The sequence below is a fragment of the Plasmodium brasilianum genome, chromosome 7 (genome assembly GCF_023973825.1).
Source record: "Plasmodium brasilianum strain Bolivian I chromosome 7, whole genome shotgun sequence".
Lineage (NCBI taxonomy): Eukaryota > Apicomplexa > Aconoidasida > Haemosporida > Plasmodiidae > Plasmodium > Plasmodium brasilianum.
In genome coordinates this window covers 2,069,627-2,213,805 of record NC_090120.1, presented here as the reverse complement: position 1 = coordinate 2,213,805, position 144,179 = coordinate 2,069,627, and the positions used below count along the sequence as shown (strand labels likewise).

The following is a 144,179-nucleotide window of genomic DNA, read 5'->3' as shown; positions in this document are numbered from 1 at the left end:
TTTGCATAGTTCATATTTCTCTAAAGAAGCCTTAAAACCAACAAATTCCTTAAACATATTAGTATTAAAAAAATATATTTCATTTATTACATCTTTTCGTTATGAAAAATTTAACATAATTTATTGACACGATTAAATTTATTGGATTATTAATATCTTTATTACATAGATCTTTATGTTTGACATCGTACTACGAATAAATGAAAATTTAATTAACATTAACTATCGTATGTATTGCACTGAATACATTATTTTTTGAAATTTCTAATATCTTCCTTTTTATTAGTTTTGTATTTTATAATTTCATTTTTTATATATATATTAGAATAAGTAAATACTATTTTCATATTTCATAATTAAAATAATTAGTTATCCTCAAAGTTAATATTTTTATATATATCATTAGAAATACGTTTTTTTGTTATGTATCTCTATGATACTTCTCTTAATATATATAATTATATTTTATTTATTTTTTTAAAAATATGTAATAATTATACTGATTACTCTTAGCTATTATAATTTTAAATAGGTTTTTTATTGTTTTTAACCAGTAGTTACAAAAAATAATAAATTATTTATACATAAATATAAGTATTTTTAAGAATGCCTATTATGTGTATAAATTATGTTATTTAAAAAAATCAACGATTAATTCCTAATCATATTATGGATATAATTACAATAATAAGAATAAAAATATCCTAAAACTTATTATCAGGTCTGTAAAAAAATTCATTTGTTAATCATTTATTTAATAAAAGCTTTATTTTATTAAATGTTTATATTTTTATTTTGCTTTACTAAAAAGTCTTTTATTCTTTAATTCTTTCGACAGTAAATATAAGCCTATAATTATATACAAATTTCTTTTTATTGTTTAATTTAGCGCACAATATATGATATAATTTCTCAATTTATTAAAAAATTACGTAAATGATCATATACACTATAAAAACATGCTTAAAACGTTGTTATATATATTATCTCTAAAAAGAGTACGGTTTATATAGATATATATGTAATAAAAAGAATATAATTTGAGTTTTTAATATTTCAATTTTATGTCCTTTTTTTTTTATATTTAAAAAAAAAAAAATTAAAAAATTAATTTTATAATATCATTATTTAATACAAATAATTTGTATTTTAAAAATAATATAAAATTTTCATTATTACATTCTTTAATATTGTTAGAAGTTCCTTAAATATTTTCTTATTCAATTTATAATTTGTATATACAAGAGAATTCATTTTATTATATATATATATATATATATATTTTTTTTGTAATTAATTTAAAAAAAAATCATTCTTTAATATCTTAAGAATTAATAAAGAAAATTTAAAAATATGACGCATATAGGAAAACTTTCACATCTTTCAATATATATTTTTATTTATACCATAGTTATAATTACATTTATATTTTAATTTATTTAATATTTCAGGAAGTCAGATAAAGCCAAATATTAAATGTTTACATAAATTCAATTACTAATTTTCATATATTATTTATTTTACTATAAATTTTATTTTTGTTTAATCTGCCATAATAATTACGAATGATACATAAAAGCAAATTTTTTTTTCGTATTATTATTATAATTTTTATGTTAATAAAAATTTGATCAGGATATGTTTATGAATAATTTTACATTAAAGTAATTTATAAAAATTAAATATAATCATTACTTTCATTGAATTTTCTCAGAATTCTTTTATATTATTATATATAAAAATGCAAAAAAGTAAATACAATTATTTAATAAAAAAAAGAAACCACAAAAAAAAAGTAAAGAATAATATCAAAAAATATACATAAATACTAAATATTTTATAAATATAAAATGGAAATTGTATAAATTATATGCTTAAATATTTTAATAATATTATTCTTATTATTTAAGTTCATTTATAATTATTTTATCACGCAACTATGTGAAACAGATATATTAATGTATACAATATATGATTATGCGAGTTTCTAATAAATGTCTTACTCAAAGATTTTTTATCACATTTTAGGATAAGCATGTTTCTTATAATTAATTACAATACATAATAAAAAACTGTTTGATATTTTCGCCCATTTTTGTAATTATATTTTTAAGGATATTTGTTAAAACATCTAAAGTTTTTAATTTATATCTAATATTTATCAATATATAACATTCTACTTATTGATAAAAATTCATAGTTGTATCATATATAAAATGTGCCTTTTTTAATTATTAATCTGAGGAAAATATATTTAATATACTTTTATGTTATATAATTTATAATATCATACAAATTTTTTATGATTATTTATCTTCTCATTAAAGAATTGTTTTATTTCCTTATATCATTCATATTTTAATATTTCATTATATTTTTCATATATGTCTCGTATGATATTTAAAAGTATGTATACATCCTATTAATTTCAACTTTATCTTTTTCCTTCTTTTATTTTTTACTTATAAAAAATGGTTACATATAGATTACAATTTATTATTTTTTATATATTCTTATTCTAATTTACTTTGTTATATGGGTTACACTAACAAAAGAAAACTTAAGTACACGGACTAGAACAAATTGTTCAATATCTTTTAGGATTTCTACTGATACTAATTAAAATATAAGCTTGTTATGATTTCTCTATATTGTTATATAAAAAATCCTTCATTTATCTTCTTTTTGTCCCCTCATTTAGCCATGTTGAAAAGGTAGTAATCTAATAACAAAATATATAATATAAAAAAAATATAATATTTTTTTATATTACAATTATAAAATTTTAAAGAAATTTAATTATATATATCAATATAAAACATTTATATTTTAAAATGAAATTTATATGTACTTTGTAAAAAGGGAAAAAATAATAATTACGGCGAATATATTAGCAACTGATATACCTAGACAGATGGGAATAGATCCAGGCTTATTATACACACATACTGAAGTATTTGAATTATTATCAACAGTATGCAAAAATCATATAATTTTTGATGTGTTTTTTATCTAACTCAACTTTTATTTAGTAGATCCCGTTTCACTAGCATCTGGTTCTGTTAATCTTGGCTCTCGTACTGGAGACGGGGAATTCGGTAAATCTTCTTATAGAACATTTTCTGACAAATAGCAATAAGCTTTCTATCCATTATTTGATGAGGAACTCTTAGATACTCACTTCCATTCAGGTTTCTACATATTACGTTCTCTATCTGAGATATGACTTCCAATATTTACTTCGCCCTTTTCACCACTAAGCACTAACACTTTATGTGAAAATTCAGAAACATGTAATTTAAGCTATCTTTAAATATTTTCTCATATATATATTTTTTTAGAAGCTTCTAGTGTTGTGGGAATGCTTTTATATAACCATACTGACTTACCATGAGGATTACTCACTTGAAACATCTAATTAATCTAAAAGTGATGGTTTTTTCTGCGTGAGAATACGCATTTTCCTTTTATCTACCATTTGATTTATATTTAACAGCATATTTAGGGAATATGAAATCTTCTTTTGCTCAGTTAAATTAAAACATATATAATAAATAATTGAAATTATAATCTTCTTTGCATGTAAAATAATCTTAACAAGTATCCTTTCCAAATGCATTATAACAATCCACTCTGTAAATTTTATATAGCGATTTAATTGAACTAAAGTATCTATCATATTGGATATATATAGAATCATCATAACTATTAACACAAGAATCAACAGTGCTATGATTTTTAAAATAATTATACAAATACATTTTTTCTTTTCATTTGTTCAAAATGTCATTTGGATTGTACTGAATGTGAAAATAACTTTTAGATTCATAGTAATATTTATTTTTAACATAGCAACTTTTACTAAAATATGAATCATAAAACTTTTGGGGATATTTATAAAACATTTTTCATATTTCATAATATTACACCTAGGTGAATTATGAACAACGATTATTACTGTACTCTGAGTTCAGTATTGTAGATTAGTTCTTAAAATTTCTCTCAATTTTAATACAGAGTTCACTAATTCCTTGATATTTTCCTTTAAATTTTTGAAATTCTTCACAGTCTTCATCAAAACCATAACAATCCGTTTCATTATAAAATATTTCTTAAAATTTAAATTTCCGTAAATCTCTTTTAATATCATTCTAAAAATAAAGGAAAAAATATGAATTATATAAGTGCTAAAATATTTTCCATTAAAAAAATTCATTGTTCTTCTAAATAAATGGATTATTAAAATAATAATATTTCAATATTTTCATTTGGTATAAACCGAGTATGTGTCATATGACCTCCCTTATAGATTGCATTTTATTATAGATTATCTGAACTTACTAAAATGACATTGTTAATTAATATAACTTTCTATATATAAAAAACAATAGCACATAATCTTTTATTATAATACGTATAACTTTATATTTATTTTAAAAAATGAATTAATATTTATTAGTAATTACTCCTTTTTGATATATATATGGGTATTATATATAAAACTGTTATATATGTCATATAAATGCGATAATTTAATTTTGAAAAAATACAAAAATTCTTAGGTGAATAATTATCGAGTAAATTATACGATAATATATTATTGTTTTGTACGATATTAATATTTATAAATGTTATATGATTATGTGTTAATGTATAATAAAGAAGTTAATATTACGATTGCATAAACATAAATACTTGTTTTTATAGTAATATATTCCTAGCAATTTTATATTACATATTGAAGAAATTATTATCCAATGGTATTTTTTTTTTTAAAATAACAAATACTTTTTACAAACATTGATTACATTTCAGGATGAAAATTAATATACTAACTAACGTATTTATCCAAGTTAGTGGGTTATTCTAATGCATAATCTCTTTATAATATTAAGCTAAATTTTTATACAAATATAAAAATTTTAATATATAGAGAAAAAATATTATTCTTTAATAAATGTATATTTAATAAATGATTTAAATTAAATATAAAGTGCTTCTTAGGAAATAATTTTATTAGTTATATCTAAAATACCTGAAAGGATTGTTATACACTATAATTATATAATTACACACATCGTTTTACTTCTTTCAAATATTGGGAACTTAAAATATTACGTTGTTGTATATTTCAGTTGTATTTATATAATATTATTTATTTCCACAATTTATATCAATATATATACGATTGTACAATGATATTATGAATTATTCTGAATAAAAAATTACATAAATAAAAGCTAAATAAGTTCACTTTAAAAGCAAAATACAATGATTAATATATATTTTCAAAATAAAAAAATACAATTTCAGATATAAATAAGTGCATAATCTTGATAATATATATTATATAATATAAATATATATGTAACAGTTATTTCAATATTACCTAAATTCTTAATAATTATGAAAACATATATTAAGTGATTTTTCAAATATATTTAATTATATTCTTCATTTTCCTGAATTCAATATTATTTTTAAAGGAAAATAAATATATTTACGATCTTTATTATTCGTATTATGTATTTCCTTAAAATTTTTGTAATCTTTTTATATAGTTTATTAAAGCATCATTCAATCCAAAAACAACAATCTTAAAAAGTTATTATCAAAATCGTTAACATTATTCTCTATATGGTATTCACTATATGTTTATATGAATTCAAATAATTTAAAATACTTTTCTAAGAGTGATGGCAATATAAATTGATATCTAATTTTTTATATTAAGTAATAATATAATACACCTTCATAAGAATAAAATTTTTATAAAGCTCTATTGATAACAATTATCATAATAAAATGATATATAAACATTCATATTTATATTATTTACCCATTCAGTTTTAATATATACTTATTAAATAAAATAAAAAAAAAGTGAATATAAATATATAAAAATTAAAAATATATAGTAACATATATTATATTTGTTTTGTAAACTCTGAAATAAATTTTTAAATTTACATAAATATATATTAGTAATAGTTGTTCTTCTTTTAGCTTCTGAGCTTAGAATATATTAAAGCTATTAATTGAGAACACAATAAACATTCATAATTATAAAAAAAACGAAATATATTTTTATATTATAATATTAAATAAAAATATAATATTATTGAGTGAAATGTTAAATAAAAAAATATTCATTTGCATTTAAACCATATATGTATATTAAGTTTTTATTATTTTTTTTTGTTTGTACAATAATATATATTTTTGCTTTCCAAAAATAAAAATTGTAAATACATTTCCCCGTGTTTTTTAATTTTTTATTTGTTTCTTAAATTATCCTTTTATTTTTTAGATTTCCAAGTATAATTTTCCTTTAAAATATAGTATTATTCTAGATTAAAAATAGCCTTAAATTAATACATAATTTTTGTGGATTATTTTTATGCATCATAGAAAATAAAAAATAAGTGCATTATGTATATTAATTATATTTACTGCTTTGTAATATAATAAATAAAAAGAATATTATATTCTATGATACTAAATAATAATATGTGCAAATAAAAATAATCATATAATATTATAAATAAATCTAGCCATGTTAAATACAAATTTAAGTTATATCAAAGTTTGTTAAAAGAAAATTTTAGAATACGAATAATATACTATTTTTCCTATTGGAAAAATTATAAAAGAATTCATAATATACTATTCTGTTTAAATAAATACTATTGAAAACATATTCTTAAGGAGAAACATAAACAATTAATATTTTTACATAACATAAAAATTTCTTATGACAAGAAAATTATTTTGTAACATGTTATTGTTACACTTTCTACATTTTTACACAATTAAAAATTAAAAATCCATTATAAGCAAAAAATTATAATTACTTAAAAAAAAAAACAAAAAGTAAATTATTACAGTTAAAATGGTTTTTTTGAATTGCTAAATCAAGTCTCGTAAAATGAAATAAATATATTTTTATTCCACTAATGTATATGTTCATATGTTTACATTCTTAATGACAACCTCTTGTATTCCTTACAAACATTTATCATTTCAACAGCAAAAATGTTACCTAATTAAAAAGAATTTTTTACGTATAAATAAGTTAAAGCATAAAAACTGATAAAGTAAACAGTAGAAAAATTGTACTATCAAATAAATTATAATAAAATGTAAGTTCCATTTAATACAATTAATAGAACACTTTAATTTTTTTTACACACTCAAAAATTCATTGGAATATTTATTTATCATGATTTTTTTTATTTTTTACTTTTACCTGTTTAACGATGATAATAATAATGTGCAAATTTATTATATCAAAATTTTTTATGTAATATATTTAAAACATAACTAAATCAACAATTACTTAATTGTAATAATTAAATAATAAATGCAGAAATACTCTGATTTCTTGGAACATTATAATTCGAATAAATCTAATAATACCTTATATGCGGTTTCTACTAAAACTAAAATTCCATTAATAAACCTAGACTATTTTTTAGATATAGCCTGAAATCCAAATATATATTAATGAATTATGTGAAAAAAAATATAATTCGATATTGTTACACTTACCTTATTAAAAAAATAATAGTTATAAATATTCTTAACTTCTCATTAAACTGTAAGAATTAAGAGTTCCTAAATTAGTGAACTATTATAAATAATCTATATATAAAATGATGTTCGCCCTGTTATATATTTATAATTCCCCATTTTATATCTTTCAAAAAATAAAAGTAAATGTGTTTTAGTAAATTTTTACAGAAAATATGAATAGTACATATCTCAACAGAGATATTTTACAAAATATATATTTTTTCCTTTAGTAAATATATGTATACATATCAGTGCAATAATATATACTCACTTCATTTCATTAAATACAAAAAAAGACACATTTATTATTAAATTAGAACTAATAGGTTATTTTTCTAATTACTTAAACAAATAGTAATTTTCTTCTAAAATAAGAAAAAAAATAGTAATCATTGTTTATATTAGTTTAAATAAAAATAAACAAAAATACTCTATTAAAATTATGTTAATTCTACTGTTATGTATGCTTTCTAAAGCACAAATATATACTTTTCATAGAATTCTATTTTAATACGTAAATGTATGTATTATTCAGTAATATATAATTACACAATAAAATAATTTAAAACATTCAAATCTATAAAAAAACTAAGAACATATATTTTTATTCTTTGGAATTAGAAAATGCATTGATATGTAATTGCTTGCATAAATTTTCAGCAATTAACTATATGTTTATTATACACATAACTAATAACATTGTAGATATTACATCATATTAAAATATACGTTACATTAAAGAAATAAATTCCTTATTATACATTTCACTTTTTACTGAACTTAATTTTTTCATATTTTTTAGCTTTTCTATGGTAATATAAAATGTACGATATAAGTGTAACACCTAATAATAAAAAGGGTATAACAAATAATATAACACTAAATAATGGTCCTAGTACACTAATGGAAGTGCTATCTCCTGAAGTCAATAGGGGTTTTGATAACCATCCAAGATAAGGCCTCAATACTTCCTCATATTCTTTTAAAGTTTTTCCCAATCCTGATAGATTCCAAAATCCACTTCCATCAGATGATAAACGCAGAGATATATCTACTATAAGTGTAGTTAATAACAACAAAAACAATAATAAAGGTGATCCTAATCGTAATGATAATTTTTTACGCATTATTTTCTTGTAAGTCTTATCACTAATATTCTTGTTGCTTCTAAGAAAATCTACAAAATCTAGCTCTTTGAATATTTTTTTTTCAAGATGACTGTATTTTTTTGTTTCAAACATACAGGATTTATTTTTTACAAATGATTTATTGACTTTCGAATTCTCCAATGAACGTCCAGTTGGTTGTTCTTTTTTTCCTGTAGATAGTTTTACATTATTAGATATATCTTTTTTATTTTCATATACTCTATTATTTGGTATTTCTTCTTTTAATCCTACAATATGTAAATCTTTATTCTGTTTACATTTTTCTAGATACCTATTAATTCTTCTACATAATTTCCCATCAACAATAATATTCACATTTCCACATTTATAGAAAGTACTCTAAAAGAGCAAAGAATACATTTAATATTTAAAAGAATAAATATTCTATTATTAAAAAACACTATATATAAAAATAAAACACCAAAAATATGAAAAGCAGAAATATAATTAAATATTAGTGCTATACCTTGTCAATGTAAAAATTACATATTGAGGAGAAAAATATATACGTAAAAATATTAATAAAAGGTAAAATTTTCATTTTTCTCCCCATTATGTAGATAGATAATATTGTACTATATTTAATAAGGCAAAAATTAACAACAATATTATGTTCTTTAAAATATTAAGAATACTATTAATTTTATTTCTTTATTTTTTTTTGTTAGTTTTTTTTTTAAGTTCATTATAAAATATATAAAATAATAATTCATTATTAATAAAGAGAAAGAAAAGAAGTATAAATATATATGATAATTTTTTTATCATAATGTTGATACAAAAAAGAAATTTTTATTAAAATATTATATTTTGAATTCATTAATATATATTCAAAAAATATTAATTAATAATTTAATCTAAATAGTAATTAACGTTTTTATTAATTTTTCTCAGAATAAAATGAAAAAAAATATATATGATTTCTTAACATTTGGAAATAATAAGTTTATATAGAATATAGAGAATGTAGATAAAACGTTTTCCAATATATTAATAGAGTATCACCTAATTTTGATGATATTTTCCCATTAATAATTCTAATTTTTTAAGAAATATATATTTGGAAGAACATAATATTTCCAATAAAATATGAATTTTTATAACAATAAAATAATTTTAATAATAAGCGAAGAAAATATTTTGTATAATTTTTAGTGCTACATTGTTTGTATTGTTTGTATTAGTAGCCACAATAGCACATGCAATCGTTTTACAATTAATAATATATTTAAAAAATATAGTTTGTAACATGGTATCTAATCTGTAAAAAGTATATTTTTTTTAAAGGTAAATAAAAAATAATCTTTTATTTTTTTTTACATAATATTTAGAGAATGAAATTTTTAATAATTGAAAATTTGTTCTATTATTCATAAATTTAATGATTTTTTCTTTTTTTTCTTCTTTTAATTATATATATATATATAGAGAACAAACGCAACAAAAAAAAAAAAAAAACATGTTACCGAGTAATTCAACTATAAATTCAATAACAACAGAACAATTTTCTTTTGGTTAAGCATTTTTTTTTTAATTCTATTAAGAATAGAAATACATATCCTTCTTCTTTACCATTTAATTTTTTTACAAATATTTAAGTTAAATTTATTAAACACTATCAAAATGACAATTAAGCAAGTTAAGTAAGAAAATCGTAAATGTATCTACCTTTTATTTTTTGCTTAACAACCGTAATATTTTAAAAAATAATCTATTATGTATGCACCTATTATAAATTAAAATTGTATTAAAAAATGTTAATTATTCCCTATGAATAAATTTAACCCTAAGTAATAATACTTATATATTTATGTGCATTTTATTTACAGAAAATTATATAATTTCATAAAATGTTATAAATTTTAATACTAATAAAGAAAATAAAGAAATTGTAAAACATTAAAATTTTTACAAACATTGTGGTGAATTTTTGTATATAGATTCAATTACTAATACCATTATATCTTCATCTAACTATATTTTATGAAAACAATGAAATAATTAATATGTTTCATGGTATAAGGTGTGCACTTTCAAAGGTATATACCACTTAAAAAATAAAAAAAACATTAATCTAAATTTTTGGAGTTCAATTTCATATTGTGTTATTGAATGTTTAAAAGAATAAAAATTTAATAATAATAAAAGTTCATATATAAATTTAAGGGATAATGATATAATTCATTACCATATTCAAAATATTGCATAATATTTCTATTAAAATATATCAGAAATTATAGCATTAGTAAAAGCATTATAAAAATTTTACGAACTTAGAAGTATAACGTGGATTTTCATTTAATTAATTCCATATTATTAAAAAAATGTTTACGAATAATAAAAAATTCGTAATCGTTTATAAAATTTCGTAATATTTTGTTACTTATTTGAAATTTTACTGCTACTGATTGAATTGCATTTATAGAACAAAAATACAGGGTATCACAAATATATAAATGATAATATATATATAATATTATTCAGTTTCATTCATGCAGTTATTGATTTAGATAGTATAAAATAAATATGTGATTTTGGACACATTTTTTTATCTCACTAATGTTAGATCAAAGAAAAATTCTCTTGATAATGTCACAAAAAAAATATATTAATATTTGATAATCATTAATTTTATTATAGATATCTATGTAATAATTATTTAATGGATTTATATGACCCATTTTATTTAAAATATTACATTACATATGGACCTTATCTATTTGTATAATTGTAAAGTTTCATTAATTCTAATATTGGTAAAACAATATTAATAATTTATTTTTATACCTAAAAAAAGCATTAGAACATGTTCACAGTTTTTTCACATATTATTCAAAAAATATAAAAATTTATTAAAAAAAATATATATATGATATAATCTCTGAATTTCGTATTTCTCATAATGTTTTATTTTAAAAAAAACACATGTTATGTTTATATATAAATAAATAAAAACATATATACAACAAAAAAATGGACCTAGTTTTATTAAAGGTATATTATCATGTTGTACTAAAGTTAAACTAAGTTATAATAAACCTTTTTAAATAATTTATCTAACAACTATTTACATTTATAAAAAAAAAAAGCGATAAATAACATGATTATTAAAAATATACATGAACTCATCAGCTCTAGAAATGTTGCTTTGATTATAACATTATATATTATATTAAATTAACTCTTATAAAATATAATGATACACGTTAACATAAAACACACATATATATATAAGATTTTCCCGTTTAAAGCACATATTTCTCTTCTGAACAATGATCTACATTAATTTCACCTTTTTTTAAAACTAAATAAATATCTTTCTATAACATATGTAGATTTAAAAATGTTACACTAGAATACTAAGTACTCAAATAAATACATTATAAGACAAAAGAATATATAAAAATAACCTAAAATTTTATAAAAATTAAGCACATATTTTTTTCATGTTGTTCAACTATATACATAAGTATATATCTAGGTTGACTACAACAATTTATCTGCATATAAGGGATTTTTTTTTGTTAAATAACTTCATTTATCAAAAAGTATATCTTTATTAGTTACGTAAAAATTTTTTTCTCATAGAAAAATTTATTTGTTATTACTGTGTTTCAATAATTTCATATTTTCCTCTTAACTCTTTTGCTTTCCTCCCTCATTATATTGCATACTTTAAACATTTTCTATATTATAATAACAAATGAATATCTTTTAAAATACCACATACTAATGAACATTTAAGATATATTGATTATAGAGATTGAACAATAGCCCATATAACTGTTATAATAAAATGGGTTAATATTCCACAAAACGCTAAAACATATCTCTTTAATGAATCATTCACTAATTACGATTTCGTATCAATGTCAGTACATATCATCAATTTTTTTATACCAATTAATGCTTCATTTTCAATTTTTCAAAAAAATTATCTGTAGCTCCAGAATTTTTACCCAACGCAGATGTTCGCTTCTTGTCTAATTCCTCTTCTTCATTTTTGGAATTTTCAATATTTCCTTATTCATATTTTTCATTTCTTTGAATTACCATCTTTATTTCCAGAAAACTTACCTTCTGTAGATTCTTCATTTTCTGTTTATACTTATGATTTGATAATAATCTATAAGTTATTGAAGTCAATAATCTATTTGCAGTTATTAACTGATTATTCATAAACGTTACATTACAAATAAGAGGAATATATATAATATATATAGTGCGTTATATTTATTTACTATGCAAAGTTTCTTATAAATACGTATATATATATATGTATATATAATATGAAGCAGCAAAGTATATTGAGCAACTTTTCTGGAATGTTGTCATTATACCAAATTATTTAAATATGAATATGTCCAAATTAAGAGGATAAATGTAAAAGTTTTAATTAAAATAAAATATTTTATCTTTCCGGACATGTTGGAATTAGTTCATATTACAATATCTTTCATTAGTTAACAAGTTCAGTTGTTACTCGAAAGATACTAATAACATGATACTGATATTTGTACTATTATTTCATTATGTATCTTATTTTAAAAAGAGCTTTAAATTCCATATATAAAATAAAAATATTATGTATTGAAAAAGGAAAAAAATATTTAAATATTTTTTCCATAAATTTTAGCAATAATGATTTATTTACAACAAATACAAGACTAATTACAATAATTATGGACAAAAATTATACTATTGATAAGTGATCAGATTATATGTATATTTAAATTATCTAACCGAATAATTAAAATTTTTAGTTATTAATACTTTTCAAAAAAAACATAAAACAAAACGGCTTTCTTGGCCCTTAAAGTTTTTATTTTTACATTAAAAAAAAAAATATATATATATATATATGTCCTGAATAGGTACGTTAACACAAATGGATATATAACTATTAATTATTTTGCTATATATCCTAATAATAAACACATTAGTGTGTAAATATCATATTAAACATTATTTTATAGTTAATATTTATAAATTATTGTACTGCATATAATAGCCATAATATGAGAAAAAAAAAAAAAAAACGACAAAATATTATTTATTACGCAAATTATAATCTGTCATGTGATATATATTCACCATATATAAATATTTAATATAATTTTATTTTTATTTTGTTTTATTAAATTTCATTAAAGTCCAAAATCTTCACATTTACAAAGTAATAACTCCCAATTGTTTTATATTTTTGTATTTTACTTTTATAATAAAAATATTATAATTTTAGGAAAATAAAAAAAAATAAATATTAACTACTTTTACGAAAAATCAACTTTTAAAATTTAAAAATTCTCTTATTTTCTATTTTCCCTTTTTTTCTTTTTTTTTAAACGTAAATTTATAATTTCGATGGAAATATTATATAAAAAAGAAAATAATAAAAATATTTAATAAAATATAGTAAAAAATATATTTCTAATAAATGTAAAATTGGAAAAAAAAAATTTAAATAAAAATTAATTTCAACTAAAATATTTTACAAGATAAATATTCTTAAATAATAAAAAAAAATGTAAAATATTACATATAATGTAATTTAAAATGAATATGGATACATTATTTTATCCTTGAAAATTTTAAAGAACGAAAAAATTGTATTTGTTTTTTTAATAATTTATAAATATATTCTTGCAAAAAGAACTTATAACGTTAAATTATAATATTTTTTTGCCTATAATAAATAAAATGAATTTGATTTTTTATGAATTATATGTGTGAAAGCATGAATATTAATAATTCCAATATTTTTATTCCTTCATATAACTATAATGATTGTAGAATTATTAAAATAAGAAATATATATATAATTTTAATTATATAATAATAAATTGATACTAATTTGTACAAAAAAAATTACCCTTATAAGAAAAAATTAATTGAACGGAAAGAATTAAGGAAATAATCAAATTTAATATTTTATATAATATTATCCATATTCCTTAATAAAAAAAAAAAAATTACTGTTTTATATCATTATTTTTTATGTGCATATATACATAAATTATATGTAAATTTAGAAATATTTGACTTTTTTATTATTAAATGTTTCTGTTATTTGGATGTCATCTTGTTACATACTACATATTCGTATTTATATAAAAATAATTTAATTCTCATATTAATAACAAGAATTATATTTTATGAAGAATTTATTATGATATAGGCTGTATACGTGTACCATTTTTTATTTAGTATTTTCTAATTTATTTTGTTACAGATTTTATTATCCTTCTTTAGGAGTATATATTTTTTCCTAAATTTTTTTTTGAATATTATATCTAATAAAAATATGCATGTTATTTAAAATTAATTAATTGTGCTTATTCGTACAATTAACAGTGCCACATATGAATAATTTTTTATATTTACATGAAATATTTAGTTTTTTCCAAGTGTATACATCATAAATGAATAATAATATTAGGTACATAGATATATAAAATAGAAATATTTAATTGACTTGCAAAGATAACATAATGCATGAATAAGAAAAATATATGTTTAAACCCAAGTAATTTTTAGGAATACACATTAATTTTCGTTTAGTATATAAAACGTTTCTCGTATATCTATGTGATTTTATAAAAATTACATATATTAATATTTAGTTAAGAAGTAACATCACTAAGGATACACCGTATTTTTGTAGAATTTAAAAAAAATAATGTTTCGTGGAAATATATGTTGATTAAAATATGGAATACATACTCCTTATATTGGTAATTCATATTTTTATGTATTTATGAAAGAATAGTTAAGTATTACACCACTTGTTCTAATGAATATTACAGCCTAATAAGTTGTAGTTACAAAAGAATGGAACAAGAAAAATATCATTAAAACTTGTGCAAAAATTATTTCAACATAATTCCAAAAATATATTTTATTACAAAATTCGTCTTCCTAAAAAATCTGATCTTTATTTTGTTTGTTTATATATAAGGAACTGCATCCAATACACATTTTTTATGTTATTTATAATTTTTTTTATAAAAAATTCAGCATAGAAAATATTTTTTTAGCAATATATTTGTCTATCCTCACGGCATTTAATACAACTTCTTCAAAATGTTTGTACATTAATTTAGGTTGTTCTTCGTTCATTTTATTTTACTTTTTTCTTAGAATTCTTTTAATTAAATAAGTCTCTAATTTCTTTAAATTAATTTTTCTTTCTATGTTTTTAACTGATTCTTATAATTCTTACTTTTTATTTTTTTGCATTTTACATACCTTTCTTCATTTTCTAATCACAGTTCATCTTCTCATTATTAAGTCATAATTTTCCGAAACCTTTTTTTATTTCCCTCTACATATTGCAATTGATATTCTCTTTCGATCTTTACTAAAATTAAGCTAGTTTTGATATCCTATAAAATGCTTATATTCGTCATTCATGGTAATTTTACTATTAGTACTCTAGAAAAAAGGCATAAGTATTATTTATTATGTATGTAAATATTCAATTTCTTAATAAGTGAATATTGTTTTGAAAAATAAAACAAATAATCAGGGAAAAAAAAAATAACAATAAAACAAAATAAAGACAGATTTTAATTATACAACATTATTATAACATCATATCCATATAAAAAGTATAAATGCAAAAGTTTTTGTTATAAACAGACTCTTAATTTTACTTTTTGTTTCTATTTCTTTTTAGAAATTATAATTTTAGTAAGCAAGAAAGTTCTCATTGAACGGTTCATAACGATAATTTTTATAAAAGCGCTATTTATATTGTTATATATTTTACTTATTTTTTTTAATTTTATCGGAAGTATTTATTATGCTATATACATATTTTTACGCGTATGTGAATGTATAATAAGCCACAAAAGAGGAAAAGTATAAAAATATTAAAGAAATGTTTCTTTTGTAAGTTCTTTAGGTAATAAGAACTTAAAATATTTTTAACAGAATTAATCCGTGTAAATTTTATACTCAGTGTATATATAAATTCAAAATTTTGTTAATAATTTTTTTTACATAAATATAATTTCACTAATAAAATAACTGCTTCCAATTGTATTTAATGGATATAAAGTTTAAATATAATAATATTTTTTTAGATGAAAAAAATATTTCTCAAACTTGCACTGTATTTCCTTTAACATTCCTTTTTTTTTGTGTATATAGGACAATGTTTTTTACTATACTTCTACATATTCTTATGATTATAACATATTATTATAGTTCCATGAAAACAAATATTGTTAATTGGACAAAAAAAAATTATATTCAAGTCATTTTATAGTGCTATAAACAACGTACATTTATTCATAATTTTACAATAATAATACATTTTCATTATAGCATGAACAAATAGTTATTTAAAACTAGGAAATGTTATAAAGCAAATGGTAGAAATTTTTAGTTTAGATATAAATTATGACAGTTATATAATATTCTTTGAACTGTTCTATCATATATTCACTTTAAAACAGAATAAAAATACTTTCATTGAAATCAATTTTAATACATAAATACATATATTACTCCAAATATAATTAATTAATCAGATAAAATATATTAAAATGCAAATAAGAATCAATAGAAAACATATGAAATTATAAAAAAACTCATAATACATTTTCTTACAATTATGTATCAAGAAGAAAAGGTGAGAATAAAACATTTATAAAGATATAGCAATTATAGTTATGTTTATTAAGAACATATCACTGAAGATATTATGGATCATACTGCATATTAATAAATTCCTTACAAGAAAATGTGTTTCCTATTATTAATTTTACTCAGCCACCAACTTAATTTTCTTGTATTTTTCATTATTCCTTATGATTTTTGGAATCACCGTTATAAGCGTAAAAGCTAATATAAATATAAGTGTTGAAAAAAATACTAGATATAATAAAATTAAAAAATTATTTAATTAGAGATAAAAATCTTTCATTTATATAAAAGAAAGTGTATCTTGTAGAAAATATATACATAAAAGTATTCTGAATCTAATTATGAACTTATATTTTGTATTGAATTAATGATTCTAATAAAATACTTGTTTTTTCTAGTGTTTCATGTTATAGCTAAATAAAATTAATTATTATGAAAGTAAAAATATCTGGAGCTATAAAATATATTTTTCATTATATATATATTATATATATATTATTATGTATCTAAAGAACTATATGTTATTTTGTAATTTTTAAGCATATAATAAAATTTACAGTTAAAAAAAAATATGTACAAGTTTTCATATTGTTTAAAGTACTATAATAACGAGCATTATAATTTTTTATAATGATTTTATAAATTTATACCATTCATTCATATACTAACGAAATTCGTTAATATTTAAAGTGGTGTTAAAATATTTACATATTTCATACTTTATGTTTCTTTAAAAAGTATAAATAAACATACGTTTATAAAGGAAAAAATACTTCCAAAAAAAAAAATAATAAAAGGAAGTAAAAATAAATTTACCATAAATAACTACTGTATTTAATTTAAGAATTTCAAAAATAATTGTAGTCATATATTATTCCAAGCAAGCATAGTCACATGAAATAAAAATTTAATATATATAAAATAATGGTAAACACGGACTATGAATTATTGAAGATGAACCAAATTTTTTGATAAAGAAATTATTGAAAGAATAAGCATTTTACTATTTTATATAAATGGATACTGAGAAATATATTTTTATAAGGAAATAAAAGCTACAGTATCATTTATATAATGTAAAATTTTCATATAACGAGAAAATTATTTCATATACTCTTATTTCTACTCCTTGCTTATTATAAAAAAACAGATAGCAATTATAATTTATTATAAGTAAAACATTATTTCCCTTTAAACAAAATAAAATTAAACTATTATAGTTTAAATAGTTTTTTTGGTTTACTAAACTAAGATGCAAAAATTGAAAAGTATATTTTTTATTCCAATACTTTGTATGTGCTTATTTTAACATTAATAATGGCACTCTCTTAGTATTCTTCATTTATTTTTATTATTTCATTAAAAAATATTTTTATGAATTAAATTTTTTTATATATAAATAAGTTATCACATAAATACCTGTAAAATAAAAAGTATGCAACTTGTGTTAATTAACAAATTATAATAACGTACACCTTCCATTTAATGTAATGAAGTGAGTTAATTTTTTACTTTCTCAAGCATACATTGAAAGGTTTATTTAACTTAAACTTTTTTTTTCCTTTTATTTAATAGAAATATTTATTTATTTATTTCCTCAATAATAGAAATAATACGGTACAAGTAATTTTTTTATGTCAATTTATTTTATCGTAATTATTTACTCAATACATTTATAATAGTATATAATTAACCGTTATGTATATGTAATAATAAAATAATTAGTATAAGTACATTATAATTCTTAGTAACTGTATAATTAATGCAAATCTAACAATCATTCACATACGAATACTAGTAAGACTAGAATAACATCAATAAATCTAGCTATTTCTTATAAGAAGCATGAACTTCAAAGTTGCATTTATGAATTACATGTAAAAAAGTAATTCTATATTTTCCATATATTTTATTTAAAAAAAAAATGAGTTCTAAATATGAGAGATTTAGTTATGCTAAATGTAATTCATATATTTTTTTATATATCCTCAATATATTACTAAAATATTACTTGATTTATATATAGAAAACTATAAAAAGAAGCACAAATGTATATGTATATATCTACACTCGAAGAAAGGATGATATAGAATACATACTTATTTTAATTACTCCTACTGTTAATTTATATATTTACAGATATATAAAACTTTTTGAGAGAACTACAATATAGGAGAGATAAAATAAATTATTTGCATATATGATCTATTAATATGCTATTGTATTTAGTATTTTAATTTAATATTTGAATGACATAGAAAATTAGGGCCATATATACTATATTTATGTATAAATTTTCAAGGTAATTCATATTTAATTAATTTTTGCAAAATTGAATTAACGCACAATTAGATACCATAATAAAATTATTAATAATTTTAACTTCTTATTAAATTATACATATTTAAAACTGCAAAGTGTGTAAACTTTTCCGTTTATAACTCAAATAGAAAAGAAACCTTACCTTATTATATATTAATAACTTCCCATTTATGGCTTTTATATAATAAAATTAAATGTATATTTGAAAGTTCTTTACGATAAATATTCTTAATAACTCTTACCTCATATAACTTATTTTATACAATAAATATTTTAGCTGTTTATTAAATAAATAAAATATACATATATATTAATGCAACAAATTCTCTTCATTCCTTTTCATTAAAAAAAAAAACAAAACACATTTATTGTTAAATTAAAAGGAATCTTATATTTTTCAATTACATTAACAAATAGTAATTTTCATCAAAGTAGAGATAAAAAATAGCACACGGAATTTTTATTATTTCATATATAAAAAAACAAAATACTCTAATAAAAGTGTATTAATTATACTGTTATGTTTTCATTTAAAAACATATGAATATATTCTTCGTAGAAACCTATTTTAAATCAAAAATAGATGATATATACAATAGTATATAATTAAGCTAATGCAACAATTTAAAATACAAATTTAAACAAATTAAAACATTCAAATCCATAAAAAACTAAGAACATATATTTTTATTCTTTGGAGTTAGAAAATGCATTTATATATAATTGCTTCCATAAATTTTCAGCAATTAAATATATGTTTATTATACACATAACTAATGACATTGTAGATATTACATCATATTAAAATATACGTTACATTAAAAAAATTAATTCCTTATTATTCATTTCACTTTTTATTGAACTTAATTTTTTCATATTTTTTAGCTTTTTTATGGTAATAAAAAACGTACGATATAAGTGCAACACCTAATATTAAAAAAGGTATAACATATAATACAATATTAAATAATGCTCCTAATACAGTTTTAGATGTATCTGTAGCAGTAAATAACCACAAAATATGGCTTTCAAATTTGTCTCCCAGGTACTTAAAGTCGATTTCAATCCTGATAATTCCCAAAATCCCTTTCCTCCAGATGAACACAAAGATATATCTACTATGAGTAGAGTTGATAACAACAAAGACAATAATAAAGGTGATCCTAATCGTAATGAGAATTTTTTACGCATTATTTTTTTGTAAGTCTTATCACTAATATTTTTGTTGCTTTTAAGAAAATCTACAAAATCCAGCTCTTTGAATATTTTTTTTTCAAGATGACTGTATTTTTTTGTCACAAATTTAGAATATTTATTGTTCATATCTTGTTTGTGTCCATGATAATTATTTAAAGAACCTTTATATAATTCTTTCTTTTTTTCTGTGCACTGCTTTTCAGTATTAGATATATCCTTTTTTTTGTCCATTCCATTATTTGATATATCATCTCTTAACATTACAACTTTTGAATCCTTATCCTTTTTATATTTTGCTAGTAATCGATATATTCTGTCGTCTAAGTTTATAGCAAGCATGTACTTTTTGCCTAGGTATTTGTTAAACGTAATCTAAAAATCCAAAACAAAATAATAGTTATTTAATGAATAAATAATATAATAATGAAATCAGAATTCATAAAAATATAAAATGAAAAATATAAATAACAAAAATATTCTTAAATAATTTTATCATACCACATGATCACTTAAATGAGGTATCCACGTTAAAAAGATAAGTACAACAATTTTAATAAATGAGAAAATCATAATGCTTTTTTTCATGTTCTGTTCTTTAAATATTTTAAAATATTTATTAAAAAATACATAAAAAGTTATACTATAACCTCTTAAAGGCAAAGGATATTATAGTAGTTATTTAATTCTATTTTTTTTTTTTTTTTTTGTATCTACTTAATAAAATTTATATAAATATAAAGTATTTTATAACATCGATATACAAAAATAATATTAAAAAGGTATTATATAATTTATAACTTTATAGTGTTTATTAAAAAAAAATAACTTTCATCTAAATAAAATAATTTTAATTTATATAAAAATATTCAAAATATATATTTTAATTATTTAGAAGAGTAGTTTAACTAAATGATTTTTATTATTAATTTCATTCAGAATATATTATGAAAAAAATAATATTTCCATATTATAAGGAAATACGGAATTTATATACCATATAGATCGTATAGTATACATATAAAATACATTACTTCATACTCCAAACCAAAAAGTAATGTTATGAATATCTTGTCATTAAAAATTATAATTTTATTAACATGATGTTTTTAAAGAAATTATTTGTAAAAAAATATTAATTATAACAACACAAAAACAGTAATAATAAATGAGGTTAACTATATTTTACATAGTATTTTGTAATATGTTAATATATAAGCATAATATATATATACATAAAGAATATACGATCTTTTATATTCTAGACCATGCTTAAAGAATCGAGTATATATGGAAATAACTAATTTCTGAAAAAATATATAAAGTTAAATAAGGTCTAATTTTTCTGTTTTTTCGAAAACTTTTGAATGTTATAGATTTAATTAAAATAAATATATATAATTATTTCGAAGTGAAAACTATTTATATCTAACTACCTAATTATTTTTAATTAATTGTAAACATTTAGAAGGAATATTAATATAATCAAAAAAAAAAAAAAAAAAAAGAAAGGAGATTAAAGATATAATAAGCACTGATATAGTACAAATAATTTGATTAATTTGGAAACATATATGAAATAAATTTACAAATAATATACAGAATAAAAATGATTTGTAACGAATCATTAAGAATAACAATATAATTTACTAAAAAGTATGGTTTAATAATTTTTCTATGTATGATTTTCAAATAAATTTATTATTTTGTTTTTATTCATTTAAAAATACGCAATGCTTCTAATGTATTTTAACAGTAAATCATAATAAATCTATATAAATATATAAAAAAATAACATTTTATTAAAAACACTTTTAACGGAAGAAACATATTTTTTCCAGATATTTTATTTTTTTAACAAATAAAGTGAGGATTATATTTATAAAAATATCATAATCGTAAAAATTTATTGTAATAATCTTATATATAATTTTATATTGTTCTTATTAAAAAGTCTTAGCCTGCAAGTTAATAAGTTGAAAATTGAAATAGAGAAAAAATTTCCTAAATTTAAAACGCCATTTTTAAATTATAAAAATTAAATTTAATATATATTTATTCTTTTAATCTATATATTATTATCGTAACAACACTTATTAATTCTTTTATTTAGTCTCTTTTAGGTTTTTCTCAAATTTTATTGTCCCATTTTTTTAATTTCATTTATTGTTTCTTTATATAATATAACTTTACCGATTTTAAAAATATATAATAATCCACGTATATATATTATAAAATAATTTTCGAAAAATAAGGATACTACATAATTATATCCGTCCAAGCAATTATTTAAAAATAGTATTTTTCTGTTCTAGAAATATTGGTTATTTTTAAACTTTTTTCTGGGTCTTCTTGGAAAATATATCTTTATTTTTCACAATTATTTATACCTCTCTTAAGTTAGAAAATAATGAAATAATAGTTTAATTTACTTGTAAAATTTTTATTTTTCTCCTTATTAAGTATATTTATCATGGATAAATTGTTCTGTTATATATATATTGCTCAGTAAAGTTAGCGTAATTTTCGTATTATGTATTTTTTACATTTAATAAATAATATAATTAATATTTAATGCATACAAATTAAATAAGTTAAATATATAATAACATGAAATTTAATTATATTATTTACATTCCTGTGCAAGATATATAATACAATATCTACAAAAAACATGATATCTTTTTTGAATGTTCAATAATTATAGAATTTATTCCACGGTTTATAAGGTTTCATCATAATTCACGTAGAGTAGCTTAAGTTTTTTCTTTTATACAAAATAAAAATATTTGAAATGTTTACTATTTTATAATTTTACATAATAATTATATGTTCTACTAGGTCTAAAAAAATTACATACTAAAAATAATAAATACACTCTTAACATACAACCTAAAAGTATGAACGTTTATATATTAATCATATAAATGGATGTGTGATACAGAAAATATCTAATATTTTTATTTAAGTACAAAATTTTAAAAATTAATGAATAATTCATAAAAATTATATTATTAAGTGCATAATTGTACCATTCTTAAAATTTCTGATTATATTAAGTGAATATATTCAATTATAATGAATCTCGATTATGATAAAATATTCACTAGAACAGTTATACACGCAAGCACAACCTTCTTCTACTACTACTTTTTAAGAATTGATCTTATAATTTCCAATGGTTATATTAACATTTAATTCATTACTTTTCATATATTTTCTCTTTTATAGCACTATAAGTTATTCTAGCTAAAAGAGTGAATACCATTCCACCACCCCTGTAATCTATGAGGACAGGAAATTTTTGGAGTAATAGTGTTTTAATTACATATATATATACATATAATTTATATTAATACTAGTTTATTTGGACTCCGTTAATGTCTTCAATAAGAAAAAATAATAATATTTTGAAATTTCTAGGTGAACCATTGGATAATATAACGATAAATGATCCTTAAAATGCAAATATATATTCAGACGATAGCATATATTACATGACATATTATAATGTAAACAATAACTTATATATATTAAATAATAATAGTTTTTTTTTATATCAATTAATGTCCTAACAATTTTTTTTTGAAATTTATTTAAAATAAATACAAAAAAAGGTTTCAAGATAATTTTTTTAATGATATTATTACAAAATTACAGATATATAAATTATTTTAAGTCTAATAGAACTATAAAAAATACTTATATAAAGGTGTACGTAAACTACTTTAACAAAATAAACAAAAAATATTAAATTATAGCATAAATATTTTATGTAAATTTACATATTATGTGGAAGAGATAGATATAATATATAAATTCTTTATTATTAATATTATTACCCAAATATTTATTTAGAACATGGATTATTTGTTATGAGAAATCAATTCCTATTATACGTATATAAGTGCAATTGAATAAATAATTTTGCATAACCTTATAATTATGTTTAATGGAAAGATAAAATTATCATTATATTTTCTAAAAAGTGGTTATAATAAAGATATTCCACACATGAATGTAATTTTATTACATCAATAATGATTTTTACTTTATTATAGATAATTTTTCCAAAATATGAAAAATTATGTAGCTCGTTATTTCAAATATCAGTGCTAAAACCATAGAATATGATGTTAAATAAATTATATAAAGAAAGATAACGAATAATAAAAATATCTTTAAATGATATTAATATATATATAACAATAATATCACATATTATACATTAAAATAATATGGATAAGTGAAATTTATAACATTATACATGAAATTACTTAAAAAGTTATGTTTCTCCTATGAGACATTGTGCCTCTATATTCCTGTGTACAAGTGAAAGGATTAAGTAAATTTGTAACATATTCAAAATAAAATAGATTTATTTATTTCTATTATTTTCATATATATTATTCTTTAAGACTGATATTATAATTAGAATGTATTGATAACTATAAATTCTAGTATAAATGTTTGTGAACTATAAATTTATATATGTATGTGCCTAGTTATAGCAATATATATAACAGTTACTGTATTGAAAATTTATATATAATAAATGACAAAAAATTATCATATATTGTTTAAAGAAACATAAAAAAAAAAAGTATTAATTTTATCTATTTACTTAGATGCATTTTGCGATGTTTTATACATATAGCAATAAAGTTGTTGAATTATATGATAAAAGTTTAAATGTTCAATAAAGCTATTTCATTGTTAAATATTATTTCTTAAATTAATAAATACTATATTCATAATAGTATCATGAAATATTCAATAATTAATTCTAATTGTTATTAATTTTGAATTTATTTAAATTAATTGTTTTATATAAAATACAGTATCATAAAATTATTTTGATCATAAAAAAACAAAAAATAAAACAATTATATCAAAAAATAAAAATTTCTTTTTCACATATTTATAAAATAGTAAAAAAAAATAAAAATAAATAAATATTTTCATATAGATGTTTCAAATAAAATTACATTCAATTTTATTCTTATTCTTACAAATATTTCAGAAAATAATATGGACTTTTTATTTTGTCATATATTCATTCACGAATATTAGTTTACTATATAATATTTTAATAATACATGTAATTAATATACTCACATTAAATTATAAATATATAAAATTTCCTAAAACATCAGAAATTATTTTTATATATATTTCCCCATATATTCTTACTAAGCAATACGATTTAAAATGGATTAGGACGCAATATAAAGGATTAAAATTAAAACAAACAATAGAAAACACAAAAACCTTGTAAGAGATTAAATTAAGAATTAAAAATAAAAGCAATAATTACATTATATATTAGATTAATTATTCATAAATATTATAACTTAATTGTTTATGTGAAATTATTATTTACAAATATATACTATCAATTAAATTGTTTTTTTTTTAATTTCCTAACCATTATCTCTTACTTATATACATGTTTCAAAGGAAAAAATCTAATTAGAAATAAATACTTACATTATAATATAATATCCTATATAATTAGTAATACGGTTAGAAATTTCTGTAAATTCATTTACAAATTCATGTCTCAAATAATATTATAAAACAATATATAGGATTTTTTATTTTTCATGCTAAATACATATTTATTAATATTGTTAAAAAGTTATTATTTTTAGATAGTTATTAAATGTATAAAAAAGAAAACAAAAATATTTAACAACGTTTTGATCTATTTATCCTAATATATATACATATTATCAAAAAAAAAAATATAACTATGTGGCTTCAAAATAGTTTGTATTCTATAATGTAATACATTATTCTATTTACATGGAATTATAATATTATTAATTTTTATTTCAAACTTATAATATATTTTATTAATTTTTAACCATACATTATAATTAATTTTACCATACGTGTATCCTAATAATTTTTCATATTTTGTATAAAAAGCCAAATTTATTTTAATTAATTAATATACCTAAATGTACATTTAATTAATTAAAACTTAGTACATATAAAATCATTCTTATCTATAAGTAATAATAGGATTATAACGAAGAATATATGTATACAATAAATTATACTATTTAAAAATTATTCAATGGTAAAATATACACCATAAATATTTAATATTTAGGAAATTGATATATATATATATATATATTTATAATATTAAGAGTTATAAGTACATTTTTATCGTATTTACCTTTTACAAAAAATATAACATATATTTATAATTTACATATTATTAATTCTAATCTCTATAATATAGTAGTAAATGTAAATAATAATTCTAAAACTATAAATGTTTGTATCAAAAGTGACAAACGTATAATAATATAAAGAAATAAATATTAGTACTTTTAATTATATGGTTTATAAATTATTTATTTTCAAAAAAAATGTGGATTAAAAAGATTTATTTGCAATAGTACTGATAATAATATTCATATTTATAAGTTTGTATTAAGAAAAAAAATAAATAATAAAAAAAGAAATATTACTTATAATAATGCAAACTTTATACAATAACTTTTATATTACTTCTTAATGTTACTCATATAACTTTATATTATTATTTATTTGTCTTCTTTATAGGACCAATAAGAATTATATATAAAAATATGAATATAACTATGATTTAAAATAATATTACTATGAATATATTACCTGTGATATATTTATTAAAGGTTAAACAATTTAATAAGCGTATAAAATAAATAATAATGTATTAAATTATTTTATAGATCTCATATATATTTTTACATATTTGAAATTTTATATTCTCTTTTAATTAATATATATTAATTAAAAATAAACACGTTGATAAATAAAAAGATATTGATTTGTATTTTTACTACAGAATGTTGTATACAAAATCCTAGCGTAATAATAGAGTGTCACTATGGAAAAATGCTTTTCCTCGGTATTATTCGTTAATTTTTAATATGAATAAATTTGTACATATATTTTTATTAATTATAAAAAGAAATTATAACACAATAAGTGTAAAAATTAATTCTTATATAATTCTTAAAAAAATTTTTCAATTTAGCACATCAGTGTTAGAGGAACAAGTTTTTTCAGATTTGTTCGCGATCAATATTTTAAAAATATTACTAAAAATATAATTAAGAAAACTAGTTCATTAAATAATGAGAATAATAAAGAAGAATTTAGGAAAAAATGCCTAGATTTGGCTAATTATGTAATTCATAATAAGGTAGCACCCTCATATTATAATCAAGTAATTTGGGAAAGAGCAATAAAGGGTTGGACACAATCTCACTATGAAAAGCTAAATAAATATGGAGGATGTACTTTCATTTTAGAGGAAAAAGATAAAAAAATTTTAGAATTAAAATATGAAGAAGTAGATTTCTGTGAAATGAAAAATGAATACCTAGAAGAAATAAAACGTTTAAGTAAAAAATCAAAAGATTCTTATCGTTATTCAAGCAAATGTAATGAATATAATGAATGGATTGGACAGATGAAGAAACATTTTGAAGCAAAGAAAAGCCTTTTTGGAACATGCTACGGAACAAAAAACAAAAAAAACAAAACAAAGAAAGTTCAGAATTTACATGCGACTTAATGAATGCTCAAACATTCGAACAACCTACTTACTCTCCCCCAGTAGATAAATTACAACCTCGTGAAGGTGAATCTGAAAATGTACAAATAGTTTCACAAACAAAAGATAAAGAAAAAAAGAGGGAATCACCTGTATCACATGATTCACCCGAACAAGCTGAACCTACAGAGGGAGTTGCCACTAATCTAATGAATCATGATACAAAACATAATCAACATGAAGAGAAAAATAAAGAAGAACCGGAACCTCCATCTGCACCTGATGTACAAACACAAGCTCACTTATCATCAATTGAATCTCATTCTAATGAAGTTGAAGCTAATTCTGAAAATTCTTTACAGTCTCCGACACAAGCAGTTTTCTCAAATTCCCAACCATCCCCAGAAGTATCAGGTGAATCTGTACCTCGTGCACCAGTTCTACTAGACATAAAACCAGAAAATGCTTCCGAAAGCACACTATCTTCTCCAATATCAAAATCCCTTCCAAGTTCTTTAATTTCAACTATACCCTCTGTAACTTCAGGTGACTGTAATGCATCTTATTTTTCTAATTATGAATTAACAACAATATATGATATACATATTTAATATGATATTACAGATCCCGTAGGAAATTCATCTAATAAATACATATCATCTATTTTAGTAAGCTTTATAATTATTATCGTATTTTCTCTTTTTATTAAAGTAAAATAAAACTTAATTATTAAAAACATTATAATCATTAGTTTTCAGTAATAATATATTTCATGAATATGTATTTTTTATATGAAAGTACACATTAATGGGACAGTTAAAAAAAAAAAAGAAGATAAAAAGAAGACAAACAAAATTTCTTAAAATACTAATACCTTCACATTCGGACAGAAAAAAAGAATTTTTAAATCATAATCATTTGGAACACCCATATTATGATGATGAAGAAATTACTAAAAAAATAAAAATACTTGAACATAACATGATAAAAAATTTACATGAGTCGAAGCAAAAAAAGAAAAGGTCCAAAACTATTATAGAAGTACATATGGAAGTGCTTCAAGAATGGAAAAATGAAGAATGGAATTACAAAAAAGGAGAATTTTTAGAAATATGCTTAGAAGTGTTCACAAAAAAGTTATATGGACTTTATCCTAATTTAACAAATGATGAACTAATAACGGAAAATATTAAAAGTAGCAGTGATATTGAAAAACAAAAAAATTTATGGAATAAATGGATAGAAAGACATAGAAATATTTCTGAAAAATTGAATAAAGTGGACTGGTATAATAATTTGAAAAATGAATGGAAACAAGAAAAATTTTACATAAAAGAAATGGAAGAATTAAAAAATATATCATCGAATAAAAATCAATATAATCTATTTTTGGAAAAAGAGAAAAATTTGTGGAAAAAGTGGATATCAAAAAAGGCGGAGATTATAGAACAACATTTTGAACAAGATTGTTTTAAAGGATTAACTGAGGAATACCAGAATTTGCTAAATGAATATAAAAATGATGAATACGAAAATGATGTGTCAATAATAAATATAGAAGAATTGGAACATAAAGAAAATTATGAAGAATTATATAAATATATAAAAACAAAATTACTATCAAAACTTTGTATATTAGTACTTATGACAATATTAGAAGAATGCAAAAAAGAAGAGTATATAGAAGATAGAGAATTACATTTAGATAGTTCCATAAATGAAAGGAAAACTAAAAAAAATTCAGTAAAAAAAAAAGAAATTACAGATATATTTATTCAAAAGCATATTAATGTTTACGAAAATGGTAAAAATAAGGATATTCATAATAATATAGGGGAAAACTTCTTGCGGGAAGAGATCCATGATTGGATAGGAAAAGATGAAACATATATAAATACTATAGAGTGTATGAATAACGATGATAAATATGATCATATAGCAGAATAGTTCACCCTAGTGATTGATATGAATATATTCAAAAGTTGTTCAAGTGAAATCTTATGATATCTATAAAATTTTTTTTTTGAATTTTGTCATACTAAAAGGAAATTAAAAAAAAGAATAGTGTATTGTAACAAATAATACAAAAAAAAAAAAAAAATAAGGCATAAAACATAAAGTTCTAGTTGCAGTTATTTTAAAAATATTCTAGTGACATATAACTTTTTTTTTTTCTGTAAGAATATGTTTAATAACATTTTATAAAACATATTCAATAAAATAAGACGTTAATATGCATATGTATGCATAAAAATTTATAATATATTAAACGTGAGCTCATTTATTAGTGAAATTTAAAGCAGAGTTCTTTTGTTTTTTTTCTTAATAAATGATTTCTTATAATAATATATTAAGACATATATTGAAATTTATAACTTATATTTTTAAAATGTATACATTTTTTGTATATATTAGAATAATATATTGTTATATTGAGAATAGGTTTCTCACAATTGTACTGTTATAGCATACATTTAGACACTATATAAGCATTCTATATTGTATATATTATATTATATTTTAATTTTTTTCTTTTTTTCTGTATAATTTATTTTTATTAAACTTATAATTAATATTTCAATTTTAAACTTATAGAGAATTATAATATTACGATACAGTTATAAGAGATTAATTTTTCTTCTTTTTAATGATAATAACATTTTTAAAACACTACAATAAGAAAAAAAAATTATTCAATTTTTGAAAATTTATTTTTATTTCATATTAAAATAAAATGTTACAACTTATGCATAACTGCACTATGTAACATATGTAATCTAATATAAATGTTAATCAAATTTTTATCAACCTAATATGTTATTTACAAAATATAATTATTCTTTCGTCAATGATAAATATGGGAATAATATACACTTAAAAAATAAATATATAATGCAGGCATATAACAATATTAATAATAGTATATAACATTACTTGTTTTACCAACCTACTATTTGTAAAAATAAAAATAATATGTATAGATGCGTCTAATATATTCTCCCTATTTATTTTTCACATCTAATATAATTTGTTGTCTAAAACAGAATATCAATATTTTTTGGAGCACTTGTCAAGCATCAATAGCTTTGTTAAATTAATTCTAAAAGACAATTTAAAACAGGTCAAAGATTTAATAAGTATAATTATATATTAATAAATTCAATATATATATATATATATATATATATATTTTCTTAGGTGCTTACTTCATATAAATATTTATCACATTTATATTCATCCGAACACTTATTAATTTTTTTCTTATTATTTTATACAAAATGTAGCACAAAGAATATAATACACTAAGTTAAATAGATGTTTTCATATAATTTAGTATAGCAGTTCGGATGTTATATATAAAATTCAAGAATAATTGAACTTCAATAACCTATGAATTTTATCGACATAAATGTTTTATTATGTTCGACCCAAATACTCATGTATAACTGTTCAAGTTAATTCCCATTTTTTAACATTAAAAAATGAATATTCTTATAAATATTACTCAGATCCATAAATATAAAACTGTTTTTAATAATTAAGAACTCTATTATTTAAAAACTTTGGGAAAATTTTTTTTACATATCAATTAATTTTAATTTTTTTAAAAAATAATAATACTTCATTTATACAAGAATATACTGGCTACTTGTAAGGATTTACGCAAAAACTCTTAAAATTTTAAATTGAAATATTGTGATTTTTTTTATATTATTTAATATTTTAAATATAACTGATATTTCTGTTATATTTTTATATATTCTCTTTCATATTTTAACCCAGATTTATTTATAAAAAACAAAATAAATTAATATAAATATTAGTATATTATGTATTTAATAAATATAATAATAAAATGCCATAAGGAAAATAATTTAAAAATATCTGTTTATACATAATTAATCAACCAAATATATATATATAAAAAAAAAAAAAATTAACCTATTAATCTACAATTTAAAGAATTCAATAAATTTATAATAACGGAATTTGTATTATTTATTACATAACTCTTTATATGGCAGAAATATTTTATAGATGACTAATAAATTTTTATTAATTTAGGAAATTTTTATTATATTATAATGCATAAATAATCAAAGAAAAAAAAATTTATTTAGTAATATATAGCAAAAATGATGTGTATAATTTTACATAATATATTCATTAATCGTAAAGATGCTTTTTTTTTTTTGTTACTTCGTAATCATAATATCATAGTTCTATTGTATTTGGGAGTACCCATATTTCTATCTTGCTACAATGTAATTCCTTATATAATGTAAAATAACTAATAACTCAGTAATAAAGTATCATCAGAGTGCCATTAAATTATGCATATATAATTATTTATACCAATTTTAAAATATGTAAATTTATTATTTTTTTTTTTTGTTTTTTTCTTTTTTCTCTAATTATCTCATTTTATATTTAAACGCATAATTAAAAAAAAAAAGCCCACGTCCAAATTTTTATTTTTAATATTATTTCTTATATTGTACAATTAAAAATTTTGAACTACTGTTAAAGACGATTAAATTTAGCGTCACACGGTAAAATAAGTTTTATTTTGTTAAAATGTATAAGATTAATTTATCTTATATAAGTTAACAATAAAAGAAAAAAAACTTAGATTCTATATTTTTGATCTTTAGCTGTATATTAAGCACTTCTGATTAATATATATAAGTCTATAATTCTGTATGACTGTGTGTAAATTAAATTTTATTAAATCATTATTATGATATATATTACTGTTTTAATTATTACTCTTATTTCAAATTATTTCAAAACAATTTTTCGTATATAAGCGTTTAGCAAAATTCAACATATTTGTCATTATTTTAATCATAAATACTAATTTTACATGAGATATTTTTAAAGAATTATATTTATGTAATCTAGTAATTTTATTTTATTTTAACGGTTTTCTTAATAAAAATAGCTTAACATTTTTTTAATATGCATAGAAAAAATATAAGAGTGTGTTTAGATTTTTCTGAAATAAAATATTTACAGCAGCAAACCTTAATTACAATAATTAATATAATTATATAATTTTTAATATTTTTAATACTTTATTTTATATTTATTTTATTTGAAATAATAGTATTTTTATATTAAAAAATTACTATAATATTTTTATTTAATGAATTTTACCACTTTTACTTTCAAAAACTGATATAATTATTACTAATTAAAGAACTCTAAAAGGTTTTAAATTCTAAAGTGACCGACTTCAGTAGGGTAAAATTTTAACAAATCTTTATAGAATATTATCGTAAAATTATAGGGATAAAAATTATATTATCAAAAATGTTTAGTACCTATAAATAAATTTTACATCATAGAAAAAACAAATAAATTCACTTTCTTTATTAAAACTTTCTCATTTACCTTTTTATTATGTATGTCTCATTATTCCTATGAGGTAATATAACTACTTTAATCAATAATTTCTATAACGTTTTTTTGAAGATTTTCGTTTCCATTTTAAAACGAATTTCTTAATTATATATAAATACGGTTATTTTTGTACCTATTAAATATTTACACTAATTTTTAGATTAACTCTGGAATATCAAGCAACAAAAAAATCAACTTAAATAATTCATCAGGTATAAAGGTAAGCAGATTATAACATGCGCATACATATAAGGATTATGAATATTCAGACTTTAATTTAAACGATAATTTTCATAAAAACTATCAAAATTCATATGATTTATTAAGGTCTAAATATAATTTTAATAGTTCCAATGATTCATTAAAATCTAGCCGTATTTTTGCTGGTTCAAATAATTCATTATACTCTGTTGATTACCTTGATGACGCTCAAGGAGAATTAAAAGAAAAACCAATTCAAACGAAACGTTATAAGCTAGAAAGAAAAGATAAGTCATCTGGGATAACTAACTATTTGATGAAACTAAATGGAAAATATGAAAAAATATTGGGAAAACTATTAGGCTTTTACTGTATAGAGATAAATAAATTTACTGGTAAACCTATAGAAATTAAGAAAAAATTAGCTCTTAAGGTTTTTACTCCAATTTTGTTATTCCCCATCATAAGTATTATTATTACTACACATGTTTGCAACAATATACAACTAATATAGATATACGTGATGGTATAATCATTCTAGGATCTATAGCATTCTTTTCAATATCAATTTTTTATTTTATTTTTAAATTATTTAAAATTATGAATAAAGATATTAAAAACGTCTCAAATAGTTTAATTGAAGTTCTAATGTCCAATTCCTATAATAAATCAAAGCAAAATGCTTTGATATCTTTAATTTGAATTCATTTATATCAATGAACATGAAAATTCATATGTATAACAGTTTATACATATAAACCTCTCTTATTTATATATTACATAAATTATATTTAGTTTTTATCTAAAAAAATCCCTTTAATGTTATTATTGTAACTCCTAATGTAAAATAACACATATGTGTTCAGATTTGATCATATAATTAATTTTGTATATCTCTTATGAGAAAATGTAAATTTTTAAATTGTTCTTTTACTTTTTTTTTTTTCAATTATTTTTTTATTTGCATAGGTACGAAAGTAAACCATATATTTGTATATTAGTTATTTACTCAAAGATCTCTCAGAATTTTTGTTTTATTAAGTATTCAATTTATTATATTTTTGTTCTTTTTATCATTTGAATATAAATATAAATATATATATATATATATATATATATATGCATATTTATTTGTTTGTTTTTAAATATACAGAATTATTGAGTTTTATAATTAACCACTTTATATGTATTCATTTATTTAATTTATATACCTGTGAGATATATGTTTATTAGGATAATAACATTGTGAGAATAACAAACTTTTATGTACTCAATTTTATTTAATTAAATATAAAAATTAATTACATATTAATTTTTACTTTATAGAAATATTATTCTTGTTTAAATTTTGAGCATTTAGGAAAATTTATTTTGGTCTTGCGGCAAATGAATATAGAAAGAAATTACTTTACATAATAAACATTAACTTTATTTCATGGAAATTTATAATCCATATTTAAATGAACTTCTTTATTATATTTATTATATATTATATTATTCCAGTCCTCTGTAACTTGTTTTATCTTATTACTATTTCTGTTATTTCTTATTGTCTAATTTCATGTATTTCTTTGTTTTCCCTCTAAATATATAATATTTAAATAGAAAAAAGTTAGATGATAAATGTACATATTTTTTTCATATATTATTTTTCTTTTTATTAATAATAAACTATTCTGAAATTTAATATACTTTAATAAGTTGTAAATAGACTATATATTTCATAATATTTACTAAAAATATAACATGCTAAACAAAATATGAAATATCCTTATAGTACGTAGTTAAAGAACTATTCACTTGACTTCAAATAATCATACTATTTCAAAAGTAATTTTTCTATTACAACACTTTATAAGTGACTGCTAAATTCTTTTTTACTTATATTCACATAATAGATAAGAAAAGCAGTAATAACTTTCATATGATAATAATAAAATACTATGTAGTTTTTCATAATTTAATAGTATTATAGAAATTCACCTTTTTCTATTTTCCGCTATATTTGCATGTGACAAACTCCATACATATGAGGATTAAGTATCAAATTAATCTATGTCTAATATATACATATATAAAAACAAATAATATAATTTTATAATGTATCAATAATTAATTACATGTTACCTACAAAATAAATGTATTATTTTAATTATTATTATATCGTTAATGTTCTACTTGTTTAAAAAGAATAACCTTTTAGGAAATAACAACAGAGTTAAATATTAATGAAATACAATTTAATAATCATATTATTGAATGAAAGATATTCATTTTTTATTATAAAAAATCAACACTCAAATTTTACAAGAATTTTGTCAAATTGCTGGATATTTATATATGCTTTGTTTTGTCTATTAGTTAATTATCCTTTTGTATATTTTGTTACTATGCTACAATTCTATTTATTTGAGTAATAATACAATATAAATAGTATTTTACTTTTTTTAACATAGGGTAATAAATTTATTGTATATATATTAATATTTTTATTTATTTTATGTATTATTGATTCATAATTATTTATAAAGTTGTAAAGAAGTATTTTTTTAAATATTGCTTTATGGAGTGATGTTCCCCACAAAATTAAATGTAAATGTAAATATATCAAACATAAAAATTTAAATAAATAATTTATAAAAAAAAAAATTTATAAAAAAATGATGATGAATTTGAAAAAATATATTTTCATTATAATAATTTTGTAAAATAATATGTCGGTACAACTACTATATGGTTTTTGGTATTTACGTTTTTCATAAAAATACCAAAATATAATGGATTATAACTATTTATTTCATATAATAAATAATTTTTGATAAGGCATCATTTAAATTTTTTATGAGTTCATTATAATATGTTGTTCCTAAGATATATATTGAATAAATAAATTCTTGTAATTTTTATACATCATGATATATATATTAAATATATAAAAATATGATTTTCACTTAAACAATTTTATTGTTAAACTAATTTTTGTTCCTAATTATTTTGTTTAAAACATTAGACGTGATAACACGCAAATGGATTCTGGAGAACATATTAAAAATTATTTTATTATTAAAATATCTATGCATATATATGTATGAAATTACTTCTTTTCTATTATATATATAAAATTTACCTTTAGAATAAAACGATATTGAAACATATATTTAGTTAATAATAAAATTATATAGTTTCAATATTAGTTACTTTTTTTGTATGAATATTATGTTTTTTACTATTAATTGTTTGTTTTTCCTTCCGTATATAAAATATATTCATTATTTTACACTTCATACATTCAATAATTCTATTGTAATTAACCTTTTATTATTGAACATTATTATAATATTTTTATTATAAAAATATTTGATTTTTTCACACCAATTATTACTAATGGCTCTATTAATTCGAATATGGTAAAATATATATTATAATTTATATATTTTTTAATAAATTTCTCATAATATTTATATTATACGATAAAAATTTCCTTTCCTTTTTAAAAAAAATATATGTACATATAAATGTATATATATATATATAACTTTCCTTTATTATATAATACAAAAAAAAACACGTTTATTGTAAGATTTTAAGTAATAATACGCATACTTAGTAAACTAGACAGATAATATATTTAGAATGGAACATGTTATAAAATAGAAAGCAGTAGTTTTTAAGTCATATATAAATTCCCATAGCTCAATAGAATTATATAAATGCTATCATTATATATTCATTTTAAGGAACAAGTATGCATTTTTCATATAAATCTATATATACGCACAACTAAGTAACGTATTCCAAGTATATTTAAGCTAAAATAATGCTCTATAATACAAGTTGAAAAACATCAGAATATTGATATTCCCAAAACAAACATAATTTTTTCTATTATATATGAAAATAACAATTTACCAACAATTTCATGCTTAACATTATGGAAGTAATAGGCAATCTTATTATGTTTATCATAGAAGATACTACACTTATTACTTCGTATTGATATCTATCTTACAGAAGATACATATTTCTTATTTTTTATTTTACTCAGTCATCAACTTAATTTTCTTATATTTTTCATTATTTCTTAATATTTTAGGGATAGTTAATATAAGTATAGCACCTAGTACTACGATAGATACCAAAAATATTATTAGAAAACAATTTTCTATGCCTAAATTTTTTATTGGTTCATACACTTTATCTTTTATAAGATCCCACAAGGAACTGAAAGTTTTCAAAATGGGTTCCTTACCCAAATCTAATGCACGTAATATGGGTAATCCAATTCCCAATAAGAAGAAAAGTATAAATATAGCAATTCCAAATCCATAACTTCTAAATTTTATTTTTTTTAAAGCTATATTACTAATTTTTCTATTTTTATCAAGATAATCATCATAAAATTGTTTTTTGATCAGCTTTTTTTCAAAATGGAAGTGCTTACCATCAAACATTCCATTATTATAGTCTATAACATCTGTATAGTATTGTACTTTATTTAGTAAATTCCTATTCGATTTTCTGTTATTTTTATTATTAGATATATCTCTTTTTTCACACTGCATATTATTTGATACATCTTCTTTTAAACAAACATTATTTAAATCATTATTTTGTTTATGTTTTGCTAGTGATCGATAATTTCTTGTTTTTAATTTTCTTCCAAGGCTACAGTTTTTATTTAGGGATTTACTAAATGTACTCTAAAAACAAAAAATGTAACTATTTATTGTTTAATTGAATAAATAATACTAAATAGCAATGTTAATAAAAACAAAACAGTACAATTATATATAATACAAAAAATGCTTATATTATATTACTATACCACATCATTCTTAGAACGGCATATCCATGTTAAAAGGATAAAAATAGAAATGTTTATAAAATGGAGTAATTTAATTTTTCGTTCCATCATTTAGATTTTTCATAAATTGATTTATTCAAAAAGTAAAAAATTAATAATAATATAATATTCTTTTATAATGAAGAATACTATATATATTTATTTAATTTTTATTTATTATAATATTTTATTATATCGTAAACACTAAATGAATTATAAGTAATTATAATGTACTTTCTAACTTTCCCAAAGAAAAATAAATTTAATCATGTATAATATAATATTTATTTTAACTGTAATTGAAAAAAGCAAAATATGTTTCATTATAATAAAATAATTTGAATTAATACATAAATATTTAAAATATGCACTTTATTTATTTAATGTAATTCACTAATTAATTTTTCTATTATCATTTTCGTACTAAACTAAAAAATAAATATATTATTTCTTATTTGTAGAATATTGAGTATATATACTATGAAGAATGTAGAGAATATATATATATACATATAATATATTCCTCTATACATTAAGACAACGATTACCAATTTTAAAGGCATTATACAATTAATTATACCTATATTATATGCATTATATTTTAGGAGTTATTATCCTTAAAAAAATAGTATTTAATATAACAATATATCAATAATGGAAATAAACTGAGAAAGTTATATTTTGTATTATACTTATTACTATAAATACTTTAGTTATTCCTTGAACACATACAATCATTTATAGTCTATAATATAATTAAAAATTAAAATTTATATGGTACTACCTAATTTAAAAAGTAATATATATTTTGAAGGAAAATAAAGATTGACGATCTATTTTTATATTATTACTTTTAAAAAATAAAATTTTTAATTACAATTACTTTACATCGTTATTTCTAAATATAAAGCATTTATATTCAAATTCTTAAATTTTAATATAATTTTTTAATTCATTATATATATCTAGAAGAAATATTAATATTGATGAAAACGCATGTTGCTACAATAGATTTAATGCTCCTATCTATCCACATACATATCTTATATATTAAACAAAATATTTTAACATATTATTGTAATAAATAACATTATAATAAAATAAATAAATAATAGCAATAATCATTTTTTATATTAAAATTCTTATTATTAATATTTTAAATTTCTTGAAGCATAACTCTACATATAGTCTAATGTCATTTCTGATCGTTCTAATAATATTTTTGTTGATGAATAAAGGTACAAGGATTATTGTACGAAGTAAACATACGTTATGAAATGTACCTAAGCGTTATAACTAAAGCATATATTTATATTATATTATAAATTTCATTAGAATCTGTAAAAAATAGAGATTAATAAGTGAAATTTGTTTATTAAATTCACTGGAAAAATATTTTCATTTATAATCATATTCATTATATTTATGTAATTATGCAATTTATGTAAAATGGAGTAAATTTTAAAATATACGTTATTAAAACATAAGTAATAAATAGGACCAATATCATTTTTTTGTAAAATATATATACAAAAATAATTCTTTTTTTTTATTGCGTTTTTCTTGAAATATTATTGTTATTAATTTGGTGAATTCACTAATTCTTAATGTATATGATTCACAATTTTATACACGTCTTTAATATAATACTTAAACTTATCATAATACATTTACAAATATAAAAAAGAGAAAAAATACATAAGTAAATACCTACTTATTATTGTATTAATGTAACGTTTATATATTTATTTTCTTTAATCTTAAGGATCATTTTTATTTATATAGATATTTAACACATTATTAGGAGAATATTTTTATAAAAAAAGGTACATCAAAATGAAAAAACATCCCAATATATAACATACTAATATATAATTGCATTTAATCAATTAAATTTACCCTTTAATCACCAAAAAAAAAAAAATACATATATATATATATATATATGGTTTATTTATATATATTTTTTAAATAAATATAATTTGATTAAATTTCCAAAAATCTAACCAGAACCCTTACAAGGCGCAATAATTAAAAGTTAAATGGTTTGGAATCTTCATTTTATTGAAATTATTTATAAATGTAAATTTCGTAAACGATTATAAATAATTAATGTTTATTAAATATATTATTTAATAATATATTTTCATTTCCTCTTTTAAAACATGATAAAATAACTAAATATTCGTTATAGATATTTTTATAATAAATATTTAACTCATATCCCATAAAATTTATTTTATATAACAAATGTTAGATCTTAAAATTAACATAAATATATAAATAAAACAGCATATATTTACTTTTCTTCATTAAATAAAAAAGGGATTTATTCATTTTTAACATAAAAGTAATGAAACAATATTTTAATTATATCATTAAATAATACTATTAGACTTCAACTAGTTAAAATATAAAATACTACTATTTTTAATGTAAATATATATTAATATATAACTATAGAAAAATTATAACAATTATACTATTATATATTAATCTTAATTCTCAAATGTATATTTTTTATAAGAGCCTATTCATTTATATAAACTCACATATTAATCGCAATTTTTAATTAAACATAATCAACATATTAAAATACATATTTTAAAATATTAAAACTTTTAAATTCACAAAAAAAAATAACAACATTATTTTTCATTGTTATACATCAAAAAGAATAACTAAAAATTCGGTTATTTATAAATTTTAAGCAGTTTTTCAGATTTTTATTAAACAACCAACTGGGGGTCTTATAGGTATTACTTCATATTAAAAATTTCATAATATAAAGAAACAAATTTCCTTTTATAATTTTTACCTTTTTCCAAATTTAATTTTTTGATATTTTTTAACTTTCTTATGGTAGTAAACAACTCTTAATATAAGTGTAACACCGAATATTATGAAGGGAATTAAATATATAAAAAGACCAAAAAAGCCTGTTACGTAAAAGTGGTCCGGAACTTTATTAACTTTCGAGGGAACTTTTGGTAATTTACCAATAGATTTGAAAAAAAAGGATAATGGTGAATTCTTTAATAAATTATGTAAAGGTTCCAACCACTCAGTTGTAATTTTATTCAACAAAGAACACAATGCTCCTATGAGTCCGCATCCCCAAAAATCGGCTAAGAGATATGTAAAAAACAAAAGTAAAAAAAATAAAGGTAAAGCAAATCGTGGTACATATTTTTTATATATTGTTTTAAAGTAAACCTTATTGCTAATTGTTCTGTTGTTTTTAAGAAAATCTACGTAATCAAGTTCTTTGAATATTTTTTTTTCTAAACGGCTATATTGTTTTGTTTCAAAAATACAAGATTTATTTTTCATGTGTTGTTTATTGCCTCCCGAATTATTTGATGAAAACTCATTTGATTGTTTCTTTTTTCCTGGGGATACTCTTTCATTAATAGATACATATTTTTTCTCGCATGTTCCATTATTTGGCACCTCTTCTTTTAACCATATATTATTTGAATCTTTTTCCTGTTTATATTTTTCTAGAGATCGGTAATTTCGTATATTTAATTTACTATCATACATGTAGTTCTCATTAAAATATTTGTTAAATGTTCCCTAAAAAAAATAAATAAATTATTAGTCCATCAAATGAATATCATGAAAAAATATTAACTAACAAAACTAAATAACAAAAAATATAAAAAATATAAATATATTTAAATAATATTATAGTACTATATCATCGTTAATATGGCTTATCCGACTTAAAATGAAGAATGTAACAATTCCAATATATAACAATGACTTCGTTTTTTCTTCCATGTTATATATTTTTAGAATGGTAATACCCTGAGAAAGCATATAATAAACAGTAATACAATATTCTTTTTATTATAAATAACCCTATTATTGTTTATATTTATTTTTTTTTTTTTTGTAAAAACAAAATTAAAATTATATATGTATAATTGTTTTACAGCAAAGCCATGGAAATATAATTTAAAATATATAATAAAATTTTTATCTTAATGTTAATTATAAATATACAATTTTATTTTAAATAATATAAACTTAATTCATTAATAAAAATTCAAAATACATAAATTATTTATTTCTTATAGTAAATTTATTATATAAACTTTTTATAATTCTGTTCAAAAAAAAAATATAAAATAATGAAAATAATATTTCTATATTTCGAATATTGAGTATACATAGAATATAGAATATAGAATGTAGAAAATATAGATAATACATTGTTTTATATTTTAAAAGAATTATTACTTTATACAATGTTTCCCAATTTATAATTCTTACTTTGTATAAATTACATTTTAAAAAATTCTCCATTGCTAAAAATTATATTATCTATTAAAAACAGTGTATAAGTAGTAATAATAAATAATGACAACAATATTTTGTTTAATCTCGTTCAATATTATTTGTAGTATCGTAATTATTCACTAAATTAACATGTGCACTCTTTTGTAGTATATAATATATTTTAAATATAAGATTTATAATAAGTCATATAATTCACAAAAAAAATATACATTTGAGAGTTAAATAAAGATTGATCTTTTTTATTTTTAAAATTATTTTGAAGGTTATATTATTTATTTATACAAACGTTATACTATCACTTTTGAAAAAAGTTTTTATAAATTTATGAAATTATTTTAACATTTTTTTTTAATTTAACATATATATTAGAAAGTAATATAAAAAATAAAATAATAATAAATATATGAGGTATAGAGTCATTTTTGTATAAACTTCACTAATATAAGTAAAATCTTGGTAGAATAATATAGTATTTTAATTAGGTCATGCGTAAAATAGAATACGGTTTTTTGTTATAACCATATTTTTCTATAGTTATTTATATAATTTTTATTGAAGATAATTAAATCAAAAATTACGTAAGAAAAAATGTAAAAGGAGAAATGTTATTTATATTTCTCATTTAAATATAAGGCTTTATAATTTATATAATTGATAATTTTCTATTTATATTTCATTTTTTAAAGAACTATATTATTATTTACTATTAATTTTATATTTCAAATAAAAAAAAAAATTTAATTTACCAAAAGTATCCTTACTTTATAGAAGTTATAAAGCATATAATCCTCATAATATATATTTTATAAAAATAATTTAAAAGATCCCTTACAATCATAAAAAAAAAAAAATTTCAGTTTTAAAAATATAAATAATATCACTCAAGGAATTTATATTAATTTTAATTCTATAAATTATTTTAAACAATTAGACATATATTTAATACAAATTTGCATGAAACATATATACATGTGAATTTTTCACATAAAGTATATATTTTTATGATGTATATTTAGCAATACTAATTTCACATTTATATGAATCTAGAAAAATATAACATATATGTTAAAACGGATACTTCAATTATTTCAAAAGAATATATTACATTGTAAAAACATATTTAAACATGCAAAATACTAAAACTATTTAATATATATTTTTTGATTGTGCGTATTACCATATATTTCCATATTACCTAGGTTGGAGGAAAATGATTTATATATATAAAACAGTTAGTTGATTTTAGGCAAATAATTTCATTTAACATAAAGGTAAATATCATTAAATATACAAAAAAAATATTACTAAGAACAATAATTTAATTATAAGTAGGTTTATATTCATTTCCTTTTATATCAGTCTTTTATTTTAAGAATTTTGCCGTACATAAACAAACATTAAAATTCAAAATAAAGCATCTAATAGTAATACAGTTCCTCATCCCTCACTAAAATTAAATAATCAGCCTATTACTTTTGACACATATTATATATAAAAAAAATTTTAATGATATAAAAAATAATAAATGTTATAAAAATGTTTAAAAGAGGATGCACTGTAAGGCAAACACTAAGCTATACTTATACATGCTAAATATTTTAAACTTCATTTCTTGGTTGGATCATTACAATTCGTGCATTTATATATATGTCTAAATTTCTATTATAATAGTTTTTCAAAAAAAAAAAAAATATCTAATACTGCAAAAGGCTTAAATATAAGAGATATATTCATTTCTTATATTATTTTTTTTCTTCTGCTTACGAATTAACATTATACCTACAATAACCCTTTCCACCACATTCTGATTCAAAGTTATCTCTTCATTGTATGAGTCAACATATATATTTCCGAATGGCATATCTTTAATTCCATATTACTTGTTCTTTTTTCATTTTCTTCTAGTAATATATATATTCATACATCTAATGTTCCATCTCCACTGTTTTAGTTAACTAAAATTTTATCAAATGTACACTACAAAGAAAAGAAAATATTTTAATTATATATAATGTTATAAATTTACTCTCTCATAGGGAAAACTTTCTTATAAGTATATATAACAAGAAGCATCAAAAAATATATAGAAAATTCTCTGCTATTGTTATATACTACAATGCTGATATAAGAACTTACACAAATAAAAATGATAAATACTCGTATTTTAACAAAAATAAAATTTTTTCCATTTATTATAGAATTATTAAGTTTTAAAATATATACAAGTACCTAAAGAATTCACTGTATATTCTAAGGATAGGGACAAAATAATATACTTATTTTCATGAATATTTTACTTATTTTTATTTTTAAAAAGTATTAAACTACATAAATAAAATACAAATATAAAGAATAAAAAATAATAAATAATTTTAAAGATATTTTTGTAAATATTACCAATAAATTTATTTACAAGAAATGCAAAGTTATAAATTAATATTTTCTGGTAAAACTTATTTCATTTGTAAGTGCTCATAAAGTTTATATTATTAGTCTCACAGAACAATTCTAAATATTTGCGATCAATTCTTTTCAGTATAAAAATAAAATGAAATAGATTTTGTTTCGCTTATATATCTTGTTTTATTAGATTAGAAAATATATATTGAATGAAAATGAATACATTAACATATATTAGGAATATAATTATTAATTTCTTTTTTTAGATTCCTTATAATACAATTAGTTTATTGCACATTAATTGTATTTTAAGCAAAATTATATAATCAAAAATAATAAATTATTTAATAAATAATAATAGTATTCATATTATTGAAAAAAAAACATAATAAAAAAAAAACCAAAAATTTTATTATAACAAAAATTATTATCTAGCATGTGTCACATAACCACAATTTGTAGAACATTTGTACAATAATTAAAAAATTTCATTCTAAAATTAAATTCAAGTACACATTTTTGACGTTACAAAAGTTTCTATCCGATTTAACGCTATTATATATTTGAAAGATATAATTATATATGGAATACTAAATTGTTTACGCAATTTAAAAGAATGTATTTTTCTATTATTACTAAAATAAATTTATTAGATTTAATAACTAAGAAATTTATAATTTTTTTTTTTTTACTTTTTTTTTTTTTTGAAAAAATATATACATTTATAAGTTCTATAGAATTAATAATTTTAAAAAACGAATAAAAAAGTTAATGTAACAAAAAATGATTTTTAATAATTGCGATAATTAAAAGAAAAAACAAATAAAATAATAATAAACAAATTATTTTAAATAAAATGATTTATAACTTAAAATGATATAAATGAGTAATAAGAAAAAGTAATATATAAAATAACATATACGTCTATTTGGTAAAATACTTAATGCATTATAATTCTTTTTGACAACTCTATACAGTGATAGAAGTATTCATATTTTCTATTAATCTATAAATAGATATTATCCCAAATCACATATTATATAATAGCTTTAATGTAATTAAAAAAATATATGTAAAATATTTAAATTTTTAATAGGCTACTTTATGTATATTATTCTACGGAATTTCACAAAAATATAGTAATTATTTATTTAATTCATGTTTTCATATTCATGTGGTATACATATTGATATAAATATATTTAAAACGGTTTTTTATTTGAGACATTTATATAAGTATTTCATTTGATAACTCTTTGTTAACATTTACAATTTTGTGATTATATAATAGAGCATAACAACACTTTTTAATTAATAATGTTATTTATTATAACGAATATATTATGATAAACATTATATAAAAATAAAATTTTTCTTTTATTTATATTTTTCTAAAATCCTTTTAATTAAAAGTGTTGGTAATTTTTAAAGCATAATTTTTTCCCTATATTTTTTTATTCATTTTATATTTATAAAATATATCGCAAAATTTAAAATAATTACGCATATTTAGTAAAATGAATGAATTATCTCTAAATAATTTTTATTTTTCGTGAAATATGTAATTAGGCCCTAAGTGAACGCATACAGCATCATTAAATAGAATTATTAAATATATATGATTATTTTATATATATCCATTAATTCATATATATATATTTATGTTAATACCTTAATATTTTAAAAATTATTGTAGATATAGTGCTACTTGTAATAACCATTTCTCATAAATATACCTTTTATATTACTATATTAGGTTTCTTTTAATTTATTATGTTCTTAATTCTATAATAATAAGACATAAACTTTTTTTTTTTTTTATATTTTTTTTAAATATTAATGTGTATTATACATATTAACAGTGGAATTGTAATTTCTCTATTGTTTCATTAGGTAATATATATACAATAATCCTTATTATAGAAATAATAAAGCATTTATGCAGTACTATTACTATTATGAGTGCTATTGATGTATATCAACACATTCTTATATAAGTTAAAATAATCTCTAAAATGAGTATAATTACGAGCATTATTTATTAGTGTTTAATTCTATCCTACAATTTTTCAGATATATATTTTTTCTAATTAATTTATCCTTGTAAAATGTATATAACAGTTTCGTATTACGAATATATTTCCATACAAAAAAAGAAAAATTACAAAAAATGTGGTATAATATTTTTTATCCCAATTCCAAATGACTTCATATTTTATATGCAAATTTGCATATGCACTTTGTTGTCTCATTTTTTCGCATACATTTGCATACCTCCTTACATGTTTATTTATGTGTGGTGAACATTATAAACATGTGCATGTAAAAATATGTCCATCTTACTCATATGCATGTATATGTATACGCATAAACATAATCCCATCGCACTAGGACGAACTAATAATTTTTATGTTTTCCCTTTATACATGTTCACTTTACACATTTTCATATTATAAGTTCGTGAGTTGGCTTTCTTAATGATTACAATATATGTACTAATTAAAAAGTTTTATAAGAATATTTCTTAAAGGTAACAAAAAGGACATTTGCAATTTTGGCGTAATATAATATAAGCTTCTATTAAAAGAATTTACTCTGTATATAGTTGATTTTAAAGGAGTCCCGTTTAGGTGTATCATATATTAGTTTATATTCTTACTCTTTATTAATATTCTTAAGTGAACAATCGATTTCAATGAATTTTATTCATTACTTATAATATCTCTTGCCATATATCGGAGATTTATTAATTGGTTCGTTCTATCATATAGAAATAAACTTTTATATAGACATATCTACAATGTTGGAACATAATGTGGTAATGTATTCAAATTCATGTAAAAAAAATACTAACATTCTAAAGTTTGCATACATATATGTATGCATTTGTACACATTTACGAATGTCCAACGTAAATATAATAACGCGCACAAGGAATGATAGATCATACAGAAAACAATAAAATATATACACATGTAAGTGCTCTATATATGCTTACATTAGAATTCACCCATGGATAATGCTATTTTATGAACATACACGGATATTCACGTAATTGCATCCTCAAACTATTCCATTTATTTATCTAAACGAAATTGCATCTGATGATAAATATAATATTCGATTTAGTTTGTTTTTAATGATCTATGTACATATTAAAATCTTTATAAAATCATTCTTCTTATGGGAACAATAACGAAAAAAAATTTTACATGTATATGCATAAAATTTAATCTTAATAAGTAATTGCTCATATGATATAGTAAGTAGAAAAAAAAAAACCACGTCATATAGAATGCATTTTGTTTCGTTTAATTGTTCTAATTTTATCATGTGTAATCTCTCCAGTAATTAAAACGTGCATATGAACATTCAAAATTATGATCACATAATTCAATGTTTTTTAATATGTATAAAAAAAAATATGCATTTTATGAAATTTAGTAAGGTACATATGCGGAAACACATGCATGGATATATAATCCTAACGACTTCATGAATATATGTACATATAAGCATTCTTCTATACATGTACATGTTATAGCAACATAAATGATACATAAAGTATTTCGAACTAAATAGATTTTATTTTTTATAACTCCAAATCCCAATGGAAATCATAATTACAAATATATATTCTAAGATTTTTGTCTTTGCATAAGAAATAAGATAAGAGAAAACAAAGTAAAAAAATGTTAAGCAGTTACCCTCTCTTTTCTTTTTATTTTCTTTTTTTTTTATATCAATCTTCCTCTTTTGGAAGAATATCCTTCTAATTTCTCGCTTACAAAGAAGAACAAAGCAAACAAAAAAATATATTTTTAAATGTACATTTCATGTATATATTCGTTAACATTCCTAATTAAACATTATGTTATACTGTTTTTTTTTCATATTGTATATTTTCCACTGTTCTTGGTTCACATTCGCATGGTCTCTCAGCTATCGTTTTGCTTATTCTCTATTCTTCCTTTATTTACATTAACATACTTTTAAAAATAATAAGCCCTCATAAAGAGATATTAAACTAAACAAAAGAAAGAGAGGAGTCATTATGTTCATTATTAACATTCTCTATACTGTATTCTTTTTTTCACTGAACTTTCTGCATGTATACACCATAATATTTATAGAAACAAATAATATCATACCAAGAACAGAAAGCAATTTAACACTAACAATTATAATTACATAAAGTATAACAATAATTATAACAGTTCAATTGTGGATACATATATCAGTAACTTTGTCACAATGCCAAAATGGTAATTGTATTTTTTGCTTTTTTTTCAAAATTACAAGTTAATTTACTTAAAATGTAATAATTTGAATCTTTCTAATTATAATTTTTCAAATAATAACTGCAAAGAGAAAAGAAAGGAAAAAATTTAAAGTAAAAAAGGAAGATAAAAGAGAGACGTATAAAAGATAGGTAAAATAAAAAATTACAAAAGTTTAGAACATCTTAAAAATACATATACATAAGTAATGCATATTAGTTAATCGTATATACATGTAAATATCTAAAAAAACTTAAGTAAAAAATTAAACAAACAAAAAAGTAAAATATAAGTATTAATATGGTATAGAGATGTACATACGTGAAACAATAGTTATTGAATCTACTGAACAAACTAATAAAATAAACAAAATAAAGCATACAAAAAATGTAGGAAAATTTTCCCAACAAACGTCAACAATTATCATGTTAGTAATAAATTCATATTCTATAAATAATAAAAGTAATAAAGCTAAAAAAATGTTATACTCCACCTTACAGTAGTATCTCCCCTCAAATATATCATTATGTATAAGAAAAGCGATTATGAATGATAAAATTATAACTGTTGTATAAATACTTTACTTATTTTATTATTTTGTATAATAAATAATTTATTAAATTCAAAAATTATATTATTTTAATGAATTAATATTTATTTTAAAGATTATATTACAATAATTCATGTGTATATTAGTATACTTCACCATACAGATCGAAGTGTTACATACAAACTAAATTATTCTTCAGATAAGAATTAACAAACCTTACGATATTTTATTAATAATACATATATTATTTTTTATTTATATGTTCTTCTTTGCATTTTATGTTTATCCATTAATCGTAAACAAGGATTTTTAAATTTATTTATTTACAATTTTATTTTTTTCTTTTAATTGTTATAACATTTCTTAAAATATAAAATATATAATTACATAATATTGGAAAAACTTCAAAAGAGCATGTAACAACTAGGATTCATATTAATGCATGTTATCCAGTAGAAGCGCACTGAATATATTTATTATAATATGTTTGTATTCTTACCTTATATATACAATTAATTTTTTTTAAGCTTCATATATCTGGAAAATAATGCATGCAATATAATAGTAATCAAAAATAATATGAAGTTTCATAATTAATTATTTAATACATAATAATATATAAATCATTATATTAAAATAACATGTATTCATTTATTCCAACTATATGTATAAAATACATATATAAAAATTATTTGATGCATATACTCTAACTTACATATTTTCCGCAAAATATTTAATGAAAATTATTAGTTAATAAAAATATATTGTAATTTAAATATATTTACGTATTTACTTAATTAAGATATCATATTAACCTCTAATTAAAATTTATTAATTTATTAAATATCAAACGTTTAATTTCATTCATTAAACTGTCATTTTAAAAAATATAGATATATTACATATGAAGATCTTTAAATAGATCTGATGAGTACATCAAACATTTGTAAATTAATAAATAGTTCAAATTTAAAATGAATATATCTTTATCAGTGTATACTTTTTCCTATTAATAACGATATAAATTATAACATGGCAATAGTATTAATCTTATATATAGTAAATCAAAAAAATATAATAATGTTATGTTAATAAAATTTTTTCCGAAATACAGAACCACATATATAGATACATTAAATGATTAAATAGTTCTTAATTCTACAAGTACCAGATAAAATATAACTCGTTCTTTTACAAAATATTATTTTTATCTGTTATATAAATAAAAGAAAAAAAAGAATTTATTCATATTATCCAAATATATACAATTATATATAATTTATTATTTAACATTTTGTTGACATAAGAAAATTTTAACATCTATGTTCTTTAATTTATCATAAACTTTTATTATAATATATATGTATAATTGATTTATTTTTTAATAAATTTATTACACAAATAAGCAAAATAACAAATTTTTATAATTCTTTATTTAATTTTATATATATACTAACAATAAGTTCTTAAAACATTACAATTGGTCGATATATAAAAAGGATATTTTATTAATATATATTTATAACTTCCAATTTGCACCATGAAGAAAAAACTAAAAATATATTAAAAAGCTTTTTAAAATAAATAAGTTTTATAGCAGATTTCTAATAAAACGCACTTTATAGAATAAATATTAAGTTTTTTCTTTATTAGAAAAAATTATATATACAAATAAAAAGAAGAAAAAATGTTTGATTTTTTTTTCATTAAATAAAAAAAAGAAAGCTATTATTGCTAATATAAAATCAATAATGTCTTTTGTTACAAATCCAAAAAAATAGTCTTCGTATATTAGGATAAAATTAAAAAATTAAAGCAACAATTTTTATATCAAATATAAATTATCACACATCTATAAAATTATATTAATTTTTTTACCATATATACATTTTAATACACATACATATATATTTTATGAAAATCCTTTTAAATACAAAAATGTATATATGAAACTGTAATTTTTTTTCAATATTATATAATAGTTTATAATAAAAATTGAAAACTGCTAAAATATTCAAACTCCAAAAAAAACTAGGAACATTTTTTTTTCATCGTTTTATATCAAAAAGGAATGATATAAGTACTAGAATTCGTAAAAATTAAATAATTGTACTCGTATTTATTTAGTAGTAAAAATGTTACTAGTATCAATTAAAATTAAATGTTTCATTATAGAAAGTGAAATGTGACTTAATAATTTTATCATTTCCTGAACTTTATTTTTTGATATTTCTTAACTTTTTTATGGTAGTAAAGAATTCCTAATATAACTGTGACACCTAATATTATTAATGGCATAATATATACTAAATAACCTAAAAAGCTCTCTGCGTAAACGTATCCTTTTACATCACTAAGTTCACCTCCGACAGTTTTCTGCTCTTTCATATATATTACTTCCTTTACAGATTTGAACAACCAAGAGAAATTTGAAGATTTTAGATAATTATGTAAAGGACCATACCACCCACGTCCATGGCACAAAGTAACTATCTTAATAAACATACTTTTAAGCCCACATGAAAAAAAACTATCTAGTATGATCAATATTGATAACAAAATTAGCAATATTATAGGTACACAAATTCGCAATCTGTATTTTTTACGTGCTACTTTTTCATAGACCTTATTACTAATTGTCCTGTTGTTTTTAAGAAAATCTAAATAATCCAATTCTTTAAATATTTTTTTTTCAAGTTGAGAATATTTTTTTGTTTCAAATATGTTATAGTTATTTTTCATAGCTTGTTTATGCACTTTCGTATTCTTTGATGAACCTGTGTTTGAATATTTTATTTTTGTCTCAACCCATTCTTCATTATAATATATATTTTTTTTTGCGTTCCCAGCATTATTTGATATACCATTTTTTAAACCTAAAATATTTGAATCCTTATCCTGCATACATTTAGCTAGTAATCGACAGGTTTTTAAACTTAATTTTCTAGCTACATTGTGTTTCATTTCTAATGATTTGTTAAAAGTACCCTAAAAACCAAAGAAAATGCATAATATTTAAATTTATAAATAATATAAGATAAAAAACTTTATTAACAAAAACAATATAGCTAACATATGAATAATATAAACAATATAAACATGTTTAAATTCAATATTCATACCATATAATTGCTTAAATAGCATATCCGAATTAAAAAATTAAACACAGCAATATTAATAACTAAGAACATACTAATATTTTTTTCCATGATATAAATTTTTTAATATTGTAATATTTTAAGTAGGAAATATATTAACTACAGTACAATATGCTTCTTATGATAAAACATATTACAACTATATGTTAAATTTTTTTCATAATATTTTTTAGTAAAATCTTAAGAAAATATATACAACTGTAATAATTTCTGCAACAGAAACAAGGGTATTTAACTTAAAAATATATATATAATTTTTATCTTAATTTTATTTTTAATGAGAAAATAATAATTAATAATAAATAATCCAAATAAATCAATAAACATCAAAAATATATGATTTAATTATTTAGTATATTATAGTTATTATATAAAATTTTCATTTACCCTCTCAAAAATAATGTAAAAAAATATATTTCTTAATATTCGTAAATATGGTGCTCTCGTAGAATATGGAATATATAGAATATAGAATTTAGAGGATACAGGTAATGTAATGTTCCGTCTATTTCGACCATAATAACATGTTTTAACAATATTTTTCTATTACTAATAAACATCATATTTTGTAAAAACAGGTTATTATATTCATATAATATTATTTATTAAAATGTTATTGACAAATGAGGGAAAAAATACATTTTACAATATTTTACGATATGTTAATTATAACATTTTTCTTTTCTAATAATATGATTAAAGAATTGAAATTATATTATATTACCAAATATATAAAACAATATATATTTTAAATCTAAATAAAATGTAATTTTGTATTTTTGTATAATAATTTTAGTATATTACAATATTTATTTAAATATAATTCATATAATTATGTAAAAAATATGTTTCAAATTACTCCGACTTCATTTATTATTGTATTTTTAACTAAATATTTATTTATATTGGTTAATACACTATATATTATATGATATAATAAAAATAAATATAAATAAAACAACAATTCTTGTATTAAATTTAATATTATCTCAATATATTTGGTTCAAAAATACATTCTCATAATTTTCACATTATTGAAAATAAATATATTTTTTTATATATATATAAGATATTTATATAGATCCAATTATACAAACAATAAGCAATTGTTAAAATAAAAATAGGTATCCTCATATTTATTGAAAAAACATAGTAATATGCAAAATTAATTATCCCCTATTTGCTAATGATACTAAAACTAAAATTATATTAATGCACTTTAATTATTTCTTTGAAGTATATTTACGCATGAATCTTTATTTATGAATTATATGTATAAAAAAAATTTTCTTATTTATTTTATTTAAACAATTATAATATTGCAGGTAATATCAACAAACGTTAACTTATATAATGTACATTTATTTTTAAATATCTTTGAAAAAATACTAAAACCTTTACATATTTATTAATAATAATAAAATATAAATCAAATACATAAATAAATAATTGCACATTAAGAAACTATTCTAAAATATACATATATATTTTAATTACATCTAATTACCATTTAACGTTTTACAGATATGTATCACATTTTTAGAAATTTACAATCATATGTGAGAATAAAAAGTTTTTTCATATTACATATATTAATATTTAATTAAATGTAATATCTTTATTTAATCTTATAATTTTAAGGAAAATAATAACAATATATAATATATTTATTTATGCATTTTCGATATAATATATATATAGGTAATTTTATAAAATAAAATTAACACCATAATTAATCACAATAAGATATATATAAGTTGACGTAAATTTTCATATAATTGTAAAAATTTTGAAATCTCAAGTTACCGAACTTTTATTGATAATCCATAAATAAAAATTAAATTATTTCATTATATAATTATAATTTCATATTTTTACGATGATCAAAAAATTAAGTCTGATAAAACCATTTTCATAGTATATATATTTTCCTGCATATTCCTTATAAAAATTTTTTTTATAAAGTAAATATTTCATTTTAAAAAAAAAAAAATATATATACATATTTATACTTGTGACAGCAAAAACAAGCATTTTCTTCATTTAATTTTATAACAAATAAGACACATTTACTATTAATTTTAATATAATAATATATATTCATTAACCTAAACAAATTATAATTAAAGTAAAAGGTAAGTTAAAATGGCATATATCACTTCTTGTATCAAGTACAAAACATAATAATTCTAAATAATTACATTAATTTTCATATATTATATTTGTTTTAAAGAAAAAAGTATATTTTGTATAAAATTATATTTAACTATATAAGCGTTAGATCATATACATATTTACATCAACTTATAGAATACATTAATATACAAATTAAAAAACTTTAGAACTTTAACGTTCATACAAAAAGTAACATAATTTTTTATAGTTTTTATTAAATAATCATCTATACAAACATAGTTTTATAACATTATAGCAATAATATGTATATTCATTAAAAATATATATATATATATATATATTATAGGCATTATTAATATTAAAAGTTCCCTCGCAGAAAGATTCATATTCCTTATTAATAACTTTATTCATTCATCAACTTGATTTTTTCATATTTTTCATTATTTCTTAAGATTTTAGGTAACGCTATTATTAGTATGACAGAAAATATAATCATAATCACGCTAAATAATATAATACACATTTCAGACACCTTAATAACCCCTGTAATATTTTCGTAAAAAATTGATAGAAAACTTAGGAGCTTTTGCCCTACACTTTCCAACAAATTATAATGATGTAAAATGGGGTAGCCTAATCCCAACAAGAAAAAAATAAAAAGTAAAGTAACTCCAAATCCGTAACTTTTAAATTTTACTTTCTTTAAGGAGATATCACGAATTCTCCTGTTATTTTCAATAAAATAATCGTAATTTTTTCTTTTTATCCATTTTTTTTTGAAATGAAAATGTTTTCCATCAAATATTCCATTATCATAATCCATAATTTCTGTATAGTATTGCACCTTATTTAATGAATTCCTTTTAGATTTTTTGCTTTTTTCCTTCTTATCCTCTCCATTATTTGGCATATTGTCTTTTAAACTTAATATATATGAATCTTTATTTTCTTTATTTTTTGCTAGTAATCGATAATCTCTTGGACGTAGCTTTCTAAAAATATTGCAATTATTACACAATGAATTGTTAAAAATATCCTAAAAAAAATAAAATTTAGATATTATTTTTTTAATTGAATAAATAAACTAACGGTAAAAAACCGTATAAATAAAAACAAAACACTAAAAATATGAATAATGTATATATTCCTAAATAATATTATTATACCACGTCATTATAAAAATGACATATACAAGTTAAAAGGATAAATGAAGCAATTTTAACAGCTATAGTTAACTTAATATTTTGCTCCATGATAAAAATTTTTGATATTCCCATATATTCTATAAGGAAAATATTAATAATAATATAGTATAGTTCCAATTATAAGGGATTCTATATCTCTTTAAAATTTTTTTTATATTATTCCTTCATACATAATAAAATTTATATAAGTATAATATATTTTACCGCAAATACCAATTAAAACAACTTTAAAAATATAATATAATTTCTACTATAATTTTATTTAAAAAAAACATTATCACTAAAATAAAATAATTTGAATTGATTCGAAAACATTTAAAATATATAATTTCATTATCTAATGTAGTGCAAAAATTATATAATTCATTTTTTAATGATATTCACAATAAATATTGATATATGTATGGGGTTTCTTGTAGTATATATATATATTGAATTTATATATTATAGAGAATGTAGAGAATATATATAATAGATTTCTCCATTTTTAAGATAATAATAACTTATTTTAAGGATTCTATACTACTAATAGCTCTAATATTATAAACATGGTATCTTCGAAAAGCAAGTTATTTTTAATAGAATATTAATTATAATAATAATAATAATAGTAATAATAAATAAAGCAAACATAATTTTGTATTATATTATTGATATATATCTTAGTTACTACTCAATATCATACAATATCTTATAGTATGTTATATAATTAAAAATTCTCTCTTGCACTGTAATATCTATTCTATAAGAAAAGATATATACTAAAATCTAATATGGACTGACCTTTTTACTTTCCTGCCATAATATTTGAATATTGTATATTTTATAAAATTTAATTTATGCCATTATTTATGAAAATTTTTTATATTCATCTACATGATATTTTAAGTTTCTTTTAAATTAATACATATATTTAAAAGAAATACATATGTAGTAAAAACAAAGAAAAAAAAACAATTTGATAGATTAAAGGTAGAGTTTTATGAAAATATCCCATACAACATCATTAATTTAATAACATATCTAATGAAATAAATTTATATACAATATACAATATGTATATGACAAATTAGAAAGATCAACAAAATAATCTGCAAAAATATATGATTTGTTAGTTTTTCTAGCAATAATTTTATTACATTATATTATTTTTTATTTATTCTTATAAAAGTGCATAATGTTCTGAACACATTTAGGAATGCAGTATAATAAATGAACGTATATATATAAATAATAATATTTTATTAAAAAATCCGTTAAGACAAAAAATATTCTATGTTCAACTATCTCAATTCCTTAAACGTTTTAGGGAATGGATGTATAATTATAAAAATATTACATACAAAACAATTATGGTAATAACGTGAAATATTACCTTTCATTATTTTTCTAAAAAACTAATATTTTCCATGAAAATAATTAAAATATTTAAAAAGAGAAATAAATAGATAAATTTAAAACGCTACTTTTTAATTTTTAACTAAAAAAGAATTTGCAAAAATTAACGTCATTATATTTTTAATTTTTTAATACATATATGATTATTATAATAATATTTATGTAGTTTATTAGTTTTTTCTATATTTTCTCAGTGTTTTAATGCATCTCAATATTACTCAGTCTTGAATCCTATATATAATATATAATGTAACGTATGTTATGCATTTATAATCATCGAAACATGATGTATTAAAATACATTTTTATTATATAGTAAAATCCCTCTAAATATTACTTATAAATAAATATTTTCTGTTTTAGTGCTATTTATTTTTTTTAAGGAATTTTTTTAATAATTTTTTTAGAAAACAAAACTATATCTGCCCAAAATATTTATACATTTTCTACATTGGAATTTCTACACAAATATTATTATTTCCAAGTAGTTTATTTAATTATTTCTGATATAATATTTATATATCATAATTATATCATGATTATATTTTTATTTATATATATATATATATTTATATACATAAATATTTAATACATTTCAAGATACACCTTATTTATATTTAATAAATAATATTATAAATATTTAATTTATTCAAATAAAGCATGTTAAATATAAAATAATGTTAATTTTAAATTTTCAAAATAATATTTTCATAGTTTTACCACTTTTATATTACTATAGCTGCGAAAGATAAAATATTCATATAAATGATCTAGTTCTATTTATAATATGTATTATATATCTTGTTAAAATATGAATTCATTAAATACACTTATTTTTATACATTTATACAAAGAAATATTTCTACAAAATTTTGCATTTTTCTACATTTTTAGCGTAAATTATTTGTTAAACTATTTCTATTATTCAATATATATGTAGTCTTCTCATCTATAATGAAAAATATATTTGGTTATATAATAATCACGTAAATGGTTATTCAATAGAAATTGCAATAAACCATGTAAACTAGTTTAAAATTTTAAAAATGTACATAATACTTGCAAGTATCATATTAACAAGAACAAATGTATAGAAATATTAAACCTTGTCAATGAAGACTAGGAACTTTTTTAATTCCCGTAAAATTCATTTCTCATAAAAATTTCACTTGCCTGTTCACTATCCCCCAAGAAGCAAATTCTCACATGATAGTAGCAAATTTATCTCTTCCTATCCAATAATTATATTTATATTTATTGTAGTTTTTTTCACATTTTCCCTTTTTATACCACAATAAATTATTTTAATTAAAAGTATGGATGTTTTTCCATAATTCCTTCAATCTATTTAGATTGAAAACTATTGTTCCATATGTACTTTAGCTACAAATAAGCAAGTTTTTAACTATTCGTTTAACTAATTTATACTTTGCTTTTATCTTAAATGAGAATAAATGAAACAACATTTAAATATATAAATGAGAAAAAAGAACAAATAGCTCTTAAAAAAAAAAAAAACATACTTAAGTCTGAGAAGGTATCATATAACATATCATAGATTATAAAATTCTAATTCATGGATATATAATAAAATATATAATTTCTCATATAAATTGTAGTGAGAAATATAAATCGAATGTATTTTGAAAAAATAAATAAAAAAAGAAAAAATATTCGAATACAATTTTTTTAGTAATATATTATCAAGAGTAGTAGGATAAAGAAAAGTTCTAATGCAATAAAAATTTTCATATAAAAGAACACCCATAAAAGTTTAGTAGTCTAAAAAAAAAGAAAAAATATTAAAATAAATTATAATTATTTTATGGATATCTACGTTATAAAGAATAGACAGAGAAAATATGAAAATACGTTAATATTAAATACATAAAAAATATTAATGCAAAATATTAAGGTGGTTAAGATATATAATAGTTATAATGAAAAATACAACTATATAGTACATATACATATATGAATATTTATCCAAAACTAAAATTTATTAAGTGAATAAATATGAAAATACCTCTAGGTATAATGGAAAAAAAACATTTTCATTATATTTCTGAAAAAAGGTTATAATAAACATGTGACATATATTAATACAGAATTAAAACATAAGTAATAATTTTTATGTTATAATATATAAAATTTTAAGAAATTTGATAAATTACGAAAATCCATTATTTAAATATCAGTTATACTACATAATTTGATATTAAAGAAATGATACACAGAATGATTATATTAAATCTAAAAAAATTAAATAATACTTATTAAATTTTAACAATAATATCACATAATTAACATTTACATAATGTCAATATAAATAATGTACTGCGTCATTAATACCATCTAATATAAAAACATGTTTCTTGCACAGTATCGTGTAATTCTATATTTATATATATTGATGAAAATATATATGTAAAATGAAAATAAATTTATCATCAATACAAAGTTTTTCATAAAACTCTTCATACCTAATTTATTTAAGGATGCTATTTCTATAATAATATACCTATAATTATGAATCACTTTATAAAATAATATTATATAAAAATTTTACTATGTGATTAGTTATAGAAATATACACTGCATTTACTACAATTCCAATATATATATATATTAAATGAAAAAAGTATTAGAATATCTTATTTAAAGTAACTAAAGTGTTTTATATACGTTTACTTTTTCGTATATATTCAGATACATGCTGTGCTTTTTCATATGTTTTTATATCAATATTAATATTATATTTGATATGAAAAATTTACTTATGTAAAATATCTATTTTATTATTAAATAATATTTTTTAAATAAATAATTTAATTATAATATTATGAAGAAAAGTTCAGGAATTCATATGAATTGTTATTTATTTTGTATTACTCTTAATTAGAAGTAATGTGTAAACTCTAATATCATAGAATAATTTTAAGCATATATTAAAACAAATTAATAAAAAATATATTAACAAAGATAAAAATATATTTTAATACATTTACAAAATAGAACAAAATATAAAAAAAGATAAGAAGTATATAAATAATACTTCTTAGATTACTGCCCTCATTTTCGTCCAGACAAAGTAAGTTTTTTACACATAATCACTTTAAGTGCAGAACAAATAATGATAAAGATCTTCCAAAAAATATATTGAAATAAATGAATAGATAATGAAAAAAAATGTAAGAGAGTCAAATAGAAAAAATAAAATTTCCAAAACCATTTCAGAAGTACATATATAAATACACAAAGGATGAATAAATGATGATCGGGAATTATGAAAAGTATAATTTTTGTAAATATACTTATTCTAATTCACAGAACAACAATGTAGAACCTAGTATAATATAACAAATGGAAAAGGAAGAATTAGAAAAATTAAAAGTAAAAATGACATTACGAAAAAAAACATTTTATGGAATAAATGGATAGAAACACATAAAAATCCTTCTTACACGTTGAAAAAATTAGAATTGTTTAATAACATGAAAAATGAAAGAAGAAAAGAAAAAGCTTACGTAAATTAAATGAAAACATTATAACAAAAATCATCGAATTACATTCAAAAATTTTCATTTTTAGAAAAAGAAAAATATATATGAAGATAGAGGATATAACAAAGGGTATTATTATAGTGTATTGTTTGGAAGAGAACTGCTCTGTGGAGTAAACACAAGAATTGTGAAACATTTCAGATGTATAAGAAGATAATTGCATAAAGTATTAATAACTTTTTATTTTTTAATTTCAATTCTTCAAGTATTATTCTCTAAAAAGAAGCATGACAAAAAAAAAAGAGTTAATAAGTATATGTAAAATTGTGATATGAAACGGAAAATTTAAATAGTAAAGTAAAGAACATTTTAGGAACATATGTACATATGCAATTTATATTGTTTATTTATATATACATTCACGTATCCAAAAATATTACAAACAAAGTTAAAAAAAAGAAACATAGATTATTGTAATATGATTATTTTATATATTTATATGTGTCATATACATAGACGAAATATATTAAGAAAATAGAGCAATATTCAATATTATAAAGAAAACATATATAAATATTATTTATTAATATTCCTGTTAGCAATATTTTTACTTTCACTATTCATAAATTTTCATATATTTTAATATAATTTTCCATAGTTCCTTAGAATATTATTTAAATAAATACATTTTATATGTTATTTAATTGACTAAACAATACTTTTTAAAGATTATGTGATAGGGACAATTAAAAAATATATTAACATTACATTATAATTTTTCTCTAAATCTGTACAAAATCAAATTTGCAAAATGGAACTATCTGGAAAAATGATTCAACGGGAAATACTGTACTTTATACGTAATTAATTAAATGGTCTAAAAAAAAAAAACAAACATAGAATAACCCATTAAATATTCCTTATTAATATTTATGTAAGAAATAAAAAAAATATTAACTATTTATATATCATCTATAAAAAACAATTCTATTTTTCATTTTGTCTTTGTATACAAAATTATCCATATTATTTTGAAGAATTTACTAACTGTTAATATAAACAGTACATATTTCTATGTACCTTTGAAATAATTTTAACTTTTCATATAATGCACTTATGTAAACTCGTAAAACATAGAACACATGTATAAATATTTTTCTAAAAATAATTATATTATTGAAAATAAGAATACACTTAATTTTATTAAAGTTAATGTATATTTTTACATTTATAGACATATACAATACATTTTTAGAAGTCTATTATTATAGAACAAGAATAATCAAAGACAAAAAGTATTTCAATATATCTTACGTTAATATAGAATTTTATTCTTTTCTTTACATTCATACTATAATAATGTAAAAAATAAAAATATATATATCTATATATATTTTTTCAGTATTGTATATATGTAATTATAGTTTTCAAAATTTAATTATCACCAAAATTAAAAACAATAATAAAATAATGAATGAATTTAATTCTTAAGATATAAATAAATGATGATTAAAGCATATTTATAGAAATATTATTATATTACATATATATATTTTCCCTTTTATATTACGTAAAAACAAATAAGTCTTTTAATAAAGTATTACAATAAATATATTCTTTAAAACACTTCTCAGACGACTTATTTCACAATGTATATATTAATATTTTTTTGAATGAATATACATTTATATATATTGATGAAACAAACGCGTTTATATCATTCCAATAAAAACGAAATCAGATACATTCATTACTTATTTAAAAATAATGATTCATCTTTTTAATTGTGTTATCAAATAATAATATTAGTCTGAAACTTGGTGAAAAACAATCAGTATCATTTCTAATAGTTCATATATAAATTAACATATAACCTCAATTAAATTATCTGAATTGTTCTATTATATAGAAGTTTTTATGGAGAAAAATATTGCTTTCATAGAGATCTGTTTAATGCACAAATATATATAATATGTTGTAACGTTTAATTAAAGACAGAAAATATTTCATTATATACAATTTAAAATAATAAAACTTTTAATTTCACAAAAAAACTAAGAACTTACTTTTTAACGTATGTATATCAAATAAGATAGGTATATATGTAAACATGTATAAAATTTAAGCAATATTTTTCATTTTTCTTAAGCATAATATTAAATTTATTAATATTATTACTTCAAATTAAGAACTTTAATAAATAAAAAAAATATATCTTCTTATTCATATTACCTTTTTTTGAACTTCAATTTTTCATATTTCTTTACTTTTTTATGGTAGTAAAAAATCCCTAATATAAGGGTAATACCTAATATTATTAACGGTACAATATATACTATATAACCAAAAAAATTCTCTACATAAATGTACTCTTCAAATGGCTTCCCCACGCCGCTTACCTTCTTTTCCAGCAAATCTTTTACTTTGTCCTTAGACTTAAACAACCAACTTAACTTACAATCTTTCAAATAATTATGTAAAGAATTATACCACCCATTTCCGAAGAAAGAAACAAGTATCTGAGGCAACATCCCTTCAAGTCCATAAAAGGAATACATATCTAATATGATATATACTGATAACAACAATATTAATGCTACAGGGAAAAAAATTCGTAATCTGTATTTTTTAAATATAGTTTGTTGGTAGACCTTATTACTAATTGTCCTGTTTTTTTCAAGAAAATCGAAATAATCCAGTTCTTTGAATATTTTTTTTTCAAGATTAGAATATTTTTTTGTTTCGAATATATTAGATTTACTTCTTGTAATTTGTTTATGGTCTTTTGTATATTTCGAAGAACTTCCATTTGAATATTTGTTTTTTGCTTTGGAGGATTCTTCAACAGTCATATATTTTTTTTCTATCTCTTCATTATGTGGAAAAATTTTCAACCCTACCATATTTAAATCCTTTTTATGTTTACATTTTGCTAGTAATCTGTTAGATCTTAAACTTAAATCTCTACCTACAGTGCGTTTCTCACTCAATAATTTAGTAAAAGTATTCTTAAAAAAACAAGGAAAATGTTTATCATTTAAAGGAATATATAATATAAATATAAAAAGATGTATTAATGAAATAAAACAAATAGAATATTAATAGTACATATACACTTAAATATTATTTTCATACCATATCATTGGTGAAATTCCTTATACAAATTAAAAAGATAAAAGAAGCAACATTAATAAATAAGAGTGACTTAATATTTTTTTCCATAATTTATATTTATAATATTGTAATGTACTAAGCAAAATATTAATTATAATATAATACGCTTCTAAGGATAAAGGAAGCTATACTTATCCTTATAAATTATTTTTAATATTTTTTTTTACAATAATAATAAAAATTATATAATTTAAATTCTTTGTACAACAAAGATAAGTAAATATATCTTTTTTTTATTTAAGTGTTATATTAATTGTATTTTAAATAGTCGAATTATCATTAAAATGTAATAATGGACATTTATTTATAGTTATTCAAATTACAAAAAGTAATTATTTAATATATTATATTACCTAAGTAATTCTTTTATTATCCTTATAGAAATAAAATAAAAATTATATAAGTTTTCTTAATCGTTGTCCATATTGAGTTTATATATATCATGGAATATATAGAATGTAGAGAATATAGATAATTTTTTGCTCTGTTTATTCAGATTATAGTAACATTTTTAATGATGTTTTTCTGTTACTAATTAACATTATATTTTTTAAAAACAAGTTACCATAGTCAAATAATATTAATTATTATAATAGTATAATAAATGCTGTTAAAAATATTGTGTAAAATATTTTATGATATTTTAATTATAACTCTTTTATTCATTAATAGTATATAATATTTTTAAAAAATGGAATTTATATCATATTACCACATATATACAACAATATACATTTTTAATATGAATAAATTATAATTTTTTATTATTGTATAACAATTTTAGAAAATCACAAATTTAAGTTTAATTTATATCACTATATAAGATTAAGGTGTTTTAAAATTTAAGGACTTTATTTATTATATAATTTCTACTTACAAATGCATTTTCACGTACTAATATATTATAATAAAATAAAAAATAAATATATTGTAAATGCTGCATTAAAAATATTATTACCGTAATATACTTCATTAATCCATAATCTTAATTTTGACATTGACATATATGGATATCACTTTTTTCATAAATGTACATTATCACAGTTATTTAGAATAAACTTATATATAAAAGTGTATAAACAACGAAATTATTGTAATGAAATAATAAATATTGTTATTTTTCTATTTATTGAACACTAAACGAATACACAAAACTCGTAATACCCTGCATACTGTTACTACCAAGATTAAAATTACACTTATACATGTTGACAACTTATTATCCGTAAAGTAAAAAAATAAATCTGTATGTATGGTTTATATGCATAAAACAAAATTGCTTTTTTTTTTAATTTATTTAAACTATTATTGTTATAAATATGAATGAATTAGTAACTGTCAATATAATCTATTTATATTTTTATGTATATTTAAAATAATATTAAATTTTAATTAATATATTTATGGAAAACAATAAATTACAACTAAAATACATAAATAAATACCCATAAATAATTAAAAAAAAGGAAAATAAAATATTTTTTCTTGAAATATTGATGAAAATTAAAATTTTATTTATATATCACATTTTTTGATATTTACAATTATGTCAAAGAAAAAATAAAAATATTTATATATGCTATGTATTAATATATGATTAAATATATTTTCTTATTTTAGCCCTATAATAATATAGAGAATGATAACAATATATAGTATATTTATTTATAAATATTCACTATAATACATATGTATTGATAATTATGTAAAATTTAATTAACACCACAATATAGCATACTTGTACAGGGATATATACGTATAAATTTTCATATAATTGTAAAAATTCAGGATATATAATTTAGAAAATATTTTAATATATTCTATAAATAGAAAGGATATTATTTTATTATATATTTATAATTTCACATTTATATGATGAAAACAGAATTATATCTGATAAAAATATCTTTACAAATAAGGTTTCTTCTTTCACATTACTCATAAATTTATTTTATAGAATAACAGTTTAATTTTAAAGAAAAAAAATATATGTATATATAAATATCACTGCAATAAAATTCATTCACTACATTTTATAAAATTCTAAAACAGATATATTTGTGGTTAATTTTAATATAATGACACATATTAATTCATATAATGAACAAATAATAATTTTATTGTAATAGAAAGTTAAAAATAGAAAGCATCACTTTTTATTACTAATCCTTTTATCACAGTTCTATAAATATATATGAATTATAATATTCTATATTTTCCTTAAAAAACAAATATATATTTTCCATAGAAATATATTTAACTACATAAATATAAGCATTATGTCATATATATTTAATTCAACTTTTATAATAATTTAGTATACACATTTATAAACATAAGAACATTAAAATCCCCAAAGAAAAGAAAAAAATAATTTTTTATTGTTGTTAATTAAAAAACTAAGTATGCAAACGTACATTCGTAACATTATGACAATTCCAGGTATGCTTATTAATAATATACCACTAAGAATCTTACATACATGACTTCACATTGAAGGCTTCTTGATAGAATAATATATATTCCATATTATTCATTTTACTCAGTCATCAATTTAATTTTTTTATATTTTTCATTATTTATTAAGATCTTTGTAATTCCTACTACTATTATAATAGCTAATATAAAAAGAAGCATAGAAAATAATAATGGATAAGTATAGGATGGTACTGGGATGTCATCTGCTAACTTAAAAGCGCTTTTTATTGATTTCATGATAATTTTCGCGACAGTTTCCAAGTAACCTAATCCTTGTAATATGGGATATCCTATTCCCAACACGAAAAAAAAAAAAGTATAGCAACTCCAAATTGGTAATTCCTAAATTTTATTTTTTTTAAACCTATATCACCAATTCTCCTGTTTTTTTCAAGAAAATAATCATAATCTTTTTTTTTTATCCACTTTTTTTCAAAATGGAAATGTTTTCCATCAAACATTCCTTTATTATGATTTATTACTTCTGTATAATATTGCGCCTTATTCAGTGAACTTCTATATGATTTTTTGCGTTTCATTGTGTCTTCTACTTTATTAAATATATCTATTTGAGAATAACCTATATTATTAGGTATATCATCTTTTAAACTTGCACTATTTGAATCCTTGCTCTCCTTATATTTTGCTAGTAATCTGTACTTCTTTATGTCTAATTTCTGAACAAGGTTATAGTTCACATCCAATATTTTGTTAAATGAAATCTAAAAATGATAAGAAAAGATTTTTTTAATTAAAAAAAAATATATTTTTAAAAGTTCGTATTAAAAAAAAAAAACAAAATATATAAAAAATACATATAAATTAAAATAATATTCTAATACTACATCATTTTCAAAATTTAGAATCCAAGTTGAAATTATAAAAAAAAAAATTTCAGTAAATAAGAATAACTTCTTTGGCATTTCCATTATATGGATTTTTATTATTCTTATATAATTAGTAAAGAGAAAATTTTAAATTATATAACATATTTCTACTAATAAATAAAATTTTTTTTACTCAAAAAAAATTTTTTATTATTCCTTTGTAAGTACGTAACAAAATGTATATAGTTGTTATTGTTTTTACAATATATACAAAGAAACATAACTTTAAAAATATATTATATTATGTGTATTTTAATATTATTATAAAAAAAAAATTAATTTTCATTTGAATAAAATAATTCGAATCCATTTATAAATATTCTAAATAAATTATTTAATTATTTGATTAAGTGCAATTATTATGTAGTATTTTTATGAATACGTTTCATAATAATCAAAGTAAGAATATGAGGTTTCCTATTATTTTGAGTTATTGAGTATATATAGAATATTGAACGTAGAGAATATAGATCATACATTAATCTATAAGTTAATACAATAAGTACAAATCATAAAGATATTGCTCCACTATTAATTCTAATTTAATAAATATTATACTTTGAAAAAGATAGTAACTTACAATAAAATGTAAGTTATTATAATAATATAATAATAAAAAATGAAAAAAAATAACATTTATGTAATAAAAATTATGATAAATACTTTAGTTTCTTCACAAGTGTATAAAGTCTTTTACAGCTCATATTGTATTTAAATAATCTAATTTATATGCTACTATCTAATATATGAAAAAATATATATTTCAAAACAAAAGGAGGACTGAATTTATATTTTTGTATAATCATTTTTAAAAATTATAATATTAATTATATTTAATTTATGTTATTAAATCTAAATGAAACGTTTTTCCTTTAATCATCGCATATATTTTTTAATTAAATATATATAAATGCGAAAATTTTTAAAAGAATAAGCAAACAAATTAAAAATAAAATTAATATAGAAATATTGCATATTAATTTTAAGAACATATCAAACGAGAAAAATTCACAATTAAATTGCAGGATATAATGAGTACATAACATATAAAGATAAATAACAATATAATCTACAATAATATAAGATTTAGTAATTGTTCTATTTATAATTTTATAACGAATATATATATTTTTTTTTTGTTTTTTTTTAAATACTTAGTTCCAGTAACACATTTTACAGATACATTATCATAAATCTGCATACATATATAAATAAAGAATATTTTATTAAAAATACATTTTCAGTATTAAACATACTATATCAATAAAATTTCTTTAATTACGTATTGTAACCATATGAATTATAATTATAAGAATATTATATATATCATATATTATCGTAACCATCCGATATTTAGATTTATATTATTTTTTCCATCAAAAATTTCACAATACTATGTGAATAGTTAAAAATATGAAAAAAATAGGCAATCCTAAAATAATTTATTTAAGTTACCGAAAAAACAAATTAAAAAATACAGAAATTAATATTATTATATATTTATTGCTTTTTCTCATATACTAACTTCGTTATAACATTCATGAATAGTCTTATTTAGGTTATCGTAGTATTTTAAACAATATGAACATATAACACCCTTAATATTGGTTAATGTTTCCATTTATAATGCTCTTTAATCTACTTAAAATTTTTATAATATCCTAAATATAAAAATTGTAAAATAAATTATTAAAAATAAGTGCACTGTATAAAAAATTCTTCTTGATACTTATGTTTAACTATCTTCAATGTTAGTAACACAAGTTATTCCAAAACATTTTATAATATATTTTTGGAAAAAAATTTTATATTTATCTAAATTATTTATATCCTATAAATTAAGAAGTCATACGCAAATACATTAATTTACATTGAAATATTTAATTTTTCCCTTATTGAGCATGCATACTTACATTATCTTTATATATATATCAGTAAATTTTATATACTTTTTAAGTTATATCATTTTTATATTTATTTAATAATATTAATAATATTTAATACGAACGCAAATTACATGATAAATAAAAAGTAATATTAAATTTCAATTCACAAAATATGATTTCCATGGTTATATTAGCTACACGTTCCAATATACCCCCCAAATGGTATATTCATTTAAATATCCAATTTTTATCGAATGTACTGTATTATTTGTATGGTTTAATATATAATTTACATAAAGAGATTATTATTTCTACATTTCTACTAATATAAAATTTTTGAAAATTTTTGCTTTTTTATATATCTAATACAAATTATTTGTTTCACTATCTCTAAAACCTTTCCATATTTCATATATAATTGTAGCCGTCCCTCTTATGCTAAAAAATATAATTGACTATGTAATAGTCATTTAAATAAATATGTTATACTCAATGCAATAAATTTTGTACACAACTGTAAAACGTTAATAATAAATATCACCTTCGTAAATATCATATGTTGTAGCACATAAGAATACAGCTCTTAAACTATATTAATGAACTATATGAAGGTATTGGATCTCTAAGTTATACAATTAAAGTAAAATTATTATTTGTAAGTTTACTAGCAGAAGAAAAAACAACATCTGAAAATATGGTGTATGAAATTACATTTTTATTTTCATTAATTACATTAATATTCAGGTATTATTTTTAATGTTTCCCTTTTTCTAGTACTAAGAATTAATTTATTCAAAAATCTGCATGTTTTACACAATATGTCTAACATTTTACTACAAGAGATTCCTGTTAAAATGATGTTGTACATACAAAAATGCAATTAATTAATACTAGATTACATGACTTGTACTTTGATTTGAGCTTTAGAGCTTTAGAGCTTTAATAAAAAAATATAAAAATATCTATATGAAAGAAATACCCAAATATAGATAAATTTTTCTAAAAACAATAATTCATTTTCGGTTAACAGAAAGTAATACATAACATCTATTCTGCAAAACTATAGTCTGCATGTTTTCAGTATATACATCTTGGTGCATATAAAATAAAAATCCCAAACAATTTAATAGAAATATATATTAAAAAAAATTTAATAAAAAATGATTACAACAATTTTTTTTAATAATGGCACTACAAATGTAATAGAATATGAGTGTTATTTTAATATAACTATAAACTTTTCTTATATTAAGGTCCATGTAAAAGATTTAACAACGTAAAAAAAAAAAAAATATTTGAAATTAAAGACAAATATTTTACTCAAATTTGTGGGTAATACAGACATAGAAATATAAACGAGAATTAATTTTAACTGAATAACCAATATCCAGTAATTCCTTAACATTAAAATTCTTAGTATATATAATATTTCATATATGAATAGAAATATAGCAAAAAGTACAAATTAATAATTTAATAAACGTAATATTCTTAGTAGATGTAGTAAATAAGAAAAAGTATAATTAAAATAAAATAATAATTCTCAATATTAACAACATTTCTTCTGTTAATTTACTATTTTTACATATATAATAATTTTTACACTTAGACAATTAAATTACTAGATACGCTACATATTAGAGACCTCAAAATTTGAAAGATGCATACCAGAACAATAGAATTTTATGAAGAATAAATTATACATAAAACAATCCTATTTAGATCAATAAAATGATATGACGCTAATTAAATTATTAAACTAATATCACATATTTTATATTACATTATTCTTTATAAATTTATCTTATTTCTTTTTCGTTAAAATACTTAATATAATAAGTTTCCTATATAATATGATAAGACTATATAGTTATATGCATAAATAAAAATATATTAGTAAAATTAAGTCCTAATTAACATAAAAATAAATTTTTTTATTTTATTTTTTAGGTGTATTATTATTTAAGACTGTTTACACTATAAAAATATCTTAAGAATTATTAACTCTACATTGAATAACATGAACTATAAATTTAAATAAAAAAGTATCATTTTATAATAATACATACTAAAACTTTTTTATTGTATTTTTGTATATATTAAATAAAAAAAATCTATAAATTATTATTTAAATATGTGAATTTGTCTATGTACATCTACTTTTACATATGTTTCCACTTATAAGCTATTATACTTTTTATTCATTTAGCATTTCTACTAGCTTATATTGTTTTAATATTTTACATGAAGATATAAATGTTATTATATTAAATATTAACTTTAAGTAAAAATTCAAGTAGCATATTCATAATATTATGATGAAAACTTTATTAATTCATATGAATTGTTATTTATTTTGTATTATTTTCAAATAAATCAAAAATAATATATAAATTGAAGTACTATAAAAAAATTCTGAACATATAATGAAAAATATAATTAAAAATACATAAACAAAGAAAAAAAAAATATTTTCTTATAAACATTTTAAAACGAAATTTACGTATTTTTTATTGAAATAATTTCAAGTGTTTCATAGAATCATATACTATTTTTTGTTTCCAAATTATTTCACAATTATACGCTCATTATATAAATTATATTTACATATATTTATAAAAATATATTCAAAAACGGAAATATAAATGATATATATTTTAAAACATAATATGTTATTTTTATGTATATTCTACTATATACTGCTATTAAGTAATATATTTTTAAAAATAAATTGAAAAAAACATATGATATTAAAATAAAAAGAACAGAACATTGAACAAATAAATTCTATATAAATACATTAGAGCATAAAATTAATTTAATATATAACTCATTATTATAAATTATTTATTAAAGATAACCAAAATAACGTAATTTTATATGTAAGTAAATCAGTAACAGAAATTTATAATAAGTATATTTTTGTTTAATCTTCCTATCGTTCTTTATCTCATATGTACTTATTTCAAAGGAAACATTAGAATATGTAATAATATATGTACATAATACTATAATAAGCTATGTTGTTGGTTATAAGTTAAAACTATTCTGCAATTTAATTTGATTATTCGCGTCATAAAAAGTATTATAAATAATATACAACTTTTTTTATTTTGTATACTAAATAAATATTTACTATAAAAAAAATTTATTTTATGATGGTTAAATGTATAAACAATCAAAAAAATATATAATATATTTTTAATCTACTTATTAGAATATATCTATCAAAAATTAATGAAAAATAATTACAAAGCTTCATTTTTTTTTTTGTCTCATGTAATTTAATATATTATTCTATTTACATTTAGTTATTATGTTAATATTTTTTATTATAAAATTATAATATATTTTATATTTTTTCAACAATATGTTATAAATTATTTTGTTATAATTATTTCTTAATTATATTTCATAGTTATAATAAGTAGCCAAGCATATTTTTATTAATTATTACACCAAAATATACTTTTCGTTAATTAAAATATTGTCTATATAAAATGATTCTTCTATAAAAGTGATAATTATCCCATAAAAAAGAAAATAAATCTTTAATAAAATATACTTTATTAAGATTATTTTACTGAATAATATGTACCAGAAATAAAGAAATTTTGGGTAAAATATATAAATATAATATTAAGTATCACAGTCACACTTTAATAAGTACTTTCTATAAAAATAGCAACAATTTAGTATAATATATATATTATTAATTCTGATTCTTACTTAGAATGTGGTAAATGTTTAAAAAAGTTAACAAAAAAATTAAAACTCTAAAGGTCTCTTCCAAAAATAAATAAGAATAAATAAGAGAAAAAAAAAGATATATATATATATATGGTATCCGTACTAATAATAATTTGGTTTACAGAACATATATTCCTGGAAAAAAGTAAGAATATAAAAAATCGTTTACATTAATATAGGTAATAATACATATATTTATATGTTTGTATTAAAAGAAAAATATTTATTATATAGATTGATGATATTTTTACAGATTAACTTTTATATTACATGTTGATATAACTTGTATGTACTTCGTTATTGTTAATATCTTGACTTTTTGTTTATAAAGAGAATATTATTTTTTCATAAAAATATATTTATTTCTATGCATTCATATAAAAATATCGTTAGAATTTATCTCCATTTATAATATATTAACATATAGTAAAAGCAGATAAGAAGCGTACAAAATAAATAGTAATGTATTCAATTATTTTGTAGGAAAAACTTTAATTCTTATGAAAATTATTATTTTATAATTTTTTATTATATAAAAATATTAATTTAAATTTACACTAGAAATAAGTAAAAAGATACCAATTTGTATTTTTATTTCAGATTATTATATTGAACAAACTTCATTATTAACTTAGAATCCATATGGATTCTTGTTTTTCCTCGGTAATATTCATTGCTTTTTATGATGCTTAATTTTATTTATAAGGAATTTATAATAAAGAAGGTGTTTATACATATCTAATTTAAAAATTATACCTTATATAATTTTTAATAATTTTTTTGTTTTTAGAATGTTCCTATTTTCGGAAATGATGCGTGGAGATTCCGTACAAAACCTGAATTTAAAAAGATTATAACACATGTACAAGAAAAAACTAATTCCTTGAAAAATGAAAAAAATAAGCAAATTTTCCGGCGTGTATGCCTAGAATTGGCTGAATATCTAATTATGAAAAAGAAAGAACCACCACCTTTTGAAAGACAAGATAAATGGGAATTAGCACTGAAGCACTGGTTACAACAATACTATAAAGGGCAAAATAAATATGGCATATGTCCTATGATTTTGAAAGAAGAAAATAAACAAATTTTACAATTAATACATGAAGCAGAAGATTTCTGCGAGGAAAAAAGAATAAAAAAACCAGAAGAGCAATGCCTTAGGAATTCACTTGCTAATCCAAATAATTGTGATAGTAATTGTTCTAGTAAAATTATTGATTATAACACTTGGATTACAGATAGAAAGAACTATTTCACCAATAATAAAGAGCACATTTATCAAAAATGCAAAAAAAAAAATCTAATATTACCATTTCCAAATAATTCTTGCGACGTAAGTAAGCCAGAAACATTTCAAAAACTTGCCGATTGCAAGCCTTTCGTTCCATTTATGCAACATGAAACTGTACAAACAAGAGAAGAACATACAAAGGAACAACAAGATTTAAATGAATTTCATGAGAAACCACTACAAGAATCTATGAAGCAAACAGAATCGTTAAGCAGAGACCAGTTTCAACAGACACCTGATCCTCAACAAGTTGAAATAACATTATCTGAACCTCCAAGTATAAAAAATAATATTGGTGGGGAAAAAGTTGTCCAAGAGAAAACATCACTTCTCGGTATAAATTCCGAATTCCCATCTACAGAAACAGTGATAGAACCTATATCATCTGGTACAACTTTTGAAGGCACAAAAACAAGCCGTATTGTACAAACGCCTGCATCACCCCCTGAAGAGTCAAAAGACGTCTTTACTGCTTCTATTTTACCTACATCACCTGAAACTCCAGGTAACACCAATGCTTCCTATTAAAGTATTTTTTAAATAAATACACTATATAATATATATATTAAAAAAGCTATTACAGATGCAGCGGGAAATCCAACCAATACATACATATCATTTCTTTCAATAAGCTTTCTATGTATTATTGTATTTACCCTTTTAATTAAAGTAAAACTAAAACTGATGTATTAAAAATATTATAATTATTTGCTCAGTCTAACAATTTATATTATAAAAATATTTTCTTTATAATATAGTATGCTTTACTAGGAAGGTTTAAAAAAAAAAAAAAGATGAAAAGAAGACAAGTGCATTTTCTGAGAATATTACTATCTTCATTTTCTAAAAAAAAAAGTGAGTTTTTATCACATAATTACGTAGAACACTTAACATGTTATGATAAAGAAATAGTAAAAAATATAAAAATACTTGAACACAATTTGAGCAAAGATCTAAACATGTCAAAGCAAAAAGATAGGAGCAAAACTATTATAGAAGTACATATGGAAGTACTTGAAAAAAGCAAAAATGAGGAATGGGAATCTAGAAAAGTAGAATTTTTGGAAATATGCCTACAAGAGCTCTTAGAAGAGCAGTATGGTACAAGTACTAATTTAACAAACGATAAAATAATGGAAAATACTAAAAATAATAATGATATGGAAAATCAAAAAATTCTATGGCATAAATGGATAGAAAGATATAGAAATCTCAGTGAAAAATTAAAAAAAGAAGAATGGTTCACTAATTTGAAAAATGAATGGAAAACGGAACAAGATTATATAAAAAAAAGTGAAAATTTAAAAACGATATTGTCAAATAAAAATCGTAAAATTCGTTTTATAGAATGGCAAAAAGATATATGGCGACATTGGATATCAAAAAAGGGTATTATTATAAAACAACATTTGGAACATGACTGGTTAAATGGGTTGACAAAGGAATTCCTTAATATAACAGATGAATATAAAAATGAATCACTAATAAATATGGAAGAATTAAAGCACAAAGGAAGTTATGAAGAAATATATAAATATATTAGAAAAAATTTACTAGCAAAACTCTGTATACTCGTACTTATTATGGTACTAGAAGAAAGCACAAAAGAGGAGGACATAGAAAATAGGGAATCATATTTAGATAATTTTATAAATGAATGGAATTCAAAGGAAAATTCAGATAAAAAACCAGAAATCGCAGAAAGAATAATTGAATATAAAGGAAATGATTTAGAAAATAATAGAAATAAGAAAATTCATGATCATATAGAGAAAAACAGCTACAGGACTGATATAGGAAATTGGATAAGAGATGATATCGCATATGAAAATTCTATAAATAATGATGGAACAGTAGATGAATCCGTTAAAACATCATAAAAATACATTTTATAAATTCATAGGCATAAACCTAAAATATATTTGGATTATATTAAATAGAAAGAATCTGTTAACGAAAAATATTATTTAAATTTTGTAAGCTCTGATGGAACTAAAAAAAGGCTTGTAATGTTATGCTCAATATAAAATAGTTATGCAGTCGTTAAATACAAAAATTTTGATGCATATATTTTAAACATATTTGAGGTATATATAATTAATTTTTTTATGTAATAATATTTATTACATGTTAGATTAATGCTTGATCAATAAAATTAGCAAAATGTTAGCACATATATATATATAATTAATATTAATATTAATATTTTTCTGAAATATTAAGCTTATAGAAAATTAATATATTAAAAAATAAAAGAAAGGAAAAATCAATAGTTTTGTGATTCTATTTTTTAATTAATATAATATTGTTACTTAAATTTATATAATTATTTATTATATGTACTCCATTAATACTGGATGTACAGTTTACTTCACATTTAGAAAAATAATTATTTTGTATACTTTATATATGCCTATTATTTGATTTTTTAGGTATTAATTAATGTAAATAAATTAAAAAAAAACAAATACGTTAAAACGCATGAAAAATTTATGGAAATACATACATAATTTATATAATTAAATATATTATAAAAAATATATACCACGTACTTTATGAATTTATGATATATTTTTATGAGTTAATGAATGTTCTCACCATTATAGTGTTCATTTATTATAAATTTCGAAATCCTTAACTGTTATATAAATAAGTATTTGTTTGGTGAGTTTTTATATATTCGCAAAATGAAAAAAACATATTTAAAAATTCTATCTCATAATAAAAAATTTAATTTTTTTTCCAAACAAATATTGCAACTTAAATGAAAAATGTCCACAAATATATATATATATATAGATAACATTAAAGTATTTCTTTTGTTTTATATAAATTTTGTTAAAATAAATTTAAAAATAAGTGAAATTATTAAAATGAATAAAATATAATAATAATTATATTATTCTGAATGTATCGATTCACCTTTATACCTGTATTTATTTTACAATTTGCAAAAAAAATATAAAACTATATATAAAAAAAATTCTTATGGTTTTGTTATTTTTTTTTATGCATTATAGTTTATTATTATTTTTGTGAAATTAAATAAATAAAATAAAAATATATAAAAGTATTTAAATTAAACTGTACTAAATTTATATATTTCATCATTTATTTAAAATGAAATACAAATGAAAAAGAATAAAATTATTTTATAGGAATTTCAAAAAATATCATATATTTTTTCTTTTCCATTTTCGACTAAATATCTATTTTGATTTTTATTATATTATATTAATAGAAAATTTTTTTTACATATTATTTTTCCATTTTAACTAGAATTTATAAATATTGATTTCTAATCTTTTTCTTTTTATATTTTTTGTACTTATTTAATAAAATTCCTGTTTATTATTACTTTTTATATATTTTTTTAAATTATCTATCTATATACATATATATGCATATTTATAAAATAATATAATATTAAATCTACGTGTGAAAATATAAAACTCATTTTTATACGTAATAATTTTTTACTGTTACCATATACCATAAAAATAGGTAGATTGTAAATTTTAATTTACTCTTTTTTATTAGGTAAGAACTATAAAAATATAATTATGTTTCTTTTTTAAACAATATTATTAAAACAGTAATAATATTAATAATAAATAAAAAAAATATATTATTCTTACTTACCTATAGGTATTACAAGCAAGATATACAATTCTAACAGAAATATAAATTTATATTTGTAATATAATATACTTATAACATATAAAACAAATATATAATGATATATTAATAATATTTTATTAAGAAAATAATTATTTTTATTTACTATCTATACTAACATTATCCATGTTTTAATAATTTTTAATGAATTCAATGGAAATTAAATATTCTTATTTTATATTACAAATAATAAAGATATAGTTCTCGAAGTATATCAGTTTAATATAATTAAGGCGCTTTTCAAAAAATACTTTTATATTTTATAATATGAGATATATATCACTTATTTATTTAAATAATATTGAGTATACATTACAGGAATATTAATATGTATGTTATCTTTTATTTTATTTATTTTTTATGTAAACTTAATTTTTTAACTATAACCTTATAAACATGTTCTATGTGTATAAAATATATATTAAATATGAGATGTTATTATAGCATATTAATATACATAAACTCATGAATATATTTATAATTTAATATAAAACGTAAGTAAGAAAAACTTAATGTAGTGAAATATGCAACGCTTATTAATAACTATTTTACTTTATTAAGTGTATCATTTATGTAAAAATAAAAAAAAAGTATATTAATATAATAAATAAAGAAAATAAAACAAGAACCAAAGAATATTCTTCGTAAAATAACTTTAATATATGATTATTTTAACGATTATAATAATTGTGTCCCTATATTAACTGTACATTGTTCATGAAGAATAATACAATTAATTCCATATATTAAATAATAATAAAAAAAAAAAATTGTTTTTTTTCATTTTTTACTTTTTTTGAAACCCATTTGATTATATGTTAAATATATTAATAAAATTAACATATAACTTATAATTCATATATTATAGTAAATATATATAATAGTAAACTTTTTAGAACAATAAATTATATAAAAAAAAGAATAAATAATTTAATAATATTTTCCAAGTACCTTGAATTAAATGTTACTGTGATGTTGAACACATCTGATTTATAATATTGATAAATAAAATAGCAGTGGCATATACATAACTGGAAAATATTACTATATTAAACTTCAAAACTATTTAATTATATATTGAAATAAAAACTCGTGTCGTAAAAAAGATTACTAATATTATGTATACTCTATAGATTATAATGATAAATTTTGATTGACATATTAATCTATATTTTTGTTATTCTACATGTACAAATGATTTCAATAATAAATTTTACTAAAGCAATTAAGATAAATATTATATTATTTTGCTTTTTATTTTTAATATATAATAATAATTATTCTATAGTATAAACATATTTACTTTTTCTGCATACATTTATATATTGAATATAAATATATATATTATCCCATTATGAAGGTTCTAAAGAAGTAAGTAAAACTTTAACTTCTGTATATAATACAATGAAGAGAATTAGCAGATTATTTTAAAATTATACGGTATAGTGCATTCATGGAATGTTATATTTATAATTAAAATAAATTTTTTGAGGATGTATATTTTTCATTTAACAAATAAATGCCTATTTTCATTTACTATACTTCTTTTTAGCTAAATGTCTTTTTTTATTTAGTTAAATTTAAATTTTAGTAATATTCGTGAAGTTCAGTTTATTGACTAATATATATATTATTAAAGCCTATTACAAATATTAATTTAAATAATATGAAAGGTATTAACTTAACAATAAAAAAAATAATAATAAAATAAATGAGAAAATACTATATCTTATAAATAGTTAATATTTATCAATTTATAATATTTTAAAAGGTAAAAAAGGATTTCTGAAAAAATATTCAATTATAATAGGAAATTTATTTGAGAATATACTAAAATTAATTTATTTTTTTGTAAAATATATCAGTACAATTATATAAGTCTGATATGAATAAAAAATTAGAAAAGCGAATTTTTCTCTATATTTTTTTTTATATACAATAAAATAACCCTGTTTTTACAATTATTATTTTATCAATTAAAAGCGTTTATCTTATATTTTACTAACTATTCTATTTATTATAATGTTAATAAAAAGTAAAGAAGAATTTTTCATAAGTAATTTTTGTTTTTAAAATCTATATATGAAAAAAATGAAAATACTACATATTAACATATTATATATATTTTTCCATTTAAATAAATATTAAAATGAAACTAATTTAATTTGTGTTCCTTAATTCACGTATATCTATATACAATGGCAACTTACACTACAGAAGAAAACGTAAAATTTATTTTTGTTTTTTAATTATTATATATATTATTTTATCCAATGTTTTGTTGTTCTAGAAATGGTAGATAAATCTATTTAATGAAAATTTTGTTTTGTGCATTTATATATTATTATTTTATATTTTTTACTTTTAGGAGAATACTGTGACATTATATCTTAAATATAAAAGTGAATTTGAAACAGCTATCGAAGATACTCGGAATGTAAAGGGTAAAGAAAATCCTGGAGTGAAATGTGGTCGAATGCAGGGAAATTATCCTGATTTTACTACACCATGCCAAGAGGTTGGTAGATATTTAATTGAAATAAAGGAAAACTATGAATCCGATAGCATCAAACGTTGTAAATACTTAAATTATAGGATAAATTCAGATGATAATTATAATAAGAATTTTAAATGGTTTCAGGGATATAGAGAATTTTCGTCCAAAACAGAAAATATATGCAAGAACGAAATAATAAATATTAATTCTGAAATTTTAAAAAACCTTAAAACACTATATAGTTATTATGAAGATTTTGAAAATTATAATGGTACAATTGATACTTCTACTAGTAGTACTTGTAATAAAATTGAAGAATGTTACCAATTTTATATCCAACATTACAAAGAATGTCAAAAAAAAAGTAATGACGCTTTTTGTGAGGAGTTAATAAATTTTAAGAATGCATATGATGAAAAAATGAATAAATTAACTCCATGCAATGGTTTACCACACACGTTACCACAACTAGAACAAACTTCAGCACAAATATTACCACCTAAAGAAGAAGATTACTTATTTGTTCCCATTTTAACAACAGCTATCGTATTACTAATGTCTTTCACTATATTTTTTTTATATAAGGTTAATAAGTATTATACTTAAAATTAATAATAATTTATCACATATAGAATAATTTATTTCCACAAAAATTATAAGCATATATAAATTATATTTTTAAATAAATATACATATATTTTGATGTAGTTTACACCACTGAAATCTTGGACATATAATCGTTTACGAAAAAAAAAAATTATTGAACTTAACAAATTTCAAGAAGAATCGAGAGAATCCCTACAAAACCTTCATGAAGAAGTAAAAAGAAATTATGAAGGAAGTTCTCATAATATATCCTATCAACCTCAAGGACACACTTGATGCAAAATTAACCGTTTATATTATTTTCATTAAAAAATAAAATACTTAGTGATATATATGTTACACTTATGTACAAATTCATTAAAAAGCAATGTAAACGATAAATAAAGAAATGAATATATGTCTATAAAAATTATTCAAAAAAAAAGATAAAATAAATACGATGCTATTTTTAAAATTAGTAGTAGTAAATTCCCTTTAAACGAGATTCCCCTTACAATGAAATATAAATAATTTTAAAACTTAAGCATATAACACAAGATGATAAAGCAAAAGTGGATATTCTTATATAACAATATGAGGTAGCGTTTATTTTCTTAGTATTACAGAAGAAAAAACAACATTAGAAACAACACCAATAATAATATTATATAAATAAAAAAATTTAAAACCTTGGAATAAAAACATTAATCAAAATATAAAGTATATATCTACTTTTTCTTTATAACTTTATTCAAAATTTTTATTATTTGTCCTCTTTCAATTTAATATAACTAAAAATGCTACACATTATGTAACAGTATTAACGTTTTTTTTCTTTTATTGATATATATTATATATGATATTGTTGACAGGGTATTTATGATTGGCGCTAAGGTAGATGAATTCTAATTTTAATTGAATTCAAATGGATAAAATCCTAACCATTATTTTATAATTCATAAATATGTTCTGCTCTAGCATTATTCTTAATGTTTTTTTACTGCATTAATACCTTATTCTATACATAACATACATCTGATTAAAAAAGTTGATATATGATAAATAATATAAATACGTGGAACTACATTATAAATTTTTTGATAATGTAAATTTTAATAATAACAAATAGTATTTAAATGCCTATGTTTCGTTTTGATTTTCTCCAAATAAAAACAAAAGTACAACAAATATTCCCATAAATATAATAGCAAGTAACATGTTTATGTTTATAGAATCTGAGAAATAGAAATGTAATTCTTATTTTATTGAGTTTCCAGATAGAATCCATTTCTATATTATCTACACAATTTATTATCTATACGTTCAAATAAGAATAATAATTTTGAAAAGGAGGATTTCATTTCTCATTACATGAAATTTTTAGGCACCATGGTAATTTGTAAATTGTAAACTTCGTGTACGCACTCATTTTTTTTATTGTACATAGTTACATATGTCTTTAGATTTTACTATAAATGTGAATTTTAGTTATTAACAATGTATAATATATTTTGCACTATACTTAATATTGCGTTCAAAATAATAAACAAAAATATATGTAATATTGAAATTATAGAAAATTATTCAAACAATGAAATATTCATATAGAAAGGATAAATGAAATAATTTTAATGATAATGAGGTACAAAATTTTATTTTTAATTATTATTTCTTTACAGTAAGCATAGATTTAATAAAAACAAAGTTCGGAGAACATGATTCATATATCTAATTATAATAAAAGCAAAATTTATTCTGTTATAATTGTTAATTATTGCTTTTATTTAAACAAAAATTATTTATTAAAATATATATTTACATACATTGTCAACCACGTACTGTGACACATAACAAAAATAAAATATAAAAGTAATAAAGTAATGTTATCTTACAACTTCATTTATTTAATATCGACTTAATATATTTTAACCAGAATTAATCTATAAAAAATAATTACTTAGTTCTAAAAATTCGATATATACTTAATTTAATTTTTATAAAGAAATAATTTTAGTGCTGCAAAGGTTGCTTTCATTTATATATTAAAGATATAAGATTTAAACAAGAAAACATTAACAATTAGAAAAATGTTTTTATAATTCTAAATTTATTCCTTTTAACTTTTTTTTAAGTTTATATGTAAAAAAATATTTTATTTTCTTAAATCTATGAAGTATATTTTTTTCTTTTTAAATAATAATTGTTTGTATATTTAATAATATTTATAAACTTATATAATAAAATAAGAATAGAAATGAAAATAAAATATAATCCATAAGTTCTTAACTAAGAATCCTATATAAAAGGATATTACTTAATTATGTGTTTATAATTTTACTTTTATTCGATGTAAGGAAAATTAAAATTCTAATAAAAGGATTTTTACAATTGATATAATTTATAACACATTTCACTTAAAACATATTATATATAATGAATATTAAGTTCTTTCTTAAGTAAAATAACATATATATATACATCAATACATCGTAATATATTTACTATCGTTCTTTTAATATATTCCAAGATATACTTATTGTTAATTTTAAAATAATACACTTTCTTATTTACCTGAACAAATAATAATTTTAGATTAAAATTCACAAAATAGAAAGAAATATATTTTATTACAAACATTAATTTCTAGGGTTCTAAATAATTATCCGTATTGTACTATAATACATAAACTTTTGAGCATAAACCCATATTTTTTATAGAAATATATTTAAAAATATAAATAAATACTTTATGCAATAGTAATTATTAAGATATAATAATAATATCTACTCAAATTCAAAAGCATTAAAATATTTAGATTCAAAAAGAGCAATGAAAATATATTTATGTTGTGCTTTAAAAACACCAGTTATACGCATATACATTTATAATATTTTAGAAATTATATGTATTCTCATTAATCAAATCATAAAAAATATTACGCTTATTACTTTATATTAAAATTTTCATTACATAAACATATTAATTTTTTATTATTCATTTTACGCCTTTATTAACTTAATTTTGTTATATTTTTCATTATTTCCTAAAATCTTGTAGAACCCTACTATAAGCATAACAGCTAACATAACCATAAGTACGCTAAATAATGCTATAATAAGATAGGACAGTACATTGTCTCCCCATGCTTCTACATTAACTTTCAATTTATTCAATATTCCATCGTTTGTAATGCTTTCCCATGCCTCTTTCAAGGACGGTAAACTTGATAATATGGGTATTCCTATTCCCAGCAAGAGAAAAATAAAAAACATAGCAATTCCAATGCTATACTTTCTAAATCTTATTTTTCTTAATGATATATCACAAATTCTCCTGTTTCTTTCAAGAAAATTATCGTAATCTTTTTTTTTAATCCATTTTTTTTCAAAATGGAAATGTTTTCCATCAAACATTCCATTATTATAATCTATAACTTCGGTATAGTATTGTGCCTTATTTAATGAACTTTTATTAGATTTTTTGTTTTTATCTTTTTCTCCTTTTTCATTAATAGCTATATCCTTTTTTTTGCACTTTGTATTGTTTTTTATATTTTGTTCTAACTCTAAAATATTTGAATCCTTATCCTGCTTACATTTTGCCAGTCATCGAAAAGTTTTTATACCTAATTTTCTGCCAAGTGTGTACTCTCCATCCATGGATTTATTAAACGTGTTCTAAGAATAAAAAAATATATAAATATGTATATCATTTTTAATGGATAAATAATTAATTATATGAAACAATATTAATAATAATAGAACACATAAAATATGAATAATTTAAATACCCTTCAATGATAATATCATACCACATTATTTTTAAAATGACATATCCCAGTTAAAAGGATAAACGCAAAAATTTTAATAAATAAAATTGACTTAACTATTTGTTCCATTATAAATATATTTAATGCTCTAATATACTAAGGAAACAATTAATAATAATATAATATACTTCTAATGATAATGGATGCTATATTTATTTTACAAATATTTTTTTGTTATTGATTTGTAACAAATTAATAAAAATTATATAACTATAACTCCTGTTACAAAATATACAGTAAACAAATTATAAATACATATTATAAAATTTTAATTTTAATTATAAAAGATTATATCTCGTCTATATAAGATAATATAATTTTATTCATAAATATTCAAATACTATAGTTTTATTATTTAATGTAGTGCACTAATTAAGTAATTCTTTTTATTAATTTTTTCCAAAAGAAAATAGAAAACAAAGATATATATGATTTCGAAATATATCTAAATGTTGAATTTATATAGAATATATAGCGTAGTGAATATAGATAATAGAATGCTCTATATATGAATACTATAAGTACAATTTTTATGGATGCTATAATAATAATAATACTAAGAGTATAAACATTTTATTTTAGAAGGAACTCTTATTGCTCATAAAGAATATATATTATTTTAACAGTATATTTATGGTAATAATATAATGATAGAATAATATTTTGTTTTATAATAATAATAACAGAAGCTTTAGATAATACCTCAACCCATACAATCCTTTATAGTATTAAATATATATACTACAACCTCATATATGCAGAAACATATATTATAAATACAAATAAAAACTGACTTTTTAATATTCTATCATAATTTTTGAATATTATTTTTAATTAAGTTTAATATATACCTCTATTAATTAAAGAAAAATCTTTATATTCAACTACTTAATTTTTTATATATTTTTTTTAATTAATTTTTTCTTACATAGAATATACATTAAATACGAAGGAAAAAAATAAATAAAATAAAACACTGTCAAAACTGTAGTATTTGTCTTTTTTGTTCATATATTTATTATTTGAATGGACTAAAATATTTTAATAAATTTTAGTAATATTAATTAATAAAAAAAAATATATATGTATTCTTATTAGAATTTTTATTATTTATATTTTCATTTTCACCATGCAATATTCCCATACATATTAGCGTAATTTTCAATAGGTCCCATGTATATTTTTACAAAGAAAAATATATGCAATGATCAATTGATTAACTAAAAAATAATTTTCAAAATTTATATAAATGGGATAATTAAAATATATATTAATATTTTAATATTATTTTCATTTGAACCTATAAAAAATCATATATAAAAAGTAGAATTTAATCATGTAAATTACTTTTGGAAAATGTTGCACGATAATTTTTATTCATTAGTATTATTTAGGAAAAACTTTATCACAAAAATTGTGTCTTCATTTTGATATAATTTAATAATATTTATAAAAAGAATAAAAGAATATTATCTATTTATAAATCATTTATAAAAAAATAATTTTTTTTTCATTTTTATTTTGTTTATAAAATTTTTATTATTAATATAAAAAAATTATTAGAGGTTAATACAGGCTATGAAATCATATGTACATCTATGAAATTATATTAATTTTTAAATAAATATATTTAAATAAAAGAATAAGAAATAAAATTTATATATAAATATCTATCTTTATGTGATTATTTTACTAAAAAGAAAAATGCATTTTTTTTCCTTACCCTTAGTAGAAATTTTTATTTTTATAGAGATATATAGTGTATTCTTAAATGTCTACAATTATGGAAGAACAATATTAAAAAGAAAACTATTTCAATGTACTATTTATTGATATATAATTACATTTAATTCAGTAAGGTTGTCCATTAACGTTGTAAAATATAATGAAATTTATACAGTATATTTATTTATACATTTTCAACATAAATTAAATTTAATTATTTTTTGAAAAATTGAATTAACTCCTAAATTATGAACAATAATAAAATAACAAATGGTTTTAGCAGTTCACTTAAATAAAAAAAATTACAAATTCAATGTTTTTAAGCAAATAATTGATAACCCATACACAATAAAGTTATTATTTTTTTATATATTTATTTTTTCCCTATCAAACTAGGAACAAATAGTTAAACAATTAATAAAAGCACTATTAAAATATGTATTATTTATAACACATGTCTCGTACAACCTAATTTATAGAATAATTAATATGTATTTTTAAGTAAATATATATATATATAATTCAATGCAACAAAATACATGAACTTCATTTAATTACTTACAAAATAAGTCCCGTTAATTTTTTATTTTAAAGTAGTCAAGCACGTTTTTTGAATTATATCAACATATAATAATTTTAAATTAGAAAAAGTGAAATATTAAAAAATACTTTTTCATATAGTTCAAGTATAAAATAATATACGGCTTAAATGAAACAACAAAAATTGTACTATAATAAATTCATTTTAAGACGCATATATATTTTTCTATGAAAGTATATATAAATACACAAATATATATTTTAAGTCATAATATGTAATGATATGAAATAATAATTTAAAATACATTTTGAAGAAATATAATACGTTCAAATTCAAAAAAATATAAGAATATATTTTTCTATTGATGTATATCAAAAATTCCTTGTTCATATAGGTGCACTTCAATAAAAGTAATCAATCATGAGAATGTTTAATATATATATAACTAAAGATAGAAAAGTTATTACTTCACATTAATCACTTCCTTATAGAAAGGTTCGTATTTCTTATTGTTAATTTTACCTTTTTTTGAACTTAATTTTTTCATATTTTTTAACTTTTTTATGATAGTAAAAAACCCCTAATATACATGTGACACCTATTATAAAGAAGGGTATAAAATATATCAGAAAACCAAAGAAACCGGTTATATAATAATGTTTATCTATTGACCTACCAGTACTACTTGTTCCATTAACAGCACATTCGAAGAAAGAACTAAAAGGGGATTTTTTCAACCATTCATGAAGAGGTCTCAACATTACTTGTAACGCTTTCACACCTCCTGTACCTGTGTAGTTCAAATGTTCAGAGATAATATTCAAAATCTTAAACAGTCCTCTTATTAATCCACAACCCACGAATAAATCTAGTAAAAGTAATATGGATAACAACAAAACAAAAAATATAGGTAAACCTAATCGAAATCCGTACTTTTTACGTATAATTTTTTTGTAAATCCTATTACTAATCCCCCTGTTGTTTTTAAGAAAGTTAGCATAATCAAGTTCTTTGAATATCTTTTTTTCGAAACGTGAATATTGTTCTGTTTCAAATATACGAGAATTATTTTTCTTATCTTTTTTGTGCCTTTCTATATTCCTTAATAAACTTCTATTTGATTGTCTATTTAATTGTGCAAATATGTTTTCATTATTAGATATATCTTTTCTTTCTTTCATATCATTATTTGGTATCCCTACTTTTAACCCCATACTACACAAATCCTTATTATGTTTACATTTTGCTAACAATCGATAATTCTTTGTATTTAATTTTTTGTTATTTATATAGTTTTCACCCAAAGATCCATAATATGTCCTCTAAAACAATAAAGTAAAAATTTATAATTAAAAAGAATCAATAATATTATGCTAAAAAAAAGTATTAATAAATATAAAGCACAAGAAAAAGAAATATTTGCAAATATCATTAAATAATATTATCATACTGTTTCATTGCTAAAATGGCATATCCATGTTAAAGGTATAAACGTAGCAATATTAATAAATAAGAGTAACTTAATATTTTTTTCCATTATATAAAATTTATATGTTGTAGTACGTTCGATTAAAAAAAAATTATATTCATGTACTATACATTTAATAGTGACACTACATCTATTTTTTTAATTTTTTATTATTCTGTTCTCATAAAAAAATTATGTAACAGAAATATCAATAATACATTTTATAAAACAGAAAAAAAAAAATAAATGTTATAAATTATTTTAAAATTTTTATTTTAATTTTATTCTCTAAAATATAATTTTATTAAGTTAATTATAATTTATTTTAATTCATACATATTTAGAATGTACAATTTTGTTACTTAGAATAGTAAATGAATACATATTATTATTAATTCTTTTCAAAAAAAAATATATATTTTTTTTTTATTTGCTATTTGCAAATATTGAATTTATCTACAGTATAGAATACAGAGAATATAGATATAATCTATTGTTATAATTATTGATACATTAATTACTGATGTTGCCAAATTTGCTATTTTACTATATATATTATTATAATTCCATAAACATCATATATTCCAAAAATTGGATATTTTTGATATAAAATAATAATTGTTCGAACAATGTTATAATAGTAACAATAAATTAAAAGAGTAATAATTTGTAAAAAGGTTTCATTCAATGTTTTATAAATACTTTAGTTACTCTTTAAACATATACATTCTTTTATATACTATAACATATTTAAAAAAATTAAAATCTCCCTACATAACATATGAACAATTTATATTTTTAATATAAATAAATGTTTATTTTTTGTTCAAGTATATATAGTTTTAAAAATTCGAATTATTAATTTTATTTTATATCATAATTTCTTTCTTTAATTTTTTAAATTCATTTATTTAATATATATATTTAAAAAAAATATAAACATAGAAAAAAAAAAATAAATAAAAATATGAATTGTATTAAAATTTTTATCAGAAGGTAAAATTTTTTTTGCAACCTTCCAAAAATTATTATCAACTTGTCTGTCTCCAACTGTATTTAAATAAGAAAAATGGAATACTTAGTATTCTACATGATTTAAGGAATAAATTTTCAAATTTTAATACCTTATAATTAACAAATCAAATATCAATCTAAATAAGGAGGTTCAAATGGAAATTACAAAATAGTAATTTTAATAAATATACAATTTAATTACTTGTAAGGCACTTAAATAAAACGTATTGAAAAATTATGTAATTTATAATTAATAATTTCAGACATATTATAGCTTAATATTTACTTAAAATATATAAGTGCTTATATATTTATAATAGCATAATAACGTTTATATGAATTGACTTATATAAATAAAATTAATTTCCTTTTGTTTATCATTATATTAATAAAAAGAGGATGAAAAGAAAATTCCAAAAATTTAGAAGCTACTAATGTAAATTATCTATAATTTTACACGTATTTAATACCTTATTACTGCTCCGGAAACCCTATCTATAAAGAAAAAATAAAAATCAACAAAAATGCATACATTATTATTAATATGTATGCATGATATGAAAAAATATATATTTAACATTAAAAGTTATTTATATTTTATTTAAACTTTAATTGAACTTCATTAAAAATGAATTAATATCATTTAATGTACAATTATTCTTTAAGATTGAATCAATACAGTAATTGTTTTATTGTCGCAATATAACATAAGACTAAAACAGCTTCAAAAATATATTCACTTAATGTAATCCAAAACAAAAAAAATATATATTTTTTTTTATCACCACACTTTTTAATAAAGAAATTTAGGTAATATTTATAAGACAGAATTATCTATAACAACTTATTAAATAAAAAAATAATACCACTAATGTTTCTTAAGTCAAGCATATAATTATAAAGCTTTACGGATTTTTAAAATAATAATGTTCAATTAATAACTTATTCTTAAAAATAAAATAATATTTGTATATTATAACAATATCATAATTGAAACATGTGAAATATATAAAAATTTAGTAAAACTATTCTTATATTATGTTTTAAATATATAATTCTCAAAATACTTTTTACATAAATTATTTATTATGTTCACCCGTACCTAGAAAATACATATAAATTGATTAAAACACAAAGTTATAGTTTTATTAAATGAAGAAAAAAATAAAAACATTAAATAAAAAATAAAATATAATGTGTTTCTTTGAAAAATTCTTAAAATAGTTAAATTCTTAATATAGAAAAAATAAAAAAGAAAAAATATAATTGTTAAAAATATAAATTATCTCACTAAATTGAGTAATATTTTAAATGTAACTTCATGTATTAAATTTAACGAATACATATTTCATATTATAAAAATTTAAATTAAACATATATATACACATTTTTTTTATATAAAGCACATACATTGCTATGAATACAGAAAAATATCAATTTCTCCACTTTATAAAGCACATTATATATATATACATATATATATGTTATTTCAGATTAATAGACAACTTAAACATATTATATCATAATGAGAAACATTTAGAATAACATGCTACTACTATAAATATTTAGAATATATATTTTTACCCTTATTTTTAAAGATATATTCATATAATTTATTGTTTCCTAAATAAAATATATATGTATTTAACAAGGAAATATTTTGAAAATATAATATTATGCAGAATAATGTAGATTTTTATTAGTTTCTAGAAAAACATTTTTCTTCAAAACACTGTTTCAATGTAAATATGCTTTAATTAAATTTTCTTTCACTTCAAATAGGTATGGTAATAGATTACCCAAGATTTGAATAACGGCAGAAATACCCAAAACAACAAACGATAAAAAATACCTTGTAAATCTATCGTACATTTCTAATGACGTATATAATAAAAATACTATTATCAAGCGTTTTTCTGATACAGCGAATGTTAAAAAGATTCTCGTACATACTGCATGTAATAGTTACATTTCATGTATTATATATAAAGGAATAAATTTCCTATATAATGGTTTTTCAAAAAATTTTCTATAGCTGAAAAAATTTTATATGTGACATTAGTGTATTTCTTGATTATTTATTATGGATGTAGCACTTAAATTATCATAGTTTGTAGATTAACTTTTCCCATCATACTTCATTTCGTAATAATCATCTTAATTTTTTTAATTATAATAACTATTTATAAGTAACATATTTTTCAAAGCCAAATTTTTTGTTTTTGTCGAATTTTCCAGTTATAATATACCCTTTCTTGAATCAAAGATTCTACCTTTACTGTTCGTATTATCTAAGTATTTATCATATATACACTACAAAGAAAAGATAATATTTTTAATGTTCATAATTTTGATAAATTTAAGTATTAAATGAATCTTATTTATTAGTATGTATATATATAGTACGAATTCAAATATAAAGAGAGTTTCCTTCTTTATCATTTACTGCATTGTTGAAATAATAACTTAACCGAATAAAGCGCATAAATGTAGGAATTTTAAATTATATAACTAATTCTTCTCATCAATTTGGTATTCTTTAATATTAAATATCCTTAATTCTGTAAACAATTTTCCATATAATTACAGAGTATTCTTAGAAAAATTAAACTACTGGCGCTGATATTTTATTTTATTATACATATTAAAAAAGGACTAAAACACAAAAATAAAATACACATAAAAAGTTCAACAAAAAAAGTTAAATTTAAAAATGTTTTAGTAATTATTTTCAACAAAAGTATTTATAACATATGCATCATCAAATAAAATAGATGTTGGTGAAACAAATTTTATTAATGAATTCCCCAATATATATATATTTTAACAGGCTAACATAATAATTCTAAAAATTTGTTGTAAATATTTTCCATAAAAAAAATAAAATAAAACGTATCTTTTGATGAATAAGTATTTTATTTTATAATTATAATATCAAAATTTGATTAGGCGCGAACAGGTATATTAGAATATATTAGGAATATAGTTATTAATTTTTTGCCGAGCTTCCTAATAATGAGCACAGATATTTATACATATTTTACCATCAAAACATTATTTTAAAGTTGAAAAACTTTAATCACTATACTTTGTATAATAATATTCTTAAAATGAAAAAAATTAAAGAAAAAAGTAAAAGATTTTTTTATAGAAAAATTTATAATCTAATATACGCAGTATACATACGACATGCAGAATATGTATATTCGAATTATTTTAAAATTGCATTCTAGCATTTAATTTACCTGAAAAATTTTGATGCTTTAAAATTTATTAACAAATTTAACTTTTTTACATATATGTACTCACTATTATAAACGGCATAGTATAATTTTTATATAATTTAAAATAATGCACTTTATTTATTATGACTAAAAAGACATTTATTAAGTTTAGTAATTAAGTAATATATTTATTTATTTTTCGTAAAAAAAAATATCATATTAATTATGTTTTATAAGAATAATACCATTCAAAAAAGAGAATACTAAAATTAAAGGAAGCGTACTAAATATAAACTTTTAGTAAGATAATTAAAAATAAATTATAAAAATAAAATTATTTTAAATAAAATAATTTTCAACATAAAATAATATCTGTTAGAATTATTAAACATAATGTATAAAAAAGCATATGATAAAATTTAGTAAATTTTTTAATGCATGATTTTTCTTTTGGGTATTTTTTTAGATGATACAAAAATGTACATATTTTTATTGACTTATTAATAGTTATTACCCGAAATATATTAAATTACACCTACATTGTAACTTACATAAATATATAAAAATCGTATTTTATATATAACTATATAAGCAAAAATATTTGTATTCTGTATTGTATGTTTAATATAACAAATGTATATAGTTGTAAAAATTTAATATCATAAATATATTATTTTTATTATATAATAATCTATTGATACCAATTTTTGCAAGAAAAATACTTTTCTAAAAAATAATTAATTGTAAATAAATATATAATATTCTTAAATTTTCCGTATACTACATAATATAAATTACCCTGAATCAGTATATAAAAATAAGATAATTATTATATTATTTCATGTTTTTTTAAGTATATAACCTGTATTAATATATATATTTAGATATAAATATTATTAATAAGATTCAATATTCAAGATATTTAAATGCTTCTTTCATCTGGGTGATCCTTTGTCAAAATTTATAAATTTGTGTTCATATAAAAAAGCATGCCATTGAAACTTAATGATGAATACTACCTATAATTAAGATTATACAATTATAAAAATTATAAGAACATGTAAATTTGTCATTTATAATTACCATCTTAACATTCATGTAACTAATCAATTTGATGTTTTTTAGGTATTTTCTTTTCTTTTTTTAATTATTTTATACACATTATGATAATTGAATATATTCACGTCAATTTAAATTAAATAGTTATTCCTATTCATCAAAATGGGAGAATAAACAACAAATAATTTTCATTTTTTTTTGAAATATTTAATTAGATACATAGAAATGTATACAACATAAATTATTGGCATTATAAAATATATATATTTATTTTATAAGTGTACATCAATGAATTCCCATATATATATATATATTTATCAATATAAATCCCTTAATTCTTGTTTATTTCTTGTAGGTTTAATGCCTCTTTTAATAATTATTTCTAATAAAAATTGATTTTATATTAATAATTTATGTTTCCTCGAATTAGAGATGTTTTAATGTTGTAATAATAATGGTTTATATGACGTTTTTAACTTCTATATACTATTCAAAAATAAATTTAAGGTATATATATTTCCATCGAAACTATTAGGTCCCTATTTTTTCATTAAGTAATAATTTTATAATAACTTGTATTATAGAAGTAATGTTCCTCTTCTATAATATATTACAACTACAAATTCTATAATGTATGCTCTCACAATCATATATTTGATAGTATAATAGCTGAAATGATGACCATTATATTTTATATCTATATATATTTCATTCTACTTAACTACTGTGATATTTATTTATTCTAATTAATTTATATATATCAAAATTTATTGAATCTTTTCATACTATTTATGGGTTTATATATATTAATCTAATGTAATGTTTACAAAAAAAAAAATCAACCAATAATTGTATTTTAATTTTTCTTTTTTTAGTTTCAAATGAATAAATGCATTATATACATACATGCATTAGTAATTTTTTTGTTCATATTTTCTATTATTACTTGTGTACATATCCTTATATACTTGTTTATATAAGTGAATATTATAAACATGATAATTCATTCGTAAGACTACGTTATGCATATGTAGTATATGTGTATATGTAAACTCTTTTCACATTACTCCAACGAACTAATAAATTTTACGTTTTAATTTTATACCTTTCCATTTTCAACTTTCCATTTTGTGCTTTCTGAATATTTACAACAAATATACTAATTAAAAACCTGTATATTATTCATTAATAAAGGTAATCAAATATAATTTTATAATTCTGACGTAATATAACATGAAGCTCTTTTTAAACGAATTATCTATATAACTAATAAATTTAATCAACGCCAACTTTAGTTTCATTATTATGTAAATTTGTTTATACTTACTTTTTTTAACATCCTTAAGAGAAATATCTTTTTCAATTAACTTCATACATTGCTGATATTCTCCCTTGTCATATATCAGAGCTCTATCATTTGTACTATTATATCTTATATACGTAAACATTTATATAGACTCATTTACAACAGGGAAACATAGGTTGGTAATGTGAGAAATAACATGTGCATAAATTTTCCTCATACAATCGTTTATATGTATATATATATATATATATGAGTATGTATCCTTTTATAACTTTTCAACATAAACAGTCTAAAACAACCAAGGAAAGGTAGTACAAGAAAAAAATAAAAAACATATAGACACATAAATTCTCTGTAGATAAATAATCAATGAATCATGAATAATGTAATCTTGTGCACACACACAATTGTGCAGTCAAAACAATTAAGTTATTTTTTTACATAAAATTAACATTTGAGGAAAATGCTTTATTAGATATATTTTATTTTAAATGGTTTATGTGCATATTAGCAACTTTAAAAAAATATTCTTCTAATAAAGACAACTTAAAATAAATTTACGTATATAATTAAGAAGCCTGGTCATTATAAGAAATTCCTGAAAAAACGTTATGATGGTAAATAGATAAAGCATACCATATAAAATACATTTTGTAACGTTTATTTGTTTAATATTTTCCTGCTAAACCTGTTCATGAGAAAATTCTTTTAATGACACAATAAAATATATGATTGAACGATTCAAAATATTTTACTATGTATAAGAATACATATGCGTTTTATGATATTTAGAAAGATACGTAGAGGGAAACGAGTGAATACACACATAATCCTATAGAACCCATTCATATATATCCACATATATATATATACATGTTCACATACTTATACTAGATGTTGCAACATAGATAGTGCATATAAATTTTTCTTACAAAATGGATTTTCTTTTTTATTATTTGTAATTACAATGTTCAGTGTCTTTTTCATAATGTGAAAATGAAATTTTTCTTCTTCCTTTTTTTAGAAAATTACTATGGAAGTTAATTTACTTACTATTTAATAATTTGCTTTTTTTTAATTATAATTTTTCACATACTAATTTCAAAAATAACAAAAATAGCTAAATATGTATAGTAAAAATGTAAGATATATGGGAGAAGTATAAACGTGAGATAAAAGGGGGGCATAAAAGAAATACGTAAAAATAAGAAATAAAAAACTGAAAAAAAGGAAGATTAAAAAATACATGCACATAAGTAATATATGTTAGCTAATCATATATATAAGAAAAATATTAAATTATTCAGAAAAAATTAAAAAAACCATATATAACTATGAATAAGTTATAGAGTCATAAAAATTTGAGAAAATTTATATAGTGCCCATTGAACCAAATACTAAAATAAATAAAACGAAATGCATATAATTAGCAGTAAAAAATAATGAAAAAACAAGAATCTCTCCTATACCTGTTAATAAATATCATTTTATAATTGATAAAAAAAAAAAATATTAATAATAATAGAATATTTTTCCTTTCCAACTTATAGCACATTAATCGTTTAAAATTTACTATTACATATATGAAAAGCAACTAATAATGATAACATTGTAACATTTGCTAAATGATTTTTTTATATTATTTTTCTGTATAATAGTTAATTATTTTATTAAGTACAAAAATTATATTATCTTAATATATTAATAATTATTTTAAAGATTATATTACCATACGTCACATATACATCCTAGTATTTTACATTGTTAAACAAATTAGCACATACACATTAAAATATTTACTGGATAGTAATTGGCATTCCTTATAATACCTTATTAACTATATATACATTATTTAAATGTTTTATTTTTAAATTATATTCCTCTGTTAATTACAACAAGAAATTTTTAATTAATTTTTTCTTGAATGAAATAATATATTTTAAAATATTAAATACAATATTGCATAAATTAATAAATATTTAGAACGTATATAAATAATTAGGTATTATGTTAATATATTTAACCAATAAAATGGCACTAATTAAATTTATTATCTTATTTTCCTATACTTATGATATAACAATAATTATTTTTTTATATTCTCTATAACTTGAAAACAATGTATGTGTTATAATAATGATCAAATATAAAATAACGTTATTTGAATAGTTAGTATACATACAATAATATTTTAATTATATCTAAAATATTATACATTCATTAATTCAAACTAAATGTATAAAATAGTTAGAAAAAAATGACTTGATTTATATCCATTCAAGTATATTAGTTTCATCATACATTTAATAATAATTATTAGTAATAAAGCATAAAATAATTTAAATATATTTACGTATCACCCCTAATTAAAAGATAATATTCACCCCTAATTTACCTATAAATATTTGTTAAACAACTAAAGTTTATATGCTTTCGTGCAACTGTCAATTTATAAAATATAGATATAATACATACGGAACATATTGAACACTCCTAATATATATATAGAACATATTTATAATAATGTATAGTTTAAATGGAAAATGAAATAAATATATCTTTACAAATGTATATTTTATATTACTTATAATAATATAAAAATTAATGAAAGGAGAGCTCTAATATAAGATGCAGAAACTTAAAAAATTACAATATCTTTTATGGTATTCTTTATGAATTTCATATATATATATATAAATGTTATTTATGTTTAAATAACTTCTATATTAACAGGTATAAGATAAAACTGAATAGATTTTCATATAGAATTTTATTTTCATTGATTATATATGGAAATGTAAAAAAGAAAAATAAAAAAAATTGTTTTAGTGTAGTTATTTTACATATATACGTATTTGGGATATACATAAAAGGACATATTTTAATAAAATAAAGAAATAATAAATGTTGACGAAAAAAAAATGTGTGAAAATATTCCTTAAAATTTTTAATAACAATATTTATACTTTTAATATGTACATTTACCCATATGTACTAGTCTCATTTTTCCTACATGCTAATTATTATTTGACACACAAAAAATAAACATGTTCTACTTAACTCAAAAAACAATAATTTTTAAAGTTTTTAGAAGTACGATAACTAAAATATATATTAATATTATAACACCATTTTCGTCTAAATCTATATAAAAGCAAATATAACAAAGGAATAATATTAGCACAAGTGTTGCATGAAAAATAATATACATTAAGCTTATTTAATTATAACGTGTTAAAAAAATAGAATAATTTTCTAAATAGGTCATTTCAAAGTTTATCTAACCGAGATAAACTATGTTATGTACTTATTAATTATCTAAAAAGAAACAGTTAATGTGTTTTGCTCTTATTTTATATAAAAAATTAACGTCATAAATGTATATTAATAAATAGTTTTCATTATAAAATACATCTATTTTTATACATCTTTAAAATAATATTTTTTTTTAATATAATTATAGACATAGAAAATAGGAAATATATATAAAAATGTACCTTCTTCATATAATGTAAACAAATATTACATACATTTAATTTAACTACCACCTAATATAACATAACTTTTTACATACACTTATACATATTTAAAATTATACCATTAACAAAAAAAAATCTATACATATGATCTAATTATATATGAATTCATTTAATTCACTAATTTAATATTTTAATAGTGTAAAAAATAAAAAAAACTATATAATTCTATTATAAATAAATTCTGAATATATTATATACTTTATTCGTTTTTTGTAAAAAAGATTTAACATCACAATTGAACATAATAATAAAATAATAAATATCTTTTACTCTATAAATATAAAGTTTTAGAATTAATAAGTTAGTAAATAATTATAAATATTTGATATATAATAAAGATATATTTTAATATATATTTATAAATTCCAATTTAGAGTATGCAGTAAAGTATAAAAGTACACTAAATATGTCTTTAGAGTAATTATGTTTTATATTTATCATAATAAATATTTTATAGAATAAATATTAAGTTTTTTCTTTAGTAAAAAAACAATATATATACATATCAATGGACAGAATACTTCATTTTCTTTTATTAATAAAAAATAAGACACATTTATTGGTAAAATAAAACAAATAACACATTTTCTTAATAAACTCAAAATATAATCATTTTAGACTAACTTATAAAAAGAAAATTATCATATTTTATTTCAATTATAGATTTTCACATTTTACTAAAATTATAAGAATTTTCCCTTTGTATATTAATTTAACCCATATATATATGTTTTTTATAAAAATTTATTCAAATACTATAAAGTATATATTAAACCATAATAATTAGTTTAATAGAAACAATACATTATAATATAAATTTAAAAATATTATAAAGTGTACAATTACAAAAAATGTATGAACATCATTTTGTTCTATTATATATCATAAAGTTACTGCAAAAACAGCCATATTTTTAAAAAAAGAATTATATATATATTTGATAATTACATAAGCAATGATTTTATAGATAATGCATCATAATAAAGAATTACTTTAAAATTAAACATATTTCTATTATTCTTTTTACCTTTTCTTAAATTTAATTTTTTCATATTTTTTCACTTTTTTGTGGTAATAAATAGTGCCTGATATAAGTGTAACACCAAAAATAATGAAAGGTATAACATATATTATCAATCTAAAAAAGCTCGGAATGTAAACATGTGTTACTATTTTTGTAAATCCTTTTTTTTCTATTGTTACTTTTTCCATAGACTCGAAAAGCCATTTAAAACGTTCATCACTAAGCACTTTACGCAGTGGATTGGACCAACCTTCACCAGCGTATAAATTCAATATACTATATAGCCCTCTCATAAGTCCAAGATTCATAAATGAATCTAGCATTAGTGATAAGAATAATAACAAAAATAATAGTAAAGGAAAAGCAAATCGTAGTCTGTATTTTTTAAGTATTATTTTTTTGTAAGTCTTATCACTAATTGTTCTATTGTTTTTAAGAAAATATTCTAAATCAAGTTCTTTGAATATTTTTTTTTCCATATGGGAATATTTTTTTGATTCAAATATACAAGACTTATACTTCATAATTTGTTTATGGTCTTTTGCACTCTTTGATGAATCTATATTTGAAAGTTTATTATTAGTTTTGGCCCATTTTCCATTAATAGATATATCTTTATTTTCGTTCGATCCACAATTTGGTATATATTCTTTTAAACATACATCACATGAATCCTTATCCTGTTTATATTTTGTTAATATCCTGTATTCTACTGCATCTGATTTTTTTCCAGGGTTGCATTTCATACCCAAGGACTTTTTAAATATACTCTAAAAAAACAAAGTAACATATGTAATTTAAAAAATATAAAATTTTATTTCAAAAAATATTATCAATAAACACAAAACAAGAAAAATTTTAATAACTCAAATATTCTCAAATAACATCATTAGACCATCTCATTGCTTAAATTCCACATCCAAGATATAAGGATAAACGCAGAAATTTTAATAAAAAAAAGTAACTTAATTTTTTGATCCATGATATAATTTTTTAATAACATAACTTATTCAGTAATGAATAAATAAACGATAGTATAATATTCTTTTAATAATGTATAATAATTTTTTATTTATTTAATATTTTTTTCTATTATTTTTTTTTTGTTCCATAAAACGTAAAAAAAAAATGTACTCATAATATTTTTAACAACAGACACAAAGAAAAATATTTATAGTAGTATATAATATAATTCTTACCTTTATTCTACTCTTAAAAATATTATTTTTATTAAAATAAAAAAACTTGAATTCATTTATAAATATTCAAAATATATAATTTAATTAATTAATATGGTAGAGTAATTAAATAATTCTTTATGATTTCAAATAAATAAATAAAAATAAAAATAAAAATATAAGAATACGTAATATATCCAAACACGGTATTCATGTAAAATAGAGAATGTAGAGAATATAGGTAATAAATTTACTTTGTAATTAAATAATAACTAATATTAGAAATGTTTTTATATTAATAATTCTAATTTTGTAAACTTTTTTAACTAAAAGTTGAAATTAACGTTATATAATATTAACATAATAATCTAATAATAATAATGTTAAATAAATCATATCTCTTACACTCATTTATATTATATTAATTAGGACACTTAATTTTTTTAATGAGTTATAAAATATTTTAAAAATTTAATTTACTGGATACTACAAAATTTATACAATAATATATATTTATATTTAAATAGATGGTAATATTTTATTTTTGTATAATAATTTTTGTAAATTACTATTTTAAATTAAGCTTAATTTATATTACCTGTAAATAAATTGTTACTAAATTATCCCATATAACCTATTATTTTATTCTTTTTAAAAATATGTATATACTTAGAAGAAATATTAATATTATATAATAAAATAAAAGTAATCATATATATTAATATTTCAATATATATATTATTATTAGAATATCATTGTTTCAATAATTTATTTTTTTTATACAATAGATGATAAAAGCACCTATATAATTTTCTTAACATTTTAATACATTATTCAAATAAAATTAATGTCTGTGAAACAGAATTAATTCAGAAATTACGTAAATGTAAAAATAAAATATTAAAAGTATGTATAAACTTATACTCTAGAGCAACTTTGTCATACACAATATTAATAATTTACATACAAACACTTAATACCAAAACTAAAATTTCAGTAACAAACGTTGGACAGTACTTAGAAATAACCTGAAACTAACGTGCAAACCCTTACTTAGAACGTATATTTGTATTTATGAACTGTATACAAAAAAATAATTCGTATTTTTTTTTGTTTTATTTCATTTAAAAAATGAGCTTTATAAATATGAATAAGTTCTTATTGGTAAATATAAACTATATGTATCTCTTTATATTAACAAAATAATATTAAATCTTTACTTATGTATTTATATAAAACCATGAATATATTATAAATGTAAAGATAAATACCTACACATTATTAAATGTTTTTACAAAATATATAATTATTTTGAATATCTTTAATGATAATTTAGATTTTTACAGATATATATATATTACATTTTTAGCATTATACATTTATTAGAAATATAAAAAACAGAAAAAAAAATAAATTTTTTTTTCTCGTATTAACAAATTATATATGTTTAGAACTAATTCATTAATATAATCACTTAATGACATAAGAAATAAGTACAAAGTATACAACATATGCTTATCCAATTTCAAATTAATATATGCATAACTGATTTTAACGGAATTTAATTAATCCTACAATTAGGAATAATAATAATAATATGATAAATCATTTTAACTATTTATTTAATTTTAAATGTATAATATCCCTAAATGAGTAAACCGTTACAATTAGTCCATAAATAAAAAAGATATTATTTCATAATATATTCATACTTTTACTTTTTTACGATAAGTACTAAAAGGTATTAAGGAGATTTTTCAATAAATATGTTTGTTGCATTTTATCATAAATCATATTTTACATAATAAATATTAAGCCCTTTTTAAGCGAATGTACACATATATATATATATCAGTTCACCACAATACATTTAGTTCTTTTTATTAAATACAAAACAAGACATATTTATTATTAATTCCTTGCTAATTATACAACTTTTTAATAACCTGAAAAATTATAATTTTATATTATTGCAAGATATAAAATTAAAAGAAGCAAATTTTAATACAAATATAAATTATCACAGTTCTGTGAAATTGTATCAATTATTCGATTATATATTTATTTGAAAGCTCAAAAATATATTTTTATCTTAATTACGTTTTTATACAGAAATATATATATTATACCATATTTGCTTAATTAATATTAAATAATAATTTAAAATATATATTCAAAAATAATAAAACAATCAAATTCATAAAAAAAGTGAAGAATACAATTTTTATTACGGTTCTGTATCAAAAACACATTATTTATACACTTGCACCTATAAAATGGTAATAAGTACAGTTGCTTTTGTTAAAAATATATCTCTAATGATATTACAGATATTACTTCATATTAATAGATTTGTTAAATAAAGATACATATTTCGTTTTATTCATTTTGCTCCATCATCAATTTAATTTTCTTATATTTTTCATTATTTCTTAAGATTATAGGAATTGCTATTACAATTATAACAGCTAAAAAAACGAAAAGCAGTACATTCGGTAATATCTTATAAGCTGCTTCTGATAATTTTAAATAATTTACTATATTTTTTAAAATATCCCCAAACCATGTTAAATTATTATCTGAACCACATACAAGCATCTTACCTGCAGTTTCCAATATCCCCAATCCTTCTAGTATGGGTAGACCTATTCCGAACAAAAAAAAAAGGAAAAATATAAAAACTCCAAATCCATAACTTATAAATTTTATTTTTTTTAAAGCTATATTTCCAGTTATTTTCTGTTTTTCGATAAAATCATCATAATCTCTTTTTTTAATCCATTTTTTTTTTAAATGGAAATGTTTCCCATCAAACATCCCATTATTATAGTCTACGACTTCTGTATAATATCGATTGTTATTTAATAGATTTTTACCAGAATGTTTTTTTTTTCTTTTTGTTTGCTTTTCTTTATAAGATTTATGTTCTTTTTCATTTAGGCTATAATATGGGATATTGTCTTTTGCCCTTATTATATTTGTATCCCTATTTTGTTTATATTTTGCTAGTAGTCTATAAATTCTTCTATTTAATTTTATATTAAAATTGTAATTCACATCAATAGATTTGTTAAAATTAATCTAAAAAAACCATGTAAATGTTTTATATTTAGTAGAATAAATTATCTAACGGTAAAAAAAAATATTAATAAAAATAACACAATATAAAAAAAAAAATATATTAACAATTCAAATATCTTTAAATAATATTAACATACAACTTCGCTAAAATGGCATATCCAATATAAAATGATAAACGCACCGATTTTAATATATAGTACTAGCTTAATCTTTTGTTCCATGATACAGATCCTTTATATTATATTCAGTAAGTACAAAGTTAATAATTATATAATATAGTTCTAACGATAAGATATTCTATAATTATTTAAAAAAATTTTTTTTTTTTCTATGACTCCATAAATATTTAATTTTATATAATTTTAATAGATTTTACAAAGCATACAAGGAAAAATAACTTTAGAAATATATTATATGATTTTTATCTTAATGTCAATTTAAAAAAAAAATAATTTCCGCTAAAATAAAATAGTTTGCATTCATTAATAAATTTTTAAAATATGTAATATAATTATTTAATGTAATGGAGAAATTAAATTATTTATTAACACGTTTAATTATAAAAAAATAAAAATAAAATAAAAATTTTATATATTACTATATATTTATTTTATGTAGTATATGGAAAGTATATAATATAGATTGTATAGAATGTAGACAATATCTTGTTCTAAATATTTAAAGAGTAATTATCTTTTTTACTGTTACTCAAATTACTAATTTTCATTCTAAAAAAAATTATTTTTGAAAACTTGTTATGATTTCGAAAAATATTAATTAATATAACATTAAAATAATAACAATAAACGATGAAAATAATAATATTTCTTATTACTTTTTGAGTTATATTATTTTTAACACACGCTTTATTTACTAAGTAAATATATATATTCTTATATGTACTATAACCTATTTGATATAACTCATAAGAAAAACTATCGAATATATTAAAAAATACATATATTACAGGTAATTAAAGACTTATCTTTTATATTTTCTATATAACTTTCCAAATTTATACTTTTTAGTTATGTATAATTTGTAATATTATATATAAATGAAATATTTTTAATTTAAACTAAACTTTATTTTTTTCTTTAATAATATATATATATTTAGATGAAATTTACCAATGAAAAAATAAAAGTTACAGAAATTCATGTAAAAATGTACCAATATCTGAATAAGTGTAAATAAATAATGTATATGTTTAAATATATCAAGAATGAAATATACATTTTACCCGTTATGTTTTTATTTCTTCATAAATATTTAATTTTTATAAAATCTAATTAAATCAACTATGAATGTGTTATAATAAATGTTTTATACCTTTCATTTATTGGTAAAAAACTGTAATATGCATATTAACAAATTCCAGCATAGGTATATATTATAAATCGAACTTATAATAGAAATTTGTGATAATTACCTTTCAAAATTTTGATTGCTAATACAAAAGATAAGTATAAATATTTATATTATATTATATCCAGAAAAAATAATAATTCATAAAATATTATAAATTATATTATCAATAATAAAAAAAAAAAAACAATAACTTATGAAAATTTTTATTAACATGTTGGTCAATTTGACTATGTATATATATCTAAATATGATCATCATGTTATTTAGCTCCATCTATATTTTTTAAAAATATGAAATACTTAATATATGTTATAGGATAAGGTATACATTTTCAAATTCCCATAACATATTGTTAATGAATCAAATTTTAATGTTAATTTTGGTTAATTTTGAATTTAGTAAGAGCATTTTCAAAACCAGTGTTTATTCATACAAAAATCTTATAAATATATGAAGCCAAAAACAATGTAATTTATTCACATTTAATTAAAAAATTTATACAAGATATATTAATATGTTAAGATATATTAGCACTCAAATAATTAATATAAGAGTAATATGATGTACATAAATTATCCTAAATATATAATATGGATTTCTTTTTACTAGATAACATATTGAAAAGGGCAGAATTAAAAATTAAAATTTTTTTTTTTTTTATATTTACAAAATCCCTATATTTGTATACATTTAAGGTTGTAATAATGATTATGTAAACTAACAGACATATCAAAAATATAGAGTAGCACAATTCAATAAATTATTATCTATACATAATGATATGCTAGACAAAAATGTCTTTAACATTAAAATATTTTTACATATTTTTGAATGCTTAATTAAATTAAGAGTTAAATATATTATTAATTTTAATTATGTACTTATTGTTTAAGACGTAACAAAATAAAACATTTTTCTATTATATATACTACTGCCCATTAGCGCTGGTTCAAATGTATATTAGCTTAATACTATAAAAAAAAAAAAAAAAATATATATATATATATATATATATATAATAACTTTTTATTAAGGAAATTAAAGAAATTTCTATGAAAATGTATTAATTTAAGGAAATATATAACTTAAAAACTTAGATGACTTAAGTGTTTTTATTTCTTCATTTAATTATAAATCATAGTGTGTTATCAGATAAATAAAGTTCTCTTAATATTATATTCTTAAAAATGAAATTGATATATATTAAAGTTTCACAATAAAAGTAGGCAAGAAATCTGTAAATATGTTCGAAAATTTTTCATGTTCAATAAGTTCTGTAATGCATATTACTCATAATAATTTTATTTTTTAAATATTATTTGTTAAACAAATATTTTGACAGAAAATATATATATAAAAAAAAAATAGTATATTTGTTTTTCTTTTATTTTGTTTTCTAAACGATTTAATTATTTATATGCATATTTTTATGCCTAAGTTATAGGCACATATATTTTATAAATACATATGCATAATTCCTTATATGCTCGTATATATATAGTGAACATTATAAAAAAAAATATTTCTCTACATATAAGTCCACTTAAGTATATATATACCATTTAGCACGTATAAGGTGTACTGCATCAAATTACAAGAAAATAACAACACATACGTTTTTGCTTTATACTTTTACATTTATTATTTAATTTTGATGTTTTCGCAAATCTTTACAATGAATGTTCTAATTAAATTCATGTAAACAGATCTTTAATTAATTTAACCAAAAGTACTTGTGCAATTTTAATGCTAAATAAATATAGATCCTGTTAAATTATTTGTGTTTACAATCAATTAAGTTAAAAAAAATTTTTTATGTCTCATCAAATATTTTATTTTCATCATTTATTAATAACCTTAAGGAAAATAATTTTTTCGAAGTACATCATGTATTAGTTGTATTCCCTCTTGTCATTTATCAGAATTTTATTATTCATCCCATTCTCTCGCAGATAAATTAACATATTCGCATTGCTAAAATTTACAATAGACTAATATAATATGATATGGTTAGAAGTGTCGCGTAAATATATTGATAATATGCAAATATTTCTTTCTTTATATGTATTTATATGCACTAGTTTAAGACTTATTAAGGTTAACAGTTCAATAAAATCATGTAAAGATATTACAAGAAAAAAAAAATATATATATAAATATATATACAACAATATTATATGCATAAATATATCTGTACTAAACAATAATATAATTCCATGTACATACACAAACATGAACTTACTTGTTCACTAAAATTATATATGATATTTATATATATAAAACTTCGTTCTCACGATAAATACATTATATGATTTATTTTTTTTTAAAATGTTTTAACTACAAATTATTTTCTTCATGCATGTCTTTTTCTGATGAGTTCCTTCATTCTTATCACATATGATGGATACAACATAAAAACAAATTTACATATATATATGAAGCTAAGTCATAATAAGAAATTGAAGAAATAACGTCATAATATAAAATAGATAAATTAAGCCATTAAAAATACATCTCATTTGTTTCTTTTGCTATTATTTTTATATACCCACTGCGGACGCATGAAAAAATGTTTGCGTCAAATCTTTTAATAATATAGTCAAATAATTCAACGTAATTTTTAAAGCTTAAAAACAAATAGGTATTTTCTTAAATATGAAAGATACATGTGAGGATATATTTAAGTGGATATTTTATATTATACGAGTGTACTCATATACATATATATATGCACCTATACATATTTACATATGTATACGTACATACACACAAGTATATTTACTCGTTATAACATTATGGGTGACACATATATATTGTTTGAATAAAATACTTTTCAATTTTTACATTTCCATTTCCAAAGAAATTATATAATAATAGGCTTATTTTCGTGTTTTTTTGTCTTTTCATATGAATTAAGAGAAGAAATAATAAATTAAGAAAATATTTTAAACAGTTTCACACTAGAATTTTTTCTTTTTCCCTCTTTATCGTTAGTATATTATGTATATAATGATCTTCTGTTATTAGATAAACATCTTTGTTATTCCTTCCTTAACATAAAAAAAGCACAAAACAAAAACAGTTTTAATATTTTTACTATATTTATAAGTTTAGTATTCTCAATAAAACAATGTGGTACTTATTTTTATTTTTCTCATTTTCATATCCTTTAAGTCATTTTTTCATTGTCTTTTCAAATATTGCATCGCTTCTCCATTCTCTTCTTTTCCTGCGTAACAGTCTTTCCCATTTAATAAATTGCCTTGATAGATGTAAATGTAATCTCCAAAAAGAAAGCTTTTTGTTAAGGATGATCATATTTATATTGGTTACATATAGATAATCTTAATTCAAGGAATACACATTTTTTTTATTTGTTAAAATTTCTGCATGCATATTTTTTTAATATTTAAACATATAACAAAATATAGTTCACTAATAAAAGAAAATATAATAACCTTTACAATTATATATATCAAAACAATTATTATAGCATGTCCAAGTTATGTTCTTAACTCAGCGATTTTGTCCAATCGGAAAAATGATAATTCTACTTTTCCTTATTATTAAAAATTCTGACGCCAAATAATTCCATTAAAATTTAATAATTTTTTATATTATTATTTTAACTTTTCAGAAATTAATTTAAAAAAAAAAAAAAAAAAGAAAAGCATATGAGAAAAAGGATATAACTAAAAAGTTACGTAAGAAAAATTTTGAGCGTACATAAACATAATCTAAAAAATTTAAAAAAAGATAAAATATATAAAAAAGAACATATATATGTTAACTTTTAAGAATAACATATAGAAATTAAAAACTTAACAAAGTAAAAATTCAAAAAAAGCTTTTTTCTTATTTTTAAAAGGACGAATGATGTAACTTCAATGGATTTCTTAAAACTATACGCATTCTAAATATTTTATTATATATACATCTGGATTCTTTCATCGTTGAAGAATTTTACGTTATATTTTTAACTTCATGTAAATTATATAAATACAAGTAAATGAAAAACAAATGGTATTAAAGAAAAATATTAAATACATAATAAATAAATCTTATTAATTGCAGAAATATATTTATTATCATAATCTTTTTATATATTATATAGTTCTTCTGATAAAATTAGAATTTATGCCTTATATTAAAGAATCCTTTTATAATATACATTTAGTTTCTACCTTATAGGAATGCTCTTTATTTAATTTATCCGTTATTTTCTGTTATTTACATATAATATATTCATTCCAAATTATTAAATTTTAATCTACTATTAAAAGGAATATGGGATAAGAAATTTTTGATAAATTTTTTTTTTAAAAATATGACATAATTACATAAAATGATAAAAAAAAAACAAAATGTATTACTGTAAAATAATTATTTTACATATATATGTATATTATATACACAAAAGAATATATTTTAATAAAATACAGTAATACATAATATTAAAAATAAAAACACATAAATATTTTTTTTTTTTTACTAAAATTATAATTAATAGTATTTTTGTTTTTTCAACTGAGCATAGTTAGTATATATAATTCTCATATTTTCTCTCTAGTATGTTTTTTCAAAGAATAAAATATAACATGCTATTTAATGACCAAAAAATAGTTTTTAATTACAGCTAAATGTGATAATTAAAACGAATATTACCATTATATTAATATTCTCATTTGATACTATTAAAAAAATCTTATTATGTCAATTTTTCTAATTAAAATTATTAGAAAAACAGTAATATTCGAAATAATATGTATTACGCTTATTCAATTAAACGGACAACAAATAAATTAGTAATTTATAAAATGAATTAATTAAAACTTATGTAACCCTCCCCCCCAAAAAAACCTAATATACCCATGAATTATTTAAAAATATATAATATATTTTTTTTTTTAATTTCATTTTATTTAAAATATGAAACTTATAATTACAAATAAATGATTAATTGTCAATATTAAACATGTATATTTATATACACGTTTAAAATTATATTAGCTCATTACATCATATACTTATGTACAGGAAAATTAGGAAATATATAAAAAAAAAAAATGCCTACATATTATTATGGATTACAGAAAAAATATTTCTTCTTTCATTAAATTAGTGATAATATAGCAACTTACAGACATATAATTTTATTATTTAAAAAAAAAATAGAAATGATTTTGTACGTACTATCTATTAACATTTGTTTATATTTAATTTATTTAATCCATATTTTATTAAAGTAATAAATATAAAATATGTACATTTTATTTATTTATAAATTTTTATTTATAATATATATATAAATATACATTTCAAAAAATAATTAATATCACAATGAAGTTTAATATCAAATAATTCTAAGATGTCTTTTTAATTATAAAGATGTAGGATCCATAAGTTAGTAAATGAATATAAATTATATGTATTTAATAAAGACATATTTTTAATATAAATATATAATTTCAAATTTATATCACGTAAAAAAATACTAAAAGGACATTATAATAGTTTTAACAATAATTATATCTTATACGATATTTTTCATAAAGCAAATTTTGTATTATGGATATTAAGTTTCCTATTTAACACAAATAATATGCTTATACATATGAACACAACAAAGTATATTCACTTTATTTCATTAAATATAAAACCGTACATATTACGGCTAATATTAAACTAACGTTATATATTCTTAATAATCTGAAAAAATAATCATTTTAGACTAGAACATGTTATAAAATGGAAATCAAAACTTTTTAGGTAAAATATGAATTATTACAAGATTTCAATAAATTTATATTAATTGTTCTATTATAAACTATTATTAATGTACATATATATTATTATCATAAGAAAATATTTAAATAAATATTACGTAAACATTTTGACAAATATATTTAATTGAGATGCTATAATACTTTATAATACAAAATAAAACATAACAAAATCTTCAAATTCTCTAAAAAACCAAGAACATATTTTACTGTAGTATATAAAGAAGTTTACACATATGTAGAAATATTTGTAAACTTTAAGAAATTATGATTATGTTTAATAATATTATGAATAAAATTTATTACTAATGCTACCATATATGAACGACGTTGTTACAAAAAGAAGAATACGCCTTATTATTCGTTTTACCTTTTCCTAAACTTAAATTTTTCAAATTTTTTAACTTTATTATGGTAGTAAACAATCCATGATATAAGAGTAACACCTAATATGAAGAAAGGTATGACATATATTATTATACCAAAAAAATGTGTAATAATAGTAGATTTCGTGGTACTTCCACTAGTAATTTTGCACAATTCCCTTATAGGTTTAAATAACGAAGATTCATTAAAAGCCTTCATCCATCCATTTAATGAATATTTCTTCAAAAATACAAAAAGTTCATTTATAAGTCCACACTTAAAAAATAGATCTAATATTAGAGATATTGATAATAATGAAAACAAAAATAAAGGTAGAGAAAGTCGTAATCCATATTTTTTAAATATTATTCTTTTGTACAACTTATTTCTAATTATCCTGTTGTTTTTAAGAAAATTCTGGTAATCAAGTTCTTTAAATATTTTTTTTTCTAAATGGGTATAATTATTTGTTTCAAAAATACAATATTTATTGTTCTTATCATGTTTATGACTTCTCGAATTATTTAATGAGCTTTCATTGGATGATTTCTTTCTTTCTTTGTCCCTTTTTTTATTACTGCATATATGTTTTTCTTCGTTTTCTCCATTATATGTTATAACGTCTTGTAAGCCCAAAATACGTGAATCATGATTCTGCTTATATTTTACTAGTAATTGATAAATTCTTGTATCTAATTTTCTAACATTACTGTGATTTTCGTCCAAATATTTTTTAAGCACATTCTAAAAAAACAAAGTAAATATTTGTCATTTAAAGTATAAATAATATTTTGGAAAAAAAACATTATAAATAAAAGTAAAGCAAGAAAAAAACGAATAAGGCAAATATTCTACGATAATATCATAATACCAGATTACTGGCATAGTTGCTTCTCCATGTTGAAAGGATAAATGCTGTAATTTTTATTAAGAACAATAGCTTTGTTTTTTTCTTCATTATATGGATGCTTTATATTGTAATACATTAAAGAAAAAATAAATAATATTATAATATTATTCTAAAGATAAACCATAATATATTTATTTTATTTTCTTTTTAATTATTTTTTATTTTTCCATAAAAACATAATAAAATATATTTAACAATAATGCCATTTACAAAATGAACAAAGAAAAATAACCAAAAAATTATGTTATAGAATTTTTATCTTAATGTTACTTTTAACAAAATAATTTTCATTAAAATAAAATAATTATGATTCGTTCGTTTATATTAAAAACGTATAAGTTAAATATTTAGTATAACAATTAATTAATTTCTTTATTTATCTTAAAAAAAAAATAATAATAATAAAAAATAAGATTTTTTAATATTTTCATATATTGTGTTTATATAGAATATTAGACGTATAGAACGTAGGTAACATATTATTCTTTATATTAAGGGGATAATAACTAATTTTAACGATACTTCTTTATTAATAATTTTAATTTTTTTAAACATAATTAGAAAATATATATTATTACTGTTAAAAAATATTAAATATAATAAATATAATGAAAAGTAAAGAAAATAATATTACTTATATCATTTTATGATGTATTAATTATATCACTTTCTCTCCCTTAATATCTATAATATATTTAATATGTAAAATGTATATCATTCTATTAAATCTATAAAAAAAACATATATCTCAAAAGTAAAAAAATTATAATTGTTTTTTCTGTGTTATAATATTTGAATGTTAATTATCCAAAATTTATTCTTATCATTTGTAAATGAAATGTTTTTAAATACTTCGACTTCTCTTCTAATTTTATTTTAATTAAAAATATGCATTTAAAAGAAGGCTTAATATAACATAATACAATAAAATAGAAAAAAATAATACAAATTAATTTGGTATTAAATTGATTATTATCAGAATAAAACTGTTTCAATAATTTGCTTCTCTATCCATTCAATAATGAAAAATCATATCTATTTTTCTTATTTTACTACATCATAAATTTTCTATAAATTTTTATAGAATAAATTAAATCAACAATGAAGAAATTATAATAATAAATCAATAAGTACATGTATTATTTATCCTATTCGTAAATAATTAAAATACTCATTAAAATCCTATATAATATACCTTCTATTAGATATATTTAACTAATATATTATTATTATTTCTTACCAATCTAGTATACCTTAACAAAAAAACTTTTATATACATATTTATATTATTTTCACAAAAGAATATACTATAATAAAATATTTTAACTTTTGGAGTTAAGACTATAAATACTTATATGTATATAATAATGGCTTATTCAAGTTCTGCTTCTAAATGTATATGATCTCCCATATGGAAGTAATAAAAATAATTTAATGATTATACTGTACGTATTTATAGTTCTTTATGATAATATTTGTTAAACTACGTTTACTCATATAAAATATTATTTTTTTAAATATGTTTTTATAGTTATGTTGTAGGCTCTCTAATTATAACATGTAATATAGTTTTACATAATATTTATTATATATTGAATACATTTTTTTTAAATATGAAAATTTTATTTTTTTATTTTAAATTTTTAGAATCATTAATTTTTTAGCTTATTAAATATTCGTAATACAATTTGTTTTTCATTTCAATTAAAATTTTTTGAAAAGAATTAAGTCTTTTCAATTTATATAATTATGCTGCAATAACGATCTATATATTTCCTGCTAACAATATGAGTTTACTTCATTTATAAATAACAATATAATTCATATATTTATTTTCACATTTCATAAAGTAACTGCCACTTAAATTAATTTTATATATTTTAAAGCATGCAAAACCATAATATATATTAGAAAAAAGGCAGATAATAATGCGATATTTGTTTTTTATGAATTCTTCCAAGTGTTTTAATTATCTATAAATTAAACGATACATTTGTAATTTTTTATATATCAATTTTATTGATTTATGTTCTTATACTTAAATTCATACAACGTAACTTTTATTTACGTATATGAAATAATATTTATTTTTCTTATTATGTGTTCATTGAAACTTCTTGTCCACTTCTACGTATTTGAAGACGTTCAAGTATACTTACCTATTTTTTCGTACACAGTTATTTATATCATTATATATATTCAAAATATTTAAAAAAAATTTCATGTGTTTTATTTTTATTTATATTTTTGTTAATTTTATACGATTTAACGATTTATATAAAACTATATATTTTAAAAAAGGTAATATTTAATTTTTGGATAGCTTTATTTCTAGTTAATAAACACAATTAAGTAATATAATTTATATTAATATACCATATTCATTGATAATATTGGAACAAATATTTATATTGTTAGAAAAAAATTCATTTAATTAAATGGTATATACATTTTGTGCTTTCGTATGAGTGCATACAATATATAAAAAGTAATGCAAATAACTACTAAATTATTAATAATGAAATATAAACATTAATATTATAATTCATAAAATAATTCATTTCCTATATTCTAATAGTCTCTTTATACAGCATACATGTATAAAATTAAAATTAATACCTCATTTTTAATTAATAAAGGTACATTAAAACAGATGGAATACCTAATAATTTTTTATTATATATATATTTCCTGTCTATTTTCTTTTGTCTATTTCATATACATCATTCTCTGAAATATTTATGTAATATATATATATATATATATATGTTACATGGATCTAAATAGAAAACGAATGAAAATATATACCATACAAATGTATTAGCAAAAGTATAATTTTTCTTATGATTAAATAAAAATATATATATATATAAATTTAAAAAATATTAAATGAATTGAAGCATAACAATGCCATTATAATGCATATATAATCTATAACATGAACAAATATAATAGAACCTCTGTTAGAACAATATACATATAAGAGTAAATTCGAATTGTGCATTACTTTTTTAGTATAAATATTATTACTTATTATTGTTGCTATTATATGTAGAAGAAATATAAGAATAATATAGAAAGACGTAATTAAAAAATATGATAATATAATTTATTATAATTATTATACTATTTACAAAAAATAAAATATATAACTTTTATATATCTTCAAAATATATATATACTATAGATTATATAAATATTTAAGGTAATCAAATTTAAATATACATAAATATTATTCTGGAAATATAAATGTATCATCATTTTTTTTTTATATTTATTTAAAATTATTTTAGAAATTCTATTATAAATTTGTATATTCATATTAATTAATATATCCTATTTCTTTTTATTGTGTATTAATGAAATAATACTAAATTCACAAAAATCATAATAGCTACTTAAGCATGTAGTAATATAAAATATAGTGTTTTCTATACGTTAAACTTAGTAGAATGAGCATATAAGCACTTTAGTTATATATTATAGAGAATAATGTAAATAAAAACAATATAGCTAATAATATTTTTTTAAGGAAATATATATTTCATTAAATAAAATATGATGTATTCATCATATATTTTTTTTTTTAGTCTATAATATAATAAAAAAATTTCTATTAAATTATACGTGATATAGAATTAACATTAATAGCTTACATATTTATGAGCGACATATTATTTTTGTAATGTTATTATATGTTAAATACATTCACATTATATTATTTTTTATTTTTACTTCAAAATATAAATGTTCATAAATAAATATTTTAATTCTTTTTATCAATATGAAAATACATTTTATATAAAGAATTATATGTGAATTAAGAATATCATACAGAGTGGTAATGAATCCTTATTCTTCCTTTTTCAGAATGTGACTCCCCATTATCATAACAACCTTCAGTTAATTCACATGAACATTCTGGAACTATATTCTGTTTTTCTCTTTTTTTTTTATTTAGACAACTGTCAACCCAGTGTCCAAAGGGACTAAACTATTATATATAATGAAAAAAAAATGAAATATATGATGTATATATATAATTATAATATTTTAATGGAAATTGAAAACATTTTCCATCTTGAATTTTCATAATTTTTTACGATATTTCTTATAGTACTTTATACAAAAAAAAAAAAGTAATAAGAAAAGTTCCTAGAAGTGTAAAACAAACAGATAAAGTATTCTTCAGTTCAGATGAAATAGAACAATTATAGACAATTTTATTTCTCTTACACGAAAAATTATCATATGAAAGCTTTATTAATGGACTCCACAATTTCTCAATTTTTTCTTCCCATAATTTTGTTTTGTTTTCACAATTAGATCCTGATACATATTCAAATTCTTTTTTATTTAACCATTCATTCAATAAATCGCAGTATTCATCATCATTAACACTGTCACTAATTAAAAAATCTATCGAAACTTTATTTCTAATACTATTATTAAGCATACATCCAATTTTATATAAGTCTTCATTATCCATCTTTAAAGGACTTAATAATCCATATGCTTGCGCATTAATAGGCTCGTTATCTTCATTAAAATGATATATAATTTTATCTTTCTTACTTACATTTGGTTTCTGAAAAGTAAGGATAAAAAAATAAAATGAAATAAAAGAGAATATAAATATATTAAATATTTTAAGAAATTAATACGAAATAAGATATACATTACAATTCTCAAAGGAGATCATAAAAATTATTATGTAAATTAAGTGTATCACAATATATTTACCACCATTTTTAAAAAATTATACAGAATTCTATTAAAATAGCGGTAAGAAATTATAATATTTTCACCTATAGTTCCTTATATTTTATGTAAAAATCCTATATCGATTTTTACTTTATTTGCTATAATATATAAGAAATTAAAATATAACCTTTTTATTATTATATAATATTTTTATAAATTATTAAAAACATAGTAAATGGATATAAATATTTCGATAATACATCATTTTAATATTGAACATAGCCAAAACTATTTTTATTTTAAAAAGTTAGAAAAGCTAATATTTTAATAATTTTTTTATATTAACAATTTACAATATATATCTTAAAAAATAAATGTTATATAAAAATTTAAATAGAGTATATCCTGCAATAAACTTTTATTTTTTCTAATAAACTTATTTTAAGTTCTTTTCTTAGATATCATGCATTTATAATAATAATGATAACAAAACAAATATTTTTTTAATTTCATAATTCATACATAACAAAAACAATATACTAATAGTTAATCTAAATGCCTAAATTTATCACTTATTATTAATGAATATGATACATCTATGTGATTACATATATTATATTAACAGTACTTATAATAGGAAAAAATACTATAAAAAATGATTAAATTGTTCTATAATTTTTTTCATATATTATTATGTTTCAAAAAAACGATTCTTTCGGAGTTATCCACTTCTCTATTTTATGCGTTTTATAACTGTATAAGATATTAACCTATAATTGTGTCATTTAAATTTTTTTACATTATTACATATACAAACAACATTTACTAATAAACATAGAAATTAAGCCTACATCGAAAATTTGTTCAAAAAATAGTTTCAAAAGAAAAAAATAAAAAAATTTGTCTAGAATTAATTATATAATTTTAGGATGGTAATAACTTTAATGTTCTCAAAATGAAGGGAATGAATAAAATTCATTCTATTCCATAAAAACCAAAATGAAATAAAAAAAATTTACTTCACCTTAAAACTATTATCAATTTTAATAGTAATTAAAAAATAAAATACATTTCGGTAAATATAGTAATATTATATGCACTTAAGAAAATTTGTAAATGTTGAAAACTATATTTTTCACTTAAAATTTAAAAAATTATGAATATTACAGTATTTTCTGTTATATTTCTCTAAATATAATATATGAAAAAGTATAATAAGTATAAAAGGGGAATTTCTTTCTTTTTTAGGAATAAGAAAATTTGAAATATTACTAAATATCGTTAATTAATATATTAAGTATTACATTCAAATAATTTATTTGTGTTCACAATGATTTCTCACTTATATTGTATTTATAAAATATTTTCATAAAAAATATAATTAACAAGATGCACAATATTGTCTTATATAAAGTACTGTTATATATATAATATAATATTATTCATATCTTTAGTTAATTGCATATATTTAATGGATACCTAAAAATGCTATAAATAATAAAATTATAGTGACTATGCATTTTAGTTAGGATTAAGCTAATTTATAAAATGTAATATTTACAAATTATATTTTACAAGCATGTGTTTTTAAAATTTTTCTCAGATACTTTTTTTTTCTTTTTTTTTAACTTAATAAATTTGTTATAAACGATGTTAATTTATCTTCAAAAATAAAATATTGAATTTTTACAATTAAATTGAAAAAAATAAAATATATTTTAAAAATATATACTTTTTAAATTTCATATGTTTTATATTGAAATTAAAAATATTTCAAAAATGTGTATAGTTATTTTCATGTATATATTATGACAATGCAAATATTTCTACTATTAGTTACATCCTATATTATTAATATGATAATTTTGTTTAAGTAAAAATAAAAAGGAGATAAATATATAATTAATGTATATTTAAATTCTAATTTAACTATGTATATACATCACGATGCGTCATTAAAATATGACAGAGATATTCTGTTCAATTATCATCAAATATATATAATACATATATATTTTTTTTAAGAATTCAAAATATTCGTGCATATATTTAATTATATGTAATTTAAAAAAAAAAAATACTATTTAATTTATAATTATGTTTAAATTGATAATATTGAAATATACCATTAAAAATTTTGTTAATAATTTAGTAAAAATGTATATAATATATGAAGCTATTCATTAATTTATATACTTTTAATTTGATATAAAATTTTCTTTATATATAAAGTAGTATCTATTTAAAAATATTTATTATTAAAATTATTTTTCATATTCATATATACATTCTAGGATTACGAACTTACAGTTCATAAGGTGAATATTTTGTTTTATTTTTATTAAATTTGTACTTCTATTATAAAATATGAGAATTATATTATATTCTAATAAGCAATTTATTATAACTTGAATGTTAATGTATATATTTTTTTGTAATTCTATAATTGTACTTCATATAATTTTTATATATTTAATTTAAAATTCATATAATTATATATAGTTTTTTCGTAATATATAACTATTTTCCTACTAATGCTTAACATTTATTCATCTTAATTTTTGGCATTGATCCTTAAAACAAACTTATATATATCAGTCATAATGTATGTACATTCGTTATGTATATTCTTGCTTTTTCCCGCTATTTTGAATATAAATAAAAAATATAATATATTAAAAATATAAATTATAAGTGAAAAAATATATTTTATTATTTTGAAATTAATTTGCTTAAATAACCTAAAATACCCTATAATATAATATACCCCTAATTTTATATATAAGATGAAGTTATTTCATTATGTTTAATATAAATATTAGTAAAATACAAAAATAATAACACAGATAATATTAAGAAATTATATATAAATTTTCCATTATTTAATCTTAAATACATGAAATTTAGAAAGTAATCTAACAAATTATGCATCAATATTTTCTTCTTCTATGTTCAATAATATAATTTTTTAATGACATAAAAAATAAATAAAATATATAGATTACTCTAATATCAATTTTATGTATAATATGTATTCAGGTAATTTCTGAAACATTTAATAATCACTGTAATTGAGTACAAAAATATTATAACATTTGTTTTAAAAACTTTACTTAATTATAATGACTTAGAACTCCCAAGTTTGCAAACAGTTATACAGAATCAATAATTAAAAAGTACATTATTTCATTATGTATTTGTAATTAAACATTTATCCTATATAAAAAATTAAGTCTGTTAAAAATTTTTTTACAAACATTACCTTGCATGAAATAGTTTGCACACAGAATATATTATAAAATAAATAATAATATTCTTTTTCTGCAGAAAAAAACTTACATACTTAACGATATTTTGAAAATTATAAATATACAATAACTAAAAGAAAAAAAATATACATTTTTTAATATAATAATAATAATACATTTTCCTAGTCACCTAAACAAGTTATCATTTCAGACTATATCCAGATAAAAATCAGAAATCATAAAATCTTAATTCATATAAAAACTAACACACTCCAATAAAAATAAATGAATTATTCCATTATATATTATTTTTAATGTACATATACTTTTTTTTCACGAAATCTTCTTTGAAACGAAGATGTATATATGGAAACAAAATATTTAGCTATGCTGATATCATTCCTCAAAATACAAATTGAACATTATTCAAACAGTAAAAGATTCAAATTAACAAAAGAGCTATGAACATACTTTTTTACTGGTTTCCCATAAAAATACAGATATATTCATGCGTATATATAAAAAATATATATTATTTGCTATGGTTGTTAAGTATAACACTAAAGATATGACTATATATTTTATATTCATCTTTACGGAAAAACCCATTTTAATTCTTATTTAATCTTTTCCTGAACATAATATTTTCATATTTTATGACTTTTTTATAGTAATAAACCGTACCTAATATAAATACGACAACATATATAAGGAAAGGTATGCAATAAAATAAAATATGTGATTTGGATATTACTCTTAAGCTCCCGCCATCACTAGAATTGAACAGTTCACCAAAAATCCCCATTATCCTAATAAGAGCTTTACTTCCTGGAGGTTCATTTGAGTATAACTAGCCTAAAAAATGCAAAAATCCACCATCTGCTATTTTTTCTAATGAAAGATCTAATACAGGTATCATCGATACCAAAATTAATAATACAAATAAAGCAATTCGTGTTGTGCACTTTTTACGTGCTAATCTTTTATATTCCTTATCTTCATACGTCTTGATGCTTTTAAGGTAATCTTATACTCAAGTTCTTGAAATATTTTTTTTTCAAAATCGAAATATTTTTTCGTTTTAGTTATAGCACATTTATTTTTCTCAACATTTTTATCGTACTTCTTGATATGTGATGAAGTTCTACATGATTGTTCTTGTTTTTCATTCATTCGTTTTCTATTATAAGATATATGTTTTTTTTCTTTCACGTCTTTACTTGGTATTTCTTCTTTAAAATTTGCAATATATGAATCGTTATCATGTTTATATTTCGCTAATAATCGATTATTTCCACTATTTAATTTTTTAAGTAAACAGTATTTTTAGTCCAAATGTTTATTTAAAGATCTCTAAAAAAAAAAGAAAAATATAAATATTTCTTATTTGAATGAAAAATTATTTTCGTCCTAAAAAAATCCATCAATAAAAATAAAAAATTATTCTATAAATTATACAAATGTTATTAAAAAAATATTATCATATCATATCACTGTAAAAGTGACATACCCAAGTTAAAAGTATAAACGTTGAAATTTTAATAAATAAGAACAACATATTATTTTGTTCCATCATACAGGTTTCTACAATTGTATTATATTTATAAAGTATTATATTCTTAATAACGTTTTATATGTTCAATGACTAATCGTATCACATCTATTTTTTCAATTTTTGTTTATTATTTGTTTATAGAAAGGTAATAATATATATACCGCTAATATGTATTTTCCAGTTCGGACCAAATTACAATACCTTTAAAAATATATAATAAATTTTTAATATTTACATTAAGAATAAAAAAATGGGTTTTAATAAAGAACTATAGTTTTCATTCATTTATAATTATTCAAAATGTACAAGTTAATTATTTAAAATAGTCCAGCAATTACAAGCTTTTATTATATAAATTTTTTAAAGCAAAAAACAAAATATATGATATACTACTATTTCTAAATACTCATTTAATTTACAGCATAAGATATATATAGTATAGACATATTTCAATATTTTATATATTACGATACTAATTTCTAAATTTAACGATGTTTTCCTATTATAATTCTAATTTCTAAGATATTTAACTTTGAAAAAAGTTATTATTTATTTTACAAAATATTAATTATTATAACTAAACAATAATTATTATAATTAAAAACATAGTCAATAACTTATACAATTTTTTTGTTTTGTGAATTATAACACATTTTTTTAGTTGTCACTTTAACAGTTACTTTATGTTATGATTTATAATATATATTGAAATTTCAACTTTTAACATACTATTCAATATATGAACAAAAAATATATATTTTTAAAGTAAACAAAGACCATTTTTTATTTTTGGGTTATATTTTTAAAAAATTTAATTCTTATTACATTTAATTTGTACCATTACTTCTAAATTGAAAATTTTTAAATTAATCACTTCATGCTTTTATTTTTTATGTACATATATATATTTGAAGAAATATTAATATATTAGAAAAATAAAAAAAAGAGCATAGTAAATTTTACATATGAATATTTCGTATATTTATTATAATTTAAAAAAATTCAAATAATATAAATTTACATATGAAATTAATATACAGGTTATTATATGTAAATTAGAATTATTCAAATGCAACAACATGATTTACCCAAATATATTATTAATTTTTGTACGGACAATTTTAGAGCTAATATATTAGTTTTTGTTACATCTTTTGCAAACTTGATCTGTCAGAAAATATAAATTTACAGATACACATTAAACAATGCATACAAATATATAGACGTCCTTTTACTTAATAATATTTATAGCAGCGAAAATTAACTATTCATTTATTTCTGCTATATATATGATTTAATCGAGTTAATAACATATACAAAATTATTATATTCGCAAAAAATTACTGTAAAAACCTTAAATAAAATTTCTTTTTATTTTATTTTATTTTATTTTTCTTTTAAAAAAATATTATTTTTCTACAGAATAAATTAAGAAAAAAAAAATATACATCAATACAATAAATATAGTAACATCCTTTCATTATTTACTAAAAATGGCACGTTAACTGTTAATTTTAAAGTAGTTATTCGTTTTCTTAATTACCTTAAAAAATAATAATTTCATACTATAAAATAATAAAAAATGTAAAGCGGCAATATTTATAGTTAAATTATAAATCAACAAATGAATTCAATAAAATAATATTAATTATTCTGTTACTTATCAATTTTAATGTACAAAAATATTTTTTTCATTGAAATTTAAATGAATATATAAATATATATATTTAGCCATAATAATTAATACATTTCAAGGAATACATAAAATTACAAATTAGAAAACTTTTAAATGTTCAAATTAACAAAAACAGTAGTAACATATTTATTTTACATTTACGTACAAATATGAATACATATATATATGTTCATATATGTAATCTAAGCAATTATTTTCATATTATATATTTCATTAAAGATATTACAGGTCGTATATAACATTAAAGGCTTCGTTACGAAAATAATTATATTCCTTACCATTCATTGAACGATTCAAAAAACTTAATTTTTTTACGCTTTATGATATTTTTATACTAATACAAAATTCTTTGTATAAATAGAATACCCATTATAAATATAGGAACAAAATACATTAGAATACTAGATACTTTTATTGCTGTAGATAGATTACTTAATGAAAAAGGTAAACCTTGAACAGACGATCCTTATGTAGGAGGTGTCCCTTCCAGTGTAGTAGTTGATGAAATATTTGTTAACTTCCATAATTCATCTAACATACCATCAAACGATACAGTACTCTTTATTATCGAATCTAATGTAGGTATTACTAATGCCAGCACGAACAATAGTAAAAGTAAAAAAATTCGTAATCCATATTTTTTACTCTTTAATTTTTTATAATTTTTATCTTTAATTAACAACGTTTTTTTAAAAAAAGCTTTATCACTAAGTCCATTCATTACTCTTTTTTCATAATGTTCTTATGATTTATGAAACATTGTACATTTATTTTTCATATGTTGCCTAATCAATTTTTCCTTAATTAATGAACTTCTATATAGTTTTTCGTTTTTTTCTTTAACACATTCTTCATTGTCAATTGTAAATAATGGTTTTTTCTTTTTTTTTTTATTATATGGTATCATTAATTCTAAATCTCCAACATATGGATAAATATCCTTTATATAAATGCCTAATAATCAATAAATTTGTAAATCTAATTTTTTATCAAAAAAATAATTATCCAGAATTTGTTAAAATTTCCCTAAAAAAAAAAAATGTAAAAATTTCTTATATAAACAGATAAATAGTTCCATTATAAAAAAATAAATTAATTAAAATAATCCATAAAATTATGAATAACACACATACCCTCGATAAGTTTTATCATATCATTTTATTGTAAAAATTATATATAGAATTTGAAAGGATAAGCATAAAAAGTTTTGCAAAAATGATAACCTTAATACTTTTTTCCATTTTATAGTCTCTAATATTGTAATATATACAATATAAAAAAAATTAACACTAAGCTATATATTACCAGCAATAAAAAAATAACTTTTTTATTTTTTTTAATATTTTTTCTAAAAAAATTAACACTTATAGCACATTCTAATATATAATTAAAAAAAAAAAAAAAAAAAAATACCTAAAAATGGACTCTACAAAATTTTATAATATTATTTAAAGAAAATTAGTTTTGGGTAAAATTACACAATTTCATTTTATTCATATATATCTACAACTATAATTTAATTAAATATTAGAGTAATTAAAATTTTTTTTTTTAATTATTAGGAAATATTGAATTTATTTACAATATACAATGTGTAAAATATAGATATATACCGTTGTTCTAAATATTTCTAGAATAATTACTATTTTTAAATTTTCCTACTATTTATTTTAATTTAATAAATATTATTTTCCTAAAAATATAGTTATAATAGATAAAAAAATATCATTTACTGACAAAATGAAAAAAGAGTGGTAAAAAATTAAAAAAATATATATATTATTAAAATTCCCATGTTTTACTAATTACAACATATGACATCTTTTGTGATCTATATTATATTTCAAAAATCAAATTTATTATACATCACCTAATTTATGAATATATATATGTTTAAAAGTAAAATAATAACTTATTTTTTATTTTTGTTTAATAATCTTTTAGAATTATTATTTTTCCTACAGTTAAATTTACTTTATTTTTCGTAAATGATATGTTTTCAAACTTAAAAATTACTTTTTTTCTTATAAAACTTATATATTTAGAAAACAGATAAACTGTTTAATAGGCGTATAAAATGTGTTAATATTATGATAATCATTATTAATTAGTATGTTTGTTTAACTTTATCATGAATAATAATTCATATGATTTTGTTATCAATATATTTCACGATATATATTTAAATAATAATTATAAAGTTAAAATAAATATAAAATAACTTCACTACCATTATCATAATAGTATGTATATTTTAATTTATATTATATATATCTTACGTTACACTATAATTAATATCCTACACAAATTATTACTAAAAATTAAAATTATTCTAAAATATATAAAAATATTTTGCATGTATTCTGAATCCTAAAATAAATCTTTTCTATAAGCATATGCATACTGCTTACATAAAACAAAATAGTCATGTAAAATTTTATAACATATAATTCTAACAAAAAAAAAAAAAGTATCAAGGAACATTAACATATTTTTAAGCAGAGTGAACTTTTTTATTTATATTTATCCAAATTTTATCCCCAATTTTCTAGATACAACTAAGCCTTCGCACAAAAAAACGGAAATACATAAGCTATTTTACATTTTAAGAAATATATTGTTAAATGTGAGTATCGGATAACAACAAAAAAATATTACAGTTCATTTTTATTCTTACTTTGAATTTATATAATTGTATTTTAAAAAAAAATTAAAGTTATATTATATAAAAAGCTCTTATATAAATTTCACTAAAGGGCATATATATTACCTTTATATAATTAAGCCTTTCCCTAAAAATATAGCATAATATTTTAGTTAAAATATATTGGAGATTATAGCATTAATAAAAGCGTAATTAGATTAATATTAACTAATGTTTAGGTATAGAATGGATTTTCTTTTACTTAACATTATATTATTAAAATAGGGATTAAATATATCCAATAAAATTTCCAATCGTCAAGTAAAATCTTTATATTTTTGCACATATTTATGAAAGCATATTTTCTGCAGTAAACATATATATAGAACAAAAATGCATAGTACCACAAATGTATAAATTCCCATATATATTGATATTAAGATAAAAAATTATTTAACTTAAAATTTATACACGTATCTTTTATTCCTTAATATAATTTTACCCTAATTACATTATTCACTTTTATGAAGTACTTATTGTTTAAGACAGAACAAAATTAGTAACAGTTCTCTGATACAGTCTAATGTCAGATTAATATTCTTTCAAAAAGAATATTCTCCTAATGATGGCAAGAACAAAAAAGCTTACAATCATTTATTATGAATCTTTTTTAATATATGGAACTAATTAAAGATTAAAAGACATATTTATACGTAAAAACTTCATAAGTCAAAAAAATAACGATATGTGTGTTTTATGTCCTCCATTTATTTATAAACATTCATGAATTCTAAAATTGGTAAAGTTCTATCAACAATTTATTCATAAGAGAAAAGTAAAATATATTTATATTGATAACTTATAAGTTATGCAAAAAATCTAATATTTTTTTAAACATATATTCAGATAAAATAGATTTTTATATATATATTTGATATGGTAATTTTTTTCAAAGATTTATTCTTAAATTTACCTTTTAAAAAAAATTACATGTGAATAAAAGAAAATACATCTATTTATTTTTATAACATAAAGAGTGACATGATTTATACATAAATTAAAACTAATAAATAGTATAATGTTTTAAAAAAATTATACAAAATAATGACAATGACAAAGTAAATATAAAACAACTAATAAGCATGACAGTTAAAAATACAATTTGTCTCATTATCTAAGTCATTAATAATAGTAATATTATATATTAAATCTAATTAGTACTTATTTATTATAATACGTATTTATATGAAATATAAACATACTTAATATTTTAATATTAATCTCACATTTTCACTGAATATTGAGTAATACCAGTATCATATTTTTATAAAGCAACATATATATACATATAAATGTCAAATCATGGTAAAAAATTATTTTAGAACAATCAATTATAATAGTAAGCAAAAAATAAAAAAATATATATTATATATATATTAAACATATATTAATATACCGTTGCGTATAAGTACTTATATCTATATTTTCAAGGTTTCATAAAAAAATTTATAACTATAAAACAAAGTATTTCTTTTATAGGAACATAATCCCATTAATAATAAAGCATATCTTTATTATATAAAGAAAAATATTTGTTCTGAAAGAAGTGCAATATTTACAATTATAATTATAATTTATTTCAATTTTTTCCTCTTTATTATATTTGAATTATTTTAACAGTATACTAATAAACTTTGTAAAAAATTAAAAAAGGAAGAAATAATATATAAATACATCCATATTGATAAATAACAACATATAAAGTAATAGAAGGATAATTTAAATTATCACCAGTTATATTTAGTTCATAATTATTTACTAAAGTAATTAATCTATGCGGAATATTAAATAATATTAATGGTATAGCATATATTAATGCCAAATTAATATATACTGAATATGTTAAATTTCATTTCTTTATAAAATCTTTACATTTCTAGTATCCATATGTAGAAATCAAAACTCTATATATAATCTGTTCAAAGAAGATGTCAACAGTGAAAAAAGTATTACATATAAGAGATGTATATTTCTGAAATACTTGATTGGTTACAGCTCTTAAATTAAGTTTATACATATATTTAACTTTTTCATCATATACCGATTTTTTATTATTTTCGTCACTTTCTGAATAATCATTGTCATTTTTAGATAATATATATTTTAATGTAATATTTTTTTTTCCTTTTCAGTTTATGTTAATAATCCATGAGTTCCTTATTCTAATGTACTAAGTGTAATGTTTTTATTACCTATAGATTCATCAATTTAAAACTACAAAGAAAAGAATATGTTTTAACTATTTATCATGTGATATATTTATTTACTTATTGAGAAATTGTTATTCTTATTATATATATATAATTAACGTGAAGCGAAAAAAAAATATACAAAGTAAATGTTATGGTAAGTTATCATCACAACACACCCTTGAAATAAGTATATATCCAAAAAAAGACAATAAGCATAAGAGTTTTAGATAAAATAAATGATTTCATTTTTCAGTCTATTCTGTAACTATTTAATAATATAATATCTTCAATCATATAAATATTTTACTGTATATTCATAACGTTGAGATAAAAATGTACAACTATTGCATTTCTTGTTTTATCAAAAAGTATTTAATATCATAAATAAAATACAAATAAAGATATAAAAACAAATATTTTTCAAAAATTATTGCAGTAAATGTTTCAATAAAATAATTTTATAAAAAGTGAAGCGTTATTTTAAATAAATTTCTTTAGAACTAATTTTATTAATAGATAACCAAAATATCTATGTATTTTAATTTTCCAAAAGATGAATGATAAATTTTTTTTACCAGTACATTTCCAAAAAAAAAAAGAAAGAAAAAGAACATGTAAAAGGAAATTTAGTAAAAAGAGTGTTTTTACTTATTATGATAATTCTAAAAAAATTTCAGAAATATATAATATTAAGTAAAAATATTTACAACATAATAATTAATATAGCTAGGAAATAAGAGAACATAATTGATAAAATATTATATAAAAAAAATTGGTGCAGTCATTGATATATTAATTTTTTTTTCTTAAATTTTATAGAGAAAACATGTGTATATTTTTTATTGATTTATAAATAAATATTTCTCAAATTAATATATAAATTTATAACTTTTATGCAAACAGCGTTTATAATAAAAAATAAATTTTTTATTTTTCTATATTCAGAGAAAAAAGAAAATATATGTATTGTAATATTTTTATTCCTTACTTTTTTCTGCATCTAGTAACTGCAGAAAATTATAAAAGGTTTTTATATTAAACTTATTCTTTTTAATAATTTAAATAAGAAATTGAAAATAATTAGAATAAAAGAATTACCCTTTTAAAATAAAATTAATTAAAAGCTTAAAAATAAAAGAATAAAAAGTCGTAAATGTATAAAATATATTAATACCAAAATAAGCTGTATTCCTTAACAAATCTGCTTAATTCTGTCAAAAATATAAAAATATATCTATTTTAGTTATTTAATTTTATATTATATATTTGAATAATTTATATAATATGGAATTAAATTATAAATTATTAATTATCATAACAGAACTAGGTATTCATTCATTTATTGATAATTAATAGTCCCTCTCAAAATTAATAATCCTCCTACATATAAAAATAATAAAAATTAACTTTACACTAATGGATACTATAAAATTTTATAAAATGAAATGAATCCTTACTATAAACTTTAAATTTTAATTTATGACTTGTCAATAAAAAAAAAAATTCTTTTTTTCCCCTTTTATTTCGTTTAAAAAATAATGGCTATAAATATTAACTATTTATTAATTATAGATATGAACTATGTATATATATTCATTTTAAAAATAATATAAATACGTCAATTAATATATTCACAGATAAGCATAAAAAGAACAGGAATGTATGATTATTCATTTATAAATAATTATATGTGTGTAGAAATGTATATATTTATTTTCATTATTATTAACGAAAACTATTATAGATATATAATATTTTATTCTAATTATGCAATTATGGAAAAACAAAAAAAAAAGATAATTCTACGCATTCCTTAATAACTAATTAAATTAAATTTATTATTTCAGGTGTTCATTGATATAGTACATAAAAATAGTATATAGCATATTAATTCATAAATATTTAATAAATTATACATTTATGTAATTTTGCAAAATTTAATTAAGGACACGAATACTTCAATAAAATTTTAAATTGTTTTAACACTTCATTTAATTGTGAATATTTAGAAATTTAAAGATTGTAAATAGTTATAAATAGATGTTACTTAATAAGTTTATTATTTTATTATATATTCATATTTTACTCCGAAACCATGAAGAAGAACTTAAGTTGATTATAAGAAATTTTACTATAAATATAATATATTTCATGTTATAAAAATTTATTCATAGAATAAATATTATTTTTATTTTCAAGTAACAAATATAAGTATATATACCAGTGCAACAATATACATACTATTCTTTTCATTAAGGACAAAAAAAGACGCAACGATTTCTAATTTAAAACAAATAATGCATTTTATTAAAAACCTAAAAAGGCGATAATAATAAATATAAACAAATTAAAAAACAAAATACTACAATTCTTAGATACAATATTAATTATAACATATCAATAAAATTATATGGATAAAGCAATTACATATTCATTTTAACAGATATAAATATATTTTTCTCTAAAATCTATTAAAATATAAATATATAGATGTGAAGATATAATATTTAGTTAATATGAAACAATACATAATAATACAAATTGAAAAACATTAAAATTTTTAGATTCACCAAAAAAATAAAAATGTTTTTACTTTTGCTTATCAAAAAAACTACACATAAGTATATATATTTATGTAATTTATATAATTGCAGTTATATTTATTAAGTATATAGCAAAAACCATTTCATATATTACTTATTAATAACTTTACCAAATGATACATATAATTTACTCTTTATTTTTCCTTTTCCTGAATTTAAATTTTTTATATTTTTTAACATTTTTAAAATAATAAACAAGCGCTGATATAAATGTGATAGCTAATAAAAAGAAAGGTATTAAATATATTAAAATAGAAAAGAATTGCCTTAATGCACACGTATCAGAGAGAGTTGTTAAAGTTTTTTTGCAAAAATAACATGTACTAGAATTCTCAGACGAACTTGATCCCAATAACCATTTTAAAACTGTCATCCATGCTGAACCGGACTCTGATTCGCTGCTAGTGACCAAGCTCTCTAAATTAGACTTTTCCAAACCTAAGTGGATCAATAAACCACTTTTACCTGTAAATCCAAGTGAAAATTCTACTATTAATCCTATTATTAATAATAGTAACATTAATAAAGGTAAACAAAGTCGTAATCCATATTTTTTACGTACAAAGCTTTTGTAAATTTTATCCCTAGTCGTCCTGTTATTTTTAAGAAAATTTAGATAATCAAGCTCCTTTAATATTTTTTTTTCCATATGAGATAAATTTTTGATTTCAAATGAGCCATATTTATTTTTCATTGGTTGTTCTGATTCTCTTGCATTTTTTGATGAATTTCCATTTGATAGTTTCTTCTTTCCCGGGATCCCTTTTCTATTATTAGATATATCTTTTTTCTCAGATACTGTATGGCTCGACATCCCTTCTTTTAATTCTATAATAGTTGAATAATAATAATCTTTACATTTTGCCAGGAATCTATAAGTTCTTGTGCCTATTTGTTTACCAAGCATGTAATTTCCATATATATATTTGTTAGACGTATACTAAAAATAAAGAAGTAAATAATTATCATTTAAAAAAATAAATAATTTCATTCTAAAAAACAGTATTAATAAAAAATAAAATAAAAAATAATAGTGAATAATATAAATGTACTTAAATAATAAAATTATACCATATTATCGTAAAAATAATATAACCAAGTTAAAAGCATAAATGTATAAATTTTAATAAAAAACAAATGCTTCATTTTTTGTTCCATTATATAAATGTTTTATACAGTAATACATTAAGTAAGCAGCAAATTAACTATGTGTAATACTCTGTTGATAATTAGGATTAAAATATGTAAATATTCAATTGTTTTTTTTTATTATTTTTTCATCAGAATTAATATATATGTATATAATTTATATTACAGCACATAAAAATAATATATATTTAATTATACGTTATAAAATTTTAATTCTAATTTTACTCTTAAATAACTATAATTAGAATAATATAAGTTAATTTTATTAAATTATTTTTCAAATTTTATAAATTATCTGTTTAATATTTTAAAGAAATTAAATTTTTATTAACACTCTTCTAAAAAAAAAATAGGAATACATATATATATATATACGCGATTTCTTAGTACTTCTAAATGTTTAGTATATATAGAATGTACAGAATATATAAAACACTTTCTTTTACATAAGAAATGAAGTATTACAGATTTCTATCGTATGTTAATAATAATTCTAAGTTTAAAAAATTTATATTTTGGAGAAATTCCATATTCCTAAAAAAAATATTATAACAATATAATAATTGTAATAATTAATATAGAAAAAAATATTTTCTCAAAGTTTTTGTTTTATATTATTTATACCACTTCCACTGTACTCAATATATAATATTTTTTTTAAATAATATATATGATATACTATGTAACGTATAAATAAATATGTTTTAAAAATATATATGGAATGATTTCTTCTTTCTTTAGTATATATTTTGAATGATATAATTTTTAATGTATTATAATTCATATAATATTTTGTAAATGAAATTTTTGTAAATTTATCGATCTAATTTTTTTTTTTTTTTAATTAAACATAAATAATTAGAAGAAATGCAAATAAAATAAATAAGGAATAAAGTAATTCTTGTATAGATGTATTAGTTTAAGAACAATATTGATCGAATAAGATATTTATATAATTATAAAAAGAAAAAAAGTAATTATCCTTTTTTTATTTACTTTTTTTATTACATACATTTATGTAATTTATAATAAATAGAATTATATCATGAATTAAATAAGTTTAATAATAAAAAATTCTTTTTCAACTAAGTTCAATATTTTGAAATCCTCCGAACTCCGGCGCAGACTCGTTGTTTCACTTTTTATATATTATTATATAAGCTTTAAATTAATTTTCGCATTTCTATTCTTGAAACATACAAAAAATTAATATATTTAATTATTTGAATGATTTTTAGTCCTATTATATTATCAGTTACCTTTGTTCTTATTTCACTGTTATTTTGCTAACTATATCATCAAAATATTGTATTCTGACATATTTTTAAATTAATTTAAATTAGTTTTCAAAGTTAATTTTTTTCCCAATTTCAAATATTTTTATTTTCATTGTTAACACTTTTACTTAAATTCCTTCATAATAAACATATACATTAGTATTCATTACTTTCTTGTAGTTACGTAATTTTTAATTTACAAAGAAAATTATCTTTATATATTTTTACTTATTTCTATAAAAAATAGTTTCATAAGAATTTATATATAACCACTGTGTTATAAAATATCAAACTTTTGTCCATATGAACATATAAATTTTCCTTAATGGTATATAATTTACTTAATATCCTTATTGTATTAGTTTCAGTAGTTCATTGAAGTGTATTGTATTATAGTTTATACTAGTTTACTATTATGTATCAGTGCTGTCAGAATAAAAAATGAATTATTATATTATAATAGGAAGCAAATATTAGTAAATCATGCTTATAATATAATAAAGCCTGTGCACTATGGTATATAAATAAAATTTTTAATAATAATACAGTGGAATGAATATTTCTCATATTTATTAAAATAAAAGTTATATTTTATTATAATTAAAAAAACATTACTAAAAAAAAACAAAAATATATCCATACGTGTTTCTACTTCCTTGATAATTAAAACAGTAAAAATTATCCTTATGGGATATATTATACGACGTATGATGTTTAAGATAAAATAAAGTATTATATATTTATGTATTAAACATTTTTAAATAGTCACGTTGTACAAGTACAATCTCATTTCCTTTTTGAAATAATTATATATACATAAAAATTGTAATGTAAAAATCTATAAATCAAATCCTAAATAAATAAAATAACTAACTTATATATTTTTGAAAAATTTAGAAGAGACATATCTGTACTAAATATTTAGTATAAAATTAAATATGTCATTTTGATATTAACAGTTTTTTTAGTTAAATATATCTTAATATATCACTTGTACAATTGAATTATTAATATATAATTCCATTATAAACGTACGTATATATAGAACCATGTATATAAAAAGAACTTGAAATTTGGTTGAATATTAAGATTATTCCTTCTTATATAATATATCTTAATCATTTTTTAACATATTATAATAGAGTTATAACAGTTTTATATAATTATAAATATTATAATAATCCATATCCATTAAACTCGATTTTTAAAAAAAAAAAATTTACATTAAAATGAATATATAAGGTGTATGCAATACAGAAATTTATGTTTATATAACTATACTCATTACTTATAACAATGCAATATTGTTAAAATTTCATTTATGTTTTAATAAAATAACACTCATATTTACAACTTATTTTTCCCTACAGAATGATAAGCTATGTAATTTCTTCTGTTTTTAAAATGTAAATATATATCTTCTTAAGAATTTTCTAATAATTCACGTATTTCATTCACATTAATATCATTCCAACATCTCTTAGTATTACTAATACATTTATTCAAACAATACCTAAGTGGGGTAAACTGTTATATAAAGAGAAAAATGTCGATTAAGGAATGAAGATATTTTAAATTGTAAACTTCTTTGAAAAAGAATAAACAGATAATATTAGAATATTCATGTTTGCAAAGGTTAATTTTTCTATATTACGTTATACAAAAATATTCAAATGACAATTATTTCAAATAACGTAAAACACACGAAGAGAGGAATAACAGATTCTAAATAAGCAATTTTAGGAATTTCAGAACTACAAGTACTTCGAGAAGCAGAAATTTTACAACTAATGTGTATTCTCTCTTTAGGAATATTTCTATTGATAGTAGGAGGTTTTCTCTCACACGAAACTGATTGTTATACACTCCCTTATATTGTTGTTAGGATAGAATTTAATTTAACCCATAACTTATCTATGTATTTTTTCCATAATTCTTTATTTTTTTGACTTAAATGTTCAAATTCGTACAATATATTTTTTCCACTAAGCCATTAATTAAAACGCTTTCATCATCCATTATTATCTCCATTTATACATTTCATAATAATTTCAGTTCCATAATACCCTATGGGGATTTACACGATATTTTGTAAAAATTAATCGTTTAAATTTAAAACACCTGCTGAATTAACATCATCCTTTCCGTAGATGGAATAATATTAGTTTTATATAAACTTTCATAGAAAAATTCAGTTGTTGAATTTTTTCACATTCTAATGATAAATAGAAGATTAATTATAAATATTTTAAATAAAAATATATAATATGGTTCCGTCCTGCAAAAGAAATAATATTCACATACTATGATAGAATTAGAAATTTATGTAGATAAAATATAATTAATATCTTTTTATTTTAAAAGAAACCTAATGAATTAGAAATTTTTACAGTAGTTTATATTACAATGTCTTCTAATATGTAAAAATATTTTTAAAAAGTATAAAATGTATTTTAGAATTTTTCCTTAAAAAAGGGTATTCCCATATCAACAAGCTAACTTGAATACTCTTCCGTAATGGTATTTAGCAATATGCAAATAACGAAGAAGCAATAATTAAAATATCATATCAAAAAATTTTATTATTTTTACTGATAGTTGCAAAATACATACAATTGAATTTTTCTTAATTGTGTTTATATATGTTTTTTTATAATTGTTAGATTACAAAGAAAATATTTTTAAAATTCTTATTCATATAAAATAAAAAGTGAATTTTAAATATATAAATTTTTTGTTTTCATAATATTTCAACAATACCACTATAGCAAAAGAAATACTTCGTAATATCAATAGAAAACGTTATTTGTTATACTAACAGGATACAAAATAGTAGTTTTTTTTTAAGTAATAATTAATTTAGTTACTTTCATTAAATATATAGAATGATTTAATAAGAATATAGTAATTTCCTTACATTTATTGTATGAATAACAATTATAATAAAAACGAAGAGCTATATAATAATTAAAAAATTTATATAGCATATTTATAAAAGGAAAATTTTTTCTTCTATTTACAGAGCTATATTAATAGAACTTTATTTAAAATCTTCTATAAATTAAATCTTTATTAAAAAATTATAAATTTATTCCAATTATATATATATATTTGTTACACATGATTTAATGATAGGACAATAAAAATTTATATATAAATATATGTATATATTCAAATATTGTACAATAGAATAAAAAAAAAAAGTAAAGAGATTCTATTTGAGTTTTTATCATAATAATATCATAGTCCACAAACACACAAATAAAAAATATTATTTAATAGATTTATATATAAATATATAATATATTTTGCTTTTTATAGATAGAATAATAGTTGTGTGAATATTTATAATACTGTTATACAATATAATATTTATAGAGGTATCATCTTTTATATAGATTTCCTATCATTGAGATAACACATAATTATAATAGAGCATGCTAAGAAAAGCATTAAAATAATACTAATGATTTTTTTTTTCTTATATATATATATTATATTGAAATTGAGGTTTCTATATTATTAAGCATATTATATATAAAATATATCTGAATTTTTAAAATTTATATCATGTTTATATATTTAATCATAATTAAATGTGTTAATATTACAAATAATCTTTCAAATTATTATCATTATTATTATTATTATAGACTCTAGTAGATAAAGATAGTTCTTCCTTTCTTTGTTAGTGAAAAATAAAAAGAATCAAACACTCTATTATTTTTGTAGTTCTTCCATTAAAATAATAAAATATTACACTTTATAGATATAAAAATATGTTTCAACTTCGAAAAGCTATTATAGAAATTTTATATAATACACATGGATTTATGTACTACATATCTTTATTGAAGTATAATGGTATAAACAGAGTAATGATTTTTTCCTATATTTATTTCTAGATAAAAAAGTATTATTAAATATTAATATATTATATGAATTATAAGTCCATCTATTTCCAATAAAAATTTAGATAAAAATATATCATTTTGTGTTAATAAGATAAAAAGAATATTATTATTGATATATTATTATAATATTTGAGATATTTATATATATATATATTATGTATTATTACTATAGTATATCGCATATAATAATATATATCATGTTTTAACAAAATGTATACATATTTTAATTTTCTTATAAGTTAAAATATATAATATTATGATGTAATAAATATCATTTAATCCCTTTTCTTGTATATTGGGAATTTTTTATAACTTACAAACACAACTATATAAAAATTGTTATTTGTTTCCAAGAAAAAAAGAAAAGTAAGTAATTCCAAGTGTTCATATATATATTTTTCTATTTTTACAAATATGTTCTTGTTATCAGTAATTTGTAAACCGGTTTCTCATACTTAATACAATAATTTTCACCGTAATGCACTTAATTTTAATAGTCGTAACAGCTTTAATATACAATAAAATATATATTTTCGTAAACAAAATTATAAAGATGTATGTAATCAAATATGTTTTATCTATATATTAACTTTTCGAATTATAAAAATATTTCAATAATATCCTTAATTTCTATTTTTATCTTTCTATATATTTTTTATGTATGTTTTAATATATTTTTCTTTTCATATTTTATATGTTTATTTATTTATATTTCTTTTTTTTATACAAAATAGAAAAATTTGAATAAACTGATTTTCTCTACATATGCTTTGTTTAACTTGATAATAAAAAATTTTATGAAAAAAATTCTTATAATTTAAAATACTTAATTCTTAAAAAATAATATAGAATTCTAATATTATTTTGAATCTATTTGAAACAGATATAAAAATATTTAATACTAGAATATATTAAAAACAAATTATTAAATATTTATAATTTTTTTGAATTCTCAATATAATTAAACAAATAAGTCAATAATACTAAAAGCATTTAAAAATTAAACACATGTGATCTTTGCTTTTTCACTCAGAAGGAGATATTATTACTACTTTTTTATGTAATCAAAATATGCACATTTGCATTCTTATATTCTTGTTTCAAACTTAATTTTTCGTTTTTATTCATATAATATTAGTTTTTCTAAAATTCTTTCTATATATACTGATAATTATATAATCATTTATTTTTATTAAATTCATGATAAAAAAAATAATTCAAATAACAATTAAAAATCGTATATATACAACGGAATTAATACATTTTTACTGATTATCATTTTCCTTTGAATATTTTAGTAAATAATATTTTATATTATATATTTTTTATTAATACATCAAATTAGAATCCATGAAATTATATAAAATTTCATCAATTATATAAAAAATAAGGGTATATAAATGTATTAATCCTTTTAATTAATGTATACGCTTAAGTATTTCGTTTATATAATTTTTTCAATACATATTTCAGTATAACATGTTTTCATAAATAGTGTGTCATTAAGACATACTTAAAAAACAAATTTTTAATACTTGATTAATTAAAATAATAAATTTTAGTAACATCACATAAAGATTATATATGTATTTATAAGGACATTTGGTATAAAATATTTATTGAAGAACAGTACTATGTAAAATGTAAGACTTTATAATGCAATCATGCGAATCTATTATTTTATTATAAATAGCTTGTAAAAACATTCGTTTTTATTTTTTTTAATTGTATATTCAAAAACATTTACAATGAGCTAAAAAAAATTTCTATTTTACATTTTATATAAATACTATTAGTGTAACTAGATATATACTAAATAAGCGAACTACCTCCCTTTAATAAACAGTACTACACATAAATTAAACGTATATTAGTATAAGTTTTACTAGTTTAAACACTATGTAATAAATTAATTAAGCCTTAAAATAGCATATGTATATATTCCAAGCCTAATGAATGAACATTTATATATTATGCACACAAAAAAGTAACATGTTCTATTAAAAAAATATTATAAAAAAATTATAAATAATGTTATTATATTAATACTTAGTGTGATAAAGTATATGTAAGATAAGATATTCTTTTCACCCCTATGTCATTATGAAAGAAGAAACAAAAGTTATGAAGCTAAAGAATAACTTTTTAACTTAAAAAAAACACCAAAAAAATAAAACCTGGAAATTTGAAAAAATACTTAAAATAAAACATTAATATATAAAACTACAGAAATATAGAATTCGTAATAACGTGAATATGATTATTAAAGAAGAAGCAAAAACTATTCTAATATATAGTGTACAAAAACGCATGTGATGGCTTTTTCAAAGAGCTTCATTAAATATATATAAAAGAGGACAATGTATTATAACAAAACATAAAAAAGAATTTAATTATAAAAAAAAATAAAATAAGAATACGTTATTATATTCAAGTAATTCCTAATATTTTCTCTAAATAGAAAAAATATATGTTGTACTTATAAAATTACTTAACCATTCCCATTGAGAAAGTGATTCGTGTATTATATACTTTTGTGTTATAACCAAAAGCGTTTTCTTTTCTGAGCAAAAAATGAAATTTTAATTCTTATTTATTAAGAATATTCTAACACATTGCTTATTAAAAATTTTCTCAGAAATATTAAATGACAATTATTGGTATTTTAAAATTCATGCCAATTACTAAAGTGCAGTTTAAATTATAACAAAGAGATTTTATACGATATATTAATAAATAATATTAAAAAAAAATATATGAATTCCAAAAATTAATTTATGAACATCTGTATATATTTAAATAATTTATTTAAGCTTGTAATTATATAAAAATATATATATATATAGCTTAATTACATGAAAGTTCTCATTTTAATCTATATTTAAGTAATTTATACAAAACTAAATTAGCTGTATTACTAAGTACAATAACAGAATGATAAATGGTTTTAACTCTTAACATTATCGTAAAAATTTACAATCCGTAAGTCACCAAGCATTTATTTATAATCTATAACTAAAAAGTATATTATTTTATTAGGTATTTATAATTTCATATATATACGATGGGGAAAATACTAAAAGTATGTTGAAAGTATTATTATAATTAGTGTGCTATGTTGTAAACTTTTGGTAAAACTTATGTTATATTATAAACAATAAGTCTTTTTTATCAGTAAAATATATATATATATATATAAAATCAAAAAAATAAAATGAATCCCATGTATATAACACAAAACATGACATATGTATATTTTTAATTTAAAATCAATAATACATTCTTAGAACATGAAACAAATAACAATATTACACTAGAGAAAGATATAAAATAAAAAATAAAAATCTTGGATACAAATATAAATTATCATAATTCTAAAAAATTATATCCATAGCACTATTATGTATTAATTTTTAAGCACAAATTGTATACTTCAAAAAAGTCAATTTGAATACACAAATATATATATTATGCAAAATAAATTTATTTAAACTTTAATAGTATTTTAAATTGGAAATTCCAAAACATTAAAACACTAAATTAACAAAAAAAATCCATATTCTTACTATTCAGTATCAAAGAGACCATGTATAAGCAGATTAATTTATAAAATTTCAGAAATTATCGTATGCTAAGCATGTCGTAAAAATATTACACTTATTAATACATATTAAAGACTTCTTTTAAGAAGGTAATGCATTCCTTATTATTCATTTAACTCCATCATTAACTTAATTTTTTTATATTTTTCATTATTTCTTAAGATTTTATAAATAACAATTATAATCATAAAAGATAACATAACAATAAATACGCTAGAAAATATTACGTAAATATAGCGTGTTTTGTCCATCTGTAAATATTCTATAGCAGTGTTTAAGGGTTTCCAAAAATCTTTTTCTTTAATTGCATCCCATGCTTTTGTTAAAGGTTCAAAATATGGCATTATTGGTATTACTATTCTCAACAAGACAAAAACAATAAATAGAGCAATTCAAAATCTATAACTTCCAAATTTTATTTTCTTTGATGCTATATCACAAACTCTTCTCTTTTTCTCTATAAAATCATCGTAATTTTTTTTTTTTAGTCCATTTTTTTTCAAAATGAAAAAGTTTTCCATCAAACATCCCATTATTATAATCTATAACTTCTGTATAGAATTCCGCTTTATTTAATGAATTTCTATTATATTTTTTGTTCTTTCCTGTATTTCCCTTTCCATTATAAGATATATCATTTTCTTCGCATTTTCCACTATATAATGTTCCTTCTTTTGAGGCAGCTATATCTGAATATTTATTCTGTTTATATTTTGCTAGATATCGACAATTAATTGTATCTATTATTCTAGGAAGATTACAGCTTTCATCCAAGAATTTACTAATTGTACTTTAAAAAAACAAAATTAATATTTATTATTTATAATGTTAAGTAATACTACGCTAGAAATAAGTATTAATTAAATAAAAAAATAATCGTAAAAATTATTAAATATATAAATATCTTTAAATAATATAATAATACCAGATCATTTCTAAAATGGTATATCCATGTTAAAAGGATAAAATTAGAAGTTTTATTAAATATGAATATCTTAATTTTTTGTTTAATGGTATTGCTCGTTAACATTCTAATATATCGATTATGGCAAAAACTATAAATAATATAATGTACTTCTAATGATAAAGCATACTACATTTATTTAAAAATTTATTTTTAATGTTGCTTCGTAAATACGTAGTAACATATATATAACTACGGTATACTTTATCATATAAACAAAGTAAAATATTATTAAGAATATATTATAAAATTTTTATTATAATATTATTTAAAATAAAAAATTTCATTAAAATAAAATAATTTATGTTTATTTACAAATATTTAAAATATATCAATTAGTTATTTAATATAGTGCACCAATTATATAAATTTTTTATAAACACCTATTAAAATAAAATAGAATAATAAAATATGCGATTTCAAATTATTTCGAAATATTTGTTTTATATAGAATATAAAACGTAGAGAAAATAGATAATAATTTGATTTATACTTTAAAAAAGTAAGTACAAATCATAAATACTTTAGATTACTAGTACTTCTAAAAGTATAAACATTTTATTTTAGAACTTGTACTTATTCATAAATATTAATTATTATAACTTTATAATAATAGTATTAGTTTATCAAAGAAATAATATATTCGTTTATGTTGAATATAACAGAAGCTATAAATAATCAATAATCACTCACAATCTTTATCAGTCTATTATATATTTGAAAAAATTCATTTTATATGATACTATTCGATTCATACAGAAATATATATATTAATAAAATATGACGGAAATTTTATTTTTGTGCCATGATTTTTAAAATATATAATCTCTAATTATCTATATTTTTACCATATTTTCTAAATAAATAATGTTTTAATTAATCTAATTTTTTTTTTTTAATTAATTATAAAATTTTATAAGAAAAGCTAATATAAGAAAAAACAAAAAAAATATATATATATAGTCCATTTAGAATTATTCTATATATATATTAATTTAGATATTATATAAATGCCTAAACTATTATAACAAATATAGTAATATTTATATTTAAAACAAAGATATA

The 144,179-nt window shown here is 18.8% G+C and overlaps 20 protein-coding genes across 20 annotated transcripts; 4 read left to right on the top strand and 16 right to left on the bottom strand.

Moving 5' to 3' along the window:
• Window positions 1–8,339: 8,339 nt before the first annotated feature.
• On the bottom strand, window positions 8,340–9,297 carry MKS88_002181 (uncharacterized protein; the record flags this gene model as incomplete). Its single annotated transcript, XM_067215171.1, has 2 exons — window positions 8,340–9,083; window positions 9,211–9,297. 2 exons carry the CDS (start codon window positions 9,295–9,297, stop codon window positions 8,340–8,342), a joined length of 831 nt encoding a protein of 276 aa, XP_067074475.1.
• Window positions 9,298–20,693: 11,396 nt separating this feature from the next.
• On the bottom strand, window positions 20,694–21,500 carry MKS88_002180 (uncharacterized protein; the record flags this gene model as incomplete). The annotated part of the gene is made up of 2 exons (XM_067215170.1): window positions 20,694–21,287; window positions 21,414–21,500. 2 exons carry the CDS (start codon window positions 21,498–21,500, stop codon window positions 20,694–20,696), a joined length of 681 nt encoding a protein of 226 aa, XP_067074474.1.
• Window positions 21,501–27,801: 6,301 nt separating this feature from the next.
• MKS88_002179 (uncharacterized protein) lies at window positions 27,802–30,420 on the top strand (the record flags this gene model as incomplete). Its single annotated transcript, XM_067215169.1, has 5 exons — window positions 27,802–27,822; window positions 27,952–28,360; window positions 28,540–29,019; window positions 29,107–29,141; window positions 29,272–30,420. 5 exons carry the CDS (start codon window positions 27,802–27,804, stop codon window positions 30,418–30,420), a joined length of 2,094 nt encoding a protein of 697 aa, XP_067074473.1.
• Window positions 30,421–33,883: 3,463 nt separating this feature from the next.
• MKS88_002178 (uncharacterized protein) lies at window positions 33,884–34,782 on the top strand (the record flags this gene model as incomplete). The annotated part of the gene is made up of 4 exons (XM_067215168.1): window positions 33,884–33,904; window positions 34,040–34,091; window positions 34,149–34,475; window positions 34,595–34,782. 4 exons carry the CDS (start codon window positions 33,884–33,886, stop codon window positions 34,780–34,782), a joined length of 588 nt encoding a protein of 195 aa, XP_067074472.1.
• Window positions 34,783–38,117: 3,335 nt separating this feature from the next.
• Window positions 38,118–38,992, bottom strand: MKS88_002177 (uncharacterized protein; the record flags this gene model as incomplete). The annotated part of the gene is made up of 2 exons (XM_067215167.1): window positions 38,118–38,780; window positions 38,906–38,992. 2 exons carry the CDS (start codon window positions 38,990–38,992, stop codon window positions 38,118–38,120), a joined length of 750 nt encoding a protein of 249 aa, XP_067074471.1.
• Window positions 38,993–41,737: 2,745 nt separating this feature from the next.
• On the bottom strand, window positions 41,738–42,709 carry MKS88_002176 (uncharacterized protein; the record flags this gene model as incomplete). The annotated part of the gene is made up of 2 exons (XM_067215165.1): window positions 41,738–42,502; window positions 42,623–42,709. 2 exons carry the CDS (start codon window positions 42,707–42,709, stop codon window positions 41,738–41,740), a joined length of 852 nt encoding a protein of 283 aa, XP_067074470.1.
• A 9,953-nt stretch (window positions 42,710–52,662) lies between these two features.
• MKS88_002175 (uncharacterized protein) lies at window positions 52,663–53,669 on the bottom strand (the record flags this gene model as incomplete). Its single annotated transcript, XM_067215164.1, has 2 exons — window positions 52,663–53,448; window positions 53,583–53,669. The coding sequence occupies 2 exons, from the start codon at window positions 53,667–53,669 to the stop codon at window positions 52,663–52,665; spliced, it is 873 nt and encodes a 290-aa protein (XP_067074469.1).
• A 2,488-nt stretch (window positions 53,670–56,157) lies between these two features.
• MKS88_002174 (uncharacterized protein) lies at window positions 56,158–57,007 on the bottom strand (the record flags this gene model as incomplete). The annotated part of the gene is made up of 2 exons (XM_067215163.1): window positions 56,158–56,790; window positions 56,921–57,007. 2 exons carry the CDS (start codon window positions 57,005–57,007, stop codon window positions 56,158–56,160), a joined length of 720 nt encoding a protein of 239 aa, XP_067074468.1.
• A 7,080-nt stretch (window positions 57,008–64,087) lies between these two features.
• On the bottom strand, window positions 64,088–65,081 carry MKS88_002173 (uncharacterized protein; the record flags this gene model as incomplete). Its single annotated transcript, XM_067215162.1, has 2 exons — window positions 64,088–64,867; window positions 64,995–65,081. The coding sequence occupies 2 exons, from the start codon at window positions 65,079–65,081 to the stop codon at window positions 64,088–64,090; spliced, it is 867 nt and encodes a 288-aa protein (XP_067074467.1).
• Window positions 65,082–67,571: 2,490 nt separating this feature from the next.
• MKS88_002172 (fam-m protein) lies at window positions 67,572–68,440 on the bottom strand (the record flags this gene model as incomplete). Its single annotated transcript, XM_067215161.1, has 3 exons — window positions 67,572–67,801; window positions 67,876–68,233; window positions 68,354–68,440. The coding sequence occupies 3 exons, from the start codon at window positions 68,438–68,440 to the stop codon at window positions 67,572–67,574; spliced, it is 675 nt and encodes a 224-aa protein (XP_067074466.1).
• Window positions 68,441–74,676: 6,236 nt separating this feature from the next.
• Window positions 74,677–77,208, top strand: MKS88_002171 (uncharacterized protein; the record flags this gene model as incomplete). Its single annotated transcript, XM_067215160.1, has 3 exons — window positions 74,677–74,697; window positions 74,825–75,833; window positions 76,100–77,208. 3 exons carry the CDS (start codon window positions 74,677–74,679, stop codon window positions 77,206–77,208), a joined length of 2,139 nt encoding a protein of 712 aa, XP_067074465.1.
• A 3,996-nt stretch (window positions 77,209–81,204) lies between these two features.
• On the top strand, window positions 81,205–82,385 carry MKS88_002170 (uncharacterized protein; the record flags this gene model as incomplete). Its single annotated transcript, XM_067215159.1, has 3 exons — window positions 81,205–81,231; window positions 81,375–82,088; window positions 82,212–82,385. The coding sequence occupies 3 exons, from the start codon at window positions 81,205–81,207 to the stop codon at window positions 82,383–82,385; spliced, it is 915 nt and encodes a 304-aa protein (XP_067074464.1).
• A 2,702-nt stretch (window positions 82,386–85,087) lies between these two features.
• Window positions 85,088–85,986, bottom strand: MKS88_002169 (fam-m protein; the record flags this gene model as incomplete). The annotated part of the gene is made up of 2 exons (XM_067215158.1): window positions 85,088–85,678; window positions 85,900–85,986. The coding sequence occupies 2 exons, from the start codon at window positions 85,984–85,986 to the stop codon at window positions 85,088–85,090; spliced, it is 678 nt and encodes a 225-aa protein (XP_067074463.1).
• Window positions 85,987–88,701: 2,715 nt separating this feature from the next.
• MKS88_002168 (fam-l protein) lies at window positions 88,702–89,720 on the bottom strand (the record flags this gene model as incomplete). The annotated part of the gene is made up of 2 exons (XM_067215157.1): window positions 88,702–89,505; window positions 89,634–89,720. The coding sequence occupies 2 exons, from the start codon at window positions 89,718–89,720 to the stop codon at window positions 88,702–88,704; spliced, it is 891 nt and encodes a 296-aa protein (XP_067074462.1).
• Window positions 89,721–100,816: 11,096 nt separating this feature from the next.
• MKS88_002167 (fam-l protein) lies at window positions 100,817–101,799 on the bottom strand (the record flags this gene model as incomplete). The annotated part of the gene is made up of 2 exons (XM_067215156.1): window positions 100,817–101,587; window positions 101,713–101,799. The coding sequence occupies 2 exons, from the start codon at window positions 101,797–101,799 to the stop codon at window positions 100,817–100,819; spliced, it is 858 nt and encodes a 285-aa protein (XP_067074461.1).
• A 2,575-nt stretch (window positions 101,800–104,374) lies between these two features.
• Window positions 104,375–105,297, bottom strand: MKS88_002166 (fam-m protein; the record flags this gene model as incomplete). Its single annotated transcript, XM_067215154.1, has 2 exons — window positions 104,375–105,076; window positions 105,214–105,297. The coding sequence occupies 2 exons, from the start codon at window positions 105,295–105,297 to the stop codon at window positions 104,375–104,377; spliced, it is 786 nt and encodes a 261-aa protein (XP_067074460.1).
• Window positions 105,298–112,596: 7,299 nt separating this feature from the next.
• MKS88_002165 (fam-l protein) lies at window positions 112,597–113,554 on the bottom strand (the record flags this gene model as incomplete). Its single annotated transcript, XM_067215153.1, has 2 exons — window positions 112,597–113,340; window positions 113,468–113,554. The coding sequence occupies 2 exons, from the start codon at window positions 113,552–113,554 to the stop codon at window positions 112,597–112,599; spliced, it is 831 nt and encodes a 276-aa protein (XP_067074459.1).
• A 3,781-nt stretch (window positions 113,555–117,335) lies between these two features.
• On the bottom strand, window positions 117,336–118,255 carry MKS88_002164 (PIR protein; the record flags this gene model as incomplete). The annotated part of the gene is made up of 3 exons (XM_067215152.1): window positions 117,336–117,500; window positions 117,726–118,094; window positions 118,250–118,255. The coding sequence occupies 3 exons, from the start codon at window positions 118,253–118,255 to the stop codon at window positions 117,336–117,338; spliced, it is 540 nt and encodes a 179-aa protein (XP_067074458.1).
• A 14,080-nt stretch (window positions 118,256–132,335) lies between these two features.
• On the bottom strand, window positions 132,336–133,366 carry MKS88_002163 (fam-l protein; the record flags this gene model as incomplete). Its single annotated transcript, XM_067215151.1, has 2 exons — window positions 132,336–133,148; window positions 133,280–133,366. 2 exons carry the CDS (start codon window positions 133,364–133,366, stop codon window positions 132,336–132,338), a joined length of 900 nt encoding a protein of 299 aa, XP_067074457.1.
• Window positions 133,367–142,615: 9,249 nt separating this feature from the next.
• On the bottom strand, window positions 142,616–143,083 carry MKS88_002162 (uncharacterized protein; the record flags this gene model as incomplete). Its single annotated transcript, XM_067215150.1, has 2 exons — window positions 142,616–142,940; window positions 143,076–143,083. 2 exons carry the CDS (start codon window positions 143,081–143,083, stop codon window positions 142,616–142,618), a joined length of 333 nt encoding a protein of 110 aa, XP_067074456.1.
• Between the last annotated feature and the right edge of the window lie 1,096 nt (window positions 143,084–144,179).